Below are 126794 nucleotides of genomic sequence, written 5' to 3'. Positions count from 1 at the left end.
TTCAGTCTGTGATAGTTTGTTATAGCCGTTTGAATGGACTAAACCAGTGTCCTTTGAAACACAAAACTTTTAAATTTTTATCAAAGTCCAATTTGTCTACTTGTTGCTTTTGCTCCTTATGTTTTTGGTGTCATTTTTAGGAATCTTTTGCCAAATCCAAGGTCATAAGGATTTACCCCATGTTTTCTTCTAAGAATTTAATAGTTTTATATCTTACATCTTATAAAGGAAATCAGTCCTGAATATTCATTGGAGGGACTGATGCTGAAGCTGAAGCTCCAATACTTTGGCCACCTGATATGAAGAACTGATTTATTAGAAAAGGCCCTGATGCTTGGAAAGATTGAAGGCAAGAGGAGAAGGGGACAACAGAGGATGAGATGGTTGGATTGCATCACTGACTCAATGGACATGAGTTTGAGCAAGACTGGGAGCTGGTGATAGACAGGGAAGTCTAGCATTCTGCAGTCCATGGGGTCAAAAAGAGTTGGACATGGTTGAGCGACTGAACTGAACTATATGAGTTGGCCATCCCAGATGGCTATTCTCTTGCTCCCTGTTCATCCCATGCTTGACCAGTCCCTGCCTCACCTACACCTTACTCAATGGAGTGAATTTCCCTCTTAATCATAGAACCTAATCAGTAAATACCTATATTGTCACCCTGCTTATTTAACTTATATGCAGAGTACACCATGAGAAATGCTGGGCTGGATGAAGCATAAGCTGGAATCAAGATTGCTGGGAGAAATATCAAAAACCTCAGATATGCGGATGACATCACCCTTATGTCAGAAAGCGAAGAAGAACTAAAGAGCCTTTTGATAAAAGTGAAAGAGGAGAGTAAAAAACTTGGCTTAAAGCTCAACATTCAGAAAACTATGATCATGGCATCCGGTTCCATCCCTTCATGGGAAATAGATGGGGAAACAATGGAAACAGTGAGAAACTTTTTTTTTTTTTTTTTGGCTCCAAAATCACTGCAGATGGTGACTGCAGCCATGAAATTAAAAGACGCTTACTTCTTGAAGGAAAGTTATGACCAACCTAGACAGCATATTAAAAACCAGAGACTTTACTTTGCCAACAAAGGACCGTCTAGTCAAAGCTATGGTTTTTCCAGTAGTCATGTATGGATGTGAGAGTTGGACTACAAAGAAAGCTGAGTGCTGAAGAATTGATGGTTTTGAACTGTGGTGTTGGAGAAGACTCTTGAGAGTCCCTTGGACTGCAAAGAGATCCAACCAGTCCATCCTAAAGGAAATCAGTCCTGAATATTCACTGGAGGGACTGATGCTGAAGATGGAACTCCAATACCTGGAGTTTGGCCACCTGATGCGAAGAACTGATTCATTTGAAAAGCCCCTGATGCTTGGAAAGATTGAAGGCAGAAGGAGAAGGGGATGACAGAGGATGAGATGGTTGGATGGCATCACCAACTCTATGGACATGAGCTTGAGTAAGCTCTGGGAGTTGGTGATGGACAGGGAGGCCTGGCATGCTGCAGTCCATGGGGTCACAAAGAGTCAGACACCACTGAGCAACTGAATTGAACTGAACTCCCCTTGGCCCCAGCTAGTGACTGTCCTAATCTTTAGATCGGAACTATCTCCACTCTGATAGTTTCCTTGGCAACTGATGAGCCAACCTGATATCAGTTCCCCCACAACTGGTAAACTCGCTCTTCCTGTGGTAGTGAAGACTACCGCCTTGTCCTGCCTGCTATCTGCTGCCCGTGGTGGGGTGTCACTTGAGCTCCCTCATCCGTTAAACTCCTGATGTCTCTGTCACCAATTCCTGGCTCTTTTTTCTGGTCTTGAAGTTGGGCAAGTACAGGCCTTGCAGGCCTGTGGGGTGCAGCCCAACACATCCATTTTGAGCTAATTTTTGTATGTCCTATGAGAACTTCATTCTTTTGCATGTGATTTTTTTTTTCACAATAAGAATGGAAGCCTTTACCATATGAGCCAACAATTTCATTTTTTCCCCCAAAAAAACTGAAAACAGGAACCTAAAAACTTATTCATATACCCATGTTCTATTCACAACAGCCAAGGGATAGAAGCAATCGAAATGTACATTAACAGATGATGGGTAAACAAAATGTAGTATACACATACAGTGGAATATTATCCAGCCTTAAAGAGGAGTTCTGATATGCTACAACATGGATGAATTTTGAGGACACTGAGCTAAGCCAGTCACAAAAGATAAATACAGCGTGATTCCACTTATAGGAGTAACTAGGATAGTCAAATTCATAAAAACAGAAAGTAAAATGATGGTTGCCAGGAGCTGGGCAGAATGGGGAGTTGCTTAATGAATATAGAGTTTCAATTTTGCAAGATGAAAAATTTCTAGAGATTGGTTGTACAATGATGAAAATATAGTTAATGATACTGTTCTGTACACTTAAAAATGGTTAGGATTTTATGTCATACATTTTTTTACAGCAATAAAAGTAATTTAGAAATGTTTAAAAGTTTTAAAAGAAGACCTCAGAATTTGGTCAAAGGAAGCCAATTAGCATCGAGATTTAGCTAGAGCTAAGTACACGTCCTAGGTTTAATTTCTGGAAATGTTTATATTACCTTTTAATTACCCTGTAGGGACCTCTCTGCTCAGAGAATCATCCTGGTCCCCAGGCAACAGTAAACAGTAAGTGAGACAAAGGGACAGACCGCGTGACTCTCAGTGTTTCTGCCATGCCGTGGGAGCTCTTCTGGGTCATCACCTACTGTGCTCCAGGATTTAGAGTGCCTTCTAAAATACCATTCGGCACTGGTGATGGATTAAACTTTACTAGGGAAAGAAAACTCTTACAAGCCTGGGGCAACAAGCAAAGGGAAAGGAGAGAGGTGAGCTGGGGTAGCGTGCTCTGCTGGATATAGAGTTCTACCTTGTTCTCACAGGGCTGACGAACTATGATGGAGTGAGTTAAGAAATTTCTAACCAGAAAAGATGGCTGGAAAAAACAGTTTTTGGAGTAAACCATTCCCTGCTGCTGCTGCTGCTGCTTAGTCATTTCAGTTGTATCTGACCCCATGGACTGTAGCCCGCCAGGCTCCTCTGTCCCTGGAATTCTCCAGGCAAGAAAACTGGAGTGGGTCGCCATGCCCTTATCCAGGGCATCTCCCCGACCCAGGGATCCAAGCTGGGTCTCCTGCATCGCAGGCAGATTCGTTACCACTGAGCCACCAGGAAAGCCCATACTATTCCCTGACCCAGGTTCATATAACAACAAATGTTCAAAGGCTCAGAGCACATTTCAGTTCATTTTCAGTTCAGTGTGATACTCTTGTTCCTGCACTACCATTTCACCTCCTTTTAGTAACAGGATCACCATGCCCTCAATGTCTATAGGTACTATGGAGGGAAAAACACAACAGAGAAAAATCACCAATCAGAATTTTTAACAAGAGAGGGGTCAGCAGCAATAGACCCTATCACAAAGAGAAAATAATGATGAAGCTATTTCCCAAACAGCCTGAAAGTTTTTTCTCTCCCAGAAATAGCAGCCTTAACAATTTTTGGCAAATCTCCAAATTTGGCAAATCTCATTCTAAGAATAAATAATAGAAAAAAATTGCCTATGCTTGCATACGTGAGGGCTCAGTTGCATCAGCTGTGTCCGACTCTTTGTGACCCCATGGACTATAGTCCACCAGGCTCTTCGGTCCTTGGAATTCTCCAAGCAAGGATACTGGAGTGGGTTGCCATGCACTCCTCCAGGGGATCTTCCCAACCCAGGGATCAAACCTGGGTCTCCTGCATTGTAGGCAGATTCTTTACCACTGAGCCACCAGGGAAACCTTACCTGTGTTTAACATGTGCCAAGAACTTATCTAAGAATCTCACATACATTACCTCATTTAATCATCACACCAACCCTACAAGGTGAGCACTCATTTTATGCCCCTTTTCTATAGGAGGAAACTAAGAAGAGGAGGCAAGAATACAGAGAAGAACTGTACAAAAAAGATCTTCATGAACCAGACAATCACGATGGTGTGATCACTCACCTAAAGCCAGACATCCTGGAATGTGAAGTCAAGTGGGCCTTAGAAAGCATCACTACGAACAAAGCTAGTGGAGGTGATGGAATTCCAGTTGAGCTATTTCAAATCCTAAAAGATGATGCTATGAAAGTGCTGCACTCAGTATGCCAGCAAATTTGGAAAACTCAGCAGTGGCCACAGGACTGGAAAAGGTCAGTTTTCATTCCAGTCCCAAAGAAAGGCAATGCCAAAGAATGCTCGAACTACCGCTCAGTTGTACTCATCTCACACGCTAATAAAGTAATGCTCAAAATTCTCCAAGCCAGGCTTCAGCAATACATGAACCATGAACTTCCAGATGCTCAAGCTGGTTTTAGAAAAGGCTGAGGAACCAGAGATCAAATTGCCAACATCTGCTGGATCATCGAAAAAGCAAGAGAGTTCCAGAAGAACATTTATTTCTGCTTTATTGACTATGCCAAAGCCTTTGACTGTGTGGATCACAATAAACTGTGGAAAATTCTGAAAGAGATGGGAATACCAGACCACCTGACCTGCCTCTTGAGAAACCTGTATGCAGGTCAGGAAGCAACAGTTAGAACTGGACATGGAACAACAGACTGGTTCCAAATAGGAAAAGGAGGACATCAAGGCTGTATATTGTCACCCTGCTTATTTAACTTCTATGCAGAGTACATCATGAGAAACGCTGGGCTGGAGAAGTATAAGCTGGAATCAAGATTGCCGGGGGAAATATCAATAACCTCAGAAATGCAGATGACACCACCCTTATGGCAGAAAGCGAAGAAGAACTAAAAAGCCTCTTGATAAAAGTGAAAGAGGAGAGTGAAAAAGTTGGCTTAAAGCTCAACATTCAGAAAACGAAGATCATGGCATCTGGTCACATCACTTCATGGCAAATAGATGGGGAAACAATGGAAACAGTGACAGACTCTATTTTGGGGGGCTCCAAAATCACTGCAGATGGTGACTGCAGCCATGAAATTAAAAGATGCTTACTTCTTGAAGGAAAGTTATGACCAACCTAGACAGCATATTGAAAAGCAGAGACATTACTTTGCCAACAAAGGTCCATCTAGTCAAGGCTCTGGTTTTTCCAGTAGTCATGTATGGATGTGAGAGTTGGACTATAAAGAAAGCTAAGCACCAAAGAATTGATGGTTTTGAATTGTGGTGTTGGAGAAGACTCTTGAGAGTCCCTTGGACTGCCAGGAGATCCAAGCAGTCCATCCTAAAGGAGATCAGTCCTGGGTGTTTATTGGAAGGACTGATGTTGAAGCTGAAACTCCAATACTTTGGCCACCTGATGCGAAGAGCTGACTCATTTGAAAAGACCCTGATGCTGGGAAAGATTGAGGGCAGGAGGAGAAGGGGATGACAGAAGATGAGATGGTTGGATGGCATCATCAACTCAATGGATCTGGTTTTGGGTAAACTCCAGGAGTTGGTGATGGACAGGGAGGCCTGGCGTGCTGCAATTCATGGGGTTGGAAAGAGTCGGACACGACTGAGCAACTGAACTGAACTGAAGACATAAAGGGGCTTCCCCGGTGGCTCAGTGGTAAAGAATTCACTTGCAATAGAGGAGTTGCAGGAGACTTTTCTGGGTCTGGAAGATCCCCTGGAGGAGGACATGGCAACACACTCCAGTATTCTTGCCTGGAGAATCTCACTGGCATAGGAGCCTGGCAGGCTACAGTCCATAGGGTCACAGAGTCGAACACAACCTAAGCAACTTAGCACGCACAAGGTCAGGATAGGAAAACCAGGATTGGAACCCAAGCTGTCTGTCTCAGAGTGTGTACTTTTAACTATCACATTAAACAGAACTGAAACACTGGGCTGAATTGTGCAAGGGCCTCAAGTGTGCACTGTTCTAGGACCTGGGAAGAATTAGGGAGAGAAGCACCGATAAACGTGGCAGGAGATAAGTTGTGTCCTGTGATAGAGTCAAGTGGGACAGGAGATGTTGGAGAACATCAGTGAGAGTAGAAGAGCCAGATCATGGGGAAGGGGGTGTGGAGTACAGTTGGGAAGGAGCTTTCAGGGTGAAGACACAGTGACATGACAAAATGGAGCAACAGAGGACTGTAAAGTCCCTTGGATTCTTTTAAAATAGCTTTGAAAAGTTAGTGAAAATTGCCTAGTTGTGTCAGACTGTTTGCGACCCTATGGACTATACAGTCCATGGAATTCTCCAGGCCAGAATACTGGAGTGGGTAGCTGTTCCCTTCTCCAGAGAGATCTTCCAACCCAGGGAATGAACCCAGGTCTCCTGCATTGCATGCAGATTCTTTACCATCTGAGCCACCAGGGAAGCCCAGTAAATTGCACATATTTAAAGTATGTAATTTGATAAGTTTTGATTTATGTATATACCCATGGAACCATCACCACAGTGAAGATAACAAAAATAAACATCATCCCCAAGTTTCTTTGTGCCAAATTTGTAAACCCACCCTTTCTGTACCTCATCCCAGACTCTCCCTGCTTTCTGTAACTATAGATTGTTTCACATTTTCTAGAATTTTACATAGCCTAAAGCACTTACTCTGTTTGGTCTAGTTTCTTTCCCTTTTCACTTCGTGCAATTAATTATCTTGAGATTCATCTGAATTGTTGTGTATGTTAATCATTTATTCCTCTGATAAGGAATATCTACATCTACACTATGTAAAGAACTCTTAAAACTCAGTAATAGAAGACAATCCAATTTTTTAAATAGGCAAAGGATCTGAATAGACACTTCTCCCAAGAAAATACACAAATGTATTTAGAAGATGCTTAACATCATAAGTAATCGGGGAAATGCAAATCAAAACCACAGTGAGATACCACTTCTCACTCACTAGGATGGCTATAGTTAAAGTCAGATAATAGGACGTATAAGTGAGTATGAAGAGAAATTGTAACTCATATACATTGCTGGTGGGAATGTAAAATGCTTCCCTGGCGGCTCAGCTGGTAAAGAATCTGCCTGCAATATGGGAGACCTGGGTTCGATCCCTGGGTTGGGAAGATCCCCTGGAGAAGGGAACAGTTAACCACTCCAGTATTCTGGCCTGGGGAATTCCATGGACTGTATAGTCCATAGGATCACAGAGAGTTGGACACAACTGAGCAAATCTAAAATGGTGCAACTACTTTGGAAAACAGTCTAGTAGTTCCTCAAAAAGTTAAACAGGGACTTAGGATTTGACCCAACAATTCCACTTCTACATTTATACCCCCCAGAAAATGAAATATGTGCATATGTCTTTTACACAAATGTTCATGGCAGCATTATTCATAATGAGAGTGAAAGTCACACAGTTTGTGTCTGACTCTTTGCTATCCCATGGACTATATCCTACCCTGCTCTTCTGTCCATGGAATTATCCAGGCAAGAGTACTGAAGTGGTTTGCCATTCCCTTCTCCAAGGGATCTTCCTAACCTGTTGATTGAACCCAGGTCTCCCATTGCAGGCAGATTCTTTACCAACTGAGCCACTAGGGAAGTCTATTATTCGTAATAGCCAGTATGTGGAAACAACCCAAATGTCCACCATATGATGAATGGATTAATCAAATGTGATATATTCATACGCTGAAATATTGTTCCGCCATAAAAGGAATAAAGTACTGCTACATGCTACAACATGGTTGAACCTGGACACATTATGCTAAGTGAGAGAAAGACACATACACACAAAGACACATATTGCGTGATTCCGTTTCTTAATGAAATGTTCTGAATTGGCAAAGATATATAGAGAAAGTAGATTATTGATTAGGACTGCAGGCAAAAGTTGGGGGAAATTGAAGGTGTACAGCTTTTCTTTGTGGGGTGATAAAATGTTCTCAAGTTGATCATGGTGATGGTGGCACAACTCTGTGAACAGAGTCAAAAAACTTTTGACTTTTACACATTAAATGGGTGAATTTTATGGTATGTGAATTACCTCTCTCTCAAGCGGTTACCAATTTTTTTTAAACTTTTTATTGATGATTAGTATTGCGTTATATGAATATACTGAAGTTTTCTAATCAGTTTACCTGTTGATGGACTTTTGAGTTGTTTACAATTTTTCGCTATTAAAAATAAAAGTGCTATGTACGTTCACGCACAAATCTTTGTGGACATATACTTTCTTTCCCCCTAGGTTAACATATAGGAGTGAAATGGCTAGATCATATGGTAGGTGTGCTTAACTTTTTAAGAGACTACCCAACTGTTTTCTAAAGTGATTGTACCATTTTATACTCCCATAAACAATTTATGAGCGTTCCAGTTCCTCCCCAGCCTTGTCAACTCTTGGTATGATCAGCCTTTTTAACTGGGCATTCTAACAAGTATATAGCAATATCTCTTTGTATTTTTTCTCTTTCTGATTTCAATTTGCATTTCTTTAATGACTAATGATGTTTAGCATCTTTTAATGTGCTCATTTGCCATTCTTATATCTTCTTGAAAATATCTGTTCAAAATTTTTTGCCCACTGACTGAAAAAAATTGAGTTGTCTATTCTTATTACTGAATTTTCAAAGCTTTTTATATTTCAGACATTAATCCTTTATCAGATATGTGTTTTGGAAATATTTTCTCCCAGTCTATGGCTTATCTTTTCATTTTTCTCACAGTGTCTTTTCAAGAACAGAAGTTTTAAATTTTGATGAAATCCAATTTATCAAAATTTTATTTATTGTGTTTTTAGTGTCATATTTACAAAATACTTGTCTAATCAAAGATCACAAAAATTTTCTCCTATGTTTTCTACTAGTAGCTTTATAGTTTAAGATTTTACATTTAGGTCTATGATCTATTTTGACTTAATTTTTGGTATGAGGAATAGATGAAAATTTATTGTCCAGTCTCATTCATTGAAACAACATCCTTTCTCCATTAAATTGTGTTGTCTTTGGATATTCTTCAAAAATCAATTCCACATATACACATACACAACGCATATACATATAATTTTAGAAGAAGTCTTAAAATTCACTAGTCCTCCAACTCTGTTGTTCTCTTTCAAAGTCATTTTGGCTGTTCTAGGTCTTTTGCATTTCCGTAAGAATTTTAAACAGCTTGTCAATTTCTACAATTGCTTTTTCTGTAGAGTGGAGACAGAAATATGGCATATTAATGAAAAACCCAGGGCTCCGCAGTCAGTCTGCATAAGTTCAAGACCCAGACTTACCTCTTCTTAGCTGCTTGACTTTGGGCAAGTTACCTAACTTCTTTGCAACTCCACTTCTCGTTCATAAAGCTGAAGTAAGAATATTAACAGTCTCATGGGATTGTGATGGGGCTTAAATGAAAGACTGCAAATATTGCAGGGATGGAAAATACAGGCAGACAATGGGCAGATCATATATCTGACCCACAGCAGTTACTCCAGGAAGCCAAACCAAAGCCTCTGCAAGAACTGACCCAGAACAGTCAGGATTTGGTCAAGTCAGGACTGCAAACGTCTCTCATATTTGCCCTGGCTTCAACTCAGGACCAAGCAGAGAAAGCCAAATTTGCTCTCCAAACCAATCACGTAAGATACCCCATTGCTAGCCCACCTCCAGCCTTCCTAAGCCAACAACCTCCTCTCGGGTTTCCCTAAAGCCTTCTCCATTTTGACTACGCAGCTTTTCCACTCCCCTGCCTGTCTTTGACTCTCTGCCAAATGCACCTGATGGTGGTTGACGCCCTGGCTGTAGCAGAGCTCTGAGTAAATAGCTTCTGCTTCTTCTCATTCGGGTGATGGCCGGGAAGATCCCTGGAGAAGGAAATGGCAACCCACTCCAGTACTCTTACCTGAAGAATCCCATGGTCGGAGGAGCCTGGCGGGCTAGTCCACGGGGTCGCAAAGAGTCGGACACGACTGAGTGACTTCACTTCACTTCTTCACTTTATTTATTTTTACAGTGCTTAACATTGTGTTCACAGAGCTTAATCCATGCCCACTAAATTTCATATAAGCGGCAGAATTGTTTTGTCAAATGAAGTTTTTCACAGAATCCAAATATATATAAAACAGGAAAAAAAAGTTCATTTTATTTAAGCCAGTCAGTAACAGTGGGACTTTGTAGTAATTAAATGGGGATAAAGGATGACAATTGCTGATGTGGTATTTAAACACACACACACACACCCTGATTCTCACTATTAGTTAGTGTTAGTCACTCAGTCATGTCCGACTGTTTGCGATCCCATGGACTGTAGCCCTCCAGGCTCCTCTGTCCATGGGGTTCTTCAGGCAAGAATACTTGGAGTGGGTTGAATCCATTCCTTTCTCCAGGGGATCTTTCTGACCCAGGGTCTCCCGCATTGCAGGCAGATTCTTTATTGTCTGAGCTACCAGGGAAGCCCCCAATTCTCACTAAAAGAAGTTGCAAATGATAACAGGTGTTTTTTTTGGTTTTGTTTTGTTTTGTTTTTTTACTTTTAAGCAGGTCACTTTGCAATCAAACATTCATAGAACTCCCATAGCACTTCAAAACTCTAGGGCTCTCAGAAAAATGAAGGCTACTAGTGTGAGCTCAGGGTTCAGGGTCTTAAATTACAAGGATGATGCAAACCAGCTGGATAACCTTCGGCAAGTCAACTGAAGTTCGTCTGTTTTGTTTCTTTCACTGCAAATTGAGGAGACTGAACTAAACAAGAACTCAGCATTCAGTGTCTACCATTATTTTCATGTAGTGCAGGGGGCTCTGTGTGTATGTCTGTTTAAAAAAATTCAGGTATCTAGCCCAACCAGTGGATCTAACTCAATAAATCCGGGGTAAGGTCCTGTCTACATTTTAAACAAGCACCCAACTGATGACGGTTATGCTGGTGATCCTTGTGCATAATTTGAGACACAAATGAATAAGTGATCTTTTAGGTTCCTTCTGGCTTTGCTTTGTGTGATTTATATGGAGTCGGAGGGGAGAAGTCAGAGCTAGATCATGGGGAAGGAGGAAAAGAGGGAAAGGGGAGAGGAAGATTGCTCAACAGTTAGGGAAAATGTTGATGGGAAGTCTTTTCAAAAAGATCTATTGTATCAATATTCTCCTTTTGAAAGTCCCCATGAAGCTGGTCCATAGAGACTTGGACTCTGCCAGGAGTTGTTGCAGACTATTTTCCACTCCCCTGCAGGAAAAAAGCACTCCTGAACTTCCTAGCCCCGTGCCCTACCGTTTGAATACACCAGAGAGTAATTACAACGTGAAAAAACGCTTCCTTGCCCTCCAACTCCTCAGCTTCCTAATAGCTCGCTTGGGGCAGGGCGGGCCAAAGCAGGATTTGCCCATTTGGGCGCCTCAAAACCAGATTAAATCCAGGCCATTTCCCCAGAGCTCAGGGCAAAAATCCTCTCCGTTCTCCTCCAGTTGAGACCCCAGCTCAGTGTAGCAACACCGCCCTCTTGCGGCGGAGAACGGGACTCTGCCTGTTGAGGAGAACAAATGCCAGGGGCAACACCGCCGAGAAGGCCCAAGGTTCTCCTGGGTCAGAGGGAGCAGGTAAGAGAAGGAAGAAAATAAAGATATCACCGTTTTTCCTCATTGTCTCTTTCTACTTTACAATTCCTTTCTGCCTCCCCAAACCAGTCCTCCCACTAACTCTAGTACTACTCGTTGAGTCGTGTCTCTTTGTGACCCCATGCACACAGTGTGTCTGTCTTGCCAGCTTCCTCTGTCCATGGGATTCTCCAGGCAAGAATGCTGGAGTGGGTTGCCACGCCCTCCTCCAGGGGATCTTCCTGACCCAGGGATTGAACCTGGGTCTCCCGAATTGCAGGCAGATTCTCCTCGCCCTCTGTTAATAATTTATTTTCCTAATGCTTTGCAGTATACAAGATGTTTTCACAAACATCTTGTGTGATCCATTCTCACTTCCTTTCACATCATCCGCCCACCTAATTCCAGAATGAGAAGAAGAAACTGAAAACTAACAACCTATGTAAATGCTCTTCTTGTATTTTGCATAAGGGTGAACCTGACCTCCCCTTATTGTTTAATTGCAGGACCTTGTAGCTGACTTTGGCCCCTGTAAGAGCCCATTGAGCGACTGAACTGAACTGAACTGAAGAGCCCATTAACGTTTTTCTGCTCTGTGGTGACAAATGGAACCTTAAGCACGCCAGGACTTTTCTCCACAAGGAGATAAAACAAATCATCTGACCAAAGCAGCACAGCCTAAGTACACAACTATTTTTTTATTTCAGCACTCTTTAAAATTAATCAAATTAACATAGACACAGAAAAATGCACAAATCATAAGTGTGTGTGTGCTAAGTGTCTCAGTTATGTCCGACTCTTTTTGACCCATAGACTGTAGCCTGTCAGGCTCCTCTGTCCATGGAATTCTCCAGGCAAGAATACTGAAGCAGGTTGCCATTTCCTCCTCCAGGGGATCTTTCCAACCCAGGGATCAAACCTGCATCTCCTGTGGCTTCTGCATTGGTAGGTGGATTCTTTACCTCTGAGGCACCTGGGAAGCCCTATATATATAGGGAGTAGGAAATATATATATATATATAGGAGTAGGAAAATGGCAACTCACTCCACTATTCTTGCCTGGGAAATCCCATGGAGAGAGGAGCCTGGTAGGAGCACCGTCCATGGGGTCACAAAGTTAGACATGACTGAGTGGACTTAACGCACACACACATATATAAACTTAAAATTATATATGTATAACTGAATCACTTTGCCATTTACCAGAAGTTAACACATTATAAATCAACTATACTGTAATAAAAAAAAAAGAATGCTTCTGTGAACATTCCCCTACATAGCTTCCACATAGCTTTTGGGAAATAAAAGCCCACATTTCTGTTGGCTTTAACTAAAAGTGGAATTGCCTGGTCGTGGGATTGCTTTCACTGACACTGCCAAACAGATTTTCAAAGTGTTGTAGGTGCTAATTTACATTCCCACCAGCAATGTTTGAGAGCTTCTGTTGCTTCGTGTTCTTGGCAACGCTGATAGGTTGTTTTTCATTTTAGTCATCCTAGTAGGTGGGTAATGGTATTGCCTTATAATTTGAATTTACATTTCCCTGATGACTAATGAAGTTGAGCACCTTTTCATGAGCTTATCAGCCATTTGATTTGGCTATCTTCTTTGGTCAAGTGGCCTATTCAGTGCTTTTAGGCAAACAATTTAAAGCCGAAATGTCCTTGTACTGAGTGATAAGAGCATTGTTCAATAGCATTTCATCCCCCAAAAGCATGTACTGTCCATGGGCTATACTGAGAGATGGTTCTTACCTTTGTGTGGCATTTACATGATGTCATTTGGTTAGTACAAGCTCTCTGAAGAGCAGAAGGTAGTGCTTGTTTTACAGAAGAGGAAGCAGTTTCTGGGAGATTGTGAATTGCTCAAAATAAGTGGTAGGATCAAGATCCTTGACCAAGGTTTTGCTGTTTCCTGGCCAAGTGCTCATTCTACTACGATGGTTTAATCTCCCCACCTGTTATAACAAATACTTTGTATTACTGCCCCTCTTGACCATGACGAAATTAAATCTACAGATGATTTCAAATGATAATCAGTATGCTACTCCTATGGTATAAAGGAGAAATAAATGAATAGTGGTTTATAGTAAATAATTGCTATTAATTAATTACCAATAAAAATAATAATCTAATCATAGTATAATTGCAAATGAAATGCTTGAGTAAAACTATACTAGACCATGTAATGAAATAATAGATGCTTAACGAAGATTAGCTATAAATTCAAACAGCCACAAATAGAGATAAACATAAGTGGTTGTAGTGACAACTCTAATTTCACGTATTGCTGCCCCTGACATGATTTTCCATATGGGTGAACAACTTGAGACAAAATTCTGAACAAAACAAAGTACGATCAACCCTTAACTTGCATAGTTGTCGTATTCCTGAGAAATTAACTGTATTTTTAAACCATGTAAAAAATATTTTTTGCTTCAGTGCAAACGAGAGTTAGGTGCTAGACTCAGATAATTATGGACAGCCGTATGAATATTGATACAGTCAGAAGTTGGACAAGATGCAGGCCACATCTTCATTCTGCAGGACTGTACGTTCATTGCAGGATAATGTAGCAGGCCTAGCCATTCCCTCTAAATGGCAGCAGCGTCACTCAATCATGGGCACAACACAAAACTCCTTGGAGTGGCACTGCTCCTGCTGAGAACAGTGCGCCACATGTTCTGTACCGCAGCCCCAGCCAAAATGGAATGTGAGCCGAAAGCTGGGCTTGAGACTGCTGAAGACCTGAGTTCAGCGGAGAGCCATTCATTCTGTAAGACCCTGAGTGAGTCACGTAACATTTGTGAGCCTCTTATCTCCAGCAACGGGGCTGGCCTCTGCCTGTCACAGCAGTGATAGCAATTGCTATGTCTCCTGTGAACTTGCGGCAGGCTGTATGGAGACGGCTTCCATCCTTCACACCCCATCACTCAGCCCTCCAGTCCACCAACCACCTCACTTTGCACAATTGACCAGTTACACCCACTCCAATATTCTTGGGGCTTCCCTAGTGGCTCAGATGTTAAAGAATCTACCTGCAATGTGAGAGACCTGGATTTGAACCCTGGGTCAGGAGGATCCCTTGAAGAAGGGAATGGTAACCCCCTCCAGTATTCTTGCCTGGAGAATTTTGTGGACAGAGGAGCCTGGTGGGCTATAGCCCATGGGGTCACAAAGAGTCGTACGAAACTGAGTGATTTAATGCTTTCACTTTCTGCAAGTAGTTCTTTTTTTTTTTTTTTTGGCTATGCTCCGTGGCTTTTAGGATCTTAGGGCAGAGTCCTGACCACTGGACCACCAGGGAATTCCCATGCATGTAGTGCTTTTTAAAATTTGTTTTAATATTTATTTATTTGGCTGCACTGGGTCTTAATTGTGGCAGCAGAGATCTTTGATTTTTGTTGCAGCATTTGGGAATTTTTTTTTCTCTTTTTTAAGCTGTGGCATGAGAATTCTTACTTGCAGCATGTGGGTTCTAGTTCCTGATTAGAGATTGAACCTGAGCCCCCTGCCTTGGGAGCATGGAGTCTTAGCGGCTGGACCACCAGGGAAGTCCCCATGTAGTGCCTTTGATCTTTCCAGTCCTGTTGATAAATACATTCAGCAGTAGATGGTATAGAAAATATTAGCATATCTCTCAAAAAGAAGTATCAAAATACATGTCTCTTGCCTCAGTAGAAAATACTCCTTACAGCCTTAGCTATGAAAAAATACACTAGTTGACACTTTCTCAAGTCTAAATGAATTACCTCATCCTGGCCAAAATCTTGGTAAAAGTAACACCTTCCCATTGAGATTCCCAACTGCAGGCCTTGCTAACACATGCCTTTTTGAAATTGGTGATAATTGGCCTGCTTGAAAAATAGAAATCAAACTTCTGAGGGATATCACAGTGGATTCAAAAGTATTACTGGAGCTTAAATTCAAAGGCACTGGGTACAGCATACAAACATAATATAAATATATAAATTATACTGGCGTAAAGATTGTTTGGGCTTTTCTTGTGACTCGGTGGTAAACAACCCACATACCAATGCAGGAAACGTGGGTTCAGTCCCTGGGTTGGGAAGACTCCTGGAGAAGGAAATGGCAACCCGCTCCAGTATTCTTGCTGGGAAATCTCATGGACAGAGGGACCTGGCAGGCTACAGTCCTTGGGGTCACAAAAGAGTCTGGTATGACTTATCAATTAAACAACAACAAAAGATTGTTTAAAAAATAATAACATAAGCTTATGCAAATATAAAATTAACACATCAAAGGTTTTATTGAACTTATGATTAATGAAAAAACCAATAGGATGTTAAAATTCAAATGAGAATTTAGCACTCTAGACACTGTTTTTTACAGTTCTAAGAACAGAATCATTTGCATAACTATGGACAGGAAGTATTCGTATTTCTCTCAATTTTCTACAATTTAACTTCTACCCTACGGTTCATAGAGTCCGTATATGTTATGAAAACAAACAAGCAAACAACAACAAAAGCCAAACCTGGGTATTAGTTTTCCCTTGTTGCTATAACAAATTACCAAAAACTTGGTGGCTTAAAACAACACAAATTGATTATCTTACAGTTTAGTTGGAATATCTTACAGTCGGAGGGAAGAAGTCCAAAATGGTTTTCACTTGGTTAAAAGGTGTCTGCAAAGCTGTTTTCTTTTTGAAGATTCTAGTGGGGAGTGCGTTTCTTTGCTTTCTCCCCCTTCTAGAGGCCACCCCACCCTTTGGCTCCTGGGCCCCTTCCTTTGTCTTCAAGGCAGTAGTGGTGGGGTGAGTCTTTTTCATCCTGCAGCACTCCAGGTTCTCAGACTACATTGTCACATTTTCTTTGACTCTCCTGTCTCCCTCTTTCACTATTTATTTACTTACTGGTTGTGCTGGGTCTCTGTTGCTGCACACGGGCTTTCTCTATTTGTGGAGAGCAGGGGCTACTCTCAAGCTGCAGCTCTCAGGCTTCTCATTGCAGTGGTTTCTCTTGCTGCAGAGCAGCGCCTCTAGGGTTAGCAAGCTCAGTAACTGGTGCATGAGGTTAATTGTTCATGGCATGTGGTATCTTCCTGGACCAGGGATCAAACTTGTGTCCTCTGCATTGCAAGGCAGGTTCTTAACCACTGTACCTCCAGGGAAGCCCTCCCTCTTTCACTTTTAAAGACCCTGGGGATTATTCTAGGCCTTCCTGGATACTACAGGATTGTCTCCCCATCCCAAGATCCATCGAAGGTGCAAACTCCTAGGACAGTCAAATGATCCCTGAAGGGTCCACAAGAGACCACACCCTGTGGTCCACTGAAGGATGCCAAATAATCTCTTTTGCCCTTTCTCTAGTCTTGGAAAATCTTTCCTGATGATGCCAAGGCTCATAACCAAAGTGACTATGCAAAACATAAAATCAGGCAGCCCTGAACCACGTCCCTGAGCAGGGGAGCAGCCGCCCCTTTCATCAGGCTGCAGTCGCTGTCCTTGCCCAGTTAATTCGTCTTGTTTCCCTCGGCCTCTGCTGCTGCTGCTGCTGCTGTTGCTAAGTCGCTTCAGACGTGTCCAACTCTGTGCAACCCCATAGACGGCAGCCCACCAGGCTCCCCCGTCCCTGGGATTCTCCAGGCAAGAACACTGGAGTGGGTTGCCATTGCCTTCTCCGTGGCCTCTGCTAGCATCTGAATTTTCCAGTCCTGGTTACTGACCAGATTTCCTTTCCTCCACCCTGGAAGGATAGGAACAGAGCAGAAATATTTAGTCTATAAACTGGGAAAAAGGTGGATGGTGGCAAAAAGAGACAGGAGGCGTATATTAATACAAAACCGAACCTTAAACACTTTATGGTTTTGTGTCAACAGGCCTTGTCCCAAGGCTGGGGCAGGGAGTGGGTGCGTTAGAGAGTGGAGTTGTCTCTCCTCACTGCCCTCCTCTTCCCAACCATTTGGCCCTCATGGAATAAGGTAGAGCCAAGGATTCTCCTGTCATTAAGTCCAAGGTGGCCTCATGCTATTCATTAAATGGTCACAGTGAAATAGGAAGTAACCAGCCATTCTTGATCAATCCAACAATTCTCAAATTTCTCCTGCTCAAACTCCTGTTTAACACCGAATTTTCACATTGCCCAGTTAGTTACTCATCTCCTCTCTCCTAAGAAAATCCTCTTCAATAAATGACAGTCAACCAAGATGGAATGAGAAACTGTCTGATGGAGGCCAGAAGGTCACTTCAGTCAAAGCCAAAGTAACTCATTCCTTCCCTGAGCAAAAGCCACCTGAGCCTTTCCTGAGTGCAAAGCCCCAGGTCAGGCTCAGCTGGGAGTACAAACAAGTCCTGTCTTCAAGGAATGTCCAGTCTGGGAGACGGAGAGGCAAAGTTGAAGTCACATGTCCAAAAGCAAAGAAAGGAAAGGATTCCAGGCTAAGGGGACGGCCGAAGGGTGAATACAATGATGCCGTGCATTCTTGACTGGGAACTTCAAGTAGAAAGAAGTTCGACCTGTTTGCTCAAGCTCAGGAGGAATGGAAAAATGCCATGAGAGATGAGACTGAAAAAGGGGAGGAGGATCAGGTAAATGCTTGTATGCCTTCAGTTATGGGTTGAGTCCTTCATTCAAGAATTTTATCTGTTACTTTCTGTGCACCCAATGCCAAGTCAAACACTTCTAATGGCTTTACCTTCATAAGCCACAGTCTTGGGAGGAGAAAGGTCTATGCAAATACTCTCAGAAAAGTGTTGTTGTTTTTGTTATTTTAGTCATGTCGAACTCTTCGCAACCCCTGGACTGTAACCTGCCAGGCTCCTCTGTCCATGGAATTCTCTAGGCAAGAATATTGGAGTGGGTTGCCATTTCCTTCTCCAGGGGATCTTCCCCACCGAGGGATCGAACCTGCATCTCCTGCATTGGCAGGTGGATTCTTTACCACCGAGCCACCTGGGAAATTCCCTCATAAGAGAAATACATGCAAAAAGAGGCGTACTTTAAGCGCTGAGCAAGAGACACACCAACTCTGCCCACAGGAGTAGGAAGAAGGAAGCCCATTTAGATTTTGCAAAGGTTGTATACTTAGTAACATACTTTCTGGGTAGCAAGCAGGAGACGAGGAGTAATGGAGTGACAGCTCACAGTCAGCTGGTAAGCAGCTCACAGTCTGCTTCACACTCATAGTTGCTCTAAAGGCACAAAACTCAGCACATCCGGTCTAATCGGGTCCTTAATGGCTCTGTTCCCACTGCACCAAGACAATCCAAAGCCGGGTTTAAATCCCACACAAATTCACTTCTCTCCTGCTCCATTTACCTGCCTCCTGCATCACATTCCCTGAATGTTTCTCTCTGCCCCGTAGCTCTACAGTCTAGCTCAGGATTTTGACCTTGGATTCACAGCCTGGCTGCAGCTCTTTAAATTGCTGATTCCATGAAAGACCTTAGGGTCACATCAACTGGCTCTCTACTGGTTACTCAGTAGCTAACTTGCAAACTCTGAGATTACCAGTCAGACAAGAAGAAAAAGCTCCCGGGCACATGGCATTCGCTCCGCTTGGCTAACTCAGCATTGCAAAGAAAGTTTCTCCTTCCAGAGGTGAATTCCAGCTTGCACGACCAGTGGAGCCCACAGCTGGGAGCCCATAAGCACCATTGCCATCCTCCCCCAGGGCTGGGCAGGTCCACAGTGTTTTCCCCTCACCTTCCCAACTACACCAAAGACCTCGCAATTTCATGGCATCCTGCTGCAGCTGCCTAATTTTTGACCCTCCAGGCCCCAAGGATAATCAGAGTGATTTCTGTTTTCCTGCCTTACTGAGAAGCTCTGAAGTGGCCTGTACCCCTTGTGCAGCCAGAAAGCCCTGTACATATTCTTCACGGGATCATTTAGAATAAAAAAGACCCTAGCAGGCACTGGCTGATGACCACTGCAGCCAAAGAAAAGATTAGTGAGCCTGTCTTTCATGGAATCTGTTTCCTTGCTCTGGATTTGCTCAATCACTACATCGTGTCCGACTCTTTGCCACCCCATTGACTATAGCTCACCAGACTCTTCTGCCCATGGGGTTCTCCAGGTAAGAATACTGGAGTGGGTTGCCATTTCCTTCTCCAGGGGATCTTCCCAGCCCTGGATTTCTTGTTGTTGCTCAGTTGCGTCCAACTCTTTGCGACCCCATGGACTTCAGCACGCCAGGCTTCCCTGTCCTTCACTATCTTCCAGAGTTTGCTCAAATTCACGTCCCTTGAGTCGATGATGCCATCCAACCATCTCATTCTCTGTCACCCCCATTCTCCTCCTGCCCTCAATCTTTCCCAGCATCAGGGTCTTTTCCACTGGTCTGGATTTGACCTGCGTGCAAATTTCTGGGAGGCACTGAACATAATGATGCTATAAACCAACTTGGATGATAAAGAAGGTAGCCTTACAGGAATAGTGGTCCTGAAGGTAAGGCCCAGAAAGGCAAGCTGGCTAACCACCTACACCTGTTCACCAGTCTGGGCAAGCCCAGAATTTGGCTGGGGCCTCTCCACAGTACAGAGCTCAGGGTGGATGACTGTAATTGTGTGCCCATGACCATAGAGACAGGTGTCATTGACACAAGTTTCTAAGTACTGAGTTGGGCTTCCCTGGTGGTTCAGACAGTAAAGAATCTGCCTGCAATGCAGGAGACCTGGGTTTGATCCCTGAGTGGGAAAGATTCCCTGGAAAAGGAAGTGGCTACACATTCCAGTATTTTTGCCTGGAGAATTTCATGGACAGAGGAGTTTGGCGGGCTAGAGTGCATGGGGTCACAAAGAGTTGGATACAACTGAGTGACTCACACACACACAAACACACAGAGGAACTGAGTCACCTTATCAAACAGGGCCAGTCCATAGGGTCCAAATTGCATCATACCCAGACTTTCCTGTTTTAAGATGCTAGGGTCATGTCCTGAGACCTCAGGTGGCACCCACTTCTTAACTAAGTGCTGCTTGTCAGCACTGCTTACAGGCTTTGTTGTCTGTAATTTACATCTAATTTACAGTAACAAGACCAGGCTCCCAGTCCCCCCTCACTTCCTGCTCCCTGCTCTCATCTGACCCCTCCCAGACTGCTGGCCACACACCTGAGGAGTAAATAACACCTCAGTGGGACTGGCTGTCTGTGTCATCGCCTTTATGCCCACTGCTACTGATATTTGTATACACTGACCAGCACAGGAAAGCACTGTGTTTGCTCTTATGGGCTTCCCTGGTAGCTCAGAAAGTAAAGAATCTGCCTGCAATGCAAGAGACCCGGGTTTGATCCCTGGTTCGGGGAGATCCCCTGGAGAAGGGAATGGCTACCCACTCCAGTATTCTTGCCTGAAAAAATCCCATGGACAGAGGAGTCTGGCAGGCTACATACAGTACATGGGGTTGCAAAGAGTTGGACACAACCTACTGACTAACAACATAATAACAGGCTCTTTATAAACACTATTTTCATTACTGTTATGTTATATAATGATGCAGGAGACCCAGGTTCGGTCCCTGGGTTGGGAAGATCCCCTGGAGAAGGAAATGGCAACCCACTCCAGTACTCTTGCCTGGAGAATCCCATGGAGGGAGGAGCCTGGTGGGCTACAGTCCATGGGGTCGCAAAGAGTCGGACACGACTGAGCGACTTCACATGACATGACATGTTATGTTATATAATGATCCCTAAATAGACAGTTTTTCAATTCTGGGGCCATCTTTCTTCTAATCGTCAGTCGAACATCCCTCATGTCTTGCCATGACTTCAAATTCAGCACGATTAACAAATCCCCTCCAAATCAGGTGTTTCCTTCCAACCACTCTATTTCTGTTACCATTCTCTCAGTCTTTGGGATTAAAACCCTGAGTCCCCTCTCCAATTCTTCCCAACAATTGGAGCTCACATTTTATCTGTTCCCTGATACCTCAGATTCTTTTTGAATGCTTCCCTAACCCAGCAGTTCTCAGCCCTGGTTGTACATTAGAATTATTAGAGGAACAATTTTAAAATTACAGATGTGGGCCTGGGGTGGCCTGGGGTCACCTCTCTCATATGGTTGGGCAGATCATTCTGTGTAGAAGCGGGAGTGGGTGGTTGAGCCAGTTCATGTTCTGCTGCCTAAGCCAGCGGCGCTGGCGTGAAGTTACGTTTGATGAGAGGAAGGGGAGCCTTTGAGTTCACACAAAGGGATGATACACACTGAGACAGCCCTGGCCATCCTCTGAAATTCCGACTCAGCAGACCTAGAGGTTTATATTTTAAATAGTTCCAGTGAAATAAAGACTTCATTCCTAAACACCTGCATCCCACTCTCTCTCTTTTTTGTGCTTTTATTGTCTTATATTACATCTATGTATATTATAAACCCAGGAATACACTGCTGTAATGATTACTAAAGAGGCTTAGAGAAGGAGAGCAATTATATATTGCAGAGCTGTTCTGTTAACCTTCTGCTTTGCTCTTCTTGTTTCTCTTTATTTCTTCCTATGGATTTGAGTTTCTATCTGGGGTCATTTCCTCACTCCAGTACAGCTCTGCTTCCACCTGCTTCCTTCACGCTGTTATTGTCAAATATGTTACACTTTTACATGTTCTAGCCCCAGCAATACAATCCTATATATATACTTTTATGTCATTGCTTTTTAAAACAATCTATAACTCAATACCATAAAATTCACCCTCTGATGACTATTAATGACTAGTGCTTGTTGGCCATTTCTGTATCTTCTGGGGAGAAATGTCTATTCAGATCCTTTGCCCATTGAGTTATTCCTCTCTTTATTACTGAGTTGTAGAATATTCTAGATACAAGTCTCATATCAAGCACATGATTTTCAAATATTTTCTCCCATCCTGTAGATTATCTTTTCACTTTCTTGATGGTGTTCTTTAAAGCAGAAAAAGTTTTTAATTAAAAAACTTTGAAATTTTGATGATTCCAATTTATCTACTTTTTTTCTTTCATTGCTTGTGCTTTGGTGTCATATGTAAGAATTGGTTTCTATTTCAGTTTATGTCTTTCTTCTTGCATTTGGTTATGAGTTATAAAGGGAAATCAGGTCATGCCTTGGATATGTCAACTAGTGCTTTGCATAAAGTTCGGAGTTTTCAAATATTTCTTTAAACATTCTTTTCTCTTTCTCCCCTCTTCCTGGTACTACAATTACGCATCATATGCTGGTATGCTTAATGGTGTCCCACACGTCTCCAAGGCTCTGTTCATTGTTATTCATCCTTGTTTCTCTTTATTCTTATGATTACATAACCTCTATTGATCTATCTTCAACGTCACTGATTCTTACTCCTGACAGATCAAATCTACTGTTGAGCCCCTCTAGTTAATTTTTCATTTTGGTTACTGTACTTTTTGACTCCAGAATTTCAATTTGAATCTTGTAGTTTTTATCTTTTTACTGATATTCTCTGTTTAATGAGACGTTGTCATCATAAATCCTTTAAATCTTTAGGTATGGTTTGCTTTAGTTCTTTGAACATATTTATAATGGCCTTAGGAAGCATCACTATGAACTAGGCTAGTGGAGGTGATGGAATTCCAGCTGAGCTATTTCAAATCCTAAAAGATGATGCTATTAAAGTGCTGCACTCAGTATGTCAGCAAATTTGGAAAACTCAGCATTGGCCACAGGACTGGAAAAATCAGTTTTCATTCTAATCCCAAAGAAGGGCAATGCCAAAGAATGTTCAAACTTCCACACAATTGCATTGATTTCACATGCTTGCAGAGAAAGAAATGGCAACCCACTCTAGTATTCTTGCCTGGAGAATCCTGTGGACAGAGGAGCCTGGTGGGCTGCTGTTCATGGGGTCGCACAGAGTCAACACGACTGAAGTGACTTAGCATGCATGCATGCATTGGAAAAAGAAATAGCAACCCACTCCAGTATTCTTGCCTGGAGAATCCCAGAGAGAGAGGAACCTGGTGGGCTGCTGTCTATGGGGTCACACAGAGATAGACATGACTGAAGCGACTTAGCAGCAGCAGCACATTCTAGCAAAGTAATGCTCAAAATTCTCCAAGCCAGGCTTCAACACTGCGTTAACCAAGAATTTCCAGATGTTCAAACTAGATTTAGAAAAAGCAGAGGAACCAGAGATCAAATTGCCAATATCTGTTGGATTATAGAAAAAGCAAGAGAATTTCAGAAAAACATCTACTTCTGCATCACTGACTATGCTAAAGCCTTTGTGTGGCTCACAACAAACTGTGGAAATTCTTAAAGAAGTAGGAATACCAGACCACCTGACCTGCCTCCTGAGAAACCTGTATGCAGGTCAAGAAGCAACAGTTAGAACTGGGCATGGAAAAATGGGCTGGTTCCAATTTGGGAAAGTAGCATGTCAAGGCTATATATTGCCATCCTGCTTATTTAAATTAAATGCTGAGTATAGCATGTGGAATGTGAGTTGGATGAACACAAGCTGAAACCAAGATTGCCGGGAGAAATATCAATAACCTCAGATAGGCAGGTGATACCCACCCTTATGGCAGAAAGCGAAGAGGAATTAAAGAGCCTCTTGGTGAAAGTGAACGAAGAGAGTGAAAAAGTTGGCTTAAAACTCCAACATTCAAAAAACTAAGATCATGGCATCTGGTCCCATCACTTCATAACATATAGATGGGAAAACTGTGGAAACAGTGACAGCCTTTATTTTCCTGGGCTCCAAAATCACTGAAGATGGTCACTGCAGCCGTGAAATTAAAAGAGGCTTGCTCCCTGAAAGAAAAGCTGTGACAAACCTAGACAGCATATCAAAAGGCAGAGACATTACTTTGCCAACCAAGATCCATAGAGTCAAAGCTATGGTTTCCCTGGTGGCTCAGATGGTAAAGAATCTGCTTGCAATGCAGGAGACCTGGATTCGATCCCTGGGTTGGGAAGATCTCCTGGAGGAGGACATGGCAACCCACTCAAGTATTCTTACCTGGAGGTTCCCCATGGATAGAGGGGCCTGGCAGGTTAGAGTCCATGGTGTTGCAAAGAGTCAGACATGACTGAGTGACTAAGCAGAGCACAGCACATGGTTATTCTAGTGGTCATGTATGCATGTGAGAGCTGGACCATAAAGAAGGCTGAATGCTGAAAAACTGATGCTTTTGAAGTGAGATGTTAGAGAAGACTCTTGAGAGTCCCTTGGACTGCAAAGAGATCAACCCAGTCAATCTTCAAGGAAACCAATCCTGCATATTCATTAGAAGGATTGATGCTGAAGCTGAAGCTCCAATACTTTGGCTACCTAATGTGAAGAGCCTGCTCATTAGAAAAGACCTTGATGCTGGGAAAGATTGAAGGCAGGAGGAGAAGGGAACGACAGAGGATGAGATGGTTGAATGGCATCACTTACTCAATGGACATTAGTTTGAGCAAGCTCCAGGAGATGGTAAAGGACACTGAAGCCTGGAGTGCTAAAGTCAATGGGGTTGCAAAGAGTCAGACATGACAAGTGACTGAACAGAAACAACAAATAATCAAGGCTTTGGAGTCCTCGTCTGCTAAGTGCACCATCCGGGCCCTTCAAGGCAGTCTCCACTTTCTGATTTTTTCCTGTGTGGATGGGTTACACTTTTCTGTTTCTTTTTATGTCTCATCATTTTTTATTGAAAAGTGGACATTTTGGGTAATAGATTGTAGCAACAATGGATCCTGATTTCCCATCCCAGAGGGTCGTAGCTCATTTGCTTCATCATCATTTGTTTGTTTAACAGCTTGACTGATGCATTGTTTAATGTTGCAAAGTTTATTACCCCTCTGATATGCAGCCTCTGATGTTCCTGCTCAGACAGTTTCCCCTTGTTTTTATCTTTTAGCCTGGCTAACTGAGGTCGCCCTGGATTGGCCTCAGCTATTTATTGGCCGCAGGTTGCACTTAAAGCTCCTTAGCCAGTTATATATTTATCCTTTATCATTGGATGTGTGTTTGGCTTGGAGGCTACTGTGACATTAAGGGAGTTTACTTTTTTGCCCCGTGTTTGTCCAGATATAGCTTAGATATCACTCTGATCAGATATCACTCTGAACACTCCTGATAGATATGGTGCAGCCTCGGGCTTGCCCACAGTCATCCCGACTGCCAGGTGTGAGTGTGATTTGACTTTTCTTTAAAAAATTATTTACGCATTTATGGCTGCACTGGGTCTTCGTTGCTGCTCGAGGGCTTTCTCTAGTTGTGGTGAACTGGGACTGCTCTTCATTGCGGTGCACAGGCTACTCATCGAGGTGGCTTCTCTCGGAGCCTCAATGGTTGTGGCGCACAGGCTTAGCCGTCCCAGAGGCATGCAGGATCTTCCCTGACCAGGGATTGAACCCGTGTCCTCTGCGTGGGTGGGAGGATTCTTAACCAGTGACCACCAGGAAAGCCGTGATTTTATTTTTGAGACTACTTTCCCAGGCACTGTCCCTGGTCAGAGTAGCTTATTGTTCTGTCAGTGTTTGGTCAGAAGTTGTATTTGCGCCCCTTGTGTCATAAGGAGCCCTGTGTTAACAGCCAGTGTGTGTCTTGGGGAAGTTTTCAAGTCTGCTCCATGCCTTGGCCTGAGTGCCCCTGAGTGGGAATAGCCAGGCATGTGCGCTCAGCCTGTCTTATCCCTAGAGTTAAACAGGCTTCCACGGGGGCGTGCCTTGGCTTCTTCCTCTTTCCCTGGTTCTCTATTAAATTTCTAGCCACAATGCTATTTTGCTTATATCATGGAGCTACCAGCTCCTCTTAATTGTTCTACGTCAAGACTGTTGTTTTCCACAACACCATTAGGCAGAATTCTCCGGGCTCTGTTCCAACACCGTCTTAAGCAGACTTCTGAAGCTCTTTGTCCTCAAGGGTTGCCTTTCCTACTTGGCAGAACCCACAGCATCAGGGCTGGGGGCGGGGCCCCTTTTTTCCTGGAGCAACATCCTGCTTTTTCAGTGGGTGGAGGTGGGGGATGGAAGCTACTGATCTTCTCTGCCCGCTCCTTCTACAGTGGGATTGGGAGAAGGGTGTAAGACTGGGGGCCCCAGTGTTCTCAGCCTGCCATGCCTATGACAGAGAACTAGGGGATGGGAATTCTGACAGTCTACTTCTCACAGGGTGAAATTAGCCACAGATTGGGAGCTGGGATGAATCTTCTTGTTAAAAGGAGAGCTCTCCGGGAGTTTCTATAACAAAAACCTGGGAGAGGAAGGCTAAGGGAATCATGGGTCATGGCTCAAATGCTGTAGACTCTCATCATTGTTCCTAAAATGTGGGTTTCTTGTACAGTAAGCCCCCTACATACGAATAAGTTCCATTCCAAGAGCGTGTTCATAAGCCCAGTTTGTTCGTAAGTCCAAAAAAGTTAGCCTAGGTACCCACTAACACAATTGGCTATAGAGTACTGTACTGTCATAGGTTTATAATACTTTCCATACAAATAATAAGTTAAAGAAAACAAACACAAAAATAAAAAAAAAACATTTTTAATCAAACATATAGTACCTTGGAAAGTACAGTAGTACAGTACAACAGCTGGCATACAGGGGCTGGCATCAAGTGAACAGGCAAGAAGAGCTGCTGACTGAAGGAGGGCGGGGAGGTGGGAGATGGTAGAGCTGAAGGATCGTCAGCAATAAGAGAGGGAGGGCAAGCTGCAATCTCACTCAACGCTTGAATGCACATTCGCACCTTTGAAAGTTCGCAACTTAAGGGTTCGTATGAAGGGATTTATTGTATATTTTTCTTTTTGCTCTGTGCTCTTGGAGCAATTTTGAGTGATTTTTAATGATAGTGTGTGCTGTCTTACAGTTTTTACCAGTTAAGTTGTTGTTTTGCTGGGGAGAGGATCCACCTAACTCCTTCCTCTGCGATCTGAAAATTCCACTCTCCACGTATTGTATTTAGAACAGTGGGAATCAGAGGAACTGCTTGACAAACGGTAACTGATATATTTTGTTTCTTGCCATTTATCCTTCAAAATTCAGTGTTTTCCATCTTTGGTGAAGCCTTTCTTTGGGTGCAAAGCCTGTGACAGCAAGCCTGCCTCTGAACCCAGTGTGTGCATGTGTGCTAAGGGGCTTCAGTCGTGTCTGACTCTTTGTGACCCTGTGGACTGTAGCCCGCCATGCTCCTCTGTCCATGGGATTCTCCAGGCAAGCATACTGGAGTGGGCTGCCATGCCCTCCTCCAGGAGATTGTCCCAACTCAGGGATCAAATTTGTGCCTCTCGTGGCTCCTGCATTGCAGGCAGATTCTTTACCACTGAGCCACTGGGGAAGCCTCTGAACGCAGTAGCATTTATTATGTTCTGTTTTGCCCAATTACTTACCTTCTGTGGACGAGTGCTGCCTCCTTGGTTGGAGCATGACATGTTCTGCATTTTTATATTCCCGACACATCTGATGCTCAGTAAATATTTGTTAAGTGATATGAAACACAGAGTAGTATAAATTATAGTGAGACAGTTTGTACCTGACAACAGTGTGAGTAATCCCATTGACACGTCCACTTAGTAGGCTGTTTTTTTAAAATAATGGTTTTATCATAATTCTTACATCATACAATTCAACCATTTAAAGTGTCCAAGTTAATGGTTTTTAGTATATTCACAGAGTCTCACAACCATCAACGTAGTTTTAGAACATTTTCATCACCCTCACTAGCAGGCATTCCCCATTTCCCTTCAATCTCCCACCTTTAGGCAAATCCACTCTCTCTCTCCACAGGTTCGCCTAGTCTAGACACTTCAAGCAAACAGAAGCACAGTATGTGACCCTTCTTTTCTGGCTTCTTTCACTCAGTGTATTCAAGGTTCATCCAGTTTGTAGTGTTTCAGTACTTCGTTTCTTTTTATTCCTATAAACAGTAGTCTGTACTACTTCACTGTATAGATATATCATATTTTGCTTATTCGTTCATCGGTTGATGGACATTTGAGTTGCTTCTGGCTTTTAGCTCTTATGAACTGTGCAGCTTGTGTGCATGTGCAAGTGTGTGGACATGTTCTCATTTTTCTTGGGTACATACTGAGGAATGGTATTGCTGAGTCATATGTAACTCCATGTTCAAACTTTTGGGAAACTGCCATATGGTTTTCCAAAGCAACTTGTACCACTTTTCCCACCAGCAGTATACCAGGCTTCTCGTTACTGTCTTTTTGATACAGACATCCTAGTGAGTGTGAACTGGTATCTTGTTGTGGTTTTGATTTGCATTTCCCTGTTGAGCATCTTTTCATGTGCTTATTGGCCATTTGCATGCCTCTTTTGGAAAAATGTCTGTTCAAATCTTCTGCCCATTTTAAATTGAGTGGTTTGTCTTTTTTGGGGGGGAGAGTTTTAAATTAATCCTAGATACAAGTCCCTTATCACATATGTGATTTGCAAAAAATGCCTCTCATTCTGTGGATTATCTTTTCACTTTCTTGATGATGTCCTTTGAAGCACAAAAGTTTTTAATTTTAATAGTATCTAATTTACCTCTTTTTTCTTTTTGTTGCTTACTATCATTGTTTATCCTTAAAAATTGCGGACACAATTTAATATTTTTTCAGATGTGTCTACTCAGGCAAGGGAAACAGAAGCAAAAATAAATAAACAGAATACATCAAACTAAAGTTTTTTCACAGTGAAGGAAACTATCAACAAATGAAAAGGCCAGCTACTGAATAGAAGAAGGTATTTGCAAACAACATACCCAATAAGGGGTGAATATCCAAAACTGGCAAAGAATTCATACAACTCCACATCAAAAAATTAAACCATCTGATTAAAAAAATGAGCATTTTTTCAAAGAAGACATACAGATAGCCAACAGGTATCTTAAAAAGATACTTAACATTACTAAACAGAGAATGAGTAATGCAAACCAAAACCACAATGAGGTATCACTTTATACCTGTCAGAATCACTGGTATCAAAAGACAACAAATAACACAGTGACGATGTGGAGAAAAAAGAACCCTTGTGCACTGTTAGTGGGAATGTAAATTGGTGCAACCACTACAGAAAACATTATGGCTATTCCTCAAAAAATCAAAGATAGAATTACCATTTAGTGCAATAAATCCAGCAATTGCACTCCTGGGTATTTATTCAAAGAAAATGAAAACACTAGTTATGAAAAGATATATGCACTTCTATGTCTGTTGAAGCACTATTTACAATAATCAAGTATGAAAGCAACTTAAGTGCCCATAAAAGGATAAAGAAGACTGTGTGTGTGTGTATACACATATATATATTAATATATTCATATACACATTGGAATATTATTCAGCCATAAAAATGAATTAAATTATGCCCTTTACAAAAACATGGATTGACTTAGAGGATCTTATATTAACTCAAATAAGTCAGAGAAAGACAAACACTGCGTGAGTTCACTCTTGTGTGGAATCTAATAAACAAAACAAACATAATAAAGCAGAAACGGGGTTATAGATACAGAGAACAAAATGTGGTTGCTGGACTTCCCTGGTGGCCCAGCGGTTAAGGATCCACCTGCCAATGCAGGGGACGTGAGTGCCACATGTTGCAGAGCAACTAAGCTCCTGCAGCACAGCTGCTGAGCCTACACATCCTAGAGCCTGTGCTCTGCAAGGAAAGAAGCCATTGCAATGAGAAGCCCGTGCAATGCAATGAAGAGTAGACCCCACTCACCGCAACTAGAGAAAAGCTCGCACAGCAATGAAGACCTGGTGCAACCAAAAACGAAATTAATAAATTTTAAAAAAGTGGTTTCCAGAGGGGAGGGAAGTGGTGGTAGAAAATAAATAGATGAGAGAGATTAAGAGGTACAAACTACAAGTGCAAAATAAATGAGTCGGATATATTTATTTATTTCATAAAAATAATTGGGTATGAAATATACTGTGTATGGAATATAGTCATTAACTATGTAATATGTTTGTATGGTGACATATTGTAACTAGACTTATCATAGTGGTCTTGTTGAAATGTATAGAAATATGGAATCATTATGTTATGTAACAGGAACTAACATAGTGTTACAGGTCAATTATACTTCAAAGAAAAAGTCATAGAAAAGAGATCAGATTTGTAGTTATCAGAGGTGGGGAGTGGAAGGGGAAGGGGGGAGTTGGATGAAGGCAGTCAAAAGGTACAGTCAGTTCACTCAGTTGTGTGCAACTCTTTGTGACCCCACGGACTGCAGCACGCCAAGCCTCCCTAACCATCACCAACTCCCGGAGTCTACTCAAACTCATGTCCATCAAGTTGGTGATGCCATCCAACCATCTCATCCTCTGTCATCCCCTTCTCCTCCCACCTTCAATCTTTCCCAGGACAAGGGTTTTCCAATGAGTCAGTTCTTCACATTAGGGGCCTGAAACATTGGAGTTTCAGCTTCAGCATCAGTCCTTCCAATGAACACCCAGGACTGATCTCCTTTAGGATGGACTGGCTGGATCTCCTTGCAGTCCAAGGGACTCTCAAGAGTCTTCTCCAACACCACAGTTCAAAAGCATCAATTCTTCAGCACTCAGGTTTCTTTATAGTCCAACTCTCACATCCATACATGACTACTGGAAAAACCATAGCCTTGACTAGATGGACTTTGTTGGCAAGCAATGTCTCTGCTTTTTAGTATGCTGTCTAGGTTGGTTATAACTTTCCTTCCAAGGAGCAAGTGTCTTTTAATTTCATGGCTGCAGTCACCGTCTGCAGTGTTTTGAAGCCCCCCAAAATAAAGCCTGTCACTGTTTCCCCATCTATTTGCCCATGAAGTGATGGGACCAGATGCCATGATCTTTGTTTTCTGAATGTTGAGTTTTAAGCCAATTTTTTCACTCTCTTCTTTCACTTTCATCAAGAGGCTCTTTAGTTCTTCTTTGCTTTCTGCCATGGGGTGATGTCATTGGCATACCTGAGGTTATTGATTTTTCTCCTGGCAATCTTGATTCCAGCTTGTGCTTCCTCCAGCCTGGCATTTCGCATGATGTACTCTGCATATAAGTTAAATAAGCAGAGTGACAATATACAGCCTTGACGTACTCCTTTTCCTATTTGGAACCAGTCTGTTGTTCCATGTTCAGTTCTAACTGTTGCTTCCTGACCTGCATACAGATTTCTCAAAAGGCAGGTCAGGTGGTCTGGTATTCCTATCTCTTGAAAAATTTTCCAGTTTGTTGTGAGCCACACAGTCAAAGGCTTTGACATAGTCAATAAAGCAGAAGTAGATGTTTTTCTGGAACTCTCTTGCTTTTTCGATGATCCAGTGGAGGCTGGCAATTTGATCTCTGGTTCCTCTGCCTTTTCTAAATCCAGCTTGAACATCTGGAAGTTCACAGTTCATGTACGGTTGAAGTCTGGCTTGGAGAATTTTGAGCATTACTTTACTAGCATGTGAGATGAGCGCAATTGTGTGGTAGTTTGAGCATTCTTTGGCATTGCCTTTCTTTGGGATCGGAATGAAAACTGACCTTTTCCAGTCCTGTGGCCACTGCTGAGTTTTCCAAATTTGCTGGCATATTGAATGCAGCACTTTCACAGCATCATCTTTCAGGATTTGAAATAACTCAACTGGAATTCCATCACCTCCTCTGGCTTTGTTCATAGTGATGCTTTCTAAGGCCCACTTGACTTCACATTCCGGGATGTCTGGCTCTAGGTGAGTGATCACACCATTGTGGTTATCTGGGTCATGAACTTTTTTGTATAGTTCTTCTGTGTATTCTTGCCACCTCTTCTTAATATCTTCTGCATCTCTTAGGTCTATACCATTTCTTCCCTTTATTGAGCCCATCTTTGCATGAAATGTTCCCTTGGTATCTCTAATTTTCTTGAAGAGATCTCTAGTCTTTCCCATTCTATTGTTTTCCTCTATTTCTTTGCACTGATCACCAAGGAAGGCTTTCTTATCTCTCCTTTCTATTCTTTGGAACTCTGCATTCAAATAGGTATAACATTTCTTTTCTCCTTTGCCTTTTACTTCTCTTCTTTTCACAGCTGTTTGTAAGACCTCCTCAGACAACCATTTTGCCTTTTTGCATTTCTTTTTCTTGGGGATTGTCTTGATCCCTGTCTCCTGTACAATGTTATGAACCTCCGTCCATAGTTCATCAGGCACTCTATCTATCAGATCTAGGCCCTTAAATCTATTTCTCACTTCCACTGTATAATCATAAGGGATTTGATTTAGGTCATACCTAAATGGTCTAGTGGTTTTCCCTACTTTGTTTAAGTCTGAGTTTGGCAATAAGGAGTTCACAATCTGAGCCACAGTCAGCTCCTGGTCTTGTTTTTGCTGGCTGTATAGTGCTTCTTCATCTTTGGCTGCAAAGAATATAATCAATCTGATTTCAATATTGACCATCTGGTGATGTCCATGTGTAGAGTCTTCTCTTGTGTTGTTGGAAGAGGGTGTTTGCTATGACCAGTGTATTCTTTTGGCAAAACTCTGTTAGCCTTGCCCTGATTCATTCTGTACTCCAAGGTCAAATTTGTCTGTTCCTCCAGGTATTTCTTGACTTCCTACTTTCGCATTCCAGTCCCCTATAATGAAAAAGACATATTTTTTGGGTGTTAGCTCTAGAAGGTCTTGTAGGTCTTCATAGAACCATTCAACTTCAGCTTCTTCAGCGTTACTGGTTGGGGTGTAGACTTGGATTACTGTGATATTGAATGGTTTGCCTTGGAAACGAATAGAGATCATTCTGTAGTTTTTGAGATGGCATCCAAGTACTGCATTTTGGACTCTTTTGTTGACTACGATGGTTACTCCATTTCTTCTAAGAGATTCTTGCCCACAGTAGTAGTTATAAAATAAATAAGAACTAGGAATGTAATGTATAATATGATATTAAATATAATTAACACTGCTGTTAATTATAATGTTATATATGAAAATTGTTAACAGAGTAAATCCTAAGAGTTCTCATCACAAGGAAAACATATTTTTCCTGTTTCTTTAATCTTGTATTTATATGAGATGATGTGTGTTTATTAAACCTGCTTGGATCATCATTTCATGATTATATAAGGCAAATTATTATGTTGTGCACCTTATACAGTGCTGTATGTCAGTTATATCTCAATGAAAATGGAAGAAAATTACAGACAGGAAGATTGTACAGAGAAAAACATGCTTAGGATGAATGTGCTCATTTTTTTTTGACATAAGACATCTACCCAATTCAAATACATTTCAACAGACAGGAAATTCATTGGTCATGAACTTTGAGAAAGGTCAAACAATTAAATTATAGAAAGGCTAGGGTCATGGATCAAACGCAGAATGAGCTAGATCCAGAATTTCTAATAGCACCAGGGCTCTCTCTACAGTTCTTTTGTCATTTATTTTAGTAACATATCCAGATACACCATCCCTGGCAGCTCCCAAATTTTGCACTTGCTGTTCTAACACTAAGGAGGTGCTGCTCACATTTTTAGGCATCCATACCCCAAACAGCATCAAATCTACCACTTGCCCTAGCCTCTCACAACACATGCCAACCCAGCCATACACCCTATATAAAAAGCTATTTCCTGAAAAGATGTATATGATGTATATGTATATGACCTATGAAAAGATGTATATGACCACTGTCAAGTGGTCACTGGGGATAAAGCTAGAGGAGAGAGACTGTTACCTTTTATTTCACACTTTTATCATGTACTTCATTTACTTTTTTTTCAGATTTAAAATAAAACAATCCTCTAATACTTAGAAGGGGAAAATATGTATAGGAGAAAAGATGGGAAAGAAAATCTCTAAATGCTAACATGTAATAGATGCATTAAGAAGATGGAGTCATGTAGGAGTATTTCCTTTCTTTGGTAGTTTTTCCCAAGTCTTTTATAAATGATTATATTATTTTATACCAAAGATGATCTTTAAAAAAAAAAACAGAGCCACACAGGGAACTATATTCAATATCTTGTGATAAATCATAATGGAAAGAATATGAAAAATAACATATATATATATAACTGAGTCACTTTGCTGTACAGAAGAAATTAACACAACATTGTAAGTCAACTATACTTCAATAAAATATAACATCGATACATAGTCACCTCCCAAATTAATCATTTCAGGGAAAAGAATCTGGATTTCTATATTTTATTTTTGCATGAAGCAAAGCTAACCCAGAGTCACTCTGCTCTTTCGGTGCTGGCAGTCATGACTGTTGCTGGCTAGTGTGTGAGTCAGAGAACTGAGAGAAGAATCTTTTCCATAGCCTGTGTTATCTCAAGACTGGTTCTGGGATAATAAACTAGGGGAGAGTGGTGAGGTCTTAGAAGCCTAGAGATGATGATAGAGCTTCTTTCATATAACATAAGTGGGGTTTGGCTGCCCTAGTTTTATTGCTGGGCAAGGTCTGCATGGACCCACCCAGGTGCAAGAGTCCACTCAACCACAGACACGGCTGCAGAGATTGCCTTGGACTGCACTTGGCTGATAGACTTTCCTTCAGCCTCAGCCGTAGTCTTCCCTCTTTCTCCTTCTCTCCAGTCATGTCTCTTTTTGTATGGACCCCATAAGTTTCTTCGCCACTAATCATGATAGAAGCAAGATCTGATGCTGTAAAGAGCAATATTGCATAGGAACCTGGAATGTCAGGTCCATGAATCAAGGCAAATTGGAAGGGGTCAAAGAGGAGATGGCAAGGGTGAATGTCGACATTCTAGGAATCAGCGAACTAAAATGGACTGGTATGGGTGAATTTAACTCAGATGACCATTATATCTACTACCGCAAGCAGAAATCCCTTAGACGAAATGGAGTAGCCATCATGGTCAACAAAAGAGTCCAAAATGCAGTACTTGGATGCAATCTCAAAAACGACAGAATGATGTCTGTTCATCTCCAAGGCAAACCATTCAATATCACAGTAATCCAAGTCTATGCCCCAACCAGTAACACTGAAGAAACTGAAGTTGAATGCTTCTTTGAAGACCTACAAGACCTTTTAGAACTAACACGCAAAAAAGATGTCCTTCTCATTATAGGGGACTGGAATGCAAAAGGAGGAAGTCAAGAAACACCTGGAGAAACGGGCAAATTTGGCCTTGGAATGAGGAATGAAACAGGGCAAAGACTAATAGAGTTTTGCCAAGAAAATGCACTGGTCATATCAAACACCCTCTTCCGATAACATAAGAGAAGACTCTACACATGGACATCACCAGATGGTCAACACCGAAATCAGACTGATTATATTCTTTGCAGCCAAAGATGGAGAAGCTCTATACAGTCAACAAAAACAAGACCAGGAGCTGACTGTGGCTCAGATCATGAACTCCTTATTACCAAATTCAGACTCAAATTGAAGAAAGTAGGGAAAACCACTAGACCATTCAGGTATGACTTAAATCAAATCCCTTATGATTATACAGTGGAAGTGAGAAATAGATTTAAGGGCCTAGATCTGATAGATAGAGTGCCTGTGAACTATGGATGGAGGTTCGTGACATTGTACAGGAGACAGGGATCAAGACCATCCCCATGGAAAAGAAATGCAAAAAAGCAAAATGGCTGTCTGGGCAGGCCTTACAAATAGCTGTGAAAAGAAGAGAGGTGAAAGGCAAAGGAGAAAAGGAAAGATATAAGCATCTGAATGCAGAGTTCCAAAGAATAGCAAAAAGAGATAACAAAGCCTTCTTCAGCGACCAATGCAAAGAAATAGAGGAAAAGAACAGAATGGGAAAGACTAGAGATCTCTTCAAGAAAATTAGGATACCAAGGGAACATTTCATGCAAAGATGGGCTCGATAAAGGACAGAAATGGTATGGACCTAACAGAAGCAGAAGATATTAAGAAGAGGTGGCAAGAATACACAGAAGAACTGTACAAAAAAGATCTTCATGACCCAGATAATCATGATGATGTGATCAGTAATCTACAGCCAGACATCTTGGAATGTGAAGTCAAGTGGGCCTTAGAAAGCATCACTACGAACAAAGCTAGTGGAGGGGATGGAATTCCAGTTGAGTTATCTCAAATCCTGAAAGATGATGCTGTGAAAGTGCTGCACTCAATATGCCAGCAAATTTGGAAAACTCAGCAGTGGCCACAGGACTGGAAAAGGTCAGTTTTCATTCCAATTCCAAAGAAAGGCAATGCCAAAGAATGCTCAAACTACCGCACAATTGCACTCATCTCACATGCTAGTAAAGTAATGCTCAAAATTCTCCAAGCCAGGCTTCAGCAATATGTGAATCGTGAACTCCCATATGTTCAAGCTGGATTTAGAAAAGGCAGAGGAACCAGAGATCAAATTGCCAACATCCACTGGATTATGGAAAAAGCAAGAGAGTTCCAGAAAAACATCTACTTCTGCTTTATTGATTATGCCAAAGCCTTCGACTGTGTGGATCACAATAAACTGTGGAAAATTCTGAAAGAGATGGGAATACCAGACCACCTGACCTGCCTCTTGAGAAATCTATATGCAGGTCAGGAAGCAACAGTTAGAACTGAACATGGAACAACAGACTAGTTCCAAATAAGAAAAGGAGTACGTCAAGGCTGTATATTGTCACCCTGCTTATTTAACTTCTATGCAGAGTACATCATGAGAAACACTGGACTGGAAGAAGCACAAGGTGGAATCAAGATTCCTGGGAGAAATATCAATAACCTCAGATATGCAGATGATACCACCCTTATGGCAGAAAGTTAAGAGGAGCTAAAAAGCCTCTTGATGAAAGTGAAAGAGGAGAGCGAAAATGTTGGCTTAAAGCTCAACATTCAGAAAATGAAGATCATGGCATCCGGTCCCGTTACTTCATGGGAAATAGATGGGGAAACAGTAGAAACAGTGTCAGACTTTATTTTTTGGGGCTCCAAAATCACTGCAGATGGTGATAGCAGCCATGAAATTAAAAGACACTCCTTGGAAGAAAAGCTATGACCAACCTAGATAGTATATTCAAAAGCAGAGACATTACTTTGCTGACCAAGGTCCGTCTAGTCAAGGCTATGGTTTTTCCAGTGGTCATGTATGGATGTGAGAGTTGGACTGTGAAGAAGGCTGAGCGCCGAAGAATTGATGCTTTTGAACTGTGATGTTGGAAAAGACTCTTAAGAGTCCCTTGGACTGCAAGGAGATCCAACCAGTCCATTCTGAAGGAGATCAGCCCTGGGATTTCTTTGGAAGGACTGATGCTAAAGCTGAAGCTCCAGTACTTTGGCCACCTCATGTGAAGAGTTGACTCATTGGAAAAAACTCTGACGCTGGGAGGGATTGGGGGCAGGAGGAGAAGGGGATGACCGAGGATGAGATGGCTGGGTGGCATCATGGACTCGATGGACTTGAGTCTGAGTGAACTCCGAGAGTTGGTGATGGACAGGGACGCCTGGCGTGCTGCAATTCATGGGGTCGCAAAGAGTCGGACACGACTGAGCGACTGAACTGAAGGCTAATCACTGATCTCTACATTGTGGCCTAACAAATTTCTGTGGTGCTGCTCCTCTCCAGAGGGCTCACCATGGCTTTTACTGTGGTGTCCATCAAAGCATCAGCAGGAAATGGAGAGGACAAGATGAGTGGACAGGAGAGGCCTGAAGTGACCACAGTTATAATCAGTGCATTTAGGCATGGATCTCGCAGCTCCAAAGAGGATGAATCAGCAATTGGAAGAGGGCTGGCTCTTTTCCATTTCTTTAGCTCCTGGACTCACCATCCAGGCTGTCGAAGTGAGAAAGGACAGTGGATGGAGTGGTATTGGTTTTCCCTTGGATCTCTGTGCTATTTTAGAATTCCAAACTTACAAGATACTTTTAACTTTTAACCTTCTTTATATTTGTTTATTTGCTTTATTACTTTCTCTTGGCCACCATATTTTATATGTCAGTGCAAACACCATCATAGTTTGCCTATGTTTGTGTATTAACACCAATATTGGCCAGCAAAACTCAGAGCATCTGATCACTTAAGGTTGTCCCCCAGTTGGGTCTGATCCTTGTAAACCTTCCCCTCAAAGAATCAAGCTGACTTCCAAGTGGAGGGATCTGGCCATCTCCTGTTCACAGCAACATTCTCAACCTTGTTGTGGGGAGTGGGTGGGATAAGGGGAGTGGCGGGGAGTGGCAGAGAGTATTGGCCTAGAACCCAAACTCAAGAGTCCACAAACAACTGGGACAGAAGGTTGCTCCTTTGTAACAAAGAACTGGAAACTCTGGCAACTCAGCTGGTCTCCTGCGATTAATTCAAATTTGGTTTTACTTAATGGAATTATGGTCCCTTTCTCTGGTCCTGTTTTAAGGTCAGGCCATGTTGTCCTGGGATTAGGGAAGGGGAGAAGCTGTAATAGACATAGGATTGGTGTGTGGAGGGGCACAGGGCAGACAAATCTGAGGGGTTCCCAGGGGATGCCAATGCTCCACATCCCAGTATTAAGTTGTACAGCCCATATAGAGCCAGGGGCATCTGAGGCTGGGCCAGGATTTAAGGAGAAAGACAGAATATCCCAGAAACAACAAAATAACTTTGTGAAATACAGGGAGGCTGACAAATGCAATGTGGCAGATCTTGTTCTGGATATTAAAATTGCAGGTCTGATTATGAATAGGATGACTCTGCTGTCTCTGGGCAAGTCCTGATTGGCCAGGCTGCCCTCCAATAGCTCTGACCTCACAGGACCCAGCCTCCTTACGGTAACTGGAGGGATCAAAATGGCCCTTCCTTAAGGACAAAAATATTTCCCATCATAGGACTGATTTTGGACCCTGAAAACAAGTTTGTTCCTTTAATGGGAGTGTTTTTGCCAAGTTGGATCCAATATCCCTGTTAATATGCAAATACCTATTTGGAGCAGTGACAGGGAGTGGGTCAGTAATAAGCCTTAGCATCTATCAGTACTTCAGCATACATTAGTTTGGGAATAAAGAAAAATTTCCTGAGGACAAGATACAGATTGGGATGGTTAGGGGGTTTTGCTATGTTATGGTGGTATTAGTTGGTTGTTTTGTTTTATTGATGGGGAGGAGGCGACTTGAAGAAAGGCTCAGAGCCAAAACAGTGCTGATTAATGTAAGAGGCACTCTGATATATCATAGTCCTTGATCTCAAAGGAGACATCATTCAGGCACTAGGCAGATAAACCACTGATATTCTATTCTTTCAAAGTAGTCATTGGAAAAGGAAGGATGAGCCAGGATATATTGGAAAGTAGAGTCCTACAGATCCCTGTCCTGTCACTTCATGGCAGATAGAAGGAAGAAAAGTGGAAGCAGTGACAGATTTTCTTTTCTTGGGCTCCAAAATCACTGCAGACAGTGACTGCAGACATGAAATTAAAAGATACTTGCTCCTTGGAAGGAAAACTATGACAAACACATTAGGCAGCATATTAAAAAGCAGAGACAACACTTTGCCAACAAAGGTCCATATAGTCAAAGCTATGGTCTTTCTGGTAGTCCTGTGCGGATGTGAGAGTTGGACCATAAAGAAGGCTGAGCACTGAAGAATTGATGCTTTTGAATTGTGGTGCTGGAATAGACTCTTGAGAGTCCCTTGGATAGCAAGAAGATCAAACCAGTCAATCCTAAAGGAAATCAACCCTGAATATTCATTGGAAGGACTGATTCTGAAGCTCCAATACTTTGGCCACCTGGGTGCAAAGAGCCAACTCATTGGAAAAGATCCTCATGCTGAGAAAGATTGAGGGCAAGAGGAGAAAGGGGCCACAGAGGATGATATTGTTGGATGGCATCACTGACTCAATGGACATGAGTTTGAGCAAACTCCAGGAGATAGTGAAGGAACAGGGAAGCCTGGTGTGCTGCAGAGAGTAGCAAAGAGTTGGACATGACTTAGCGACTGAACAACAGTCTTACAGAAGGGGTCTGTGGGGGTGAGGGATCCATTTACCTCCCCACTGGGCAGAGTGTTTGCTGGAGGAAAGGGTTGTAGAGAGAACGTTGACTCCACAAGAAAAATTCTTGGGCTGGTCTGTGTTTGCTAAGTAGGGCCCACTACTCTGGCCTGCCAAGCCCTACACAGGCCATGCCTTCAGAAAAATGGCAGGGTTCTACTTCCCTCTGTTCTAAGAACTATACTGACATTTGTGGCTCCACAGGCCACAGAGTTTTCTGATCAATCAGGAGGCCAGCACTTTGTGATAGGTACTTATCCTTCATTAAACCAAATAACCACCACTAACCAACCACTACCCTCAGAGGCTGTCCTGAGGTAGGCTCTGGAGTCTCTAAAGAATCAGCCCTACTAGCTCTATGCCATACTGTGCCACGAGTTCTGGCACCCTGGATAGGGGTTCCCCTCTGCACACCCCAGAATAGCAGCTGGCCTTATTAAAATGTGCCAACTTGCTTATAAATCAGTCCCTTTAGGCTGTTCTATTCCCCAAGCCGTATACACTCAGAGCCTTCAGGAAGTATCACGGCCAACCTCCCCAGGAAGTCTCAATGACACCATTTTACAAGGAAGAAACAGAAGCCCAGAGAGATTAAGGTGCTTGTTTAAGTCACACAGCTACTTAGCGGCAGATATGGAGCTAGAACCCAGGTTTCAACTCCCACTCAGTGCTCTTTCCTCTAGAATCTAGCCTCTGCCCTCTTCTTATGTTTGACATAAGAGAAAAGGATTATATCTGTGGCTCTCAGGAAAGCTTCACTCTTGGATTGAATTCTGATTTTTCTCCTCTCAAGGCTCATTGAAAGCCACATACAAAATTTCCCTGCTGGATATGAGTTTTTTCTTTTTAATGACTCTGAAAGAAAAAAATAGCAAATCTGGTTTCCTAATGAGATAATGAATGCACAAGTACTTTGAAAAAAGGTACAGCACTTCAATGCCTTTCCAATATAAGGTATTATTATGCTCTTGAAAGAAATGCATAGCCCTCACTAGTGTGGGGGTGGGGTGGTGGGGGCCTGGTGGAGATAGTGAATCATAGACTGTTTTCTCCAGAAAGCTGACTCATTTCTTGGTTGTCCCAAACTCAGAGAGTCAAACATCTTGGGGTTATTTCCCACCTCAGTAAGGAATTGGTGGTAGGTTTTTTCCTGGGGTCCAGCAACTGCAGGAAAAGCTGCCCACAGTACAGGGGTGAGTCATTTGCCTCTCGACTGCCCAGGCCCACTTTGGTTACTTCAGTTAACAGAGGTTAGCTGTTAGCATAATCAGCCTTCGGGATCCACCTTTTAAACAGCCCTGCTGTGTGCTTCTCTTTGCTGGAGCTGCTGAAAGGAGGTCATCAGGCAATTGTGCAAAGTCAACGTCTAAGCCATAGACGGGCATCCTAGACCTGGCTACATCATGGGGATCTTGCATACGGGATGGATTCCTAAGAAAAGGTGAATATTGATAATATCTGCGAAACACAACAGGGTGGACTATCGGGCCACTCAGTCCTTGTCTTAGTCGGTTCGGCTGCTATAACAAACTACCACAGACTGGATAGCTTATAGACAACAGAAATTTCTTTCTTATAGGGGAATCCAAGGTCAGGGAACCTAACAGATTTGGCGTCCGACGAGAATCTGCTTCCAGGTTTGGAGAAGGCTGTCTTCTCCCTGTTTCCTCATATGGCTGAAGCAAAGGGCTTAGCTCACTGGGTGGTACCAGCCTCATTACCTAATCACCTCACAAAGACCCCGTCTCCTAATACCATTGCACTAGGCATTATTAGGTTTCAACATAGGAACTGGGATGGGGGGGCACAAATATTCATTCTAAAGCAATTCTTTCTCAATTGCAAGCTATTGGAAATCCATTTCAACCTGACTTAACCAAAGCCAACTAATTTATCGACTCACCTAACTGAAAAGTCTAAGGAGAGGCCTAATTTCAGGCACTATTGGATATGGGAACTCAAACAGGGTTACCAGGACTTAGTTTCACCCCATCTCTCAGTCCTGTCTCTCCTCGATGTTAACTTCAATCCGTGCGTGGCACTCAGTGGCAGCTGTTCACCTGTAATGCTAGGGGTCCTAGCAAAAAAGAGAGGCAATCTCTTTCAGTCACATTCCTCTCCTTTACCACATTCATTCTGAACTTGAATCACTCCCATCCATGTGTTCTGATTCACCAGAACAGAGTTATATACTCAACTCCAGGCCCAAAGAGTAGATGTCCCCCTTAGATACTTAGCCTGAGAGAGAAGGCAGAGTAATTTCCCAAAGGGAATCTAGAACACTGGTTCCAGCAGGGGCAATGGGTGCTGGGCTTGGAAAATAATGGACAAGGATCTAGTTCTACTCACACAAGCATTTCAAACATTTTCTCCCCTCAAATCAGCTGTGATCAAATTTCAAATTCCAGAGATTCTGTCTGAGCTTGATCATACTTTGATTTCTGGATGGTTCAATAGAAGGTATACAGAATAAATGTTTTCCAAAATGTATGACATCTATGGTATGAAGTGTAGATACTGGGCTGGGTGTCCTTCTCAGGAATATTTGTTTTTAATAAATGAATAAACACCTTAATTTAAAGCAGGATTAGATTATGATTGGATTAGAAAGCAGTGGGAATTTCAGGCAAGCTGGCAAGAGTGAGAAACAGAGGAAAGGAATCTCTCAACTGACACAAAAATGAACAGTGCTCTATCCTTATACCACAGTAAGGCTGCTTCTAATAGGAAATGTCCCTTTCCCCCAGTTTGCAGTCAACAGCTCAGTCCCAACTCCGGAATCACTATGCCTCCCTCAAGGTCACCCCTGGGTCAACCAGTTACCTCCATAGCCAGACTCTCTTCTACAGACAAAGGCCAGCTCCTTCTGATGTGCTGGTTAGGATCTCCTGACCTCCCCCTGTCCCAAATTCAGAGCTGCTGTTCTGACCTCTCACACCTACTCTAGCTCTAGGTTCAGATACCCTACAGACAGTATCTCCAAGGTCTCCAGGTCTCCAGATTCCAAACCTTATTTGTTTCTTGCTCACACAACCTGCAATCTTCAGCCCATCTTTTGAAACCCTCATAAGTAGCCCTGGGGCTTCCCCAGTGGCTCAGTGGTAAAGAATCCACCCGCAGTGCAGGAGATGCAGGAGACACCAGTTCAATCCTTGGGTCAGGAAGATCCCCTGAAGGAGGATATGGCAACCCACTCCAGTATTCTTGCCTGGAGAATCCCATGGACAGAGGAGCCTGGCGGGCTACAGTCCGTGGGATCTCACAGAGTCCAACATGACTGTAGTGACTTAGCACGCACACACATATACTCAGCCCCAAACTTATTTCTTGCTATTCCTTGATACGATCTGTTCTGGTTTTCAAGGACTCCTTAGTTCTCTGGGTCTTCCTTTCTCCAAAGGCACACACAGTCTCACCTCTTCACCGTAGACTGGAGGCTCCTCCCTGCTGCCTCACTGAATTCTGTATTGTCTCTCTTCCATCCTCTGTGATCTAAAAGGATGACTGTCAGTGGAAGTTGAGTATACCTGGAATTTTTCACTGGATTCTAACAGACCTTGGTGCTTTTGACTTCTTGAGTGAGCACAAGTGAGACTCCTCCTTTCATTGGCTGGTTTACAGTCTTGCTTCAGAAAGAACTCCAAAGTCTCCCAGGATCTTTTGCCAATTCACATGTTCATTGGGATCATCTTTTTGTCATTGCTACAACATGTTGCTTCCCTGGTAGCTCAAATGGTAAAGAATCTGCTTGCAACACAGGAGACCCCAGTTTGATCCCTGGGTTGGGAAGATCCCCTGGAGGCAGGCATGGCAACCTACCCCAGTATTCTTTTCTTTTCCCCTTCAGTATTCCTGTCTAGAGAATTCCAAGGACAGACGTGGGGTCACAAAGAGTTGGACACGACTGAGCAGCTAACACAACATGTTAGATTTTTAGATTCCCCTACAACATGTTCCTGACCTGTGAACCTTGCCTCTATCCCATTATTGACATGCCTCTAACTCTTTGAATCATTTTTTGTTGACTACTCGTTGGCTGTATTACTCCAGCAGCACAAATTCTCTCCTTCACTTTGTCTCTGTCTCTCTCTCCAAGGGCTAGAGAGGAAGTACAGTTTTTGAAGCTGCCTGAATATATACTTAGGAATGGTGAAGACTGTGGCTAATTGGAGAGAGTAAGCCCAAGCTAAAGGCATTCCAAAAAAAAAAAAAATTAAGACACTGCGGGACAAAGAAAACTCACCTATTTTCCAAAGAAGCTAATGTGCAAACCACTGTTAAGACTTGTCTGGAAGTTTTTCTGTTTTGCAGGACTCTTCCTGAGCAGGGCATTTCCTTCTCATCTGGTGGAGTTAGAACATACTGTTTAAAACTCTCATGGGAAATGGCAGTTGTTGGAAATGGAGACTGAGGAGGGGGTTGATACAAATCTTAGAATATAATCTCTTTACCACTTTTCATTAGCATTACATTAGTAATCATGAGTGAGCTGTATGAAGACTTCAGTACATCCTGGAAACAATACTACTTATTTAATATCAGCCTTCCTTCCCTTCCTTAGAATCAGACTCTGGATCCTTCATGGACCGAGACAGTTCCAAGTCGCTGCTTCTTCAGATACCTTTTCTGTAAGAGGCAGTAAGTTTCAATGGTTATGAGCATAGTTCCAGAGCGAGTCTAGGTGGGTTTAAACCCAGACTCTACAGTTTCCTGGCTGTGTCTGTGTCTATAACCTTGGACAAGTTAGGCAACTTCTTTTGGCTTCAGTTTCTTCATTTGTTAAATAAGGACAATAGCACCTATTTCATGTCATCATTGAAAGGACTAACTGAATTAATATTTGTAAAACATACAGCATATGGAAAATTGAGAAACAGGAAAAATTTGTTTTTAAACAATATACTAACTTTTCAAATAACATCATCAATATCTTTTTTCAACTCTGGGACAACCCCAATTTAAAGCAATAGGTTCAGTTTTAGTCTACAAAAATACAATACACTAAAGCGTGTCTAAAAATTCTAGAAATATACGGAAAATTATATACAAATTACCCTGGAGTGGGTTATCATGCCCTCCTCCAGGGGATCTTCCCAACTCAGCGATTGAACCCAGGTCTCTCGCGTTGTAGGCAGATTCTTTATCATCTGAGCCACCAGAGAAGCCTGTGTGTGTGTGTGTGTGTGTGTGTGTGTGTGTGTGTGTGTGTGTGTGTGTGTGTGTGTGTGTGTGTTTAACAGGCACGACTATTGTTGAGCGACCATTAGTGGTCCCTCTCAGCCATTGGTTGTCATCACAGTGGGCCCTTCCCCAAAGAAAGCAACACTTAGTTAGCAATTGTTAGTGAGCAACTGATGGTGAGCAACTGTTAGCAGTACTGCTCAGCCATTGGTTGGCATCCTACTGGGCCCTTCCCCTTCCCTTCCTCCGTATAAGAGGACACTGAATTTCGACTGAGGGAATAATTTTTTTTTTTTGAAACATTAGTCTGCCATCTACTTGGTCTGTTAACTTTCTGATGAAAGTCATCATTCCTTGCTCCAACAACTTGTCTCCCAATTTATTGGCTTGTCATCAGACAAACAGAGCAAGCTTGGGCTTGGTAACATACATATATGAAAGAAACATTTTTTTTACAGCAATAAATGTATCCATTGCTTCAAACTTAGAGATATTTCCCTGAAAAGATTACTTGAAATTTTTAAAAACTAAACATATTATTTGAAAAGCTAAATAACATACAATTTAAAAATCAGTGTATCCTGTGTTTCCTAACTTTTCAGACATGCTGCACTTAGAACAGTGATTGGCACATTCTAAGTTAAAAATGTCACTTTCCCCTGGTTAAGCCTCATTACTTTTGGAGGAAGGGTTCCCTCCTCATGCTGAACCATTCTGGTCCTACATCCCCACTTTGGAAACTCTTGACGTAGCATGCCTCCAGAGAGCTTGGCCTGCCTACGCTATTCCTTGCTGTTCTTGGAGGGTGAAGTGATATGTATAGAAAGAATATTATAGACACAGCCAAAAAGAGTATGTGAGCAAGTGATACTAGAAACCACTGATTTTATAAATAACCGGAAAGCTCAAGTATAGCAGATGCTGACCACTTTTTTTTCCCCGATAAGTTACTATTTTTATTTAATACATAGGAAATACAGTCACATGATTCATAGTCAAAAAGATGTGCAGTGAAAACTCCCCCTTCCACCCCTGCCCTCCAGCTGTTTTCTTTCTTGTGTGTGGATGGGTGAGGGGAGATGGGGCAGGTTGGGAGGAGGGAAGGGAGCAGTAGTTTTGACTCACTCTTGTGTCTACTTCTGAAGATAGTTTATACACTCTCAGGTCCACAGGCCTTCATCCCAAATCCTTAGGGACAAATAGGTTCAGAATCCAAAACTTTTCAGATTTCAGACTGTAATAAGGTGTGTACAGCATTGATTCTGTCCCATTCCAGGGCTTTCCAGGCAGCTCAATGGTAAAGAATCCACCTGCCAATGCAGGAGACCTGGGTTCAGTTCCTGGGTCGGGAAGATCCCTTGGAGAAGGAAAATGGCAACCCACTCCAGTATTCTTGCCTGAAAAATGCCATGAACAGAGGAGCATGGTGGGCCACAGTCCACGGGTCACAAAAGGGTCAGACAGGACTGAGCACAGCACAGCACAGTCCTGATTTTAGCACTAAATCGCATACCTTGGGAATCCCCTTGGCCTCAGGCAAAATTGACCACGTTTTAGTTTTTAACTAAGTGTTTCTTTGCCTTTGCTGCTGCTTAGGATAAACTCAAGATTGCTTTAAGGTCACTTTTTCCCTTTTCTGTTGATTTTTAGATTTCACCTCTCTTTCAAATCAGTAGGCAAAATGTTCTGACAAACATCAAGATCTACATCAAGGTGAACACTCATAAACAATTTTAGCACTCAGTAAGAATTAACCTCAAAATAGGTACCCAAGTAAAATTAGCAGGATTACCAGGGGCTGGTTCAAAAAATAATTACAGAACTCTTTCTCTTGTTCTTTAGAAATTCTAGATATTCTCCATGATGTTGCCTAGGTCTCTGGAAAACATTAAATATCAGACTTATTCTTGTGAAAAAATATCAATTTGTGTTTTGCATTCATACGCCCAGAGAAAATCCTGGAAGATAGTGGGCTTACAGATGATTTTTATTTTCTTCCTTTTTATTGTTTGGATTTTTTGTAATGGATGTTTCTTAATTGTGTAGCAGTTTGAAGTGTTTTTTATTTGGAAGGAAGTGCTGGGATGTTATTTCCAGAATTATCTTGATTCTTTTCAAATTTCCTTTCTGTATTTATTAGTAAAACAGAGACAAATTGTTTCAAATCTGAACAGTTTAGCTGAGCTTGCGGCTAGATTGTGTGCTTCTAAATGTTTGCCTAAGGCCCTATCTTTTCATATTTGTACCCCAGCATTCAGCACTCAATGTATGAGTGCTCACAGCATGCTTGCTATACTGTGTTTGAACACTCCTATAAGCATAACTTTATTCTGGATGCAAGGATGCAAATTCTTTTCACAGGTTCAATAGTTTAAACCTAATATTACAGATTTTTATCCAAGGTGAGTACCTTTGTGACGCCATGGACTGTAGCCCACCAGGCTCCTCTCTCCATGGAAATTGCCAGGCAAGAATACTGGAGTAGGTTGCCATTTCCTACTCCAGCAGATTTTCCCAACTCAGGGATCGAACTCGCGTCTCTTGAGTCTCCTGCACTGGAATGTGGATGCTGAGCCACGTGGGAAGTCCTGTACCCTATTATACATAAATATTACATACACATCACCTTGAAAAGGTGAGGCACAACTCTACTTAGATCAAGCTGACAGAAAATCTAAGATTAAGAGTAGTCAAAACTGCCTCTACCCTAGCACCTGCTGTCACAGATACATGGATTTCAAAATAGAATGAATATAGTCTATGAAATCCAATTTATATCCAAGCTCTCTTTTAAAAAAGAAATAAATTCCATCTGTTTTAATGTAATGAAATCATATGTGAAAGAACGAATAATACTTGAAATGCAAAGTTCAATTATACTTCAATATTTTATTTTTTTCTATACCGTTACATTAAGAATTTGCTACAGACTCCCCTTGCTTGAAGAACTCATAATGGCCTTTACCTTGCAAGTGACTGCAGGAAATTAGGATTTCTTGCTAAGAACCTACTCCATTACTTCTCGTTACTTGTAGACCTATAAGATTTAGGTCATAGCATGTCCCAGAGGACGAGGTACAGAGACTAAGCTATGAAGAAGTGAGATACATACTAAAGGATTACATTAACTTATCAATTTACATCAACATCTGCTGGATCATGGAAAAAGCAAGAGAGTTCCAGAAAAACATCTATTTCTGCTGATGTGAGAGTTGGACTGTGCAGAAGGCTGAGCGCCGAAGAATTGATGCTTTTGAACTGTGGTGTTGGAGAAGACTCTTGAGAGTCCCTTGGACTGCAAGGAGATCCAACCAGTCCATTCTGAAGGAGATCAACCCTGGGATTTCTTTGGAAGGAATGATGCTAAAGCTGAAACTCCAGTACTTCGGCCACCTGATGCAAAGAATTGACTCATTGGAAAAGACTTCGATGCTGGGAGGTATTGGGGGCAGGAGGAGAAGGGGACGACTGAGGATGAGATGGTTGGATGGCATCACTGACTTGATGGACGTGAGTCTGAGTGAACTCCTGGAGTTGGTGATGGACAGAGAGGCCTGGCATGCTGCGATTTATGGGGTCGCAAAGAATCGGACACGACTGAGCAACTGAACTGAACTGAACTGAACTGAATTCCCAAACTGGAAAAAGTTCGCAGACTCTGAGCGAATTTACCACTTTGTATCAACACAAGAAATATATATAGGAATAAATCCCAGGAGTATGGGATCAGGATGAAAGAAATATAAAGTTGAACCAGGCCAAACTTCTTGATATGAGCTCCCAAAGTAGAGATTCTGATTTAATATGTTAGCTCAAGCTGCTGGAAATGGCTCTTAGAGTTTGTTTGGGTACTTAACTGAAATACGGAACTTAAGATGGCCCAGGACTTAAGTTTCCGAATGGACTGACTGAATTTTCCCTTGTGAACTATAGAGCAGGGCTTCTCCACCTTGGCGGTATTAACATTTTCGGCTGAGTAATTCTGTTTTGTGGAGGGCTGCCTGGTACACGGTAGGATTTCTAAGAGCAAAGCCAAGACCAGGGTGAAGTGAGAGAGCAACTAGTTTTGGGCCCTGGGACCATCATTCACCTCCTCCTAGTCCTGGTCCTGTTTAGGAGTATTTCTGGTCCCTATCCACTAGATACCAGTACATTTTGTGACAACCAAAATTGTCTCCAGACATTGCCAGATGTCTCATGGGGGCAAAATTGCCCTCAGTTGAGAACCATGGCTGTAGAGGAAAGTTCCCTAAGGCTTAGGGAAAATTGGAAGGCTAAAGTAGATTTATTATGCAAGGTATGCTCACCTACCCATGACTATGTCCCCTAGGACAATGAGAAATATATTTGTTTGGAGAGGTCCAGCTTCCTTAAATAACTCTATGGTGGCTCTTCTCTGGAGGCCAGGTGATAACCTGGGCCTCACCACCAGGTGACAACCGGTGATAACTGGGTTCCCTGAATTCTGTGAGCATAATGGGATCCTCAGGGTGGCAAGAAACAATTGGTAGCACCTAGTTATCAAAGATAATGTGGTTACTGTAATGGTCAGCAGAACCAAAGTAATATTCAGAACGGTCTGACCCACAGAGACTGTTGGCACTGGCCAGTTGATCACAGTGTTCCTAGAACTGAAACTGATGGGCAGCCTACCATTCTACTTTATTTGTGTAAGTGGGAAAGCTTAGGATCTAGTGAACAGGATTCTGGCATGAAATTACCACAATAGAAAATCTTGGCCCTTCAACCAATTCCCAGACAAACAAATTCATAGACCCAGAACCCTTGGCATGAAGGGGAGTCCAGGTCCCTTTGAAGAAGGAACCCATCACACAATCACAACTTTCATACTGTGAATCTTCCTAGCCTTCTCTAATTGGAACTGCCGCCCTTTTTCCTGGATGACTGTGCATTGTTGCATGTGTGCTCAGATGCTTCAGTCTTGCCCAACTCTTTGCAACTCTGTGGACTGTAGCCTGCCAGGCTCCTCTGTCCATGGGATTCTCCAGGCAAGAAAACGAGAGTGGGTTGCCATGCCCTCCTGCAGAGGTTCTTCCCAACCCAGGGATCAAACCTCCATCTCCTGCAGCTCCTGCATTCCTGGAAGATTCTTTTACTGCTGAGACACTGGAGCATTGATAAAGGGGGAAATATATGGCTTCAGGAAAACTGGACACTGGCTCTGAAGTAATTCCTAAAGACCCAAAATGTCCAAGCGGTCCAAAGGTCAGAATAGAGGTTTATGGTTTTCAAGTGATTAATACAGTTCTGCCTCTGGTTTATCTCTCAGTGGGCCTAGTGGGTTCCCACAACTACCTTCTGGTTATTTTCCCAGTTCTCTAATGGAAAATTGGCACAGGCATTCTCAGCAACTTGGCGGAATCGCCACATTGGTTTCTTAATTCATGGACTAAGGGCTAATTATGGTAGGAAAGGCCAAGTGGAAGCCTTTCGAATGGCTTCTACCTACCAGTACAGTAAAAAAAAGGCAACCCCACATCTCTGAAATTGAAAGTGTAAAAGTGTTAGTCGCTCAGTTGTGTCCGACTCTTTGTGATGCCATGAACTATAGTCTGCCAGGCTCCTCTGTCCATGGGATTCTCCAGGCAAGGAAACTGGAGTGGGTACCCATTTCCTTCTCCAGGGGATCTTCCCAACCCAGGGATTCAACCCACATCTCTTATGTCTCCTGCATTGGCAGACAGGTTCTTTACCACTAGCGCCACCCGGGAAGCCTCATTAAGTATGTATTAGTGTCCTAATACATCCCCATTCAATTTGCTTATTTGGCCTATGAAGACAAGTGAAAAAGCATGGAATCAGTTTCATGTTAACTTAATCGTATGGTGACTTTAACTGTGGCAGCTGTTCCAGCTGTGTTTTATTTGCTGGAGCGAATCAACCTGTCCCCCGGCACCTGGTAGGTAGCTACTGGGCTGCTGACTGCCTTTTTCTCTAGGCATTCAGAAGTCATGTGCTATCAGGCACTGACTGGTATACACCTTCACTGTTCTGCGTCTGGGCTGTGTCAGCTGTCCAGCACTATGTCAGGATCTATATTCAGGGACCTTGATCACCTTTTCATGCCACAGAACATTGTGCAGGTCCATTACATTAATGATATCATGTTAATTGGAACCAATGAGCCGGAAGTAATAACTATGTAGACATATTGGCAATATACATGTGTGCCAAAGGGTCGGAAATAAGTTCCACCGAAATTCAGGAGCTCTCCAAAGTAAAATGTCTGGGGGTGCAGTGGTTTGGAACATTCGAATTAACCCTTTCACGATAATGAACAGTTTGTCCACCTGGTCTCTCCTATCTCTGAGAGTGACACAATGCCTAGTGGACCGCCTTAGATTTTGGAGGCAACATATACCTCATCTAAAGAGTGTTACTTTGGCCTATTTATTGAGTGACCTAAAAAACTGCTAGTTTTGAGTGGGACTCAGAATTAGAGAAGGTTCTGCAGTCAGTCCAGGCTGCCATGCAAGCTGCTCTGCTCCATGTCATAAGACCTAGCAACTATGATGGTGTTGGAAGTGTCTGTGGGCAGCTAGAAATACTGCATGAAGCCTTTGGCAGATTCCTATAGGCAAAACATAGCATAGACCTTTAGGATTTTGGAGCAAAGCTGTGCTATCCTCTGTAGGTAACTACTCTCCTTTTAAGAAATAGCTCTGATTTGCTATTGGGCCTTAATAAAGATTGAATTCTTGGTCATGATCCACCTGATCTGTCCTGAGCTGTCCATTCATTGCATCCTATAGTTTTCTGGAGTATTAATAAGGATTATTTGGTTGAAACAAAGGGTAGCTTAAACTAGCTTAATAAAGGGAATTCTCTGGTGGCTCAGAGGTTAGGACTCAGTGCTTTCATTGCTGGGGCCCAGGTTCAATCCTTGTTTGTGGAACTAAGATCCCCATAAGCCTTACTGCACAGCCAAAAAATTTTAAAGATCACAGATTTAAAAAACTAGCTTAATAGCAGATTCTTTACCAACTGAGCTATTGGAAAGCCCTAATAGAATGTAGATTTGAAAGATAACAAAGTAACCCCTGGCACCTAAGGGCAAGCAGGCAACTGGGCCTGAGAAAGGGACCCATCCGGGAAGTGGAAAGACTCTTCTCTCCAACTATCTCTCTGTTCTTGTCCGAAGGTGATTCATTCACCTGCTGAAGATCAATTCTTTTTTGCTCCCTGGTCCTTATGGTAAAAACATGGCTGTCCCTCAGCTACTGAGTTTATCTGTTAGAGGCTTAACCACACAAAGAGTGATCATCTCTCTATTTTGAGGAGGAAGGAACTAGTTGACCCAGCTTTGATGTCAGGAGCGTCTGGGTGGAGTGGATGGTGGGTAGGCAAGATCACATGATACAAAATGGCTGCCACCATGCAATGAGATGGAGCACTTAAGGGTAAGTGGGGACAGGGCAGATGGTCCAAAGGTTCCATTTAGAGTTACATACGTGCCTGATTCTCCAGCTAGATCATGAGCTCCTCAAAGGCAGTATTAGTGGCTCATTCATCTTCACATGCTTTTTATGCCAAGAAGCGAATATTTATTGGGTGAATTTATAATCAGTTCTGTTGACCTTAACTCACAAAAGCATCCAAATTAATACACATAGACATATTCCAAAAGACACTCTAACGTACAGTAACTGGTGACAGGTGTTTCTAGCTTTCTTCCCATATCTTTTCTCCCCTTCTTTCTTTTTGTTCTTTTTCTTGTTTCAGCCATGCCACATCACTTGCAGGATCTTAGTTCCCCGACCAGGGTTTGAAACCGAGTCACAGCAGTGAAAGAGCCAAGTCCTAACACTGGTCCACCAGAGAACTCCGTCCCCTTCTTTCTTAAAAACAGAGCTTCATTTCCCCCCAACCCCTTGGGGGGAGTAGTACATTAGTTAATAGTACTATTTTCCCAGACCGTTTGCAGCTAAGGTGGCAATGTGACCCATTTCTGGCCGATAGATACTAGTAGAAGTTACCAGGAGAGCCTCTGAATGCTTTGTGAAAGGGACAGGTATATCTGGGTTCTACCTTAACTTGAACATGTAATCAAAGAAGGTCCAACCTCCTGAAGAGGGGATAAATTGTCAGGCTTCAATAAGAGTATACAATTTTCTATGTGGTCTTCAGCAAACGTTCTGCTTTCTTTCTTTTTTTTTCTGCTTTATCCATTAAGTTTGTTTTGACTAAAATTGCTAACATTGCCAATCATATTCCCATTTCATATATGCAACTATACTCAGTCATATTTCAATTTTCTAATAAATTTAAAAGGAACATAATCCAATATAAGTCTGATTTAATATTCCCTTCATTTAGGCATTCTTGAGTTATTAATTCTTCTTAGGCTCAGAATAATCTTATCCAATTTTGTCCTTCTTATTTTACTAAAAGTTCTTCCTATATAAAAAAACATAGACAGACACAATTTTTAAACCCCCAAATCTTGAGTTCAAGTATGACCAGAGGTCATTTACTATATATCAACAGATATCTGATCAATTTTAGACCCCCTAAACCATTCCTGACCCTATCTTTTGGAATCTCATTTCTTAAAGCACCCCAAACTACAACCTCCTTAGTAGTCATCCTGGTATCAACTCATTCCTGACTCCACATCTTTGCTTATGCTGTTTCTCCCTCTGTCTTAGCCAAGCCCTAAGCTTCTTTATAAAGCTTTCTTCAATTCCTCCAACTCACTCATCTAGCCCTCTTTAAATTCTTATTCTTCTCTTATTCTTATTATCAACCTAGTTTCTAAGACTTCCCAAAGGAGATTTTAGCATGTTAGTATCCAATCAAAAGTCCTTCAGTAAAGCCATGTTTTGAACAACGAATACATTCTGAGCATCCCACAAGGAACGTTCTGCTATGTGTCAGGGAAATGCAGCCACTGTCCTATAGGCATTATGGGCTGATGGGTTATTCACATCTGGGACTCACTAGAATTCTCAAGTGCTCTACACAGTAGACTGTAAACAACTTCAAGGCACTCCATGATCTGTCTAAAAATTTATTTTATTAATTCTGTCCCCCATTATTCATTTTCTTCTGGCTAAAATAAATTAGGCTATTTGCCCAGTCTGTACTAAAACTGATCTCTGGGTGATCGTCTAATAGAAACATTCAGCAGCTTGGTCTTTTTCCCAGCCTTCACCCAGCCAACATCTGAAAATGGGTATCCACCCTTCACTTACTCATTTAATCTTTAACATCTTATAAAATGGCTTCCAACCACACCACCCCCTTCATACTGAAACTGACTTTCAAGTGGTCACCTTAACCTGTTAATGGCCAGTCTCTCAGTAACCTGGCCTTGGCTCACTTCTTTGACTCCCAGCCCTGATTCTCCTGTCATCCCTATACCCCCACCAAAGAGATTCTCTTTTCCCTGTGGCTTCACTTCTGTCCTTTCCCATCAGTTCAGTACATTACCCCTAAATCAGATCCTAGTTTCTGATTGTGTGTGTGTGTGTGTTAGTTGTTCAGTCATCTCTGACTTTTTGTGACCCCATAAACTGTAGCCCACCAGGCTCCTCTGCCCGTAGAATTCTCCAGGCAAGGATACTGGAGTGGGTAGCCATTCCCTTCTCCAGGGGATCTTCCCGACCCAGGGATCAAACCTGAGTCTCCTGCATTGCAGACGGATTCTTTACTGTCTGAGCCACCAGGAAAGCCCCACGTTTCTGATTATCTGGACTATTAACAGTGATCTTCTAACAAACATTCCTCTCTTCAGTCTCTTTCCCATTCTAACTGAAAGGGGAAAAACAGTAGGTCTTACGTTATTTCCTTCTTCCAAACTCTTATTCCTAAATCAATTAAACACTAACTCCCCAATCTGATGTTCAAGTATTTCTAAGATTTTAACTCAGTTCAGCATCAATTAGCATCGGTCAGTGTAACCTTACACTGCTATACTCAGCATACTCTATGCTCCAGCCAACCAGTCAGCTTATTTTTCACTAAACACACAGTGCTTGCGCGCTCCAGGCTCTGGTTCACCTTTTATTCACCTGGATTATCCTTTCCCCCTCATCTCTGCTCTTCTAAATTTTGTGTTGTGTGTGTCAGTCACTCAGTTGTGTCCTACTCTTTGCTACCCATGGACTGAAGCCCACCAGCCTCCTCTGTCCATGGAATTTTCCAGTCAAGAATACTGGAGTGGTTTCCATGCCCTCCTCCAGGGAATCTTCCCAACCCAGGAACTGAACCCAGGTCTCCAGCATTGCATGTGGATTCTTTATCGTTTAAGCCACCAGGAAAGCCCTAAATCTTATCCTCCCCTAATTTCACTTGCCATGATATCTTTACTAACTCTTTACCAAATTTGTGTAGCTATCATACTTCCTGACCGGATTCTGAACTCTGCTCAAACAAAATACTGCATTCAGTGAACCCTTCTATGTGCCAACTTGTGCTAAGTGACTTGCATGCGTTATCTCATTTAATCCTCACATCAATGTTGTTAGGCCAGCACTCTCCCCATTTAACACTAAAGAAAATGAGGCTCAAGGAGATTAAGCATAGTTTGCCCAACTCATACAGATAACAAGGTTGAAGTCATTGTTTTCGTCTATTTGGGCTGCTATAACATAAATGCCATAAACTGAGTAGCTAACAACAGAAATGTATTTCTCAAAGTTCTGAAAGCTGAGAAGTCAAAAACCAAGGCACCCTCAGTTCAATGTTTGGTGAGTTCTCACTTTCTAGTTCATAGGCAGCTATCTTTTCACTGTGTTCTCACAGGGCAGGCAGGGTGAGGGAGCTCTCTGGGGTCTTTTTTACAAGGATACATATGCCATTCATTCAAAAAAGCAAAATGGCTGTCTGGGGAGGCCTTACAAATAGCTGTGAAAAGAAGAGAGGCGAAAAGCAAAGGAGAAAAGGAAAGATATAAGCATCTGAATGCAGAGTTCCAAAGAATAGCAAAAAGAGATAACAAAGCCTTCCACAGCGATCAGTGCAAAGAAACAGAGGAAAACAACAGAATGGGGAAGACTAGAGATCTCTTCAAGAAAATTAGAGATACCAAGGGGACATTTCATGCAAAGATGGGCTCGATAAAGGACAGAAATGGTATGGACCTAACAGAAGCAGAAGATATTAAGAAGAGGTGGCAAAAATACACAGAAGAACTGTACAAAAAAGATCTTCATGACCAAGATAATCACGATGGTGTGATCACTCACCTAGAGCCAGACATCTTGGAATGTGAAGTCAAGTGCACCTTAGAAAGCATCACTACGAACAAAGCTAGTGGAGGTGATGGAATTCCAGTTGAGCTGTTTCAAATCCTGGAAGATGATGCTGTGAAAGTGCTGCACTCAATATGCCAGCAAATTTGGAGAACTCAGCAGTGGCCACAGGACTGGAAAAGGTCAGTTTTCATTCCAATTCCAAAGAAAGGCAATGCCAAAGAATGCTCAAACTACCGCACAATTGCACTTATCTCACATGCTAGTAAAGTAATGCTCAAAATTCTCCAAGCCAGGCTTCAGCAATATGTGAACCATGAACTTCCAGACGTTCAAGCTGGTTTTAGAAAAGGCAGAGGAAACAGAGATCAAATTGCCAACATCTGCTGGATCATGGAAAAAGCAAAAGAGTTCCAGAAAAACATCTATTTCTGCTTTATTGCTTATGCCAAAGCCTTTGACTGTGTGGATCACAATAAACTGTGGAGAATTTTGAAAGAGATGGGAATACCAGACCACCTGACCTGCCTCTTGAGAAACCTGTATGCAGATCAGAACTGGACATGGAACAACAGACTGGTTCTAAATAAGAAAAGGAGGACATCAAGGCTGTATATTGTCACCCTGCTTATTTAACTTCTATGCAGAGTACATCATGAGAAACGCTGGGCTGGAGGAAGTACAAGCTGGAATCAAGATTCCTGGGAGAAATATCAATAACCTCAGATATGCAGATAACATCATCCTTATGGCAGAAAGTGAAGAGGAGCTAAAAAGCCTCTTGATGAAAGTGAAAGAGGAGAGCAAAAAAGTTGGCTTAAAGCTCAACATTCAGAAAATGAAGATCATGGCATCTGGTCCCATCACTTCATGGAAAATAGATGGGGAAACAGTGGAAACAGTGTCAGACTTTATTTTGGGGGCTCCAAAATCACTGCAGATGGTGATTGCAGCCATGAAATTAAAGGATGCTTTCTCCTTGGAAGGAAAGTTATGACCAATCTAGATAGCATATTAAAAAGCAGAGACATTACTTTGCCAACAAAGGTCCGTCTAGTCAAGGCTATTGTTTTTCCAGTGGCCATGTATGGATGTGAGAGCTGGACTGTGAAGAAAGCTGAGCACCGAAGAATTGATTCTCTTGGACTGTGGTGCTGGAGAAGACTGTTGAGAGTCCTTTGGACTGCAAAGAGATACAACCAGTCCATTCTAAAGGAGATCAATCTTGGGTGTTCTTTTGAAGGACTGGTGCTAAAGCTGAAACTCCAATACTTTGGCCACCTCATGTGAAGAGTTGACTCATTGGAAAAGACTCTGATGCTGGGAGGGATTGGGGGCAGGAGGAGAAGGGGACAACAGAGGATAAGATGGCTGGATGGCATGAGTCTGAGTGAACTCCGGGAGTTGTTGATGAACAGGGAGGCCTGGTGTGCTGCAATTCATGGGGTTGCAAAGAGTCGGGCACGACTGAGCGACTGAACTGAAGTGAACTGAAAGGCTCCATTCCTATGACTTAAGCACCTCCCAAAGTCTCCATTTCCTAACACTATAATCGTAGGGGTTAGGATTTCAGCATATGAATTTGGGGAGAGAATCGATTCAAATGTTCAGTCGACAGCATTCACGTGCGTGTTAGGTATTGAGCCCAGTGTCTGTCACCTGCACTGCATTGGTATGTGTGTGAGATCAGTGTGTTAAAAACGATGTCCTCTTGAGAACCTAGAGTTAAATAGTGAGATGAGAATTGAAAGAGTAATGAATTAGGATGGCAGGATTGTTGGTGATATTTCCAAATTGCCACTATTGGATTATATTGTTTTTTGAAATAAGCATTCGAAATATATAGTTATTAAACAGGATAGCAGTTCCTCTTAAACAATCTTAACTGTCGTGTGCAGGTTAGTTTTGTCTCTCTGATTTTATTGTCATCAGCCCCCTAGCCCAGGGTGAGGGGTGGATTTCTTCTGCTCTCTTGTATTCCCACGGCTTTCAACGCATTGCTTAACATATGGTGTATGTACTTGTTGATTTTAACGTATGTGTGTTTGCATATATGCACAGCAACTGGGTAGAGGACGTGGGTGTGTGATGGCAGTGTGCGTTCCTTCTCATCTTTTTTTCCCTTGAGTAGCTGTAGCCTGGATGCTTTTCTTCACCGGGGAGGAGGCGGAACGGCTGACCCTTTAACAAGTTGTCCCTCACTGAACAGGTGTCTCCCCCGCCTCTCGGAAAAGAGGGATGGTTGGATACTTAGTGACATCAGAGATCGACCAATGAGAAGTCAGGTTTGGGCAGACGAGCCAATGGGCGGTCGAGGGCGGGCCCGGTTTCCTGGGAGCCCGGCGGGCCAGGCTGGTCCTCCGGCCGCAGCGGAGTCTCCGCCGCTCATGCTGCCAGCGGCAGCTCCGGCGACTCCCGGCGGCTCCAGTGGCGGCGCCGTTCCCCTGCCCGCGCTTCTCCCGGACGCACGGCGCGGGCACCTCCCGCCGCGGCGCAGTTCCCCCGCCGCTTAGGCTCCGGCGGTGGTGCAGCTCATGCCTCCCGGCGCGGAGCGCGCAGGTGGGCCGGCCGCCGTGAGGAGATAGGCCCCCGGGGGCAGCGGCGGCTGGACCATGGCCCGGAGACCCGGGGCGCCGGCCGCCTATGGGGAGGACTTCTCCTTCGTCAGCCCGCTGGTGAAATACCTGCTCTTCTTCTTCAACATGCTCTTCTGGGTGAGTCTTGGGGGTTATAGGGGCACCTGGGCTGCAGGGCACTCCCTGGAGGGTTGAGTGGGCTGCCAGCGCTGAGGAGGGGTCGTTCCCGGATGCCCGGTTCAAGGCGAACATGGTGAGCGGCACTGTCTAGTTTTCTGGAAAAATCGCACTTTGGGGTAATTTATCCTAGGCAGGGACACCCCAGTGGCTCCTTGACTGCAGAGGATGTTGGGGTGGAGGGAATGCAAGGGATTCGGTAAAGCTTTATGGGTATTCTCTCGGCTTCGGATGAGGGTCTGTGTCAGGCTAAAAAGGTGGGTTTGAGCGGGAGGAGCGGGTTTTCCTGTTGGCCCAAGCAGACCCTTATACATTCACGATTGGGGGATTTTTCAGGCCTGGGGGCTGGGAGGCCCTGCTGGCAAAGAAAAAAAGAAGAAGTGAGGAACCTAGACCTTTCCTCTCCCTTACCTCAGAGAGAATGGGTTCAGGGGCTTTCGTCTCTTCCTTTTTTTGCAGGCCTCTGCCGCCCTCCCTCCTCCCCTCCCTCCAAAGGCTGAGAAAAGACCGGAATGGCCTCCAGGTGTGGATGTTTTTCCCAGAACTCTCCCAAACTTTGCCCACCTTTCTCAGGACCAGGCTCCATCCCCTGGAGTTTGATATTATTTCGCTTCTTTAAATAGACCCCAGGTTGGACGGGGGGAGAAGTCCAGGGGTCCTTTCAGAATCTTCTGATTGGAGCTGAAAAAGTAGAAAATGTCGGACTGGGGCTGCCTCGATTCCTACCCTGAGCCTTCAACTGTTGACTTGAGTAACCTGGGCAATATGTTCACCTCTGTGGGCCTCAGTCTCCTCCTCCATAAAAATCAAACCCAGCATGATCAAGGATGCTGGAAATTCTCTGTTGGAGCTGAGAATGCGGCTGGGCCAGATCATGAAATGCTAGCTCAATCCTGTTTCATGTCTCGAGAGCCCCTGAGCCTCTCTGGGTTTGAGAACATGGGCAGATCCATCCCCAGCCCCCTCACATTCCCCAGTTTCTCTTCCAGCACCAACACCAGAGCTGCTGCTGCTCTAGGAGTCCATTAAACTTGCCCACCTCTGCTTGAGACCTAAAGTTCAGACTTGCAGGAGGGAGGAGTCTATGTTTCCTAGGAGAAGGAGCAGACTAGGCAGCTAAGCCAGTTGCTGGAAAGGTTTCTCGGGGGCCTTGGTGTGAACAGACACAAAGTACATAGTGCCAGCCTGTTGGGAAAAATGAGAGAAATCCCAGAGGGTGGTGATGACGGCTCACTCTCAGCCATCGTACTAGGAAAAATGAAGTTTGAACTCCTAACAAATTTTCAGTACGGCAACTGGAAAAAAAAAACAAAACTAGAAGACATCTTGTCTAGAACTCTGCATTTTATATATAAGAAAGCCAAACCATAGCGATGTTCTTTTATCCTATGTCAAAAAGGGGGTTAGTGGGCTTGACCTGGTGATTTCTCTACTGAATCACAGGGGAAGTCCTTGGTTGCTGCTGTCGCTGGGGTGTTAGCAGTATTAGTAGTTAACTAGTCAATGCCAGTTTCAGCTGGTGGCCAGGGAAGAAAATCTCACCACCACTCTGTCAGGCTGGGGGATGTCCTAAGGGGAAGCCCCACACCTAAAGGCAAATTCCAGAGAACCCTCTTACATGCCCACTGAGTGTGCCAGGCCAATGACATGCCATCTTTAGAACCAGCACTAGCATCCCAGGGAACTCAGGTCCTTGTTCTAACTTCCTCTGTCAGTCATGACTTTGCGTGCAACTCCGTTGAAGCCTTTGGCACTTCACCCTTATCTGTGCACCCTAGAGGCAACAGCTGGGTGCATCTGTTACACTTGCCTTCACGGTCATTTTCCTGGACTTCCCCCACTCTACCCCTTTTACCAGATAAGTGACTTTGAGAGGTCACAGCAAGGGAGAGAGTTTGGCTCCATAGACCCGTTTTTCTTGGTTCCAATGCTTCATTCAAGGTCAGAGGACCTGGCTAACAAAGCTGGCACCATCCCAAATTAGAGAAGCACCCCTTCTTGGCCCTACTTGAGACTCATAAAAAGTCAGAGGCACTAGAAATAGCACACTGAACGACAAGAGGCCCAATTTCTTTCTGGCACCAGCTTACTGTGTGACCCCAAGCCAATATATGTGTGTCTCTGTCCTTAAGCTTTCTCCTCTAAAGGAGAAATTTTTTTTTGCCTCTGTGAACTATTTAAAGAGGAGTGTGTCACTCTGGGGACTGTTTTCTTTCTTCTAGACCTGGGGCTAGCTCTAAGGATGCATCTTTCTTGTGTCCTGGGACCCTTGGGACATCGACCTTCCCAGGGGACAGTATTTTTTTGGCGTTACTGAATGCCACTTCTCCCCCAGGTCTGGACTCATAGAGTTAATCCCACTTATGGTCACCTGGAGATGAAGAGCTGTTTCCCCAGATCAGGGGTCATTTTTCTTCCCATCCCCCTTTAGGGACTGATTATGGTGATTTCTTTTTTTAGGTTTCTCCACTATCCCAATCAAGCTCCCCTTTCCTACTCAGGAGGCACTCATGGTTGGGATTGTCAGCCAACTCCTATTCCAGGCAGAGCGTATGTTCTGGCCAGGTACTGGGGAGGTGTGGATGGATGGTGTTTGCATCTGTGCCTGGGGCACACTGGGAAGGCATCATCTGGACTCACATGCAGTGGTGACCGTGGTGGCCGTGGTTATCCGTGCTACTTCTCTAGGAGCCCTGACCCTTGGGGCATTTGGAGTCTGAATCAGAAAGCTCCTGGCTCCTATGGGACCAGGACCTGTTCCTTCTGTTCATGCTTCAAATCTCAATTCCTCTTTTGCCTAGGAGTTCTGGTTTTCTTCCTAGAATTGTGCAGCTGGGTTACTGATTGTTAGGATTCCGTGGCTTGGAGAATTGCCCCAGGATCACAGAAGTTATAGTTTAGTCTTTCTGTTAAGAAATAGCTGACTTAAAAAAAAGAAGTAGCTGACTTTCCTTACCTGCTTGTATTAGACAGCTCTGTGCAGAGGGAATGAGGGCTTTTTAGTGGCTCAGTTGGTAAAGAATCTGCCTGCGGTGCAGGAGACTTCTTGCAATATAGGAGACCCGGGTTTGATCCCTGGGTCAGGAAGATCCCCTGGAGAAGGAAATGGCAATCCACACCAGTATTCTTGCCTGGAGAATCCCATGGACAGAGGAGCCTGGTGGGCTACAGTCCATAGGGTCACAAAGAGTTGGACATGACTGAATACAACCTTCTGTCTGTCTGTGCAAAGGGAAGACAGTGGGCTGATACACCACGCTTTGTCAGCTTGGGCATATGTCGGCAGGAGCATTTTCAGTGCTGCCCACAGCAACCATCTCCCTCCTTGCTGATCCTTTTCCCACCCAGGGCAGCAGTTGGCGTAACTTTTGAGTCAGGCAAAGCCTAGAAGCTCAGCTCTCCTGCCCCTGTGTCTCAGCGGAGCCTTCCTTAGAGGCGATGCCTCAGGACTCACCTTGTGCATGTTTTGATCGTCACATCTTTTTTTTTTCACCTGTGCCCCAATTATGCATTTCTTTATGTCTCCCCCTCTAGGCTCCTGAGGTTAGAGACTCTCTTATTTACTTCTGGATTCTCAGCACCCAGCTGCGTTTGGCAGAGAGTGGGTACTTATTGAATATTTATTGACTGGTGAACAAGGGGTCAGAGCCTACAGGGTGGAATCAGGATGACCTTCCTCCCTTCTTATGGACACTAGTCTGTCAGGATGAAACACAACCTTAAGTCCTCAAGCATCCTTAATTCTTAATTGGGGTTGCAGCCTGTGTTCTCTTCTGCAGTGGGCCTGGCACCCTTCCCTCAAGCCAGGTCAGAAAAAATGGCAGCCATGGCCTCCATCGTCTCCCTCAGGGCCATGCCTGATACTGCCCACAGCACACATGGACCCATCCAGGTCTTCCCTGGGCTGATCCAGGGTTCTGATGAGATATCTCCTTCAAGAATTTCACTTTCCCGCCTACTTCCACTGTATTGGAATCCCCAGGGGATTCAGAATACACCCCCCCCCACCCCAACCAAACCACCTTCAGCACTATCTGTTGTAGTCTGGCTCAGAAGCCACGAGGAAATGATCGGGCGTTGAGCCTGGCAAAAGCCCCTCCTGAGTGCCCTGGTCCCTTCCTGCTCACGCCACCCCCACCTTTACCACCATGCAAGTGCAGGCACGCATGCACGCACGCACACACACACACACACCCCCCACCCCACCCCCTCCTGAGTGCCCGGTGCACGCACACACACACACACCCCCCACCTAAACATGTTAGGAGATAGAGCCCATTTCCTCCCCGATTTTTCCCCTCCTTTCCCTATAGACTAGGCAGGCTGCAATAAATGAATTATCACATTATTTTTTTATAAAACAACACCACCACCACCAAGAATTAAGACAGAACCACACTCTTTGTTGTCAGGTCACACACATGCCTTCTTAACTCCCTAAATAGCTCTGTTTGCCTTGTACCAAGTAGACAATCATAGACTTCAAGCAGCTTTTAAAAAGGATAAAAGAGAAGCATCTCTTAGAGTTGCGATAGCAAGCTGTATGTCAGGCTGGCGACTCCAGGCTGTGAGTCTGAGGGTTTATACCATTATGAGCCCTTGTGAACTTCCCTTTCTCATTTATAACCTTGGAGAACCAAAACCAGCCATGGCCTAAAAGGAGCTAAAGGTTGGCCCAGACGTTGGAGAGGAAAGAGCTCTGTGGACTGCACTCCATCCGAGGGAAGAGCCCTAGGGACTCCACTCCAGCTGGACAATTCCATCCTATCCAGTGGGAGAGAGCCAACAGTCAGTCCCACATGGAGAGTTGCCACCTTAGAAATCCCAGAACAGTGGTGCCAGGATGGCTGCTGAAGGACTGGTGTGTGCAGATCCCAGGTAGTGAGAGAGGGGGCCCTGCTTTAGGGCTCGCAGGCTATGATTTTTTTGACTTTATCCAGAAATAAGGACAGAAAGGACTGAGAAGCGGGAGGTGCAGACCCCTCCCTCCCAACATCCTTCTGGCAGGGGGTAGAGGGGACAGTGGTTTGAGCCCCATGCAGGGAATCACTCTACTCCCAGCTGTCTCCCACTGCCACCATCAAGAAAAGAGAGGGAAAGATTCATTCCAAAGAAAAGGTGAAACAGATCCACCCAGTTCATGCAGACTAGGCTTTTCATTTTAATTAGAAAAATTTTTTTCAAGATTTTATGTGGACCATTTTTTACTAATAAAAGTCTTTACTGAATTTGTTACATTCTGATTTCTGTTTTATGTTTTGGTTTTTTGGCCATGAGACATGTGGGATCTTAGCTCCCTGACCAGGGATTGAACCCACGCCCCTTGCATTGGAAGGCAAAGTCTTAAGCATTGGACCACCAGGGAAGCCCCTAGATTGGACTTTAGAATGTGGAAGGTGGACAGGCCAGGCTTCCTCTCGGGGGCTGGTGGGCCCGAGTGGTGATGCCCCATTGGCCCCTTTCAGGCACAGCTCCAGGACTTCCCTCTGGGTCCTGCAGGGCCCTCGTGATGCTATTTTACTTCCCCGGCCTGAGCCCCGCCGTTTGGAGATTACCAGCTGCTCACCCAAGACAACGGCAGGCAGCTCCTTCCCACCTCACACGAGGCCCTGAAGTGAACACACACGCCCTGGAGCTGCTGTGAGGCAGAACAGGAGGCAGCTATGTGACCGAGGTCATGAGGCTCTGGAGCCATATGGACATACCTTCCAGTCCCACTTTAGCCACTCACTAACCGAGTAAATTCTCCCAACATCAGTTCTATAAACTGGAGATCCTACCACTCTCTTGGTCTTGTGGTCATAGTGTGTATACAGTGGTTAGTCCAGTACCTGGCCCTTTAGCCCTCGAAAAAAGGTAGCTATTACCATCGTTGTTAGAATTGGCTCGTCAAGGTCACCTGTTGGGGAAGGACTTGGAGAGCTAGGATGAGTGCTTTTCCTGACAATTGACAGGTGTGTGGGGACTCAGTCTAGGCCAGGGCCAACCTTGAACCTGACTTCCTTGAGCCTCAGATGCCCCTGCTCACATTCCTGCTGTTAGCCAGAAGGTGATGATGATTAATGGTGTCGTTATATTTTATAGTTTACAGAGATGTTTCCTATATATCATAGGAACAGAGATTCCACTGTTGTCCGAGGACCTTCCCCAGGTCCACTTCTCAGAGCTTTTCACATTGCATTGGTTTTAATCCAATGGAAACAGACTCAAGAGCTAATCTGCCTGTAATTAGGGACATTCGAGCCAGTAGATCTCTTGTCCAGGACCTTACCTGGGGGCCCTTCCCACTTGGTGCTGATGGCTGTGAATTAGTGTGCCGGGGCTGGAATAAGGGTTTTCCTCATGAACATCAGTTCATGACTGTCTTTTCCTGACTTACAGGGGGAAAAAAAGGTCAAATAATGGAGTGACTTTTCTCTGTTTTCTGTTATCTCCCATCTTCTCTCCAAGACCACAGCTGCTTATCTGCCATCAAGGGCACAGGGAAGAGGACACGTTAGCAGCAAGCCTTCTGGAAAACTAGGAAACTATTTAGAGTATTGCCATACTATTTTATGAGATGCTGAGACGTGTGGCTAACAATCAAATCATGTTAGTAAAATTGCTCCTTATTTCTAGGATAGAAATTAGTATGTCATTTCCTGTCGTGACATACTGAGAAGGACACATTATCTATGTTAATACTCCTATCAAAAATACATCATCTGGATCAGACTGGGGAGAAACAATCCAACATCCAAACGTTAAGCCAAACCACTGGCCTGGACTTACCAAAAAAAAAAAAAAAGTCAGTATCATAAGGAAAAATATCAGAACATGTATTGGCAATGATGTGGAGAAATTGGAATCCCGTACATTGCTGGTGGGAATGTGAAATGGTGCAGCTACTATGGAAAAAGTTTGGTAGCACCTCAAAAAATTAAACATAGAATTACCCTGCTGCTGCTAAGTCGCTTCAGTCGTGTCCGACTCTGTGCGACCCCATAGACAGCAGCCCACCAGGCTCACCCATCCCTGGGATTCTCCAGGCAAGAACACTGGAGTGAGCTGCCATTTCCTTCTCCAGTGCATGAAAGTGAAAAGTGAAAGTGAAGTCACTCAGTCGTGTCTGACTCTGTGCGACCCCATGGACTGCAGCCTACGACCTGGCAATTCCACTCCAGGGTCTATACCCAAGAGAACAGCAGACAGGAGGTACTCAAACAAAAACTTGTACATGGATATTCATGGCAACACTATTCACAGTAGCCAAAAGGTGGAAATAACCCACATGTCCATCAGCAGATGAATGGAAAAACCAACTGGGTTCTATCCATACAGTGGGACATTACTCGGCCTTAAAAGGTAATGAAGTCCTGATACATGCTACAACACTGACGAACCTTGGAAACATTAGAAGACTGACACCAAGGGCCACATATCATATGATTCCATTTATAGAAAATGTGCAGAACAGGCAAAACCATAGACACAGCAGGTCTGTGGTTGCCAAGGGTTGGAGGAGTGGAGGGAGTGGGGAGTGACCATTTAATGGGTACAGGAGTTGCATTTGGGGTGAAGAAACTGTCCTGGAGCCTGATAATGGTGATGGTTGCCGAGCAATATGAATGTACTTATGGCCAATGAACTGCACTCTTTAAAATGGTTAATTTTGTGGTGTATGTACTTTACCACAATTTTTTAAAAGTCAGTGTTTTGAGAAACCAAATACAAAGAAAAGAAAAAAAAGCTATGAAACTGTTCCAAGCTAAAGGAGACTTGATGCATGGATCACTAAATACATGGTCGTTGACTGGAAGCTGAATCAGGAAAAAAGGGGGGGAAAGCAGTTATAAAGGACATTATTGGGATAATTGAGCAAAGTTAAATATGAATATAAATTAGATAGCAGTAGTACCATATTAAAGCTTGAAAAAGAATCTACTACGTCAAGATTGCATACGGTATACCAAGAGAGCACTGTAGCTTCTCAGTGTCCTGTCACCTGGACATTTTTAAGTTCTGCCATTTTTTTGGTGTAAGGAGAAAACACCCTGGTTAAAGGTAAAACTGTAGGCAAGTGAATCCCAGTTTAAGAAAATATGATATTACAAAGTGTGGATTTACACGAATAACAAATTGAGGGTGACTTTTTTTTTTAATGGATTTCATTTTTTAGAGCTGTTAGTTTTACAGGAACTTTGAGAAGATGGTACAGAGAATTCCCATGTACCCCACATCCAGTGTCTCTTGTTTATTAACATCTTACGTGAGTATGATGCTGCTTCCCAGGGGGCCCAGTGGTAAAGAATCTGCCTGCCAACACAGGAGACTCAAGAGACACAGGTTCGATCCCTGGGTCAGGAAGATCTCCCGGAGCAGGAAATGACAACCCATTCCAGTGTTCTTGCCTAGAAAATTCCATGGACAGAGGAACCTGGTCAGCTACAGTCCATGGGGTTGGTCTCAAAGAGTCAGACACAGCTGAGCAGGCACAGGAAAAATCTGGAATGAACTTTCCAGCCAACCCGAAACATTCATTCCATTAAGTTCCCTGCTTTATTCAGCTTCCCTTAGTTTTTACTTAATGCCCTTTTGTGTTCCAGGATCCCATCCAGGATACCAAATTTCATTTAGCTGTTATGTCTCCTTAGGTTTTTGTTGGCTGTGGCAGTGTCTCAGAATTTCCTTGTTTTTGAAGCCTTTGACAGTTTGGAGGAGTACTGATCATCTTGTCCCTCTACTGGAACTTGCCTGATGTTTTCTTATAATTATACTGGGGTTATGGGTTTGGGGAAGGAAGACCATGGAAGGGAAGTGCCATTTCACATAATCTCATATATCACTGACCTGTGCTGATGTTGACCTCAATCACCCGGCTGAGGGAGCCAGGCTTCTCCTCTGTAAAGTTAGTCTTTTCCCCACCCTTTGGCAGTCTGTTCTCTTTGGAAAGAAGTTACTGTGTGCAGCCCACACTTGGAAGGTGTTCCACCTCCCTGACACTGCATGAGTGATAGTCACTCAGTCATATCTGACTCGGTGTGACCCCATGGACTGCAGCTCGCCAGGCTCCTCTGTCCATGGGATTTCCCAGGCAAGGATACTGGAGTGGGTTGCCATGACCTTCTCCAGATGCTGCAGTACCTCCATAAAATATTTGGAATTCTGTGTGAGAGATTTGTCTTTTCTCTCCCATTTATTAAGTCATTTATATCAGTATAGACTCACGGATATTTACTTTATATTTGGGGTAACAATTCCATACTCTTTTATTTTGATATCTCTTTGGCACGGCCACACCAATGTGGGGTTTTGTTTTTTATTTTTGAGTGTTTCCTTACCTTCTGGCACCACAAGGTGCTCCAGACTTACCTATTTCCTGCCCCAGTCCTAGGATCAGCCATTTCTCCAAGGAGCCCAGCGGATGGCTATTTTCATTATAAGGTGATTACTCACCTTACATAAGGATAAAGGTACTGGTGCGGGCAAATTATTTTATATAATTTGATGGACAACTCTTCAGGAACATGCCCTTGGCTGGACTCAGCTATTTTAAAAACTGTGTCTAGCGTTTGAAAGTTTCCAGTGAGGCTTCATTCTAGCCAGAATATGAAAAGCTATTCTAGGAAGAGAAGTGTCTTTATCTCCATTCTCATCATGAAAGGAGGTCACTGGTGATATTGTGGGATGTCACAAGGATTCTGCAGCAAAGACTGATACGGTGTAGACGGTACCCAACTGAGACTGGAAATGAGGTTTAGTCCAGATGTTGCCACTGCACCCACGTGCACTTGGTCAAATATCACTTTGCTCTTTTGGCCTCATCTACTAAAACAAACATAAAAAAGGGAGTGGCCGGGCTCATTCCTAAGTTTCTATTCAGCTCTCAAATGCTAAGCTAATAACAGCAGTACTCACTTTGGAATGGCAGCAGCTCTGAGGAATTCAAGGTGGGAGATGTGGTCAGGAATAGAAGTGTGAAAGAGCAAGCTGTGACTCCAGGATAAAGGGGCAGATCAATGACAGAAATGCAGAATTTCAGAGGTAGCTAGTGAGCTTCCAAGCAAGCAGGATCATTAATGACATTAAATATTCATGCTCATATTAATGTCTTAACTTTCTTTTTCACATAACCAGCATCTGCTGCCCTAGATCCCTGGCTGAGTGTGCTTGAGGCTGGTGGTTCTCGAACTTGGCTGCGTGTTGGAATTACATGGAATGCATTCAGGAACACTGTGACCTGGGTTCCAATGCCAGAGATTCTGACATACTTGGTTTGGGGTGTAGCCTAGGCATCAGGAATTTTGAAGTTCTCCTCCACGCCCCCCCCCATTCTAATGGCAGCCAACATCAAAAAGCACTGCCTTAGGCTATAGATGGAGAAGGCAATGGCACCCCACTCCAGTACTCTTGCCTGGAAAATCCATGGACGGAGGAGCCTGGAAGGCTGCAGTCCATGGGGTTGCTAAGAGTTGGACACGACTGAGCGACTTCACTTTCACTTTTCACTTTCATGCATTGGAGAAGGAAATAGCAACCCACTCCAGTGTTCTTGCCTGGAGAATCCCAGGGACGGGGGAGCCTGGTGGGCTGCCGTCTATGGTGTTGCACAGAGTCAGACACAACTGAAGCAACTTAGCAGCAACAGCAGGCTATAGATGCTCTTGCCCCCTCCCACGTAACAGATACGTCTCCTTAAGGGCAAGGACCACATCTTGCTCATCTTTGCAGTCCTGAGTGTCTCCTACATAACAGCTGATGAATTGGATTTGGAGAGTGTATTTGTTTCCTATTACTGTTGTTAACAAATTGCCACAAACTGAATGGTTTAATATAACACAAATTAGTTTTCTCATAGTTCTGGAGGTCAGAAGTCCAAAACAGATCTCATTGAGCTGAAATCAAGACGTCAGAGAAGCATGATTCCCTCTGGAGGCTTTAAGGAAGAATCTATTTCCTTGCCTTCTCCAGCTTTTAGAGGCTGTTCATGGTCCTTGGCTTATGGCACACACTTCAGCCCCTGCTTCTGTTCTCATACACATCTCCTCCTCTACTCTGACCCTCTTGCCTCCTTTTTATAAGGTTCCTTGTGATTATATTGGGCCAACTGGGATAATCCCCCCATCGTAAGGTCCTTAAGTGAATCACATTTGCACAGCCATGTAAGGTAACATTTTCACGGGTTCTGGGAATTACGACAGGACATCTCTTGGGAGGGACACTGTTCTACCTACCGCAGATAGAGACAGAATAGCTGCTATAATTAAAAGCCCACCCATGGAATTACTTACCCTGGGACACATGGCATCTCTTTACTTTGCCTTTCTTGTTTTAGCTATGCGGGGATTTAATCAGAGACTGTCTCTGTGAAAAGTTATACACCCCAGTGAAAATCTAACGTGAAAAAACAGTAAGGAGCCTGTTTAAATAAAGAGCAGATACATATTTTTAAATGACTCAGTAAAGTGATGTTCAGAACCAGAATTGGCTGTGGTGAGTTTTAAAGGGCAGACAGAGATGCCTGATTGCTCTGGCAAAGGGCTTGTGTCTCTGGGTCTGCGGGATGACCGGGATCTCTGTTGTGGGTTTTCCTCACCTCCCACACACTGCCCCGTGCTCCCTGAGCCTGGCTGTGCTGTGGGATAAGAAGCCAGCTGGCACCTCCAGACCCTCCCACAGCTCTCTGCAAGCAGCTCCCTCGCTCCTGGACACAGAGTGTGAGGGCCAGCACATAACACATGGGGCCCCGAGGCAGAGGTGATGTCAAACGATTGGGGACCAAGGAGAAGGGTCTTAAAAGACATGGTTTTAGACAAGGTTTTCCCATTTCCTGCTGAATGCGCCAGCTGGTAGAGTTCGCTAAAGAAAATCTCTCTCTACTGAGGGACTAGTCTGACCTGTTGTCCTGCTACAGGGGCTCAATTCCCTTCTCCCACCAAAGCCCCAAGATGTTTCTTCCCAGCTGGTCTCTGTCTTGCAGGACAGTGGAGTCCAGCCAGCCCTGTCCTTCCCCACTGAACTGGTCAAGTTCCTGCTGAGAACTCCCTCCAGCCAGAGTGTGGCCCCAGCTATTGCCATGGTGACAGCCAGCTGCTGCTTAGCTCCAGCCTGGGAACTGGGCATAAAGGAAGGGTGCGCACACGGGGTCACCCTGCACTCCTGGAGGCCTGCGGCAAGGGCACAGGGAAAGCCCCTTTAGGGAGCCCTGGTGGTCTTTGATGGGTTTGTTTTCTCAGAGAGAAGCCAGGAAGTTTGAAAGGTCTAAACTTCTCTGTTTCCACACCCTGGAATCAGACTTTATAAAGTTTCCTTTGTAAGGTAGTTCTGCTATTTTACACCAAGGCATTCATGTGCAAGCTTTCTTCCACTCTGGTTTGCACTTTCATTTTTACATTTGACACCACGTTGACCTCCAAGAGGGTTAGAGACCTGGGAGCATCTATTCAGGCCTGCTTCAGCTTGAAGACCTTCTCTTTGAAGTAGTTGGATTCAAATTCAGAACTTCACAGTTTCTATGTGACCCCGGGCAAGTTAATCATTAGTAGTGATTTGTTGTTAGTCGCTAAGTCGTGTCTGACTCTTTTGTGACCCCATGGACTGCAGCCCATGAGGCTCCTCTGTCCATGGAATTTCCTAGGCAAGAATACTGGAGTGGGTTGCCATTTCCTTCTCCAAGGGATCTTCCCAGCACAAGGATCAAACCCTCACATCTCCTGCTTGGCAGGCAGATTCTTTACCACTGAGCCACCTGAGAAGCCCCAGTTAGTAATGATAGATAATATTTATTACTAGGCATCTTGTTAAATGCTTTTCATGCATTCTTTTATTTCATCTTCACAGTAATCTTATTAGATATAGTTGTTTTAAATGCGCGTCCTCAGGGACTTCCCTGCTGGTCCAGTGGTTAAGAATCCACCTGCCAATGCAGAGATGGGTTTGATCCCTGGTCCAGGAAGATTCCACATGCTTCAGGGCAGCTAAGCCTATGTGCCACAGCTACTTAGCCCTCGCTCTAGAGTCTGAGAGCCACAACTACTGAGCCTGTGCGCCTAGAGCCTGTGCTGTGCAGCAGAGCAGCCACTGCAGTGAGGAGCCCACGCACCGCGACAAAGAGCAGCCTCCGCTCACTGCAGCTACACGGCAACGAAGACCGACACAGCCGAAAAAGCGACGACCACGAAAACAAATAGACTCCCAGATGCGGAGACTGAAGTTCAGAGGGTTGTCCAGCATGGGCTCAGATCCTCCTCACTCTGAAGCCCATAATCCTAACTGCTCTTCTGTATTAACCTTGCATTGCCTTAACTTCCTCATCTGTAAGATGGGGAGAATAGCTGCCTCACCAGATAACTGTGTTGTGAGAATTAAATGTGATCATCCTGATACAGGCTTTTCATGGAGGTAATGCCCTGCTGGATTCTATCAACAGTATCACTAGGGGGAGAGGGGGTGGGGAAGATGCTCATTTCTGGTCCAGGAAGAGTCGTCATCCTCCTCCTCTCCTCCAAGGTTACTCACAGCTCTCAGGGCTCCCCGGTTTCCAAAACCTCAGTGTGTGGCTCCTTCCCTGTCTCCACAGGTGATTTCCATGGTGATGGTGGCTGTGGGCGTCTACGCTCGGCTGATGAAGCACGCAGGTGAGCTACAGTTCCTGTCCATCTCCCCCTGACTCTTGCCTGCCCCTTTCTCCTCTGCCTCTTTCAGCCCTGGCCCTTCACCCCTCCTCCTCACAGAAGCTATGGAGCTATAGGAGGCCGCCACCCTCTAGCCAAATCCTGGCGGCTTACTTCACCTGGCCACCCAAGCCAGTTCTGGATTTCCCCGAGCTCCTGCGAATCTTCTGAGATCTGCCTGCATTTTAGGCTTAGGGCGTATCTAGGGAAGAAGGTAGGCTTCTGGGTGCAAAGACTACCCAGAGGCTTCAGCCCTCCCTTCACTCTGTTCAGGAGAAACTCAACCTCCATTCCTATTCCTCTACACGAAGTCTCCAGGAAACAGAATATGCAAAAGCCAGCAAGCCTAATGCCATTCTAGTTCTTTTCTGGAGCGAAAATGGTTCCTCCTCTCTCAAGCCTGGGAATAAAGGCTCTTACTTTGTTAGTTCCTCAAATTAAAGGCCACAGACTGTTCTGGGCCCTTGGTGTTCTCCCCGTGGGAGGGCAGTACTGCTCCCTGTAACCTTTTCCTAGCCACATTGGAGAGTCCCCCACCAGGGGAGGAGGACAGTTCTGGGGGCACCCCACCCCACCCCTGGCACCCTGCTCAGTGGGCACCAGCTCAGACTGAGAGCCCCTCCCCCAGAGGCGGCGCTGGCCTGCCTGGCTGTGGACCCGGCCATCCTGCTGATCGTGGTGGGCATCCTCATGTTCCTGCTCACCTTCTGTGGCTGCATCGGATCTCTCCGCGAGAACATCTGCCTCCTACAGACGGTGAGTGGTCAGGGACGCCCCCCTGGGAAGGCCCGGGCCACTCCCTGTGCTTCTCCTTCATGAAACCTTTCAGTCTCTTTTGTCCCTTGCTGCCCCCTGGTCTGTGCTGGCCACTCCTCCCTGTAGAGCTCAGCCCAGGTAACCCAGCAAGGGCAAGCACCCCCAGGACAGCATCCCAAAGGCAGCTGCCCCACACTGTGGGGTGGGGGGTGTCTGGGAGAAGTGGCCTGTGGCCCCCAGGTGTCCCTGTAGCCCTGGGAAACCCCTGCCCAGCGCGGTAACAGACTGTCTCCTTTTGCCACCTGTTCCCCCACAGTTCTCTCTCTGTCTCACCGTCGTGTTCCTGCTACAACTGGCAGCTGGGGTCCTGGGCTTCGTCTTCTCAGACAAGGTAACTCTGGGAGTCACAGGCCTACTCAGATGTGAACCAGAGGGAGGAAGGGAAGGTTCCTGCCTGTGCTCAGCCTGACTAATTAACCACAGTGGTCCTTCCCCTGAGGAGCATTAGCCTTTGAAAGATTGTCCTTAGGGATAAATGAATGCACTTTAAAGTCACCATATTTAATGAGGACTTCAAGATTGTAAGGTGTTTTCCTCTGACAGTCTGAGAGGCCAAAAGGGAAATAAATTCTATGAACCCAAAGTTAAAATAGTCTGCAAACTTTAATGCAAACGATTGAGTAAAATTCAGTTATCAAGTGGGTCACAGACAACATGAAGAGCCTTTTATTTTTAAAATTATTTATTGGAACTAAAAAAAAAAAAAAACCAAGGTCCTACTGTGCAGTACAGGGAACTATATTCAATATCCTGGGATAAACCATAATGAAAAAGAATATAAAAAAGAATGTATTAATATATTTGTGCATAATTTAGTCCCCTCCTGTACAGCAGAAATTAACACAATGTTATAAATCAATGTACTTCAATAAAAAACTTTTTATAAGAAAAAAAAATAAAAATAAAATTATTTATTGGGAAAAACAAAAGTAAGAAAAGGGGGAAGTAAACAAGACTTTGAACAGTTCTCACCATATCTGGAAATGGTCTGCCATTCAGTGGCAGCCCTTTTAATTAAAAACCAGAATTTCTTTCCAAAAGGGCAGATGATTGCCAGGGGCAGAGTATAGGACTATGGATAAGAAATTTTGAGAAAAGTAATGAAGCAGGAAGGAAGAGAGCATGCTTAAAAACTATGAAATTGAGAGCCACTGAGTCAATTCAGAGTGTCCTAGTCCTTCTGACTTAGTAAAATCCTAAAAATGATACAAAGAAAAGATCTGTACTCAAAAACGTTGGAGAAGACTTTTGAGGGTCCCTTGGACTGCAAGGAGATCCAACCAGTCCATCCTAAAGGAGATCAGTCCTGGGTGTTCATTGGAAGGACTGATGTTGAAGCTAAAACTCCAATACTTTGGCCACCTGATGCAAAGATCTGACTCACTTGAAACGATCCTGATGCTGGGAAAGATTGAGGGCAGGAGGAGAAGGGGACGACAAAGGATAAGATGGTTGGATGGCATCACTGACTTAATGGACATGAGTTTGGGTAAACTCTGGGAGTTGGGTGGCGTGCTGTGGTCCATGAGATGGCAAAGAGTTGGACACGACTGAGCGACTGAACTGAACTGAAAGAGATGCAATTCTCTTATGTCCACTAGAGGTCAGTGTCTTAGCTCAGTAAGTCCTTTTCTACTAAAAAACAATCCACCCCCTCAACACACACACAAACGAGTTTCACTGCTTTACATCAGTCAAGTATTTTGTGTAATAGTACTCAGAAATGGACAAATATTGGCTTATCTTGAAATGCGGCTCTGAGACATGGCAACAGCAGGGAGCCCAGGGATGCATGGGCTTCGGAACTGGCCCTTTTCCCTGCTAGGACTTGATTCTGACTTCAAGGTTGACTTAAATAAAGAAAGATGAGCACCGTCTATTGCTGTTTCTGCAGGGGAGCAGGTTAGGGGCTAGTTCTGTGTTCTGATTCCCTCCTCATGTTTCTGGCAGGTGCGGGGCAAAGTGAGTGAGATTATCAATAATGCAATCGTGCACTACCGAGATGACTTGGACCTTCAGAACCTCATAGATTTTGGCCAGAAAGAGGTACGGGTTGAGAGAGGGGTGGTCATCTAGTGGTCTGGGAAGCTATGGGTAAACGTTAATGCTATCCCAAAAGACAACTCACCCTCAAGGTCTGTGGGCTTTTTCATTACCTCATAGGTAATGGATTCTGGGAAAGGGTTACACATAGCTTTAAAAGTACTTTTACTGGCACAGAACAGTATATATAGTAATCTACCAATTGTGTAAAAGAGGAAAGAATATGTATTCATATTTACAAAAGGAATATGGAAGGATATAAAAGAAACCATTATAAGTGGTTACTCCTGGGGGAAACTGGGAGATTTTTTTTATATTACCAATTAGAAAGTTACATTTTTTAAACTGTGGCAAAATATACATAATATCAAATTTACCATTTTAAGTGTACAGATCTATAGCACTAAGTACATTTACACTGTTGTATAGCCATCATCACTATCCATCTCCAAAACTTTCTTCCCAAACTGAAACTCCATACCCATTAAACACTAACTCTACATTTCCCCACTCCTCCTAAAAACCGCCGTTCTATTTTCTGTCTCTATGAAATTCTGTCTCAATGAATATACTGTTTGTCCTTTTGTGACTGGCTTGTTTCACTTAGCATGTCTTCAGCATTCATCTATGTTGTGGGTTGTGCCAAAATTTCCTTCCTTTATAAGGCTGAATAATATTCCATCATACATATATATCACATTTTGTTAATCCATTTGTCTTTTGGTGCACACTTTGGGTCACTTCTGTATTTTGACTCTTGTGAATAATGCTGCTATGAGTCAGAAGTTATATTTTGAAACAAAAGTGCTTTTGAGACCAGTGCTGAGTTCCCCTTCACTTGGTGTAACACCCTTAACTTGGATCCTATTTGCTTTCATGGTGTAATTATGGGCCCACAGCATTGAAGAGTCCCCTCCTATGCTTTCTCTACATTAAGACAAATGTTTGTAGCACTGATCCTTTAATTATTTCAGCCAGTATTTGGGGAACATACCCTTTTGCCAGTCTCTATGCTTCCCTGGTGACTCAGTAGTAAAGAATCTGCCTGCCAATGCAGGAGACATGGGTTCGATCACTGGTCGGGAAGATCCCCTGAACAAGGAAATGGCAACCCACTCTAGTATTCTTGCCTGGAAAATCCCATGGATGGAGGACCCTGGCGAGCTACAGTCCATGGGGTCACAAAGAGTCAGACACAACTTAGCAACTAAACGACAAATGCTATGCAAGAGTGCAAAACCAGAAACTGCCCTCAAGGAGCTTATAGTTGAGTGTGTAAAACAAAATATATACACAAGAAGTTATAACAAAACCTATAAAGTAATAGAAATTAAGAAGAGAAAACTTCTTCAGGTGAAGGTCACTGAAAAGCTTGAGTTCAAAGTTTCAAGGCTGTGTTTAAACACACCTTGAACTTACAAGTAGAAGCTTGCCATAGATTTTTGGTTGCTTTGAGAGTTCCCTGTGTCACCTCAGTGTAAGGGGTGGGGGATTTTTAACCCCTGTGATGGGCTCTGTTGCAGTTCAGCTGCTGTGGAGGGATTTCCTACAAGGACTGGTCCCTGAACATGTATTTCAACTGTTCAGAAGACAACCCCAGCCGTGAGCGCTGTTCTGTGCCTTACTCCTGTTGCTTGCCTACCCCCAACCAGGTGAGCACACCTCCCGCCTCATTTCTTCCCACAGTGATCTGAGTTACTTTCTGATTAGAGCAGTTGCCATCGGGAATCTCCATCCCTTAGCTCAGCCAGTCAGTTCTGCAGAACAGCCGTCAGATGTTTTTCTTCACTGCAGTCTGATGGCTTTGTCAATCTTTCACTTCTGTAGCCCACTTGGCAGCCCAGAAGGCCCGGGTCTCTAAAGCAAGGAGAACTGAACTCAGACCACCAGAGGAAGGGAAGTCTGCATTTAGCAGTTTCCAGCCTAGCATCCTCCACATGTATTCTCTAACAATTTAGGAGTTAAGGAAGGGTGGGAGGCCCATCAGCTAGGACCCCAAAGAAAAAGTTTTAGGAATGGGAGTCCCACTTGGCTTTTGAACTCTCTCCCCAGGCAGTGATCAACACCATGTGTGGCCAAGGTATGCAGGCCCTTGACTACCTGGAAGCTAGTAAAGTCATCTACACCAACGGCTGTATTGACAGATTGGTCAATTGGATACATAGCAACCTCTTCGTACTTGGTGGTGTGGCACTGGGCCTGGCCATCCCCCAGGTAACTTACCCTGTAAAACTGTGGTTCCACAATTCTGTAAAGACTCCTTTAGTTTGGGGGAGGGCACCTGGGACTCAGGCACTAACACTGTTGAAGGGCAGGTGCTGACTGCACTGGGAAGATTGAGTCAGAGAAAACAAGGCCATCACTCATGGCTGAGGCCTCAATTCCTTCTTACCTTTTCCAGCTGGTGGGAATCCTGCTGTCCATGATCCTTGTGAGTCAGATCAAAGATCAGATCAAACTACAGCTCTACAATCAGCAGCACCGGGCTGACCCGTGGTACTGAAGATCCATCCTGCACCTCCTCTGTAGGGCAGCAGGCGAGCTTCAGCAACCGACAGCAGTGGTTACAGCTGCCGGCACCCAGTGGAGATTGGATTCCAGCCCTGCAAGCCACAGCCCAGTGGGAGGAAGCAAACTCCAGGCAGCAGAAGGCAGGGTGCACAGGTGGCTCTAGTCTGAGAAGGATGTGCCTCCTCTCCTCTTCCCAGCTCTCAGCAGTTATTTTGTATTCTAACCTCAATCATTTGGGTTTATGTTTTTGTTTTGTCTGAGACAGATGCTTGAGCAACAGCAGTTGCACAGAGTTGTGGGGGCACTGGGCTTTTCACCAAGCCATGACAACTGACGGCCCTACTAGGCCTGCTACTGAGCTTGACCAACATACTCAGATTCTTACTGTTGCCAGCGAGCCCTGCCTGGAGTCCAGTTGGCATGATACCAGCTCCAGAAGGGACTGGGGCAGAGCAGGCAATGAGCCTGAGGGTCGACTGGGGACAGCAGTCTGTATTGGGTAGGAGTGGAAGGCGATGTGTTTACTAACTGCCTGTCCTGCCACCCTCCCAGGTAGTCAGAGTGAGCTACATCCTGCCCCTCCCTCATTTCCATGGAAACGTGGCAGCAAGGGCAAGGGGTACAACAGCAACCAAATTCATCTCTTCTCCTTTCCCTTAAAAAATGTTTGGAACCATAGTCTATATTCTGCAGCCAGCAGAGGTGGGACTGAGCCATAGGCGCCCTTGAATCCCACCCTGTATGGCCCGCCCTGCCCAGTAAGTGGATTTTCTTTCTAAACATTGGCAGTGTGCAGAGAAAGAGAAGTTGACACCCGCCCACCACCGCCATTCCTCTGCAGCCCAGCTCAGTGTAAGCAGGGATCTTGCTGGGGCTGGGGGAGCCAGAAATGGCAATAAAAGTTTGTTGACCTGGACTAGGCTGGACTCTGTGAATTTTCCATTCTGGCAACTAGAAGTTGCGGGGGCGCGGTAGAAGGGCCCAGCCGTAGAGGGGGTGGGGTGCGGGGGTAGAAGAGGGAGGCCTCCCTCCAGGAGAGGACGCGACAGTCTCCTAAACGCTACTGTACTTCGCCCGTCCCATCACCCACCCCGCCTCCCTCCAGCAGATACGTTACCCCTCCCACAACTTCGTCCTCTCCGGTTTAAATTAGATGGAGAGATCCCCAATTCGGATATGGGAACAGCGTAATTTTATCCCCAAACGCGACGTTAAATTTTTTTCCGAACGAAAATATATTAATTTGCTACCCAAAACTTTACAGATGGGTTAAGTCGATAAATCCCAGTCCAGCCCTCTCCCTGGGAAGGGAGGGGCGAGGGAATGAGGAGCAAGAAGGCCATCTCTTCACTACCAGTCTAGACCCTCTAGCCCTCTCTTCCATCTTTATCTGAAGGAGCTGGGTACTGGGCCCATCCGGCTTTAGGGAAAACTCAGGAAAAAAAAAATCTTCCATCTGGGCGTGGGGATTCCTCGTGCGGAGAGGAGCTTGCGAGCCAGGCCGGCAGGGAGGCCGTGCTGGAGCGTCGGGGGGCGGGGCCGGGGCGGGGCCGCGCGGCGCCGTGGGTGGTCCCCGCCCCCGCGGCGGCTAGGCTGGCGCTCCCGCCCCCCGGCCTCTAGGAGAGTGTAGGGCTGCGCGGGAGGGTTGAGGGGTGGGGCTGCGTGACCCCACTACCCGGTGAGTGTCCCCCAAGTCTCCTCGCCACGCTCTGCGGTCGAGGGTCTCATGCTAGGGCCTTGGCCTGGCTGGGAAAGATGGGAGAAGCCGTCCCGCGCTGGGCAGCGTCACGAGCTGTCTCCCCGCCCCCAGTTTCCCCTAAGCCAGCCTTCTGCTCCTGGGAGGGCGCCTTTCCAGCCGCCGCCTGGGGCCCCAGCCAATGTTTAGCGCCAGCTAGTAACAGAACGGAAAGAAAAAATAAAAAAAAATTTTTTTTAAAGTAAGGGCCTTTTATTCTTGGAGAGAAAAGTAAAAAAAGGCACGCTGTGATAGAGCCAGAGAGAGGCATTTTATACTCTTTCACTTGGTGATGCGGACCCAGAAGTCCGCGTTACGAGCTGGGGTGACGCACCTTCCTGGTTCACAGACTTTGAGGAGCTACCTGGTAGGAGGCAGTTTAGAGCGTCTTGGAGGAAAACACCAGGAACGCTAGTCTGCAGAACCAGGATTCAAATCCAGATTTCTTGAACCCGAACTACCTAAGTCTTTACTGTCTCACATTATCTAGCCTTCAGGCTTGTGCAAAAGGAGTGAGAATTTCCGACCGAGTACCAGGGCTTATAACACCCTGAGCATTAAATGTGCAGGAGTTTATAGTGCAATTCAGTATTTCTACCTAGATACCTTTCTCAGTGTCTTTTTAGCTTGCGTTCTCTTTGGTCTGATGCTGGAAGAGAAAATGCATCAGTTTTTTAAAGGTTTCTGATCATTATTTCACATTTCAATTTAATTTGCTCCCTGAATTTCTATCAGTTTAATAACCCTAATCTCAAGCATGTGGGGTTAACACAACTGTCTGATTGTTCAGTTGCTAAATCTTGTCCAACTCTTTGCCACCCCCAGGGACCGCAGCACACCAGGCTCCTTGGTCCTCCACTGTCTCCAAGAGTTTGCTCACATTCATGTCTACTGAGTCAGTAATGCTGTTTAACTCATCCTCTGCCTCCCCCTCCTCCTTTTCCTTCAATCTCTCCCAGCATCAGAGCCTTTCCAGTGAGTCACATCAGGTGGCAGAAGTATTGGAGCTTCAGCATCAGTCCTTTCAATGAATATTCAGGGTTGATTTCCTTTAGAATTAACTGGTTTGGTCTTCTTGCCGTCCAAGGGACTCTCTGATTCTTCTCTAGCACCACGATTCAAAAGCATCAGTTCTTCGGCTCTCAGCCTTTCTTATGGTCCAGCTCTCACATCTGTACATTACTACTGGAAAAACCATAGGTTTTACTATATGGACCTTTGTTGGCAAGGTGATATCTGTGCTTTTTAACATGCTGTCTGGTTTTGTTATAGTTTGAATAGCTAGCAAAGCTAGGCTTCAAAGGTGAATGAATGGAAGAAGATTGTTGGAGTGATGGAAATCTGGCTGAATGGGCAGAAGTGGAAAGAAAGGCCCACCCAAATTATCCAGATCATCTCTCATCTTAAGATTCTTAATTTAACTGAAGCGACTTCACAGCAGCAGCAGCATAAAATCCCTTTTACCATTATACACACAGACATTCTTGGGATTAGGCATGGACATTTTGGGGTGGCCGTTATTCAGTTGGTCACATCCCCTTCCCACTACATGCATGACTTAAAGGTGGAGGAAATGTAGGAATGAACTGTTGTTGAATATTGGCAAGAGTTTGACATAGGTGTTGTCTGGCCTTCACCTAATAGTTACCTAACATTTATTGTGTGCTCGCTATGTGTTAGGTACATATTTATAACAAAACTTGATGGGTGAATCCTTAGCTGTTTTCTAACTTGTTCCCATCCCAAAGACCAGATTTGTTAACAGGGCCAGGGGCCAGTTTCAAACAAGGGCAACAGCACAGCTGTTCAGAGAGCGTTCTTCTGGTTCGTTATTCTAAAAAGGTCAAGAACATTTTGTAAACCCATGCCTCCCACCCATTCCCCCCATAACATTAAGAGTAATTAGATATTCCAAATTGCCATAGATAAAACACTCAGAGAGGGGTAACCACACTGTAGAACTAAGGTTGGAAGTCAAGCTCTCTAGTGTCTCCTCACTACCATACCAGGAACTTGGTCAATCACATGAATGGAATACCATAGAGATTCCAGAAATGGTTTTAATCTTCCGTACTCACTGACTAATTGACAAGAAGCCACACGATGAGAAGAAGGGGTCATCACTAATAAAAGTTGTCAGGACACATGGATTACATTATGGAAGAGAAGTCACTTTGATTCATATCTCACATCATACCCTACAATTCATTCCAGAGGATAAAAGAATATTTTAAAGCAAAACAAACAATGAGAATGAAAATCAGAATGTCCTTATGTGTTCTAGCAATCGAGAACTGGAGTGGACAGCTTTTTGTGCCTCTGCCCAGCTCACAGGGGTTCTTCCCTCTTTGGAAACTGGCCCCGCTACCCCCAAGCCATAGGGGTGAGTCTTGAGAAGCTGTGTTCGTACTGTAAGACTTGGTCTCCTGGACAGAATTGACTGGATCAAGCTTGGGCACTGTGTTAGTATCCTAGGACTGCTGTAACAAAGTATAGTTGACCCTTGAACAATGTAGGGGTTGGGGCACCAACACCCTTTATAGTTGAAAATCCCCAGAGAACTTTATGGTCAGCCTTCTGGATCCACAGTTCCACATCTATGAATTCAATCAACCCTGATCATATGGTACTGTAGGAAGTATCTATTGAAAAAAATCCATGTGGAAGTGGCAGTGCAGTTCAAACCCATGTTGTTCAAGAGTCAACTGTACCACAGACTGGGTAGCTTACAGCAGAATATTGTCTCATAGTTCTGAGAGCCAAAGTTCTGAGACCCTGTTGGCGGGGTCATGCTCCCTCTGGCCTCTAGGAGAGGATTCTTCCTCACTTGCCTCTTCCAACTGCTGATAGCCCTAGGCGTTCCTTGGCTTGTGGCAGCATAACTGCAACCCCTTCCTCATCTTTACATGGTGCTCTTCCTTCTGAGTCTCTGTTCCAATTTCTTCTTCTTATAAAGACACCAGTTATATTGGGATAAGGGCCTACCCGACTCCAGTATGACCTCATCTTAATTACCTCTGCAGCCACCCTATACCCAAATAAGGCCACATTCTGCATTACTGGAGGGGTAAGGATCCAACATATCTTTTGAGGGGAACACAGTTTGACTCATAACAGGCCTCTAGCCTAAACTGTGCCAGAGTTCCCTCTGTGGGACTTTGGAACTGAAAATGAGATTCTGGTCACAGCCTGGGCTGACTGGTCTGGTGGAGAAAGAGGAGACAAAAGGAATCTGAGACTCAGCTTCTCAACACCTTATGGACTGAGTAACAGAGAAAGTCTGTTTGCAGAAAGAGCAGAATGAGACAGATTGGGGGAGGGGTAGAGAAACGGGGGCAGGAAGGAGCCTCCTGGAAGCAGCTTACATTGTGGTCCTACCATGTTTCTGCAGCTCCACGGCTGTCCTGTCTTGGATTCCTGGATTCACTCTGTGTACTCACAGAAAAGCTTGCTTTATTTGCTTAAGGAAGTTCAACTGGATTTCTGTTGCTTACAAGCAAAGCTAATAGAAAAACTATAATCACTAAGATGCTATATCAGTTTTTGGCTGGTGCTATATAACAACTCTCCACAAATGTAGTGCATAAAACAACACGTGCTTATTACCATACAGTTCTGTAGGTCAGAATCTGGTATGGGTCTCCCCAGGGTAAAATCAAGGTGCTGGCAAGGGCTGCATTTCTTTTGGAGGTTCCAAGGGAGAATCTCTTTCCTTGCCCTTTCCAGCTTCTCTAAGTCCACTTCGTCCATTGTCAAAGCCAGTAACAGCAAATCAAGTCATTCTCACCACTCTCTCTTGTTTTCTGTAGCTGGGAAAGGTTCTCTGCTTTTAAGAAGCCATGTGAATAGATTGGATCCACCTGCATGATCCAGGCTTCTCTCCCCATCTCAAGACCCTTAATCACATCCTTCTGCCAAATCCCTTTTTACCACGTGAGGCATCATATTCACAGGTTCTGAGGATTGGGATGTGGACGTCTTTAGGACTTTCCAGGTGGCCCTAGTGGTAAAGAACCCACCTGCCAATGCAGGTAGACATAAGAGACAGGGGTTTGATCCCTGGGTAGGGAAGATCTCCAGGAGGAGGAAATAGCACCTCACTCCAGTATTCTTGCCTGGGAAATTCCATGGGTAGAGAAGACTGGTGGGCTACAGTCCATAGGGCCAGAAAAAGTTGGATATGACTGAGCACACATCTTTAGGACACATTATTTTGTCTACTACAGATGCACAATAAAGTATATTATGACCATTTGTAACAAGATAGATGGCTGAGACCTTAATGATCATTCTTTGCATGGTTTTTTTCTTATAAAATTTCTTCAGTTTACATATTTGAACAACTTGGTCTGAAGCCTTGACCTCCTAAAACTTTTTATGAGGAACACAGGGTCAATGCCATTCAGATTCAAAGACCTTTATTTAGCTAAAGTTCTTCCCATAGCTGAAGATTTAACTATCCCAGAAAGACACTAAATGAAGACATATTCCCAGAGGGCCCAACTGGAGAAGGGAAGGAATGAACAGAATGGGATCAAATGCTTATTTCCCACTAGAGAATTGCATATATTAAAATTTTATTATTGGGAAAAATGCAATTGAAATTCCTCTAAGTGTAGAGTCTGCGGTGAATACCTAGATAAACATGTTTTCTGGCAGGAGACTATAAGGGCCAGTTTACGTATAGACACAGGAAATGAAACATATACCTCTAGGAAAGTCAGTAAACACATGCATTCATTCAACAAAGATAATGTGCCAGGTGTCATTTCAGCACTGGGTGCACAATGGAGAATACAAAAATTCCTGTCTTCCTAAGTCTACTGGAGAGGACAGATTTATACAAAATATGTTATAGCTTAGTGGTAAAGAACCCACCTGCCAGTGCAGAAGACATGAGATGCAGGTCCAGTCTCTGGCTCAGGAAGATGCCCTGGAGGAGGGCATGGCAACCCACTCCAGTACTCTTTCCTAGAGAATCCCGTGGACAGAGGAACCTGACAGGCTGCAGTCCAAGGGGTCGCACAGAATTGGACATGACTGAAGGGACTTAGCACAGCATGCATATATATAACATATGCTGTGATGTCAGGTAGCAATATTGGCTAGGGAAAAAAAGCAAGCTCTGAGGGTAGAGCCTGATGGAAGAAGTGCTATTTTGGATGAGGCAGTTAAAAATGCCTTCATTTTTGGGCAGCTTAGCCATGTGGCTTGGGGGATCTTAGTTCCCTGACCAGGGACTGAACCCTGGACCTCCTGCAGTGAAAGCATAGAGCCTTACCACTGGATCACTAGGGAACTCCCCAAAATGGCCTTGATTTTTAAAAATTATTTGATTCTAAACTATTATAGATTTATAGGACTTTGCGAGGAAATGTACAGGGAAGCCCCAAGCACTTTTCCCTAACCTCACCGAATGTTGACACCTCATGCAATTATAGTATGATATCAGAACCAAGGAATTGACATTAGTGCAGCCCATAGAGCTAATTCAGATTTTACCAGTCATACATGCACCATAGATCTATGTAACTTTGTCTTAAGTGTAGCCTTGAATAATCAATACAATCAAGGTACCAAAATGCATATATAAATTATGTCTCAATAAAACTGTTACCAAAAAATACTCAATTGTGCCATCATCACAAGGCACATCATTAGTATTATGTCTGCATGACCACCTGTGTGCTCAGTCACTTCAGTGGTGTCTCTTTGCCATGCTATGAACTGTAGCCTGCCAGGCTCCTCTGTCCATGAGATTCTCCTGGCAAGAATACTGGAGTGGGTTGCTGTTTCCTCCTCCAGGGGATCTTCCTGACCCAGGGATCAAACCCATGTCTTATGTCTCCTGTATTGGAAGGCGGGTTCTTTACCACTAGCACTAGGCATAGCCACACCCATTCCCTAACCCCTTCAGTTGAGTTCAGTCGCTCAGTCGTGTCCTATTCTTTGCGACCCCATGAATCACAGCACGCCTGGCCTCCCTGTCCATCAACAACTCCCAGAATCTACTCAAACTTATGTCCATCGAGTCAGTGATGCCATCCAGCCATCTCATCCTCTGTTGTCCCCTTCTCCTCCAGCCCCCAGTCCCTCCCAGCATCAGGGTCTTTTCCAATGAGTCAGCTCTTCGCATCAGATGGCCGAAGTATTGGAGTTTCAGCTTTAGCATCAGTCCTTCCAATGAACACCCAGGACTGATCTTCTTTAGAATGGACTGGTTGGATTTCCTTGCAGTCCAAGGGACTCTCAAGAGTCTTCTCCAACACCACAGTTCAAAAGCATCAATTCTTCGGTGCTCAGCCTTCTTCGCAGTCCAAGTCTCACATCCATACATGACCACTGGAAAAACCATAGCCTTGACTAGATGAACCTTTGTTGACAAAGTAATGTCTCTGCTTTTGAATATACTATCTAGGTTGGTCATAACTTTCCTTCCAAGGAGTAAGCATCTTTTAATTTCATGGCTGAAATCACCATCTGCAGTGATTTTGGAGCCCCCAAAAATAAAGTCTGACACTGTTTCCACTGTTTCCCCATCTATTTCCCATGAAGTGATGGGACCAGATGCCATGATCTTCGTTTTCTGAATGTTGAGCTTTAGGCCAACTTTTTCACTCTCCTCTTTCACTTTCATCAAGAGGCTCTTTAGTTCTTCTTCACTTTCTGCCATAAGGGTGGTGTCATCTGCATATCTGAGGTTATTGATATTTCTCCTGGCAATCTTGATTCCAGCTTGTGCTTCTCCCTAACCCCTGGCAACCACTAATTCATTCTCCATCTCTATAATTATATTATTTCATGAATGTTACATATGAAATCATGCAGTAGATATCCTTTGAGATTGTTTTTTTCTTTCAGTAAAAAGGTCAGTTTTCATTCCAATCCCAAAGAAGGGCAATGCCAAAGAATGCTCAAACTACCATACAATTGTGCTCACGACTGAAGTGACTTAGCAGCAGCAGCAGCACATACTAGCAAGGTAATGCTCAAAATCTTTCAAGCTAGTCTTTAACAGTACATGAACCGAAAAATTACAGATTATTTTACAGATTATGAGCTGGATTTAGAAAAGGTAGATGAACCAGAGATCAAATTACCAACGTCTTTTGTCATAGAAAAAGCAAGGGAATTCCAGGAAAAATCTACTTCTGTTTTATTGAATAAGCGAAAGCTTTTTACTGTATGGATCACAACAAATTGTGAAAAATTCTTAAAGAGATGGGAATATCAGACCATTTTACCTGCCTCCTGAGAAACCTGTATGCAGATAGAGAAGCAAAAGTTAAACCAGACATGGACTAATGGACTGGTTCAAAATTGGGAAGGAGTACGTCAAGGCTGTATGTTTTCACCCTGCTTATTTAACTTCTATGCAGAGTGCAAAGTGCTAGGCTGGATGAAACACAAACTGGAATCAAGATTGCCGAGAGTGAAGAGGAACTAAAGAGCCTCTTGATGAAGTTCTCAAGAAGAGAGTTATAAACCTGGCTTAAAACTCAACATTCAAAAGATGGAGATCATGGCATCTGGTCCTATCACTTCATGAAACAATGGAAACAGTGGCAGACTGTATTTTCTTGGGCTCCAAAATCATGGTGACTGTGCCATGAAATGATAAGACACTTGCTGCTTGAAAGAAAAGCTATGACAAACCTAGACAGCATATTAAAAAGCAGAGACATCACTTTGCCAACAAAGGTTCGTATAGTGAAACTTATGGGTTTTCCAGTAGTCATGTACGGATATGAGAGTTGGACTATAAAAAAGGCTGAGCGCCAAAGAATTGATGCTTTCGAACTGTGGTGTTGCAGAAGACTCTTGAGAGTTCCTTGGACTGCAAGGAGATCAAACCAGTCAATCCTTAGGAAATCAACCCTGAGTATTCTTTGGAAGGACTGATGCTGAAGCTCCAGTACTTCAGTCACCTAATGCGAAAGAAATGACTCATTGAAAAATACCCTGATGCTGGGAAAGATTGAGGGGAGAAGAAGGGGGCGATAGAGGACGAGATGGTTGGATGGCATTACTGACTCAATGGACATGAGTTTGAGCAAGCCCTAGGAGATGGTGAAGGACAACAAAGTCTGGCATGCTGCATGTAGTCCAAGGGGTCACGAAGAGTCAGACACTACTTAGTGACTGAACAATGACAATTTATGTTGATAAATCCCTTGAGATCTGTCCAAGTTGTTACATATATCATTCCTTTTTATTGCTGACTACTCTTCCATGGTGGGCTTCCCAGGTTGTGCAGTGGTAAAGAATCCGCCTGCAATGCAGGACACATGAGTTTGATCCCTGGGTCAGGAAGTTCCCCTGCAGAAGGAAATGGCAGCCCACTCCAGTATTCTTGCCTGGGAAATCCCACGGACAGAAAGGCCTGGCGGGCTACAGTCCATAGGGTGGCAAAACTGTCAGACACGACTTAGTGACTAAACAGCAGCAGCGGCAGCAGCAGTGTTACATGGTATGGATGTGCCACAGTTTGTTTAACCATTCAACCATTAAAAGACATTTAGTTAATTTTTCAGTTTTGAGATATTACAGATAAAACTGCTATGAACATTGATGTACAAGTTCCTGCGTGGAAATAAGTCTTTGTTTCTTTTGGCTAAATGCCCAGAAGTGTGATTGTTTGGGTTGTATGGTGAGTGTATGTATGCTTTTTTCAGAGGGGCTGGTTTCCAGAGGGACTGTATCGGTTTATATTGCCCAGCAATGTGTGAGTGATCCAGTTTGTCCCCAGCCTTGCCAACGTTTGGTGTTAATCATGTTTTTCACTTTAGCCATTTTGATAAGTATTCCTGATTATCTCATTGTAGTTTAATTTGCATTTCTCTAATGACTAATGATGTTGAATATCTTTTGATGGACTATTTGGCACCTATATATTCTCTTCAGTGAGACTATGTTTTGCCCATTTTCTGATGAAATTGTTTGTTTTTTTAATGTTGAGTCTTGAGAGTTCTTTATATATTCCAGATTCTAGATCTTTGTCAGATATGTGATTTGCTAATATTTTCTCCCAGTCTATAATGTCTTTTAATTCTCTTAACAGTGTCTTTTGCAGAGCTAATATTTTAAAAATTCTGATAAGGTCCAACTAATTTTTTCTCTTATGGGTCGTTCTTTTGATATCAAGCCTAAGAACTCTTTGCTGAATCATAAGTCTTTAACATTTTTGCCTATGTTTTTTTCCTAGAAATTTTATGGCTTTATATTTGCATGATTAATGAATTAATTAATGGCTGCCCTGGGTCTTTGTTACTGCATGTGGACTTTCTGTAGTTGCAGCAAGCAAGGGATACTCTCTTGTTGCAGAGCACAAGCTCTAGGGTGCTCAGGCTCTGTTGCCCTGTGGCATTTGGGATCTTCCTGGACCAGGGATTGAACCAGTGTCCCCTGCATTGCAAGGAGGACAACTTAACCACTGCACCATCAGGGAAGCCCTACAAGATAATTTTGAGTTAATTCTTGTATAAGGTGCAAAGTTTAGGTTGTTTTATATTTTTGCTTATGATGTCTAATTTCTCCAGCACCATTTATTGAAAAGATTATCCCTCTTCCATTGAATTTCTTTTGCTACTTTGTCAAAAATTAATTGGGCATATTTGGGGGCATACTTATGATTTCTCTATTCTATTCCATTGATTAATGTATCTTTCTGTCAGTGCCACATTGTCTTGATCACTGTAGCTTTATAGTAAGCTTTAGAATCAAATTATTCCTCCCACTTTATTCTTCTTTTCCAGAAACTGTTTTGGTTATACTAGGGTCTTTCACTTTCTATATAAATTTTAGAATAAGCTTGTCTATGTCTACAGAGAAACTTGCTGAGATTTCAGTAGGACTTGTGTTAGAGATTTAGGGAAAACTGACATCTTTACTACGTTGAATCTTCCAATCTATAAACAAGTGTGTCTCTCCAAGGATTTAAGTTGTCTCTCATTCCTTTCATGAGCATTGAATAATTTTCTTCATACAGGTCTTACACATATTTTTGGTAGATACATATAAAAGTATTTCATTTTCTTTGGAGCAATTATAAAGAATGCCTTCTTGAGGAGAAATAGTTGAGAGACCTGAGAGAAGGGAGAAGATGAAAGTGAATGGGAGTCAAAGATTCTGAGGCAGGTGTTTGCTTGGTGAGTGAAAGGACCAGCAAAAAGAACATGTTTAGATGGAGTGAGCTAGAAAAAGAGTGGGGCTTCCTTGTTGGCTCAGACAGTTAAGAATCTGCTTGCAGTGTGGGAGATTAGGGTTCGATCCCTGGGTGGGGAAGATTTCCTGGAGAAGGGCATGGCAATCCACTCCAGTATTCTTGCCTGGAGAATTCCATGGAAGAGGAGCCTAGAGGGCTACAGTCCATGGGGTGGCTAAGAGTCAGACACGACTGAGCGACTAACACACACACAGAGAAAAACAATAGTGGCAAATGAGATCCAGGAGGTTGCCAAGGGTCAACAGCATGATAAAATCTCGGAATTTACCTTGAATGTGGTGAGATGCCATTAGAGAGTTCTGAGCACAGGGATGATATGATCCGACTTACGTTTTAAAAGGATCACCCTGGCACCTGGCTGGAGAGTTGATGGTAGGAGGATATAAGGAAACAGAGTGCTCTGTTAGGAAGCTCCTGGAGTGGCCCAGGAGACAGATGATGGGAGCTCCAGCCAGGCTGACAGTTGTGGAGGTAAGGAGGAGTAGTTTGAGTCTAGACATATTTCGAATGTGTAGCTGACACTGATGAATTGACTGTGGGATGTAACACAAAGAGAAGAGTCAAGGATGAGTCAAAGGTTCTTGCCTTGGGTGCAACTGGGTAAATGGTGGTGCCATTTATTGAGAAGAGGAAAACTACATTCTCTCTCTCTCTCTCTCTTTTTTTTTTTTGCCTTTTCTTCCTTTTTTAAAAGAAAGTATAGTTTAGTTATTAATAATTTATAATTTTGCATTAATTTCTGCTGTACAGCAAAGTGATTCAGTTATATATACATATATATATATATATATTCTTCTTTATGCACATTCTTTTTATATCTTCTTTTCCATTATGGTTTATCATAGAATATTGAATATAGTTCTCTGTGCTATACAGTAGGACCTTGTTGTTTATCCATTCTATATATAAAAGCTTACATCTGTTAATCCTAACCTCCCACTCGATGTCTCCCCCAACCTCCTCCCCCTTGGCAACAAGTCTGTTCTCTATGTCCATGATTCTGAAAAACTATATTCTTTAGTATAAAAACAGAACTGTCACTGCACAGAAAAACCTAAGACCTGAAATACCATGTGTAGTCAGACTGAAATGAGTAAGATTACTCTTTCCCAAACCAGGCCCATTTCTACATTGTTAACTACCAGTTGGACTTCCAGCAATTACTGAAATGGCACAAAAGTCCTTAATTTTGATGAAGTGCCATTTGTCTATATTTTCTTTTATTACCTATAATTTGGGTGTCATATCCTTGAAATCATTGCCAAATTCAACGTCATGCAGATTTCCCCATTTTCTTCTAAGATTTTTGTAGTTTTAGCTTTTAAATGTAAGTTTTTGGTCCATTTCGACTTTATGTTTATTGTGAAAGGTATGCATGTAAATATCCAATTTCCCCAGTAGTTCTTGTTGGACTATCATTTTCCTATTGAATAGTCTTGGTACCTTCTAGAAAATTAATTGGTCATATAAGAGTTAATTTTCAGGCTGTCTATTCTATTCTATTGGCCTATATGTCTATCATTATGCCAATATCATGGACTTCCCTGGTGGCACTAGTGGTAAAGAACCTGCCTGCCAATGCAGGAGATGTAATAGATGCTGGTTTGATTCCTGGTTGGGAAGCTCCCCTGGAGGAGGGCATGGCAACCGACTCCAGTATTCTTGTATCGAGAATCCCATGGACAGTGGAGCCTGGTGGGCTACAGTCCAAGGGTTACGAAGAGTCAAACATGACTAAGGCACCTTAGCAAAGCACATGCTGGTATCATCATGTTTTAATTGTTGGAGATTTGTAGTAAGTTTTAAAACTGGGAAATGTAAGTCCTCTAATTTTATTAATCTTTTCTCAAGATTGTTTTGTCTATTCAGGGCCCCTTGTAATTCTATAAGTATTTGAGGATCAAACTACTTGTCCATTTCTGTGGAAAAGGCTGTTGGAATTTTGATAGGAACTGTGTTAAATCTATAGATTTCTTTTGTAGTATTAATGTCTTAACATTGTTAAGTCTTCCTATCCATGAACACAGAATGTCTTTCCATTTATTTAGATATTCTTTAATTTCGTTCAGCAACATTTTGTAGTTTTCAGTGTACAAGTTTTTCACCTTCTAGGTTAAATTCATTCCTAAGTATCTAATTCTTTTTGATGCTTCGTAAATGGAATTGCCATCTTAATTTCCTTTTCAGAACATTCATTTCTGATGTACTGAAACACAACTGATGCTATCTCATCTTTATAAGAAAAGAAAAAGGAACTTAGACTAAGTTGTTCAAAGGTCCTTGGCTAATCAGGTCTCTTTACTCCAAATTGATTGTGCTCCTTCTCTGAGAAGGTAGTTTATCTAGCCCCTTTCCCATTTTATCTTTTCCATCTGAAATGATGTTCTTACTTGTTAAATAAGAAACACAATAAAGAAAAGGCTTCCCTGGTGGCTCAGTCGGTAAAGAGTCTGCCTGCAATGCAGGAGACCCAGGTTCAATTCCTGGGTCAGGAAGATCCCCTGGAGAAGGGAATGGCAACCCACTCCAGTATTCTCACCTGGAGAATCCATGGACAGAGGAGCCTGGTAGGCTACAGCACATGGGGTCACAAAGAGTTGGACACGACTGAGTGACTAACACTTTCACAGAATAAAGAAAGAAGTGGAGCACAGCAACAATTATGCTTGATTCTAGCCAGCGAGACAACTGAACTGTAAGGAAGCAACCAAAGCCTCAAGGATACCCATTGATAGCCCATACATGCTTTCACATTCATTCTTTTCAAGTGGAGAGCCCAGAGGCAAATAAAGAGTCAACATTGAATGCATGACCTCAAAATGCTAAAATATTTGGTGAGAATGACTCAGAAATCAAGAAGCTACTTGTAGCAAATTGAGTACTGTAACACATTGTCACACAGGAGAGCTTCTCTTGGACCTGATAGAAGGACTGTGTTATGACATGTAGACAGGGTTAAGACTCTGGAGGAACTGGGTGGGGGGTGGCTCAGGTTCAGGAGAGGAGGAGCAGTTCGCACTCCACCACCATGAGGTTGGAGACCAGGAGTGTGTCAAATCACTCAGAGTCTCTAGAAGACACTGTTGATCCTGCCCTGCCTGAAGGGGGGGATGGATGAGATTTCTCCAGGACCTTGAATACTATTCAAGAACCACCAGGAACAGGACTTTCTTGTGGGTCCAGTGGTGAAAAATCCTTGCAATGCAGGGACTGGGGAACTAACATCCCATGTGCCATGGTGCAGTTAAGCCTGCAGGCCATAACTACTGGGCCCATGTGCTCTGGAGCCTGCTCTGGAGCCCCAACATGATGCAACTGAGACCTATAGCCAAATAAATAAATATATATATATTTAAGAAAGAACCACCAGGAAATCTTCTCTTGCCCAGTCCTCACTGAACATTTTCCATCCTGTCCTGAAACTGCTGTGTGACAGGACCTAGAATTTTAACTTCTTGGGGTGCGAGCCTCAAGGAGTTGAGAAATGAGCACATCTTCTCCCTCGTTCTAAAGGGAAGAACATTCTGGAAGGAAGACAACACTGTAGCATTGTCTCAATTCATCCTCTTCAATCTCTTGCATAAAGGTTTTATCTTACATTGATTCTTCCTCAAAAGATGATGGGATTCTTCTGCCTTCCCAGAAATTCCAGACTAGGGACTGTATAGCTTTCATTCTTGAAGAACTGCTAACGTTTTTAGGCAGAGGTCAGGGGCTGCGTGAGCAAGGTTTCTCCCTAGTGGTGGAATACTGAGAAAATCCCACAGGGCTTCAACGCTGTCCCAATAACAACAGGATAGAAAATAAGGGGAGAAAGTTCCCAAAGCAAAGCAACAGTATGGTGTTACGCAACCTGCTCTGTGGCTCAAACTTCAGACATAACAGCCATTTCATTTATATCACAGAAAAAAATAACTGCGGTAGGTCATAAGGTTTTAAATTATTTTTCCAGTAGGAATATTACGCCCCGATGACATAGACTATTTCCACTTCTTCCATAAATCACCAGCACTTCCCTCAAAATGGTCCGTTGTCTCCGGACTCTCGCCCTTCAAACCATCCTTACATTGACAGATTAATGTTCTTACATGTATCACTCCTCTGATCAAAATTTTTCACTGCTTTCTATCACCAACAGAATGAAACCTGAATTCCTCTGTATGCCATTTGTAGTTTCTTACCAATCAGCTTCCCTGCTTACCCACTACTATGTCCTGATGGCCAGGCTGGTCATGCACTGAGTTATCGTCATAGTTTCCTCCCCTCGTAATGCCAGCTGGGCTCCTCTCTACTTTTCTAACTCCTCCTACTCACACTTCAGGGCTAGATTCAAATCCTCACTTCTCCACTTCTACCCACGCTAACCTTTCCCTGCTATAAATTCTTAGGGAACACTTACCGTATCCCTCATTTTGGCACCTTATTTATCCAGTGATTAGTATGCATATCTAACTACACTGGATACTCTGTGGGTAGAGAGAAAGGTCCTTGGCTTAGAGGAGGAGACCTTGCTGCTTTGTCATAATATATTACTATTTCTTGAGGGCAAGCCTTGTCTCCATGGTAAAAATCCAAGATCTCAAGTTCTTCAAGTATGTCATGCCTATCATGGTGCCACACACATCCTAGAATTTCAGAAAAAGACTTGTTAAATTGAATTAGATCCTCTCGGGCTTATGCACTACTTGAGGATGGTAGCTGAAGTGCAATAGCTAATCTGCTCTAAAATGGCCAAGCCTAACAGGACTAGTCCACCTGGGCTAGGCTGAAGGGGTAGGGGTCCTGGTGAGAAAGGAAAAGCCACCCTAGTGTGCTGCCCCATGAGCAACAGGAAGAATTGCTCACTGCAAGTCCACTCCCCTGGCTGGACCATTGGTTATTTAGAAGTGGAAACCACTGCAGGGTGAAATCAAATTCCATGACTGACAAGCAAAAGAGTGAGAAAATGTAAAGAATGGCAGAGTAGGGAAGGAGAGCAGCTTAAACTTCCTGGGCCAGCCTACGAGTAGCCTATGAGCAGCAAAGGGCCATCAGAGAGGGCCTGGCCTCCTTCGGCCATAACACAAAGACATACCAGGACCAGCCATTGGCAACCACAGTTCAGAGTTTCACACATCTGTAGCAATAAAAGCTTGATGCCCACACTTTTGGTTTCCAGACACATGCTCTCTGAATGCTCTCTGAAGGCAGGGGCGGCTGCCTGGAGTGACTGAGGTCATCTCCCGCACAAGTCCCTAGCTGGAAGGACTTGGACAAGCGGGGACTCCAAACGGTGGTCTTCTCCATGGAGCTCTGGAACAAGCTGAAAGATCTAATCAAAAGCAGAAAAGACTGGCAGACTGGGGAGCAGGGCAGGAGCTTCTAGATGCAGTAGAAGGTTCAGCTGACTTCAGTCATCCCTTGTCTCTCCCACGTAAACCAGAAGAGTCCACTCTCTGCAGACGGCCAAGCTGAACGATCCTCAGGCCAGTCAAGATGCCCGCTGAGTCTTTTGGCAACTACTGGCCACGATTTCCGATTTCCACCCATCTTGTGCCCCGAGGCAGCGGGGAGGTCACCGTAGCCCCCTGGCCTGGGCCTCTCCAGGCGCCCGCGACACTGAAGCTCCAGCTCTTCCTTTCTCGCATCCCTCCCCTTCTCTTCCCTCCCTCGGCCGGTCCCTCCCCCAGCCGTGGGGTGGGGGGGGCGGCAGGGCTTGGCTCGGAGAGGCCCGTGCATTCCAGAGAGCCAAGCGAGCTAGAGCAACAAAGGAGCCGGGTAGTTGGCGGGGAGAAGTCGGGGGGCTGAGGAGCTCTAACGCGAAGGGGGCGTCTGGGAGGCGGGCTGGCGCGGGGGCGGAGCCGGGGACCCAGTCCCGCACCCCCGGCCCGCGCCTGGCCTCCATCGCGGGGCCAGGAGGTGGTTTTAATGGTGGGAGAAGGAATGGGGCTGGAGATTGGGGGCCCAGGGGGCTCCCGGGGGTGAAGATAACTTGGATTGCCAGGAAGCGGTAGAGAGTTGTGCATCCCGGCCCGGGCCTCCGCCGCCCAACATGGGCCCCGGGTTCCAAAGTTTGCGAAGTTGGGTGCCGAGGGCCCGAGGCGCGCGGGGCGTCCGGGGGGACCCGGCACCGGACTCTCGGGGCGCACAGGTCGCCTGAGCTGCGTCTGCGGTCCCCAGGGTGGCGAGTGTGGCCGGGGGGGTGGGCTCCGGAGAGCGAGCGGGGGCGCCGGGGCTTCTGCTGAGTTGGCGGGTTTGGCCATGGCCGCTGCCCGCCTCGCACGGGGGCCGGAGCTCCTGCTCCTGGCGCTGCTGCTGCTGCTAGGGGCCCCGGGCCGGGGGGCGGCCTTGAGCGGGAACGCTACCCGGCCGGGGCCCTGGAGCGCGGGCGGGAGCGCGAGAAGGAGCGCGGCCGTGACCGGCCCTCCGCCGCTGCTGAGCCACTGCGGCCGGGCCGCCCCCTGCGAGCCGCTGCGCTACAACGTGTGCCTCGGCTCGGCGCTGCCCTACGGGGCCACCTCCACGCTGCTGGCCGGGGACTCCGACTCCCAGGAGGAGGCGCACGGCAAGCTCGTGCTCTGGTCGGGTAAGCGCGCGGGAGCCGGAGCCAGGGTCGGGGCCCGTGGCGGTGGGTTCCTGGGACTCTCCGAAAGAATAGGCTCGGGCCTGAGCTTGTGAGAGGGTGGGAGCAGCACCCGGGAGAGTTGGAGGAACAGAGCCTGAAACTTGGGAGGCAGGCTTGAGACCCTCGGGTAGGGAAGGCGAGGAAGTTGAGGGAGTGGGTCACAAAGGGCCTGAGCAGGGTAGGAAGCAAAGGATGAGGGGGAATGAGGGCCCCTGGGAGCGAGGGGGTGGGGGCTCTGAGCCACGGGAAAGGACTTCTTTTTTTTTTTTTTTTTTAATTTAAGAAGAGATGCTGCACGTAGGTACCACTGTGGAAGCGGGGTCCTCAGGAATGCAAGGTGTTTAGACCCTGGAGCAGAGACCAGGAAATCGAATTGGAGAGGGAAAAGGGAAAGATGGATGGGGGTAGAAGATTTAGGCATTGAGGGAAGATGGGGAGAAAAAAATTGAGTGAAATTTGTGAAACGTAAGAAACCCCTGGTAATCAGAAAGTTCCAGAAATCTTGTTTTGGGAGCCAGAAGTCCAGAGGATTATGATCTTGTCCTGCTTTTGACAGGAGATTTCAGTTTCCTCATCTGAAAAATGGGGACTCCGTTCCCTGTCCAAAATTGTGAAGGAATGAGACTCTTCTAACCATCATTTGTGTGTTCTTGGGACGTTTGGATTCTCAGACTGGTCTGCGTTGAGGAAGGACACTTAAGTCTGGGGTGTCCGGGCCCTTGGATACTTACATGGTGGCCTGAAGTCCCAGAAGCCTCATCTCATGCTGGGATTATGACCTGATCTGAAAAACTGCAGACTAAACCCAAGCAGGTCCTTCTTTAGCAGTGTGGAGTGGATTAGCTCCCCACTTGTCACTCTTCTGGGCTGGGGACTTGCCTCGCCACCCCTTGCTTGTAGCTAGTGTGGTTCCAAAAGTGTCCTTGAAGAAACAGAAACTAAAATCGAAAGCCAGGAGCAGACGTGGGAACCTCCTTCTTTTGATAGGTCTTGGATGTCCCACACGTCTGTTCTGCCCCAGCATCTTGATAGAGAAGTGTTTGTAGGCTGCCTGTCGTCACATTGACCACTGGAGTTCTGAGTCTTTGCCGGATGTTGAACAAAGCCATGTCATTCCTGGCTTGGTATAGATGTCAGAGGAAGAACTTGGAGGATGGTACCCATGGTGGAGCCACATCCTTTGTGGGTATTGGGTTCTAAAGACAACATGTAGGCAGAAACCATGTGTAATCAATAGTAGCTTTGAAAAATTCACAAACGGCCACAACGTAAGGTCTCTGTGATTTTGTGTTCGTATCCTCTTTTATGGTAATATGTTTGTATGCATGTGCAACAGATAGTAATGCATAGTATATAAGAAGGGGCATACATAGAAAATATAATTTTAGTTTTTAAAATTACATAAATGCAGAAGTGATAAAACTTTTAAAAGACACACACAAAACAAAGGTATCAACAAGGTTTCCTTGAGTTTGCTAAGTTGCTTCAGTCGTGTCCGACTCTGCGACCACATGGACTATAGCCTGCCTGTCTCCTCTGTCCATGGGATTCTCCAGGCAAGAGTACTGGAGTGGATTGCCATTTCCTTCTCCATTTTTGAGTTTAGGAGCCAATTGTATGGAAAATCTAAATGTCTCCAAACTAGAATCTCACCCAGTTCTGAGCTGCTCACACTATGAAAGGATATGTTCCTCCTGTCTCTCTCTCTCCTTATTTATTTAACAGGGGCTCATGGTTGAATTCCCGTAACTTAAATGCATGTGTGATGCTGCCCTTCTGTAGTTATCATCAAATCAAGGTGGAAGGGTATGAACCTCTCTCCAGCCCAAGCTCCTGAAAGCAGTTTCTGGGCAGAAGTGGTTTCGGCAGAAAAGTTTAGGAGTTAGAACCATCTGCTGGCTGCATAGGTTTGAACCTCACTAGCTGTGGCTCTGATGGGACACAGTCCTGCCGGGGTTCCGGCGCTGAGCCCTGGTCCTTAGTTTACTCTGAGCTCTTCTCTGCCATCACCCTTCATCCCTCAGCTCAGTCCCATTCCCATATGCTTTCTGGATGTTCCTTTTCTATGTCTAGTCTTTCTGCTAGATGTTTTATGTGAAGTAGAGCCAGAAGTAGGTATAGGTATGGGCTGGGTCAGTAAGTGGGTAGAGTGAACCAGAGCCAAAAGTGAGAATCACAGACAAGCCTTCAGCTAAGAGTTGTAGTGATTTGTCCTGTTCTGAGCTAGTAGACTTGATTTGCTTAAGACGTAGTCACTGTCATCTGGCTCTTGGAGGTGTTTTTGTAGGTGGAAATGATTTAGGGTTTCTGTAAACTTGAAAGTAGAGACTTGTTCTTTCCTTTTTTTCTTTTAATATCAGAGTTCTGAGTACATAGCTGTCCACTCATTCATTCAGTTAGGTGTTTGGGTGCTGGCTACAAGTCATCCGGGATCAGTTTCTGGGGCAGATAAAGATGGAGAATACAGACAGGATCCCTGCCGTCAAGGGAAGACAGACAATTAGACCAGGCTTTAGCAACACCTCTACGAGGTATTGTGACCTGGTAGGATGCTGAGAGAACACAGAGGACTTTGGGGAACAAGGAGAGACCTCCGGAGGAACTGACATTTAACCCACAACCTGAGAAATAAGTAGGAGTTTCTGGGGCCAAGGATGATTTGGGTGGGAAGGGATAGAAAGAGGATATAGATGTGCAAAGGTGTAGAGGTAAGAGGGCTTGATACTTTTAAGGAAGTATAAGAATTTCAGTAGAACTGAATCAAAGCATGTGAGGGATAGGATTCTAAGAAATAAGACCTAGAGAATTAGAAAATAAAGGGATTCATATCCCACATTGGAAAGTTTGGATGTTTGCCAGAAAATAAGAAGGGGCCACTGAAGGCTTTTAATGAAGAGAGATGGAATCATATTTGCATTTCAGACCGATCTCCTTGAGTACTGTGTGAAAAAGCCATGGGAGGAAGGGAAGCCTGAAGCCGGTTTGCTTGTTGAAGGGATGGTTGAAGTAGAGATGATGGTGGTCAGTACTGGGGTGACAGCCTGGAAGAAGTGGACAGATCCTGGGATTTCAGAAGTAGAACCAATGGGACTTGCTGATGAGTGAGCAGGAGGACCCATGTTTCAGGCTTGGATGGAAGGTGGTATCGTTTGCTCTCACTAAGCTGGAAAATGCTAGAGGAGGAGGAGGTTTAGGAAGAAAGTACGAGTTCGTTTTGGTCATGTGAATTAGAGGGGCTCATTTGGACATTTGTGTGGAAAGTGAAAGTCGCTCAATCGTGTCTGACTCTTTGCAACCCCATGGACTATAAAGTCCATGGAATTCTCCAGGCCAGAATACTGGAGTGGGTAGCCGTTCCCTTCTCCAAGGGATCTTCTAAACCCAGGGATCAAACCCAGGTCGCCTGCATTGCTGGCAGCTTCTTTACCAGCTGATTCACCAGGGAAGCCATCTGTGTGGAGAGACCCAGCAAACCTAGAATTGTTGTTCTGTTGCTCAGTTGTGTCTGACTCTTTGCGACTCCATGAATTGCAGCATGTCAGGCTCCCTGTCTTTCACCATCTCCCGGAGTTTGTTCAGAATCATGTTCATTGAGTTGGTGATGCTATCCAATCATCTCATCCTCTGTCACCCCCTTCTCCTCCTGCCCTCAGTCTTTCCCAGGATCAGTTCAATTCAGTCGCTCAGTCATGTCCGACTCTTTGCGACCCCATGAATCGCAGCACGCCACGCCTCCCTGTCCATCACCAACTCCCGGAGTTCACCCAAACTCATGTGCATCGGGTCGGTGATGCCATCCAGCCATCTCATCCTCTGTTGTCCCCTTCTCCTCCTGCCCCCAATCCCTCCCAGCATCAGAGTCTTTTCCGATGAGTCAACTCTTCGCATGAGGTGGCCAAAGTACTGGAGCTTCAGCCTTAGCATCATTCCTTCCAAAGAAATCCCAGGGTTGATCTCCTTCAGAATGGACTGGTTGGATCTCCTGGCAGTCCAAGGGACTCTCAAGAGTCTTCTCCAACACCACAGTTCAAAAGCATCAATTCTTTGGCGCTCAGCCTTCTTCACAGTCCAACTCTCACATCCATACATGACCACAGGAAAAACCATAGCCTTGACTAGACGGACCTTAGTCGGCAAAGTAATGTCTCTGCTTTTCAATATGCTCTCTAGGTTGGTCATAACTTTTCTTCCAAGGAGTAAGTGTCTTTTAATTTCATGGCTGCTATCACCATCTGCAGTGATTTTGAAGCCCCCAAAAATAAAGTCTGACACTGTTTCTACTGTTTCCCCATCTATTTCCCATGAAGTGATGGGACCAGATGCCATGATCTTCATTTTCTGAATGTTGAGCTTTAAGCCAACTTTTTCACTCTCCTCTTTCACTTTCATCAAGAGGTTTTTTAGTTCCTCTTCACTTTCTGCCATAAGGGTGGTGTCATCTGCATATCTGAGGTTATTGATATTTCTCCCAGGAATCTTGATTCCAGCTTGTCTTTCTTCCAGTCCAGCGTTTCTCATGATGTATTCCGCATAGAAGTTAAATAAGCAGGGTGACAATATAAAGCCTTGACATACTCCTTTTCCTATTTGGAACCAGTCTGTTGTTCCATATCCAGTTCTAACTGTTGCTTCCTGACCTGCATACAGGTTTCTCAAGAGGCAGGTTAGGTGGTCTGGTATTCCCATCTCTTTCAGAATTTTCCACAGTTTATTGTGATCCACACAGTCAAAGGCTTTGGCATAGTCAATAAAGCAGAAATAGATGTTTTTCTGGAACTCTCTTGCTTTTTCGATGATCCAGTGGAGGTTGGCAATTTGATCTCTGGTTCCTCTGCCTTTTCTAAAACCAGCTTGAACATCAGGGAGTTCACAGTTCACGTATTGCTGAAGCCTGGCTTGGAGAATTTTGAGCATTACTTTACTAGCATGTGAGATGAGTGCAATTGTGCGGTAGTTTGAGCATTCTTTGGCATTGCCTTTCTTTGGGATTGGAATGAAAACTGACCTTTTCCAGTCCTGTGGCCACTGTTGAGTTTTCTAAATTTGCTGGCATATTGAGTGCAGCACTTTCACAGCATCATCTTTCAAGATTTGAAACAGCTCAACTGGAATTCCATCACCTCCACTAGCTTTGTTCGTAGTGATGCTTTCTAAGGCCCACTTGACTTCACATTCCAAAATGTCTGGCTCTAGATTAGTGATCACATCATCATGATTATCTGGGTCTTGAAGATCTTTTTTATACAGTTCTTCTGTGTATTCTTGCCGCCTCTTCTTAATATCTTCTGCTTCTGTTAGGTCCAGACCATTTCTGTCCTTTATCGAGCCCATCTTTGCATGAAATGTTCCCTTGGTATCTCAAATTTTCTTGAAGAGATCTCTAGTCTTTCCCATTCTGTTCTTTTCCTCTATTTCTTTGCATTGATCACTGAAGAAGGCTTTCTTATCTCTTCTTGCTATTCTGTGGAACTCTGCATTCAGATGCTTATATCTTTCCTTTTCTCCTTTGCTTTTTGCCTCTCTTCTTTTCACAGCTATTTGTAAGGCCTGCCCAGACAGCCATTTTGCTTTTTTGCATTTCTTTTCCATGGGGATGGTCTTGATCCCTGTCTCCTGTACAATGTCACGAACCTCCGTCCATAGTTCATCAGGCACTCTATCTATCAGATCTAGTCCCTTAAATCTATTTCTCACTTCCACTGTATAATCATCAGGGATTTGATTTAGGTCATACCTGAATGGTCTAGTGGTTTTCCCTACTTTCTTCAATTTGAGTCTGAATTTGGTAATAAGGAGTTCATGATCTGAGCCACAGTCAGCTCCTGGTCTTGTTTTTGTTGACTGTATAGAGCTTCTCCATCTTTGGCTGCAAAGAATATAATCAGTCTGATTTCGGTGTTGACCATCTGGTGATGTCCATGTGTAGAGTCTTCTCTTGTGTTGTTGGAAGAGGGTGTTTGCTATGACCAGTGCATTTTCTTGGCAAAACTCTATTAGTCTTTGCCCTGCTTCATTCCTCATTCCAAGGCCAAATTTGCCTGTTACTCCAGGTGTTTCTTGACTTCCTCCTTTTGCATTCCAGTCCCCTATAATGAAAAGGACATCTTTTTTTGGTGTTAGTTCTAAAAGGTCTTGTAGGTCTTCATAAAACCATTCAACTTCAGTTTCTTCAGCGTTACTGGTTGGGGCATAGACTTGGATAACTGTGATATTGAATGGTTTGCCTTGGAGACGAACAGAGATCATTCTGTCGTTTTTGAGATTGCATCCAAGTATTGCATTTCGGACTCTTTTGTTGACCGTGATGGCTACTCCATTTCTTCTGAGGGATTCCTGCCCCCAGTAGTAGATATATCAGGATCTTTTCAAATGAGTCGGCTCTTCGCATCAGGTGGCCAAAGTATTGGAGCTTTGGCTTCAGCATCAGTCCTTCCAATGAATATTCAGGACTGATATCCTTTAGGATTGACTGGTTTGAGCTCCTTGAAGTCCAGCGGACTCTCAAGAGTCTTCTCCAACACCACAGTTCAAAAGCATCAATTCTTTGATGCTCAGCCAAACCTAGAATAGGAGTTGCTGAAGAGAGGTAGCCACTATGAGCTTCCTCAGTCTGGAATGCTGAGCCTTTGGAAGCGAGGAATATCTCAGGTTGGGCCAATTTGTAAGTTTATATAGAACTCAGGTCTGTCTCTCCTATATCTTTCACCTCTCTAGACTTGGGCTTCTTCAGGCACTCAGCATCTTACCCCAGGATAGTTTGAAATGTCTCCTCGCAGGCTTTCCAAGCTGACCAGACAAACATACTCATCCAGGCTATGGCCCACATTTGGCCAGAGCTGGTTGGTTTGGTAAATGGGGTAAGAAAGCAGAGAGACCTGTGGCTGGCAGGGGAAATAGGTCCCTGAGAACCAGCACGTAGCCTCTTTGACCACTGCTGTGCTCTCTGTGTGCACAGGGGTGTGCAGCCCTGTCCCCCAGCTGGGGGCAGCTGGTAGGGAAGAGCTGGAGAAGCTGGAAGGAATTTCTCGTTTGCTACTCAGACATCTAGCTGAGAGACTGAGAGGAGGTGTGTTATTTGCAAAGGCAGACCAGAAAGAATTTCCTTAGAGCTGTTCCCAAACCTGGCTGATGATCAGAATCATTTTTAAAATATATATTTTTGGAAAGTATAAAAATCAGAGAAATACCCACAGGCTCAAGTTTTCATTTTTGCTTCAGATTTTTACCTTTTGAATTGTGAAATGTAGCCTGTATACATAGGGTGCATACGACACAGAGGTACTAAATAATAAATAAATACAAAATGACACCTGAGTCAAGTGCTGTGGGCCATCCAGGAGCTCCCTTTGCCTTTTCCAGTCACATCTCCTTCCCTCCTCTTCTAGAAGTAACCACTACCCGAATGTTTTTGATGATCATTCCCTCTTTCCTCCATAGTTTTACCATCTAGTTTTGGAATCCCTGAACGGTGTATTTCAGTTTTGCATGTTTTTTTTTGCCTCTAAACAGATGGAACTGAGCTGTGTGTATTCTTTCATGTCTTATTTCTTTTGCTCTATGTTATTTTGTAAAATTCATCCATGTTGTTGCAGCTTATTTTTTATTGCTGAATAGTACTCCATTGTACAATATACCACAATTTATCTATTTTATTGTTCTTTTTGTTTGTTTGTTTTTGGTTTTGGCTGTGCTGGGTCTTTGTTACTGCTCGAGGGCTTTCTCCAGTTGCAGTGAGCAGGAGCTACTCTTCATTGCAATGCACAGGCTTCTCTTGTTGCCTTACATGGGCTCTAAGGCATGTAAGCTTCAGTAGCTGTATCACATGGTAGTAGTTGTGATGCACAGGCTTAGTTGCTCCTTTGCACATGGGGTCCTCACAGACCAGGGGTCAAGTCCATGTCCCCTGATTGGCAGGTAGATTCTTAACGACTGAATCACCAGGAAAGTCCCCTTTTGGTTGTTCTTAAACATTTAAGTTATCTCTGTTTTTGGCTACTATGAATAACATTGCTGTGAATATTCTTTTCTATATATCCTGGTGCCCCTGGGTCAAATTTCTCTAGGTACATACTGAGAGAAATGGAATCGCTAGGTAAGAGGGCACGCATATCAGCTTTGCTACATAACGCCAGTTTTTCAAAATGATTGTACCAACTTCTACACTCACTGTTCCTGTAGAAGAGTCACCACGGCTCCATGTTATTTCTGACACTTGGTACTGTCAGTGTTTTAAGTTTTTGCCAATCTAGAAGATCTGAATAGACATTTCTCCGAAGAGGACATATAGATATGTCTCATGAAAAGATGTTCAACATTGATAGTTATTAGAGAAATGCAAATCACCAGTACAATGAGATATTACTTAATACTGGTCAGAATGGCTATCACCAAAAAATCCACAAACAAACGGTGAATGAAGAGAAGGGAACCCTTCTACACTGTTGGTGTAAATGTAAATTGGTATAGCCACTATGGAGAACAGTATGGTGGTCCCTTAAGAAACTAAAAATAGAGCTACCATGTGACCCTGCAATCCCACTCATGGGCATATATCTGGAGAAAAACATGATCCGAAAGGATACATGAACTCCGGTGTTCATTGCTGCACTGTTTACAATAGCCAAGACATGGAAGCAACCTAAATGTCGATCAACAGAGGAATGGATGAAGAAGATATGGTACTTATATACAGTGGAATATTATTTAGCCGTTAAAGGGAAAATGGATATTGATGAACCTATTTGCAGGGGAGGAAGGGAGATGCAGGTGTAAAGAATGGACTTATGGACACAATGAGGGAGGGAGAGAGTGGGATGAATGGAGAAATAGCATCACCATATATACACTATCAGCTGTATGCAGGCGATAAACTGCTGTGGAGCATAGGGAGCCCAGTCTGGTGCTCTGTGATGACCTGGAGGGTTGGGGTAGGGGAGGAGAGGGAGGCTTGAGAAGGAGGGGATGTAGTATAATTATGGCTGATTTGCATTGTTGTATAGCAGAAATCAACACAAGGCTGCAAAATTTTTTTTAATTTAAATAAACAATTGTCACACACACAAAAGAATGAAATAATGTCATTTTCAGTAACATGGATGGACCTAGAGAGTGTCGTACTGAGTGAAATAAGTCAGACGGAGGAGAAAATCATATGGCATCCCTTATACGTGAAATCTAAAAAGGAATTTTACAAATGAATTTACAAAACAGAAAGAGACACAGATTTAGAAAACAAACTTATGGTTGCCAAGGAGAAGGGACAGTTAGGGAGTTTGGGAAGGTCATGTACACATTGCTGTTTTCAAAGAGGATAACCCACGAGGACCTACTGTCTAGCACCTGGAACTCTATTCAATGTTATGTGCCAGCCTGGGTGGGAGGGAGGTTTGGAGGAGAATGCATACATGTATATGTATGGGTGAGTCCCTTTCTATTCACCTGAAACTACTACAACATTGTTAATTGGCTATACCCCAGGACAAAATAAAAAATTTTAAGTTTGAAAGAAAATTTTTTTTTGCCAGTCTAGTGGCTGTGTGGTTGTATGTATTTGTGCTTTTAATTTGTATTTCCCTGATTGCTAGTGAGGTTAAGCACCATTTCAGATGTTCCCTCACTGGCCATTTAGATTTCTTCTTTTGTGAAACCTCTGTTCAGATCTGTGGCCCATTTTTCTGTCAGACTATCTGTGACATTTGTAAGATTTGTAGTTCTTTATATATGCTATATATGAGTCCTTTATTGGTTGTAAGTGTTGAAAATTCTTTCTATTCTGCAGCATGCCTTTTCGTTCTCTCAGTGTCTTCTGTTGGACAGAAGTTCTGAACTTTAGTCATTTATCAAACTTTTTATGATTAGTGCTTATTGTGTCTCACTTTTAAGTCTTTTCATACCACAAAGTCAAGAATTCATTCTGTTACCTTCTTTCCTTTCATTTTAGGTACATAATTCACCTGGAATTGATTATTTTAGAACTCCAGTTTCATATATATTGCCTCAACATCATTTATTTTAAAAAAATTATTTTCTGTACTGGTCTGCCATAAATCAAGTGTTCAAATATGTTTTTGTTTCTGGGATCTTTATTCCATTCCATATGTCTATTTGTCTATCTCTTATCATACCATCTTAATTATAATATATTTTTAAAAAAAATCATGCCTCTGAGCATGCAGAATCTCGATTCCCCAACCAGAAATCAAACCTGTGTCCCCTGATTTGGGAACTTGGAGTCTTAACCACTGGACCACTAAGGAAGTCCCTTTAATTATCATATCTTTATAGCGTGGTCCTTTTTTTAAATTTTATTTTTAATTGGAGGATAATTGCTTTACAATGTTGTGTTGATTTCTGCTATACAACAACATGAATCAGCCATAAGTATACATATATCCCTTCCTTCTTGAACCTCCCTTCCACTCCAGCCCCCATCCCACCCCTGTAGGTTGTTACAGAGTACCGGGCTGAGCTCCCTGTGTTGTATAGCAACTTCCCACTAGCTATCTATTTTACATATGGTAATGTATATGTTTCAGTATAGCAGGGTTCTTTACCTTCTTTGAGCTATAAACCTTTTTGACAGTCTGGTAAAACCTATGGGCCCCTTCTCAGTATAGTATTTTTAATTCATAAAGTAGAGCACAAAGGATTGAAAAGCATATAGGATTACAAAAGAAATTAATTATATTGAAATATAGTTTTCAAGTGTTAAAAAACAAGTTTGCAATCTAATGTATGTGTGCTTCTTTATTAGTACACTAGATAACATTTCAGTTCAGTTCAGTTCAGTCGCTCAGTCGTGTCCGACTCTTTGCGACCCCATGAATCCCAGCATGCGAGGCCTCCCTGTCCATCACCAACTCCTGGAGTTCACTCAGACTCACGTCCATCGAGTCAGTGATGCCATCCAGCCACCTCATCCTCTGTTGTCCCCTTCTCCTCCTGCCCCCAATCCCTCCCAGCATCAGAGTCTTTTCCGATGAGTCAACTCTTCGCATGAAGTGGCCAAAGTACTGGAGTTTCAGCTTCAGCATCATTCCTTCCAAAGAAATCCCAGGGCTTATCTCCTTCAGAATGGACTGGTTGGATCTCCTTGCAGTCCAAGGGACTCTCAAGAGTGTTTTCCAACACCACAGTTCAAAAGCATCAATTCTTCAGCACTCAGCTTTCTTCACAGTCCAACTCTCACATCCATACATGACCACTGGAAAAACCATAGTCTTGACTAGATGGGACCTTTGTTGGCAAAGTAATGTCTCTGCTTTTCAATATGCTATCTAGGTTGGTCATAACTTTCCTTCCAAGGAGTAAGCGTCTTTTAATTTCACGGCTGCAGCCACCATCTGCAGTGATTTTGGAGCCCCCCCAAATAAAGTCTGACACTGTTTCCACTGTTTCCCCATCTATTTGCCATGAAGTGATGGGACCAGATGCCATGATCTTCGTTTTCTGAATGTTGCTGCTGCTGCTGCTAAGTCACTTCAGTTGTGTCTGACTCTGTATGACCCCATAGACTGCAGCCCACCAGTCTCCCCCGTCCCTGGGATTCTCCAGGCAAGAACACTGGAGTGGGTTGCCATTTCCCTCTCCAATGCGTGAAAGTGAAAAGTAAGAATGAAGTCGGTCAGTCGTGTCTGACTCTTTGTGACCCCATGGACTGCAGCCTACCAGGCTCCTCTGTCCATGGGATTTGCTAGGCAAGAGTACTGGAGTGGGGTGCCATCACCTCTGTTTTGAATGTTAGTGTGGGTTTAATAAGCACTGTAATGTCAAGGTAGTGATGAGCAGTAACAATATTTTGAGGTGTTTCCAACAAAAGTATTTAATTTCCATTTGTGACAAAGCCACAGGTACTGCTAACATTTCTGTGGTTTGTTGCTCACATTCATAATTGGGAAAGACTAAATTTCAGTTAGATATAATTTTTTCCCATCCAGGTTCATGGACCCCTAAATTCTCTTTGTGACCTCCAGGCTAAGAACCTCTGCTTTAGAGGATGGCACTATTTAATAGACAGTGTGGTCTATTCTTAACCCTTTGTATTTTCATGTAAAAGTATTTGTTGGTGGTTTTGATTGGAATTACATTGAGTATATATATTAATTTGAAAAAAATGACATCTTTACAATATTGTGTCTTCGAATCATTTCATTAAGTATTCTATGTAGATCTTTAATTTTCTCAGTATTTTTTGCAATTTTCTGCAAAAAGTTCTCTTGTTAGATTTATTCCTAGGTACTTGACATTTTAATGCTGTTATAAATTGTGCTTTTATATTTCATTTTGTTGGTTGCTGTTGCATAGAGATACAATTGATTTTAAATCCAGTAAACAAACTAAATTTATATACATACAAAGTCATCTCATTTGTGAATAATGAGTTTTGTTTCTCCTTTTTCAAGCTATATGTACTATATTCTTTATTGCCTTACTGTACTACTTAAAACCTCCAGTACATGGTTAAATAGAAGTGATAATAGTACCAGAAGTCTTCATCCTTGACTTTTTCTTCATTCTAAAGAGAAAGATTTTATACCTTTCACCATTAAATGTGATATTTGGTATAGGAATCTTGTAGTTATATTTGATCAGATTAAGGAAATTTTTATTCCTAATTTGCCGATTATTATTTTTACCATGGATGGATGTTGAACTTTATCAACCACTTCTTCTGTTGAGATGATCATATGATTTTTTTCCGTCAACATGGTAAATTGCATTGATGAAATTTTCTAATGTTGAACCATCCTTAGCACAATGGATTTCAACTTGATTGATCATCAGAATCACACAAATTCTTTTTTAAAGTTTAAATTGTGTCAAATATTATTTTTAAAGTACAGAAATATAGAAAAAGTGAAGAAACTATTATAACACCTATGTTCATAATTTTTATTTCATATTTTATTAAGGAAATAAAACAAGAGAATTCCCTGGCAGTCTCACAGCCAAAAAAACTGAAAAAAAGAAAAAAAATACATAAAATCGATGTCCCCTTTCTTCTTGTTTCCAGTTGCATTTCCTTATCTTCTCTGGGAAGCGTCCTCCACCCCAGTAATTTACATATTTATTTTTTAAGCTTAATTACTTTAATAAAATAGGCAGTACAAAATTGAAAAGTAACCAAAGTCAAACTCTTCCATTTCTGCTTCCTGCTCCCCATTTCCCCTCCCACAGGCAACCGCCAACACTAGTTTGTGTGTCTTTTTGTAGAATCTAATGTGTACAAATGTATACGTGTTCTTATTTTCCCTCCCATAACCAGTAGTGGTTCTGCAGGCTCAGTTGAGTATCCTCTACTCAACTGCACCCGTTTAACAGGATATAGTGGAGGTTGTTTCAGTTCATCACAAATAGTTCAAGCTTGGATAGTGTTCTATTATATTGATGTGTGACATTTTATTTAGTAGGTCTCCTATTGATGGATATATATTAAGGATGTTTCTACTTTTCTGCTATTACAAATGATATTACAATAAATAATCTTATATATGATTTTTGTGAACATGTAAAGTGGAATTGTGAGTGTATTTGATAGCTGGTATCAGGTAGTCTCCATAAGTATTTAATAATTTTTATTCCTACTAAAAATGTACAAAACTGCCAGTCTCCCCTACGCTCTTGCCAAAATAGCATTTTCAAATGTTTTGATCTTTATCCTTCTAAAGATTAAAAAAAGATATCATTATAGTTCTGTTTCACATTTATTGAGTGAGACTGAGCATCTCTTTATGTTTTTAAAGGCCATTTGTATTTTCTGTGTGTGATCTCTTATTTATCTTTTGCCCATTTTTCTATAGGATTATGAATTTCTTGTTGATTTAGAAGAGCTTTATGCACATAAGGAAAGTAATTCTTTCTTTACCTGTGATGTTTATTGGACATATTTTCTCAGTGTGTTGCTTTTCTTATGATCTTGTTTTTTACCCTACTGAATTTATCTATTTTTCTGCATTGGGAGGCAGGTTCATTCTTTACCACCAGCACCACCTGGGAAGCCACTATCTATTTTTCTGAAGTCTTTTCTTCAAATCTTTTATTTCAAAATTTCTAGTTTTGTGTCATACTTCAAAAGGCCTTCTCCACTCTAGGATTTTCAAAAAACATTTTCCACTTTTTCTTCGAGTAGTCTAATTTTTTTTAAATAGTGCAGTTATTTTGATTCATCTGGAATTTATTTTTTATGTAAGAAATGGGGTAAGGATCCAACTTGTTTTTTCCCCGAGCTGCCTCATCAGTTGTCTTTCTTTTTTTAAAGCAATTTCATTTTCTTTTTTTTGTTGTTGTTTTTCTTCAGTGAGTTTTTATTTTTTAAATTAATTTTTATTTTATATTTAAAATTAATTTTATTACATTTTATTAATTAAAATTAATTTACAATGCTGTGTTAGTTTCTGCTGTATAGCAAGATGAATCATTATACGTATACATATATCCACTCTTTTTCAGATTCTATTCCCTATAGATCATTACAGTGTATTGAATAGAGTGCCCTGTGCTATGCAGGAAGTTTGTTTTTTCTTTTTCTCTTTTTTTCTGGCTGCACTGCCCTGAATGGGGGATCTTAGTTCCCTGACCAGGGGATCAAATACGAGTCCGCTGCATTGAAGTTTGGGGTCTTAACCAGTGGACTGCCAGGGAAGACCCCCCTCAATTGTCTTTCAAGATTTATTTAATAATCTATCTTTTCCTTGAAGATTTTATTTTTAAAGTACAAAACAACATTTAAAATTAAAAAAAATAAAAATTGCATACTTTAAAAAGCTGATAGTTGGGACCTCCCTAGTGATCCAGTGGCTAAGACTTCAGCTCCCAATGCAGGGGGCCTCGGTCCGACCCCTGGTCAGGAAACTAGATCCCACATGCTGCAACTGAGATCCCAGTGCAGCCAATATATAAACAAATTATATATATCAGTTCAGTTCAGTCGCTCAGTCGTGTCCAACTCTTTGCGACCCCATGAATTGCAGCACGCCAGGCCTCCCTGTCCATCACCAACTCCCGGAATTCACTCAAACTCATGTCTGTCAAGTCGGTGATGCTATCCAGCCATCTCATCCTCTGTCGTCCCCTTCTCCTCCTGCCCCCAATCCCTCCCAGCATCAGAGTCTTTTCCAATGAGTCAACTCTTCGCATGAGGTGGCCAAGGTATTGGAGTTTCAGCTTTAGCATCAGTCCTTCCAAAGAACACCCAGGACTGATCTCCTTTAGAATGGACTGGTTGGATCTCCTCACAGTCCAAGGGACCCCCAAGAGTCTTTTCCACCACCACAGTTCAAAAGCATCAATTCTTTGGCACAGCTTTCTTCACAGTCCAACTCTCACATCCATACATGACCACAGGAAAAACCATAGCCTTGACTAGATGGACCTTTGTTGGCAAAGTAATGTCTCTGCTTTTCAATATGCTATCTAGGTTGGTCATAACTTTCCTTCCAAGGAGTAAGTGTCTTTTAATTTCATGGCTGCAATCACCATCTGCAGTGATTTTGGAGCCCAGAAAAATGAAGTCTGACACTCTTTCCACTGTTTCCCCATCTATTTCCCATGAAGTGATGGGACCAGATGCCATGATCTTAGTCTTCTTATATATATATATTTAAAGCTGTCTTTCTTTTTTTTAAAGCAATTTCATTTTCTTTTTTGTTTGTTTTTCTTCAGTGAGTTTTTATTTTTAAAATTAATTTTTATTTTATATTTAAAATTAATTTTATTACATTTTATTATTTAAAATTAATTTACAGTGTTGTGTTAGTTTCTGCTGTATAGCAAGGTGAATCATTATACATATACATATATCCACTCTATTTCAGATTCTATTCCTTATACATCATTACAGTGTATTAAATAGAGTGCCCTGTGCTATGCAGTAGGTTTGTTTTTTCTTTTTCTCTTTTTTAATTACCACAGATATCACAAAATCCAGAAAAGTAACAGGATATTGTATGTATGTGTGTGTGCATGTGTTCTATTAATAGTTATTCATTGTTATATTACAAAGCATTCCAAAACCTGGTGGCTTAAAACAAGAACCATTCCATTTGCTCATGAGTCTACAATCTGGGCAGCACTCAGCAGGGATGGCTTGTTTCTGTTCCCAGATGTCTGAGGCCTTCACTGGGATAACTGGAAAAGTTGGGAACTTGAAAAACGCAGCATCTCTTTCTCTTTCAATGAGAAGGGGACAACAAAGGATGAGATGGTGGATGGCATGACTGACGCGATGGACATGAGTTTGAGTAGGCTCCAGGAGTTGGTGATGGACAGGGAAGCCTGGTGTGCTGCAGCCTGTGGGGTCACAAACAGTCAGACACGACTGAGCCACTGAAGTGAACTGACCTTTCCCTTTCTTCTTTTGGGCCCAGGGTCTGTCTATGCAGTCTCTCCACCAGGCCTCTTCAGCAGGACAGCCTCGGGATAGTTAATCTGATTACATGGCAACTGGGCTCCAAGAACAAGGGTTCCAAGAGACCCAGGCCAAAACTGAATGGCTTCTTATTATGATCCAGGCTTGAGAGTCTGAGAACATCACTGCCACCACATTTTATTGGTAGAGCAAGTCACTAAGACCAGCCCATATTCCACAGTATCTTTATTAAACGTCTATCTGTTTCTCCTCTAAAATACATTTTACTCTAGGGAGCTCCTCCCTATTTAAAATGTATTGTGTAATAAACATCCAGTAAAATTCACTTTCTTTGTTGTCACAGTTCTGTGAGTTTAGACAAAGGCATAGCCTGGATGCAGCCACTGCATTCGAGATGGAGAACAGCCCCATCACCCCCAAATGTTCCCTCGTGCTGTCCCTTGGTAGGCAAAGTCCTCTCCTCCTCCATCTCCTGGCAACCACTGCTGTGTCCTCCACCCATACCCAGGCAGTCAGAATTTTGGAGACTGGGTTCTCCATCTAGAGGGATAGAGGTCCCCCAGGTGATTCTGATTTGAGTCAGGTCTGAGAACTGTTGGTAGGAACATGTCTTCTTTTAAAATACCAGTTCAGTTCAGTTGCTCTGTTGTGTCCGACTCTGTAGCCCCATGGATTGCAGCACGCCAGGCTTCCAAGGCGCAAGCATCTTAATTTCATGGCTGCAGTCACTTTCATTACTGCAGTCATCTGCAGTGATTTTGGAGGCCAAGAAAATAAAGTCTGTCACTTAAAAAAAATTTATATCTATATATAATTTTGCTGTGTTGGGTCTTAGTTGCTGCATGTGGGATCTTTAGTCGCAGCATACTGTACCTTTTAGTTGACTAGTCCCCTGATCAGGGATCAAACCTGGATAGAGTCTTAGCCACTGAACCAGCAGGGAAGTCCCTCAAGAACACTGCCTATTACGCCATAGGAATTTGCTTTGTGCTCTTAGAATAGGCTTTGCTAGTGAGAGCTGTGAGTGGTCAGAGGCCTCAGATAAGTAACACTAACAGCTAATATCTCTTGAGTGCTTAGTATATGACAGGTACTGGGCTATGTACATTTGGCACATTATCTCACTCTGCACCACAGTTCCACTAAATCTATTGTCCCCATTTCACAGATGAGGAAATTAAGGCTCAAGATTAAGTAATTTGTCCAAGATCACACAGCCAGGAAATGGTAGAGCCACAGTTTGGACTCAGGCAGGCCAAATTTTGAGGTCCATGCTCCTTATCCCTCCCTCCCCAAAAGAGAAGTTACATGCCCCCACCAGCTCCAGCCTGGGCAGTTCCCCATGTCGGCTCTCACTTCCTCAGAAGCTTATCCTAATACAACGTCTTGTTTGGGAAATAGGTGTTCCTGCAGGAGGGATGATTCAGAAGGAACAGAGGGATGGAATGCTGAAGTGAGCTCAGCCAGCGGGGGAGCAGGGTAGAGGCCTGGGCTGGGGCGGGGGCGCTGGGAGACCTCCATCTGCGTGCGTCTTGCTGACAAGACCTTTCCTCCCCCTGCACTGGAAACAGCCTCCTCTGTTTCTCTCCATCTGATTTCCTGTTTCCTCTTCTGGCTTTGGAGTACCTGGCTCCCCTGACTACCTCTTCCTAAGCTCCTACCTGTTCTCTGTCCCACATCAGCTTGGTAAGAGGAACAAGGGTCCGGGGGTCTGGGCAAGGGGAAACACCTCCTGGATCTGGTGCACGGGCCCTGTGGGGGTGGGTCCCACAGCCCTCCTTCCCCATGGACTGTAGAAGGTTTAAGAATGCCCCTGAAAAATTAAAAGGTAAATTGATTTTGGGTTCTCAACCAGAGGTGCCAACATTTGGGTCATTTTGAAATGGGGGCTGCTTTTTAAAAACTTGAATTGAACTGCAATATATTAATACATGGAGAAAAGGGGCACAGATTGATTTTCACAAGGTAAATATACCCGTGTAACTGGTACCAGATCAAGAAATAGAACATCACCAGTGTCCCAGAAGTCCTCATCAAGCTTCTTCCAGTCCCAAGCCTGGAGTGGGAGGGGTGGGGAGCATTTTTTTGCTTGTCACTAGGACTTAGGGGTTCTGTTGGCATTTAGTAGGCAGGTTCTAGGGATGCCAAATGTCCTGCAGTACATGGGACAGTTCTGCACAAAGAATGGTCCCGCCCAAATGCCCGGCTGAGAAATGCTGTGCCTGATGGAACTGAGCAGTCATGGCCTGCAGTGTGGCCAAGAGAGATGCTTTAGGTCCAGGGAACAGGGATGCAGCTGGGTCTGTGGGTCAAGGTGAGGAAGGGTCTTCACTGCAATGTATCCACACTGTGGCTACACCCCCAGGCCTCCGGAACGCCCCCCGCTGCTGGGCAGTGATCCAGCCCCTACTGTGTGCTGTGTACATGCCTAAGTGTGAGAACGACCGGGTGGAGCTGCCCAGCCGTACCCTCTGCCAGGCCACCCGCGGCCCCTGTGCCATCGTGGAGAGGGAGCGGGGCTGGCCCGACTTCCTGCGCTGCACCCCCGACCACTTCCCTGAGGGCTGCCCGGTGAGTGCTCCGCAGGGCTGGGGCTGAGCTGGGCATGGGGACAAGGCCCAGCAGGGGCAGGGAAGCTCAGAGCCTAATGAGCTGAAAGATCCCAAGTCGTGGGCTCAGCGAGCCACAGACCCAAACCAAAACTGGGCCAGTCCATCAGGGATTATCTTGTCTAGCTATAAAACATTTTTGAGCACCCACTTTGTTACACAGTGGGGAGTTACAGGAGTCATGAGTGACAAACCTATTCTCAGAAAGTTTATCGTTTATTTAGGAAGTCAAGGCTTGCACATGTGAAACGCAAGAGACACCAAGACAGGGATGGGATCTAGTTCTGGGGTGAAGGAGAGCACATTAATAATAATAATAGTAATCATTATTTATTACTGTCCAAATACATTTTAAACATCTTACATTTATTTATTTATTCACTTAACCCTTAGATCACACCATGAAGTAAGTACTGCTCTCCGATCAGGAAACAGCTAACAGGGAGGTCACATAACTTGCCCTAGGCTATGTGGTCCCTGAGCTGCAAGGCTGGGATTCAGATGCTGGAAGGTTGTCTACAGCACCTGCGCTTTCAGCCTCTCTGCCATGCTAACCCTGCACCTCCTATTAAACCAAAGGTCACCTCGAGCCTACTGCTTTCCATTGTATTGTCTTCTCCCCTTCTCTCCTTGCCAGAATGAGGTGCAGAACATCAAGTTCAACAGTTCCGGCCAATGCGAGGCTCCCTTGGTTCGGACTGACAACCCCAAGAGCTGGTATGAGGATGTGGAGGGCTGTGGGATCCAGTGTCAGAACCCGCTCTTCACCGAGGCTGAGCACCAGGACATGCACAGCTACATCGCGGCCTTTGGGGCTGTCACGGGCCTCTGCACACTCTTCACTCTGGTCAGTGGAGGGCAGAGGGAGAGGTGGAGGCCCGGGACCCTCAGGCTGCTGTAAAGTAGGGAGGGAGCCAATTGTCCATGGGAGGCTGGGCTCTGGGAATCGGGGGGAGGAGAAGTTGACAGGGGTCTTCAGGGAAGGGTGGTGATTAGAGGGGTGGGGAGTTCCGATAAGAGTGGCAGAACGGCCCTAACCCCATGGAACGGGCCTCTCTTCTCTCTTCTAGGCCACATTTGTGGCTGACTGGCGGAACTCCAATCGCTACCCCGCCGTCATCCTCTTCTATGTCAATGCATGTTTCTTCGTGGGCAGCATTGGCTGGCTGGCCCAGTTCATGGATGGGGCCCGCCGGGAGATCGTCTGTCGTGCTGATGGCACCATGAGGCTCGGGGAGCCCACGTAGGTGTCCTGGGTTCCCAGAGGTGAGGGCGAGGGGAAGAGGCTGATGCCCATTTTCCACAAAAGGGGCAGGTTGGACTGGAAATGGAGATTTTCACCGTGGGATTCAGCTCTGCCTTGTTGCACCCAAGGTCTTCAGCACTAGAGCCTGGACCATTCACATCTTCTGTATCCTCTTCACTTCTGACCCGAGCCCGGTCTCCAAGCCCTGACTCCTAGAAGAACCTTCAGACTTTAGAAGCCAGGAGTCTGGGGACCACAGGGCCAGAGGGGGGAGACTTGGTAGATGGAATACAGAATGAGCGCCCCAAGTGACACCCCACTTGTCTGCACAGCTCCAATGAGACCCTGTCCTGCGTCATCATCTTTGTCATCGTGTACTACGCCCTGATGGCTGGCGTCGTTTGGTTTGTGGTCCTCACCTACGCCTGGCACACTTCCTTCAAAGCCCTGGGGACCACCTATCAGCCTCTCTCGGGCAAGACTTCGTATTTCCACCTGCTCACGTGGTCACTCCCCTTTGTCCTCACTGTGGCAATCCTCGCCGTTGCCCAGGTCTAGTGACTGGTGCGGGGTGGGGACCCGTGTGGGGTGGACTTGGGTGAGGGAGAAAGCGACCAACTCTGTCCCCCTACCCCTTCTTCCTGCAGGTGGACGGGGACTCTGTGAGCGGCATCTGTTTTGTGGGCTATAAGAACTACCGATACCGTGCTGGTTTCGTGCTGGCCCCCATTGGCCTGGTGCTCATCGTGGGAGGTTACTTCCTCATCCGAGGTGAGTGAGGACTGGGCTGAGCACCTGCTCTGTGTAAGCAGGAGCCAGGAGCTGCCAGCTCTGCTGCCTTTGAGGCAGGACCTCAGCTGGCTCACTGGGGCCTTGGAGCAAAGGGAAAGGACAGATACAGCACCACAGACAGACACAGCGCCACAACACTTGGTGTGGGGCAGCACCTTTGTTCGGCCAGAAAAATGCTGCCTTCAGTCCGGCCTTGTGTGAGGGCTAACGGCTTGCTGAGTGGAGCTTGGGCTGGGTCCCTACCCCTGCTCAGCTCTGACCAGATGCCCTTGCGTGATAAACACCTTGAGTAACCTGCCTCGTCCATGTGGGCCAGCTGGGGGCCTTCCATCATGTGTGTGCCCTGAATTTATATACACGCTCAGTCTCTGGAGCTTGGTTTCTCAGCTCCTTTCTGCCCACAGTGCACGCACACGCAGAGTTTTGACAACACACACAGATTCTGTTTCCTCATTTCCTTGTTTCAATCTGCCGCCTCCACAATGAGCCTCCGTGTCTGAGTTCATTTTTGTTGAGCGTTCTCTGTAAACTTCAGTTTCCTCCCCCAGTTCCTGTTCAGCCCACCTTGTTTCCATCTCCTTGGCAGTGGCTGGGCCTCTGATGTGTGTTTTGTATCTGTGTGCTCCTGTGCGGTAGCCACCAGCCACGTGTGTTGAAACTAGTCCAGGTTGAGACGTGTCATAGCATAAAATACAAAGTGCACTTCAAAGACTCAAACACACACAGAAGTAAACTGTCTCATTAACAGCTTGTTATATGGATTACACGTTGAAATGATAATGTCGTAGACAATGATTTATTGTTTTTAAGGTGTATTGAAGTTAATTTCATTTGTGTCCTTTTACTTTTTGAAGGTGGCTTCTAGAAAATTTGAGATGATGAGTTGTTGTGCAGTTGCGCAGTTGTGTCTGACTCTTTGTGACCCCATGGACTGCAGCATGCCAGGCTTCCCTGTCCTTCACTATCTCCCAGAGTTTGCCCAGACTCATGTCCATTGAGTTGATGATGCCATCCAGCCATCTCTGGAAAATTTGACATTATGAGTGTGGCTCACATTATATTTCTCTTGGACAGCACTGTCCTGGGGTCTCTTCTTTGGCCTTTTTCATCATAATAACTTTGACCCACGGCCTTTCTTGGGGAGGCTGGACCGGGAGTGAGGCGTCTTTGGTCTCCACTGTCTGCCTGCCCTGCTCCAATCTTTCCTGTCCATAGCATGTCTGCCACCAGCTGCCCTCCAGTGTCTCCAGTTCCTCCAGCTTTAAATCAGCACAAGAGTCATCAGACCTGGGACTCCAGGACCATAGGACCCTCCTAGGATGCCACACACACATCCCTCCCAGAAGAGTGGTCTGGCCCCCACTAATGTCTGCCATTTCCCTTATGTTCAGGAGTCATGACCCTGTTCTCCATCAAGAGCAACCACCCTGGGCTGCTGAGCGAGAAGGCAGCCAGCAAGATCAATGAGACCATGCTGCGTCTGGGTGAGTGGGTCAGTCCATCACCACGCCCACTGGGGAAGGGTAATGGAGGCTGAAGTTAGCAGTTAGCAGCCAGGGGGCAAGACTAGGCTCTGGGTGTGTGTGTGTGGTGTGTGTGTGTGTTGGCGGTGATGCTGGTGGTAGCAGCTCAAAAGGGAAGGTACTTCCTTCTCAGCTGGAAGAATTCAAGTTCATGTCAACACTTGAGGCCTATTTAGAGCCCTTAACTGCCTCTAATTTCTTACCTTATTTTGGAGAAAACGATTCTTTTGTATGTTTTATTGACGTGTACTTGAATCACAATGTTAATTTCTAGTGTATAGAAAAGTGACTCAGATATATATATCTATAGATAGATACTTTTTCATATTCTTTTCACTATGGTTTATCACAGGATATTGAATATAGCTCCCTATGCTATACAGTAGGACCTTGTTTATCTATTTTATATAGAGCAGTTTCTCTCTGCTAATCCCAAACTCCTGATTTACCCATGCCCCACTTCTCCCACCTTGGTAACCATAAGTTTGTAGAAAAAAACAGTTCTTAAACTGAGCCCAGCACAAAGTCATCCCAGAGTCTTTCAGACCCGTGTGGGGTGAACACCCTCCTCCCTACTGCTGCTCCCACACCTGGGATGGGTGACGCCCTGTCCCACCCCTGACCCTCCACAGGCATTTTTGGCTTCCTGGCCTTTGGCTTTGTGCTCATCACCTTCAGCTGCCACTTCTACGACTTCTTCAACCAGGCTGAGTGGGAGCGCAGCTTCCGGGACTACGTGCTGTGAGTGGGGGACTGAGGACCTGCAGTGGTGGGCGCTGGAGACCCCTCTCTGCGGTCCAGCAGGGGTCTGTTAGGTTCCAACCTCAGAGGGTGAGAGAAACTGCTCGTCTTGCTCTGGGTGCTCACACTGTTAGTTGCTCTGTAATCTGCAGACATGGCCAACAGCCCTGGGATCGCTGCCCAGCTCCGCCCTTCCCTCTCATCCCCAAGGCTGCCTGGCTGGTGCGTCTGTAACTGTTAAGCCGTCGTATGTTTTGGCTTCTCCCCACCTCTTGTGTTGGCCACATATCTCGCTATTTCTCATGGACTCTTTATAGAGCGTATTGCAAATCGCTGCACAGAAATAGTTATTGCTCTACAACAGGTTAACAGCCCATTAATGCTTTCTGGGTTTGCCTGTGCTTTTTTTTGTGTCACTCGATGATAAATCTGCGAGGGTAAGGCATCTCAGCTACTTCAAGAAGTACAGTCCATACTGATACCAGGAATAGGAGTTAAAATGCTCATTAAAATCCTGAGTGCTTCTTGGGACTTCCATGGTGGTCCAGTGGCTAAGACTCCGTGCTCCCAATGAAGGGGCCTGAATTGGATCCTTAGCCAGGGAACTGACTGCAACATGCTGACTCCCACATGCTGCAACTAAGACCCTTCGAAGTCAAATAAATAAATAAATATATTTTTTAAATCCTGAGTGCTTCGGACTTTTCCTTAAAGGCTCCAGCTTCCAGTGTGTGGGAAGACCTGATGCCTGGGTCCCTCCCCCAGAAATTTGATTTCATTGAATGGGGTGTGGCCCAAACATCACGAGTCATTAAAAGGTCCCAGGTGACTCTAATGATCACCTAGGATTGCAAATCATTGATGTGGGCTTCACTCTTTCTAGTGTTGGGATTGATTGTCTGGGCAACCACCAGGGAGACTCAGAAAGCTTCACCCGTCTACTACCTCTTGCCACAGATGCCAGGCCAATGTGACCATCGGGCTGCCCACCAAGAAGCCCATCCCTGACTGTGAGATCAAGAACCGCCCCAGCCTCCTGGTGGAGAAGATCAACCTATTTGCCATGTTTGGAACTGGCATTTCCATGAGCACCTGGGTCTGGACCAAGGCCACGCTGCTCATCTGGAGGCGCACCTGGTGCAGGTGGGGTCAGCAGCAGCCCGTCCTGACCTGGCTGCCTCGTTCTCTCAGCCTCAGCATCCTGTAGGCTCGGTCAGGTCTCACAAGTCCCAGCGCGGCCTTGAGCAGGTGTGATTTCTAAGGGGCCCAGCAACCGAAAGCGGCCTTTCCTGTGGCTCACCACTGCCCCCTGGTGACACCTCGTGTCCTTGCGAGGATGGGCCAAGGGCTGCGCCTTCGTGTCTTCTAAGAGAGGAGTGATTTGAGAGCTGGGCACAGGAGCCCTGCATTCTAGCCTCCCTTTTTGGCAGAGAAGGCCTCTACTCTTCAGGGCCCTTGAGGCCCTCTGGAGGCTCCTTTCCTGGAGGGAATGGATTTTCTGGTCTTCCGCAAGATTTGAGGGGAAGCGGCTGCTCCTCCATGCTCCCTGCCCCATCTTTCTGCCCTCAGGTTGACGGGGCAGAGTGATGATGAACCCAAACGGATCAAGAAGAGCAAGATGATTGCCAAGGCCTTCTCCAAGCGGCGGGAGCTGCTGCAGAACCCAGGCCAGGAGCTCTCCTTCAGCATGCACACTGTCTCCCACGACGGGCCTGTGGGTGAGCTCCCACTCTGTTCTCCTCTGGAGCACGTTCCCAGTTCCCTTCCAGGCTGGTGTGGCTTCATGGTCTGTTTGCAAGGCTGTGAGGAATGGCGCTCCTTCTTCTGTTCACATACCCCTTCTTCTCCAACCCCCCACCCCCATCCCCCCACCACTCCATCCCAGGCTACTCTCCCCTCTGTTTCTGCCCCTGGGTCTGCTTGCTGATGATTTGGTTCCAAAGCACTCATCTCCCTCACCTTTAACCATCTTCTGCAGCTATTCTCCCTGGGCTGCAGGAAGTCAGGTTTCGGGCACTGGGTTTCTGGGGTCCCCTCAGGCCCCCATGCCCTTCAGACTGGGGATAGGTAGAGATCTGGCTGTGCCCACCAGGGTGGGCTTTCTTTGCTAAGTTGAGTGGGAGCCAAGGGCTGGGGGAAGGTGACTGGTACCGAATATGGAAGGAGCAGTCATGGTGAGGGCCTGGGCAGTCATGGCACCTCGCTGTTTCCTTCCATCCCCACAGCGGGCTTGGCCTTTGACCTCAATGAGCCCTCAGCCGACGTGTCCTCTGCCTGGGCCCAGCACGTCACCAAGATGGTGGCCCGGAGAGGCGCCATACTGCCCCAGGATGTGTCTGTCACCCCAGTGGCAACGCCAGGTATGGGTTTCCACTCCTGTAGGAAGATGGGGGATGTTGAGGCTGGAAGAAAGTCCTGGGAGTGCAGTGCCAGGAGCTTCTGGCAGGGGAGAGGGAGGGGAAGGCTTTGGAGAACTATAGCATGGGTCCCCGGCTCCAAGAGCAGGGGCCCGGGGAGAGAAGGTGCCACGCGCACAGAGCTTAGAGTCCCAGGCTCCTGTTCTCTCTCCCACCGTCAGTGCCCCCGGAGGAAAAAGCCAACCTGTGGCTGGTTGAGGCAGAGATCTCCCCGGAGCTGGAGAAGCGCCTGGGCCGGAAGAAGAAGCGGAGGAAGAGGAAGAAGGAGGTGTGCCCGCTAGTGCCACCCCCGGAGCTTCACCTCCCCGCCCTGGGCCCTGCCCCCGCCCCTAGTGCGGTCCCTCGGCTGCCACAGCTGCCCCGACAGAAGTGCCTGGTGGCTGCAGGCGCCTGGGGACCTGGGGAATCCTGCCGACCTGGAGCCTGGACCCTGGTCTCCAACCCCTTCTGCCCAGAGCCCAGCGCCCCAGCCCCTGTGGCCTGGGCGCAGGGCCGCCGGCAGGGACTGGGGCCCATTCACTCCCGCACCAACCTGATGGAGGCGGAACTCATGGATGCAGACTCCGACTTCTGAGCCTGAAGAGTAGGACCTGCAACAAAAGGAGGAACAAATACCGTTCGGAGGCTTTTCTTCCTCCCTGAGAGTGCTTCTCTCCAGGATCTCATCTTCCCGAGCACCTGAGGGCCCAGTGCCTTCCCTGGAGAGTTCAGTGTGGACGGCTCACGGCACCAAGACTGCAGGAAGGAGCCCTGACATCTCCACGGATAGGCCTCACTGGGGCAGGGCCCTGGAGGTTAGGGTCCTTGATTCTGCCCCACCTGGCTGGCAGCGTCAGGCTCCAGCGGGGTCATGGGTATGCAGAGCTCCTAGTGTGGCGGTAAAGGTGCAAGCAAGGCTGCATGGGCTTGCATGCATACTTGCATGGGCTGTGGTGGCCAGCCCCTGTCTGGCAGATGAGGGCTGGCTGCCCTTATTTGTGCCAATGGGTGCCCTTCCCTGGCACTCTCAGACCAAAAGTGTTCATTGAGTCATTATCCCTTTGTCCACCTGAGGACAGAGCTCCTTTCTCCCCTTTCCGGTTGGTTGTGGGGCTGGGAGTATTTACTCCCATAGGGGCAGTAACCTCTCTTAAAAGTGTCCAGCTGGCTCCACCGTAGGCCAGTAACCCACCCTGGGTGTTGTGGCACCCTCCTTTCCCCTTTCCCATTCAACCAGGCCAGCCTCTTCCTGTTTCCTCTTTGTTGATTAGGACGCAGAGTTGCAGCATTTTCCACCCTGCCCCCACGCCCTACCCCTTTGCCGCTGGACTCCATCTCCAGGTGAGAGGTTGGTTCAGCCATAGAGCCTGGCATGGTGGAGAAGCTGCGAGTGATGGAAGCCTCTGGGCCTCAGAGAGATGCATGCTATCTCTCGGGGGATGGATCCTCTGACTGAGGAACTACCCTTGGGAAGCTGCTGACATTTCAGCCAGGCAGGAACGCTTCCTTCAACTTCCATAGTCGGCAAGTGAAGAGGTTCCCACCTCTCATTACCCCCATCCAAGGCCCCAGTGTCAAGAACCAGACAGCAGGGAGGTTTAGCAGCTGGCTGGGTTCCAGATCAGAGGGTGGGGATAAGGAGACAAAATATAAACAGTAAATAAAAGGTTTTTGTATAATCTATTGATGTGCTTCTTTCCGTAGGCCCTGTCTTGACCCACTTACCTGGTCATGATCTCATTTGTCCTTCACTTCCTCTGCAAACTATTCTGCAAGGCCAAGAGCTCAGTTCTAATGAGGTCACCACTGACAGATGTCAGGCCGATGTCAGCTTAATGTGCTGGCTGTCCTTCCTGGCCAGTTGGTTCTATATATGGACAAAGGCTCTGGCCACAGCTGCCTCACTGTGCATTGATCATGAGATGAATGAGCAAGGACATGCAGCTTGTCCCTGCAGTGATGACACTTGCAGAAAGCAAGAGTCCCCTGCTGGGGAGTATAGATGGGCATGGAGCCTCATGGCAATCCCAGGCCCCTTCTGGGAACCTCTTGCCTCTACAAGGATGTCTGTGGGACCAGGTGCATTCGCATCCACAGCTTCCTCCCCTTGGGCTGTCAGAGAAATTCAGGCTTCTCTGAGGGAAGCCTGCTACTTCCATTTCCTCCAGAAAGATGTCAGTAGAAAACTGGGAACTGGACTCAGGATTCTGTGGAAGAGAGGGTGGAGGAAAGGGGGTGGTACCCACGGATGACTCAGGGTATTGTGCAGTATTAAGTGTGCTTGTTTATGGGTGTCGCTCAAGTGATGGGCACACAAGCAATCTGCCCAGAGCCAGATTCCAAAGGAAGAGGAAAGGGAACTAACACTGGTTATCTACCATGTACTTTACATGTGTATAAGGATAATGATGATGATGATGATAACAATAAGGGCTAGTTCTTATTAAAGGCTTGCTAGCTCTAAGCACTTCGGATCTCTTTAACCTGTTGAATCTCACAACAGACCTCAGAGGCACTGTTAACACCCCCAAGACACTTAGGTACAGAAAAGTTCAAAAGTTTGCCTGAGAGAAAGTGATAGTGCTGGGATTCCATCAGAGCCATCTGGCTCCAGAGTCACCTGGTTCTTGGCCTCTGCACTCTGAGTGCTGTGCTTGTGCTTAGTCATGCAATCGTGTATGACTCTTTGCAACCCCATGGACTATACCAAGCCAGATTCCTCTGTCCATGGGATTCTCTAGGCAAGAAGACTGGAGTGGGTTGCCACGCCTTCTTCCAGGGGATCTTCCCAACCCAGGGATTGAACCCAGATCTCTCACATTGCAAGCGGATTCTTTACCGTCTGAGCTACCAGGGAAGTCCCTGCACTCTGCTGCCTCTCCTTTAGTTCGGAAGAGGCAGAGGAACTATTTTTCTGTAGCAACAAACTTCAGAGAAGCAAAATGACTTGCCCACAACCTCATAGCTAGTAAGTAACACACTGGGCCCAGGGCCTTCCTGACTCTGAAGTCCAGACTTTCACCTCTTAGGTCTGACTTTTGGTTTTTCTTCCTATCCAGATTGCCCATGCTGTGTTCCCTCTGGCCTCCCCACATCCCCTTGTGCTTGCCCACCTTGCTTATTCTTGCCATCACTGCTCTTCTCAACAGTAGAGCTAATTTCTTTCTTTTTTTTTTAATTGAAGTATAGTTGATTTACAATGTTGTGAGTTTCAGGTGTACAGCAAAATGATTCAGTTACATATATATTTTTCAGATTCTCTTCCATTATAGATTATTATAAGATATTGAATATAGTTCTGTGTGCTACATAGTAGGTCCTTGTTTATATTTGATAGTGGATTTTATATATAATCCCAAACTCCTAATTTATCCTTCCCTGCCTTTCCCCTTTGGTAATCATAAATTTGTCTGTGAGTCTATTCCTGTTTTGTAAGTAAGTTCATTTGTATCTTTTTTTTTCTTTTGTATTCCACGAGTGATATCATATATTTGTCTTTCTCTGAGTTACTTAATAGGATAATCTCTAGGTCTATCCAAGTAGCTGCAAGTGGCATTGTTTCATTCTTTTTTATGGCTGAGTTTTATATATATATATATACACTCACCCCATCCTTTTTATCCGTTCATCTGTTGATGGACATTTAGGTTGCTTCCATGTCTGGCTACTGTAAATAGACCTGCTATGAACAGTGGGGTGCACATATCTTTTCAAATTAGAGTTTTCATCGTTTACAGATATATGCCCAGGAATGGGATTGCTGGATCATATGTTATTTTTACTTTCTTAAGGAACCTCCATAATGTTTTCCATAGTGATTACACCACCTCACATTCCCACCAACTGTATAGAAGGGTTCCCTTTTCTTCACATTCTCCAGCATCTATTATTTATAGACTTTTTTTTTTGTGGCCACACCCATGGCTTGCAGGCTCTTAGTTCCCCTATCAGGGATCCAACCTGGGTTCCAGCAGTGGAAATGCCAAGTCCTAACCACTGATCTGCCAGGGAATTCCCTATTTGTAAGGTTTGTGTGTGTGTGTGTGTGTGTGATGACTGGTGTGAGGTGATACTTCATTGTAGTTTTTATGTTCATTTCTCTAATAATTAGCAGTGTTG

General features: G+C 44.4%; 2 protein-coding genes across 2 annotated transcripts; both read left to right on the top strand.

Moving 5' to 3' along the window:
* On the top strand, positions 59021-79354 carry TSPAN33 (tetraspanin 33). The gene is made up of 8 exons (XM_005679460.3): positions 59021-59377; positions 72975-73032; positions 73697-73824; positions 74141-74215; positions 75835-75930; positions 77451-77579; positions 77980-78141; positions 78329-79354. The coding sequence occupies exons 1-8, from the start codon at positions 59276-59278 to the stop codon at positions 78428-78430; spliced, it is 852 nt and encodes a 283-aa protein (XP_005679517.2). The 5' UTR covers positions 59021-59275; the 3' UTR covers positions 78431-79354.
* Positions 96356-124395, top strand: SMO (smoothened, frizzled class receptor). The gene is made up of 12 exons (XM_018046943.1): positions 96356-96963; positions 115734-115939; positions 116615-116824; positions 117048-117220; positions 117556-117775; positions 117871-117994; positions 119407-119499; positions 120171-120279; positions 121237-121422; positions 121849-121997; positions 122505-122639; positions 122858-124395. Exons 1-12 carry the CDS (start codon positions 96639-96641, stop codon positions 123268-123270), a joined length of 2343 nt encoding a protein of 780 aa, XP_017902432.1. The 5' UTR covers positions 96356-96638; the 3' UTR covers positions 123271-124395.

Source organism: Capra hircus, chromosome 4 (genome assembly GCF_001704415.2).
Source record: "Capra hircus breed San Clemente chromosome 4, ASM170441v1, whole genome shotgun sequence".
NCBI classification, from domain to species: domain Eukaryota; kingdom Metazoa; phylum Chordata; class Mammalia; order Artiodactyla; family Bovidae; genus Capra; species Capra hircus.
The sequence above is the reverse complement of the archived record's forward strand: the minus strand, read 5'-3'. Positions and strand labels throughout refer to the sequence as shown.

What these genes read in the sequence shown, in the direction of transcription:
- SMO (XM_018046943.1), top strand. Translation starts at nt 96,639, where the DNA reads ATGGCCGCTGCCCGCCTCGCACGGGGGCCGGAGCTCCTGCTCCTGGCG. An exon ending in TCTGCACACTCTTCACTCTG is followed by an intron (nt 116,825 to 117,047) that starts GTCAGTGGAGGG and finishes TCTCTCTTCTAG; the next exon opens with GCCACATTTGTGGCTGACTG. An exon ending in AGGTTACTTCCTCATCCGAG is followed by an intron (nt 117,995 to 119,406) that starts GTGAGTGAGGAC and finishes CCTTATGTTCAG; the next exon opens with GAGTCATGACCCTGTTCTCC.
- TSPAN33 (XM_005679460.3), top strand. Translation starts at nt 59,276, where the DNA reads ATGGCCCGGAGACCCGGGGCGCCGGCCGCCTATGGGGAGGACTTCTCC. An exon ending in TCGGCTGATGAAGCACGCAG is followed by an intron (nt 73,033 to 73,696) that starts GTGAGCTACAGT and finishes CCCCTCCCCCAG; the next exon opens with AGGCGGCGCTGGCCTGCCTG. An exon ending in GCTTGCCTACCCCCAACCAG is followed by an intron (nt 77,580 to 77,979) that starts GTGAGCACACCT and finishes CTCTCTCCCCAG; the next exon opens with GCAGTGATCAACACCATGTG.